The 144179-nt window shown below is 41.2% G+C and overlaps 2 protein-coding genes across 8 annotated transcripts; one reads left to right on the forward strand and one right to left on the reverse strand.

Annotated features, from left to right (window-relative positions):
* Nucleotides 1–10496: 10496 nt before the first annotated feature.
* Nnt (nicotinamide nucleotide transhydrogenase) lies at nt 10497–96519 on the reverse strand. 4 transcript variants are annotated; one of them, XM_050152781.1, is made up of 22 exons: nt 96369–96519; nt 91442–91644; nt 86068–86297; nt 84298–84515; nt 79796–79883; nt 76004–76092; nt 72153–72340; nt 55935–56068; nt 55212–55403; nt 54555–54708; nt 51802–51963; nt 49906–50016; nt 48877–49022; nt 47104–47299; nt 44986–45219; nt 43794–43954; nt 41704–41883; nt 32249–32408; nt 29393–29474; nt 14857–14975; nt 13466–13581; nt 10497–11427 (listed from the first exon to the last, which is right to left on the reverse strand). In XM_050152781.1, the coding sequence occupies exons 2-22, from the start codon at nt 91590–91592 to the stop codon at nt 11278–11280; spliced, it is 3261 nt and encodes a 1086-aa protein (XP_050008738.1). In that variant the 5' UTR covers nt 91593–91644; nt 96369–96519; the 3' UTR covers nt 10497–11277. The 4 variants fall into 4 exon arrangements, with proteins under 4 accessions (XP_050008738.1, XP_050008737.1, XP_050008739.1 ...); XM_050152780.1 differs by having other exon boundaries at nt 96151–96443; XM_050152782.1 differs by lacking the exon at nt 96369–96519 and adding an exon at nt 95869–96006.
* Nucleotides 96520–115621: 19102 nt separating this feature from the next.
* Nucleotides 115622–142830, forward strand: Paip1 (poly(A) binding protein interacting protein 1). Of its 4 annotated transcripts, none has more exons than XM_050152760.1 (11): nt 115622–115784; nt 117169–117335; nt 124590–124775; nt 127389–127501; nt 131719–131830; nt 132858–132983; nt 134172–134278; nt 134960–135077; nt 136005–136059; nt 139546–139639; nt 141619–142830. In XM_050152760.1, exons 2-11 carry the CDS (start codon nt 117240–117242, stop codon nt 141710–141712), a joined length of 1101 nt encoding a protein of 366 aa, XP_050008717.1. In that variant the 5' UTR covers nt 115622–115784; nt 117169–117239; the 3' UTR covers nt 141713–142830. The 4 variants fall into 4 exon arrangements, with proteins under 4 accessions (XP_050008717.1, XP_050008714.1, XP_050008715.1 ...); XM_050152757.1 differs by lacking the exon at nt 115622–115784 and adding an exon at nt 116205–116742; XM_050152758.1 differs by lacking the exon at nt 115622–115784 and adding an exon at nt 116205–116604.
* Nucleotides 142831–144179: the final 1349 nt, after the last annotated feature.

The following is a 144179-nucleotide window of genomic DNA, read 5'->3' on the forward strand; positions in this document are numbered from 1 at the left end:
TCTTTCAGCCATTTGAGATTCATCTGTTCAGAGTTCTCTGTTTAGGTCTGTACCCCATTTTTTATTTGATTATTTGTTCTTTTACTGTCACGTTTCTTGAGTTCTTTGCATATTTTGGAGATCGGTTCTCTGTCTGATGTGGGGTTGGTGAAGATCTTTTCTCATTCTGTAGGCTGCCATTTTGTCTTGTTTGTTTTACAGATGCTTCTCAGTTTCAGGAGGTCCCATTTATTAATTGTTGTTCTCAGTGTCTGTGCTACTAGGGTTATATTTAGGAAGTGGTCTAACCATCAGAGAAATGCAAATCAAAACAACTCTGAGATTCCATCCTACACCTGCAAGAATGGCCAAGATCAAAAACACTGATGACAACTTATGCTGGAGAGGTTGTAGGGTAAAGGGAACACTCCTGCATTGCTGGTGGGAGTGCAAACTGGTACAGCCCCTTTGGATATCAGTATGGCGATTTCTCAGAAAATTAGGAAATAATCACTGCTCCCAAGAACAGACTTTCCTAAAGATCTAGTCTCAATACACAAACAGTAATCAAATTTCTTTTTTTTTTTTTTTGTCAATACCTCATAGGCCATATAGACAAGCCCAGAATCAAAAATGAGGGATCATCATTTGTAAAAGCAAGTGTTCTTAAAATATATACACTGTCACCAAAGTGCCATTAAAAACATGCATTCTCCTTTTCTCATATCTTTAAACATGCACTCCTGTGCTCTGCCAGAGAGAGAGTAGGTGCTGTAAGTGTTGAAGTGCCCCTTGGTGTTGAATTGTTCTTTGAAAAGATCCAATTACTTCATTAGAAGTGGTTGAGATTATTAAATGTGGTGTTTTGATTATCTGTAATGTCAATGACCTGTGCCATCTCAATGGCTTATCATACGAATAACTATAAATCAGCTGGATTCTCCACTCTTAATCTGTTCTAATCAAAATAAGGCTTGAGCCAAGAATTATAAGTAATAGGAATGAAGATATTTACTAAGAATGAGAATGAGCACAATTGTGAGTATTGGTATAAGTATCTATGGAAAGTTCTCGGCTGTTCCTGGTGCTGGCTCTGCAGTGACTGCTGTAGGGCAAGACCGTCAGATGGATATTAATTCAGAAAAGCAAGGACAAACTGGAACTCTTGTCTGTCTCTCTACCTTCCTGGGACAGACACAGGGAACTCTCAGAGGCTGCGTGCCTTCCGTGGGCAGCTGTCAGTAGCCTTTGGCATAGAAAAGAGAGCTAAACAAAGATATACAGCAGAGACTTTGGAAACTATGGCCCCAGGGGCTACAGCAGGCAAACCCATAAGCCTTGAGATGAGTCACCCTGTCCAGAGCTCTGGGCATGCCCAGACAGAACTTGAGAAAACCTTACAAATTGGTAACTGCTTCACCTCATGCTCAGATCTCATACAATTTCGGTTGGAATTCAGCTAAAATTGAATGAGGAAGGAAAATTCTGACCAAACCAACCCCAAACTGCATAACGAGGCCCACTGGCAATCAGAAATGAGGCTGCTTGTTGCCTAATAGGCTGATCTTCTGAGCTCAAAGCAAGCAGGCAAACAAGACCCCAGAAGACACACAAGCTGGTACCACTGAATTGCTGATGCCTGGTTTCAATTGACTCCGTGTTTTCTTGGTAAATTGAGCAGTCTGGAAAGCAAGGAACATGATGTTCTTCCTTCACTTATGCCCTGACAAAGGTTGAGTAAAGAAGAGATTTCAAGAAATCCTGGGATTTTTTTTTTAAATCTTGCCTGAAAACAGAGTTTTAAAACAGGAGGTCAGTCAGTGTCAAAACAACAAACGAAGGCATGTAAAACACCTGAGCAGATAAAGGTACTTGGCCAACGAGCCTGACAACCCGAGATTTATCCCTGGAACCTCTGGGTGAAAGGAAAGAATCAGCTCCCATGGGTTGTCCCTCTGTCCTCCACACATGCACTCTAGCATACACGAGGATGCACACACACTCACACATGCATGCACACACTCACACATGCATGCACACACACTCACACATGCATGCACACACTCACACATGCATGCACACACACTCACACATGCATGCACACACTCACATGCATGCACACACACTCACACATGCATGCACACACACTAAAAATACAGCCAAACAAGTAAATAAATAAATGAAAATATTTTAATAAGCCTTAAGGGCATCTACTAGTTTACGAACTAATTTTTAAAATATAAAATACTGGTGCTGGAAAGAAAAATTAGCAGTTATAAGTGAATACAGATCTTGTTCTTGAAAAAGACACAAATTTAGTACCCAGCACCTATCTCAAGTGGCTCACAGCCACCTGTAACTACAGCTCCTGGGGTTCCAGTGTTCTATTTTGGACTCCAAGAGTCCTACACTCCCACATAAACACACACACACATAGAGTTTGATCATGGTACCTTGCATGGGTGGGCAATATTACTCCCAGAAGACATTATTTAAAGAAAACCTAATTGCCAGACACGGAATACCTTCCTTTAAGTTATTACTCAAGGAGGTCCCAAAACAGCACAGCTATTGCCATTTCTCTTGGTTGGTCACCGTAACTGAATGGTAAGACCCTATTGCCAAACACGCCGCACACTTTGTTTGCAGGACACCAAAAATCAATCACAAACTGATCAAGAATCTTTTGCTCTGCTGGGAGGTGCTATGCAGCCTTCTGGAGAGAAAAGACATCAGTGGTCTTATTTAGCACTGTATGCATCCACACTAGGTAAGCATTCTACTAACCAACCCATATCCCCAGCCCCAGCTTCTAGTTTGAATAGAAGCCTGCTACATCTCTTCCAAAAATGACACCCCCTTTGACATCCTCCATCCTCATCTTCAGTTCGGAAGAACTATGATGGTTTATGTTTTACTCCATCTCACAGATGTTCCCCTAGTTTCTCCTCTTATTTTCCTTCCCTAACTCATGACGCATGAAAGGTCCTTTATGTTTATCAGTGGCCACTTCACTCTCTCAACATTGGTTCAAGAATAAGGCCTCCTCGCATGCAGAATACCTACCACGCTACTTCCCTGTATCCTCCTTTCAGCCTGTCTTCTAAGGCCATACTCACATGGTATAACAAGATTAAATCATGTCAACTGTAAATATGTGTATCTTTGTTTTATTTTCTCAACTCCCTCAATTCTGGTGGGGGGGGCTGGTATTATTCCAGAGGATCAAAAGGCTTGTGCATAATATTGGAGCCTTGACATTTACAGAAATGACCAATCACTTACAATTTAAGGGAAAGATGTGACTTTTGCTTTTCTATCTGCCACAGAGTAATTACAGGATGTTTGTGGAATGTTTTGCTCCAATTTCTCTTGTGAAAATTGTAACTGGTAACATACAGAGAAATAGCTTTTTTAAAACTATCTCATGAGTAATACATCAGCAAAGAAAAGTTGGATGGCCTAGAAATGCTAACTTGTGTTCTTAAAACAAGAATAATTATCAGTAGAGCTGTGTTTTGACCTTTCTGTCTTTGTTTCATGTGTGCTCCAACTACAAATTAATGATTCTTCTCGAATTTTGGCTGTAGATGTAATACCAAATCATTGCTGATAAATGACTTGAAATTAGATGATGAGGCCCTTTTTAATCCTCAGAGGACGAAGGAAAAACCCTTCCCAAACCAGTCCAACATCTCACTACAGTTCCTAAAATATGAACTTCTGAAGCAATTCTGTTCATCTCAGCCGATGAATTAAACGGGTCTTCATTAAAATCCCTTTGCTTAAAACAATTGGATGAATTTCAGGCCAAATTATTTAAAGCGTGCCTAGTATTTTCCTCATGGGAATAGTGCTCGTAACAGTCTCATATGAAGGCCATTAAATTTTTTGCCCCTAAATATAAACTGAATATGAAAAAAAAATTCAGAATATTTTGAATTTACCATGCCTCTGCCTTGTGTAGTCTCTCTACCCCAACCCAAACTTATTTTAGTATCATATAATTTCATTATTTAAACCAAAGACAAATAGAGGGAAGGCGTCATAACATGAGAAATGACAGAACAGATCTCAAGCTGGACAGATGAAGGACCCGGACCTCTCTCACTCCACCTGAACAGTGGCAACATGTCACTGGCTTTCCCATCCCACTTTGCTTCCAATGTGCACCCAGAATACATGAGACATGGACAAGGAAAGACCCCCAGCTTAAAGTCAAATTTCTATCTCTATGGAAAATTCGTGACTCCAAAGAGGAGTTAAGTTCAGTGGTAGGAGAGTAAAAGCATATTTTGGTGCATCTGAGTTTATGGGCTGGGAGGGTCAAACATCTTCAGCAAAAAGCTGGGCTGGAATAGTTGATCCAGAAAGCTACACAGGTCTAGTCGAGCCAGGAGGTGTCATAGCGGGGTCATGTGATAGGAAACCCGGAAAGGAGGAGGTTCTGCTCTTAAAGATGAAGTGTTCTCAGGGTTCAGGCTTTGGTGTAGGAGGCAAAATGGTAGCACAGCTGGGGAGGTGTGACGGATCAGTGAGTGAAGGCACACGCCCCCAAGCCTGACGTCTTGAGTTTCCCTGCACCTCCTGAAAGTTGTCCTATGACCTGTATACACATGTGCGTGTGTGCGCACGCACACACACACACACATACACAATTAATTAATTGCCTTTAAAAATTAAAAAAAATCTATATTTTGTCTTTGATTTTTTTTTTTTTTGGTTTGGGTTTGGGTTTGATTTTTCAAGACAGGATCTCTCTATATATATAGCTCCAGCTTTCCTGGAATTCAATCTGTAGAACAGGCTGGCCTGGAACTCACAGAGATCAGCCTGCCTCTGCCTCCCAAGTGCTGGGGTTAAAGTGTGCACCACTATGCCTTTAAAAGGGTTTTCTTAAAGAGTTTTAAAGTGATAGTAGTATAGTCTTAACAAGAATGGATGAGAGCACAAATAATGGCCTTACTACCAATAACCTTCGTCACGTGAGAGAAAAGAGTGGGGACTCTGGAGAGCAACATTTTCTCATCACTTTGAGAGTACATGACATCTTTTGCCAAAAGCATGACTTGGGTTTAAAATATGTTTTTAAATAGTTTGGGGTGGCATGATTCTTCCCTTTGATGAACATCATCCTTTATTTTTGTTTCACAGAAGTCAACAGAGTGGTTAAATGGGCTTTACTGTGAGCCAGCTCTGGAGTCCTGTGGCCATGTTCAGTGACAGATGCTCTGGAACCCAGAGGAGGAAGGAACCCAAAGGATGCTGGCCAGCACTGAGTAAGTATTCATTAGCCAGCAGCAGCTATTCTTCCTTGATGAGAGGATGAGCAGAGTCTTTCTTATCCAGAATCAAAAAGAACAATAAGATGAGACTTCAGCTCGTGGGCCCTCGACAGGAATGAATGGGAAACAGGAGTCACTGTATCATCCTTCTGCTTTGGCTTCCTTCCTGATGCTGAGAATAAGACACTGAGCTAAAGCAACTTAGGGGAAGAGAGGATCTCTTTAGCTTATACATCTAGGTCATCATCCATAACTGAGGAAAGTTGGGCAAGAAAGTAAGGCAGGAATCTGGAGGCAGTATCCATGAAGGAGCTTGCTGGCTGACTATAGCTTACTCACGGGCTCTTGCTCAGCTAGTGTTCTTATACAGCCCTGTACCACCTGCCTGTGGTTGGTACTGCCTAGAGTGGGCTAGCCCTGATTCTTAATTAATAACCAAGACAATCCCCCGGAGCCATGCTCACAGGCCAATTGGATCTAGACAACTCCTCAAGTGAGGTTTTCCTCTCAGATGACATTAGGCTGCGTCAAGTTACAATAAAAACTAAGGTACCCTTTTTTTCTTCCTTACGTGGTTTTAGATACACACGTGCTGATATTTATATGAACTCAGATATAAATGCTCTCATGCTGACTTTATCAAGAGGCTAACACTCTAGAAATGAAATCGTGGCCTGAAGTGGTTCATTATGTAGAAACTACGCAACTGCCACTGCCACCCTGTGCTTCAGAACCCAGCTTCTTCGGCCTTTTATTTGGGCTGAAGGCATTGTGGCTTTTCAGGAAATTCTCGGGGCTTTCAGAGAAAGTGGGCTGGAACCACTGAGTCACCCAGACTGAGCAGCTTCTAGGCCTCTCCTGCGTGCAGACAGCCATTTTGCACTCCCCAGTCCGACTGACATAAGCTGAACCCCTTCGAAATAGATATTCACTCTGCCAGGTCTGTTCTTCTAAGCAACCCTACTACCCCATGCTTATGTTCCTACCTCTATCATAATCATTTATCCAATACCTATCCTATCTATTTTCTTCAACCACCTTATATTTGAAAGCTTCAAATAATAGTTACTTCAATTACTGTCTCCTACATCACTATCTTGCCTGTATAAATAGCTAAGCTGGTTTAGAGAGCGAAGAGAGACAGGTCTTTAGCTCAAGACACGATTTCTTTAAAGAGGAAGTTAAAGAACAAACATTTTGAGGGTTTTGAGATTCACTTGAGACCATTCTTGCTGCCTTGTTGATCTACTAGTGTTTTGAAAAGCTTTGCTAGGAAAGATTTTGTTTTCTCCTCGCCCATTAGCTGATCCCTCTTTTGGGAATCCAGTGAGCAGCTGGGCTGTGCAAGCTGCTACCACCGGAGTGAAGGACTTTGGGTTGGGATTCTTGTGTGTGGAAAGGGTACATGTGTTTCTTACCATTTCTTATATTCTGACACAATATTTGCTGGTAACACACTCAAAAATTGGCAAGAGCTAAAAAAAAAAAAAAAACTACCCAGCTTTCCAACACTAAAATGCTTTAATTCATGCAGCTTATGCCTTGGGGGACTACAAAATTTGCCTCATTTAGATGAATATATGAGTTATGAGTTACTAATTACAAGATAAAGCTCTGAGATCAGAGAAACTGGACAAACCCTAAAGCCGACTGATACCATAATATAGTCCACATTTGTGCTGGATGGGAGAATACGCTGAGCTCTGAAACGCAGGGTCGTGACTTGGGTGGAATCAGAAGACTGCAGACTCCTTTTCTAGTCAGTTTCAAATGCTTACTGATATCCCCTGGCTCTGTGAAACTCTGACACTTGCGGCATAGATGAATTGGCACTACTTGTCCTCTCTATTCCAATGCCCAGAAGAGAAAAGTCTACGGAATGGTAAAGAGTATCTACACGTAGAAACTGTCTACATGTGCAAAGACATAAACACGTACATGGGCAAAAGCTTATACAATTTTTACCTAGAAAAATAATTTTAAAACAAATGCCCAAATGAAAACAGATGTGAAAAAAAAACTAAAGATGATCAATAAGACAAACAAATCTTCAGTTATCTGGAGAGTAGAACAAATGATTGGATACAATGGGCAATGCATTATTACACACACACACACACACACACACACACACACACACACACACATTGTTAGTGTGGCTTAGATGTGATTTATCTTTTAAAGGCTCAGTCTCAAGGTACACTAAAGTCCTTCTAGGATGGATACCTAGTGAATGTGACTAAGTCCACTCTAAGAAATGGATTGTTGCTGGCCTAGGGAGTGTATCAAGTTTCCTAAGGTTAGGGTCTTATAAAACTATAAGCCTGACTTTTCCCCATTCCCTAGCTTCCTACCTCCCATTTGGGTTCCTGCTTAAGGTCAGTCACTGTGCTTCTCGGCCATTAGATGCCAGTCAAATGGTTCGAACTTTCTGGCCACCAGTATCCTGAGCTAAATACCCTTTGTCCTTTATAAAGATTTCATTCATGAGTATCTTGCTAAAGTATTTTGCTCACAAAATAGATCTCAGAGAGTTGAATAAAAAGTTATGTAAAAGTATAATACAAACTGAGTCATAACTATCAGATGTATGACTGATCAGGAATGGAGAAATGAAGCGAGGTTTTATAAAAGTCACTTTTATGGCTTTTAGATTTCGCCACAAATCATAATTCAAGACCATCAACCTTTTGGAGGTATTTTTGTTATTTGGGGAGTTGCTTTAGTTTTGTTTTTGAGACAGAGTCTTACATAGGCTGGGCTCATTTCAAACTTGCTAGATGGCTGAGCCTGGCCTTCAACTCCTGATTCTCTTGCCTCTACCTCCCCAGTACTAAAGCTGCAGACATGAGCCACTACTCCTTTTGGGGGATTGACTTAAGGAGTTAAATACTTGAAAATCTTTTAAATATCTTGTGCAATAATGTTAAGTAAAACCAACTGGAATATGAACTGGATGGCTAAGGATTGGCAGACGTGTGTGTGTGTGTGTGTGTGTGTGTGTGTGTGTGTGTGTGTTTACTATAAATAACAAGAGTAAATAAATCTTAATGTGTTTGTTTATTTGGTGTTTTTTCACGTTTTGAGACTGGTTACTAGGTATCTCAGGATACCCTAGAGCTTACAGTCCTACTGCGCAGTCTCCTAATTGCTGCTATTACGGGCACGAGCAAACACGCAGCCTGCTACTGTTTTGCTGGCACTTGCTTTCTTCATTGGGAGGCTTCCTAAGAGCTGCTGCAGCAACCAAGTGCAGTCTTAGGGCCCAGTGCTTGGCTTTAGGATGAATGCCAGATGCTGCCTTTGACTATGCCTCCCTTTCCCGTTCTACAACTAAAGGGGCTTTGCCCAAAGGAATCCTCTTCGCTCCAGTGATTCACCCCTTCCTCCTGAACATCAAGAGCCTGCAATAATAACCCAGGAGTGTATACCATGAGTCAGTTTCGCTTTCCTGACTCCTGGGTCTCTGAAGAAGTCTGCGTTATCTACAATAGCAAAGCCCTGTCCTGTGTCTCACATAGTCCCTCAGGGGACCTCTGTTTTCCCTGAAGAGGTCCACTAACCATTAACAGATTCAGGTGAAAATCGAGGGATCACTCCTGAATTACAGCTCCTCATTTGCCCCAGCTTCAGAAAAACAAAAGTCTCAGCCTTAAATTAGGCAAATATCACCCCTTTTTTTCCTCATATAAATACTATTTGCCATAAACTAAAACAGCCATGCTTTAGGTATTGGAAGTAGTACTTAAAGCACCAAGAAAGACATCAGAGTAGAGCAAACCAGGGTTTCTCAATCTTGGCACTATTGACATTTGAGAAGCAGATCACACCATATAGTACCCAGTGCGGAAGGGGTCCTGTGCATTTAGGGTGGTTACTCTGCAGCGTCCCTGACCTGTTCCCCATTGGATGACAGTAGGATCCGCCAGTACTGAAAACCAAAAATGTCTCTGGATAGATACCATCAAGAGGCATCTGGGGAAACAAGAATCTCCCCCCTCATTATTTTTAAATTTAAATTGGATTTGAGAACTGCTTTTCAAAAATTAACTTGCTACTTTCTAGAAACACCTACAGCTACTTTAAAAGAAGGAAGGGGGTATGAATAAAGATAACTGTTTAATTTCATCTGATAGAACTTTTATGATAAGCCCCAATCCTGGAGTTTCTAGTGATCTCAGATCCATTAGTAAATTGAATTTATTTCTTAGACATTTAAAAGGAATCTTTGCTGCTCTAATATCTTCCCCCACACACACACACTCACTCACTCATTTTTTATCTCAGGCACAGCAAAACAACATTCTCAACAGATCACATGCTTGATAAACTTGATAAAGATGAGAAAATTTTGCACCTGTAATCTTCAGATTAAGAGATGGTTTTGTATGAGTCAATAATTTTTTTTTGCTTGTTTTGTTTTTTCAAGCCTAGGGATTGTGCTGAGGACCTCAGACACACAAGGCAAGCACTCAACCAACGAATCCATATCCCTGGGACTTGTATGGGTTAATGATTGCTTTGAGAGACTTGGTACCAAATGGAGTGCACAGAGAGACAGAACCCAATAAAGTTCCACATTTGTCTCTTCTTAAGAACTTTTGAAATAAAGATAAAGCCACAAAGACTTCTATAAAAGACATGATTTTTACAGGTTCTTAAAGATAATGGCTTAAAGATATCTTAAAGATACTGTTGCCTGGTGTAGGAGGTCCTTCTGTTTATTTGTTGCTTTCATTGGGAAATGAATAAAGAAACTGCCTTGGCCTATTGATAGGGCAGAACTTAGGTAGGCGGAGTAGACAGAACTGAGTGCTGGGAAGAAGAGCAGAGTGGAAGACGCCATGGGTCTCCTGCCTGAGACGGACGCCGGTTACAATCTTGCCAGTAAGCCACACAGAAATGGGTTAAATTAAGATGTAAGAATTAGCCAATAAGAAGTTAGAGCTAATGGGCCAGGCAGTGTTTAAATGAATGCAGTTTCTGTGTGATTATTTCAGCTGTAAGCTAGACAGGCGGCCCGGACAAACAAAGGACCCCCTCTCTTTGCAACAGTTGCCACTTTTGAGTACAATCACATGATATATGACCTCAAAAATCACTATGGTTTTGAGAACCATTGAGTCTTCTCAACAATGAAGAGAGATTAATTATTAGGTCTTCCTTTCGTGTTTATCATGAGTAGAACTATTCACTTTCTGCTCTTTGTCACCAGAGAGAGGTCTACAGCACTTGAAAAACATGATGGACTTATTTATTAGTCATATGGCTGCATTCCATTCAAGAGCACTTAGTACAGTATCACGCATTATAAACTGATTGAAATTGGAGCAATCTCCAGTTGACAATGTGGTTTTTTTAAAAATACAACTAATTTTAAGTTTACATTTTACTGAACACATCAAGCAGATCATTTCCGGCGTCTCTGAAAGTTATATAGTCCTTTTACATATTAAAATAGAAGTGAGAAAATAGATCTTTGGAATCTAGACTCTAAAGTACAGCCTGGTAACCTGAAGCAGATTTGGTATGACTGTTTAGACTGTGGATAAAACGCAAAAGGACAGGCCAAGAGTTGATAATAAAAAAAAAAGTTTCAAATTAGTCACATTTGGTGAAAGAAAAAAAAACTAAACACAGGTGGCTGTGATGTTCACACTGTCTAATATTTTTCAGACCAAAATACATCCTGAAATCCTCAACATTCAACTTCTGAACTCATTTCTAGTGACTGAAAGGAGATTTTAAAATCCAAAGGGGTTGTATTAAATGAGGCTGTTCTTTCACTCCTTATAAAATACTTTTGCCTTTTAGCAATGGAAACTAGAAATAGGCAGATGTTGAAATAGGCAGATGTTGAGGATTTTCGAGGCTTCTTGAGGATCAGGGTTGCTGGTCCTGAAAATCTGTTGGTTTGCGGGGCTTCTTTGGGGCCTTGAGCCCTTTGCCATCCACTCGTGCTTTATTTATCTGTTCCTGCAACTGGAGACAGCAGCTTGGTCTTCTTTAACATTCACTTCTGATAGGATTCTCGGACTTTGGCCTGCAGAGCATCACATGTCTTCTTGGCATCACCCAGAAGCATAGCTGTGTTGGGTTTGTAGAAGATCGGATTGTCTACTGCAGCATAGCCAACACCCAGGGACCTCTTCATGACAATGACCTACGAACCAAAGAGAGAAGAGATTCTATTCAACAGGACATGATAGGTGCAAAGTGTTGCCTTTTCCCTGGTTTTGTTGTTGTGCTTAAGTGTATGTTACTTTTTTACTTTTATTTATTTATATGCATAGGAAAATATAAATGCACAGTTATAGGGTGCAGGTATCTCAATGCATGTGGGTATGATTCAATACTTAAGTCAGGTAAAACATGTCTACCTCCTCTGACGTTTGTCATGTATTTATTTATGGTGGGAACAATCAAACTACTCCATTCCAGCTCTGTGAAAAATACAAGACATTACTCATAGAATCTAGTTGTGCAATAGCACACAGGATTTCTTTCCCGGGTGTAAGAAAGACCTGTCCCACTATGAATTGTTCAGTACCGATTATTTTTAAATGGATGTTTATGTTACATTAATGCTCATATTTAATCATACTCTTATGCCCATTAGAAGACAGTTCTTATTAAAAGTTTATCTGTAAGTGATAAGATTACAGTGATTTTTTTTTCATCCTTGCGCTTTTCTCTACAAAGTCTATGAATAACATTTTCTAATCAGAAAAACAACACAGTGAGGTCATTCATTTTTCTATGAATAAGCTAAAGAAAACAAGCTTAGCACATAAGCTTCCATATGCAAATTCTAACATAGATATAATTGAGTGGGGAAAACGGTATGATTCTTGTCTATCACTTTAGCCTAAATCAGAAAGTTCTTGGGCAAAGACATGTCAGAGTCATTTTTCTCAAGGATGGAACTAATACAATAGAGGACATCAGCAAAGCGCCATGATGGGGCTTGGTTGGCCGAGAAACACTGACATAACACAGATATACATACTGACATTTATTAAAGATTTTTATATCATGCAAATGTCAAATTGGTTCTTAAGAAATTAAAAGCCTCTGAATGGTCTTCTGGAACATACAATCTACTCAAAACTGGAAGCAGTGAAAATGTGCTCACACATTATATGACTAAGGTACAATAATGTGATTTTGAAGTCTCTCAAGTATTGACTACTATACGATTATATATATATATATATATATATATATATATATATATATATATGCCATACTTATGTGAGCAAGAACATTTTGAATCTACTCACTCATCTCAAACAGTACATTTTAAACTCATGTATTCGCAACAAAAGAAACAAAATTAATGGGTAATATACATTGTTACTATAGTTTCATTTTAAGTTATATTTTATCTTATTTTAATTATATGTCTGTGGTGGGGTGTGCAAATGCAAACTTTAGGGTCTGGAAGGTAATGGACCCCTAGTCACAGGTGGTGGTGAGCCTCCCAGTGTGGATACTGGGAGCTGAACTCTGGCCCTCCGCAAGAGCAGTAAACACTCTTAACTGCCAAGCACCCCTCTGGCCCCGGCCTTGCTGTAATTCTTACAATATAAGCATGGCTTCGGAGCAGTAAAGCAATGTCCCTCTTCTGGGTCAGAAGAGCATTTAAGAGTGTTTGAATTCTCTAAAATCTAGCAGTGAGCTTTGCTCAGGAGCCGTGTGCATAAGCGAAGGGTCCTTTCTCGTGCCATGTTATTGTTGGGATTTTTAAATCACCTCCCTGTTAGACAGTCCATAACAACATACAAATACCCCATAAAAAATAAATTGGAAAAAATGTGCTCGTCTTGGTATAGGAAGGCGATGATACTGAATCACTGTCCCAGAGGGAAGCCATCTGCTTCACTGGACTCAATCTGGACTTCGGCCAGACACATTCCAATTGCTTACAGCCCTTTCTTCAGCTGGGGTAACAGATTTTTGCTAATCCAGCCACATAATCTCATCTGGTTCTCCTCACGATGCAGCATTCACTCGGGTTCTATGGTGGCTATAGAGACCAGAAGGAAGCTAGACATGGAGACCTGGCCCTCCCCTATGCTCGCAACCCTGAGACTCCTGAAGGGCATCCCCAATTCTCATTAACAACCTAAGAACGTTTTGCGTGTATATATTTCAAGTGACATTTGATCGTGAGAATGAACGTAAGTCTAAAGATGTACCTGTTTAGACTTCCAGACCTCAAGAACTGGCATGCCAGCAATAATAGAGTTGGGATCCTCTTGAGCTGCTGAGTTCACAGTGTCATTAGCTCCAATGACAAGAACCAAATCAGTGTCTATATTTGAAGGCAGAGAGGAGAGACAGAAATTATAAAACACGGTGGGGCATTGCACTTCTTTCTAGGCAACTTACAGTGATTTATTAACAAAAACAAAACTAAATACTTGTAAGAGGCTCACTTATGCTACACACAGCTTTACCAGAAAACGGCACCGAGCTAGAAGCCAGCAGTAGGACCTGCACAGAGCTTTCGCCTCCTGACCAAAACTTGCTCTATGATGCTTACCCTCCCATCGGAGCTACCTAATCTGACTTTATAATTGGTTTATTGTCTCCAAATTATCTTGCTAGTCACATGATTTTATAAGATCTGAATCCATTTTCAACTCTTAAAATGACCAATTAAGATGCAATCTAATGTCAAAATAAACAATGTCTAAAAGTCTGTGCTGTATTAAAGCTGTGTCCATAATTCCTGGAACTGGTTGGTTTTACACATAATTTAACAACAGTTAAATTTAAAAAGGAGCGTAAAATTAAAATGGCCTAAATTCTCTCTTTAAGGACTATAATTTAAATTACCTAAGGATGCTGCTATAATGCCATGTGCATCTAGACATACACACTGTTTCGTTGTTGTTTTCCTCTAATAAACAATGTGTGTGTGTGTGTGTGTGTGTGTGTGTGTGTGTGTGTGTGTGTGTGTAGTTTACAGTGGATTCTTGCCAGAGGGAACTGGTCTAATTTTAACAAACATGATCTTGGGCCAAACATCATCACCATTCCACATCAACACAATGACAGCTATAAAGTACAGTGTCTTATCTTATGAAGTCCCAGTACTTATAAATGAAGAGGGGAGGAGAAGAGAGGAGAGGAGAGAAAGCACACATGAGCTACTTCACTGATCAAGACTTGGTACAATAGAAAAACTAGCATTTCAGACACCAAGCACTCATCTGCAGAAGCACTTCTGGAAATGAGGAGTCTGTGGTGAGTGTGTAGTTCAAGGCTACCAGAGTAGGGCCCTGGATTCAATAGCCAGGTCTATCCAGGTTCCAGATTCACCTGTGCACTATGCCCCAGGACTTTCGGCATCCTTCAGTTCTCGTGAAAGAATACATTCAACTGTGCATTTGATAAATTTATTGCAACTCATTGAATAAAAGCCTTCGCCCATCTAACTGTGGCCTCGTGTCTATTATATGCACATTACTCTTGAATTTCTCGGTCTTCACTAACCCTACAATCCTATTCTAAATGTACTACCACTTCATGCCTAATATCTAAGGGTGTTGAAAGCATGCCATCATCTTTCTCCACTGCTTACCTGGGAAATCATTGTTGATCTCATCCATTTCCAGCACAATATCATAGGGCACTCCCGCCTCAGCAAGAAGCACGTTAAGCTGGCCAGGCATTCGGCCCGCAACTGGGTGAATTCCAAACCTGGACATGAAACAAATGAACAGCTGGCCTAACTTGATAGGCCAAGTGTGCAGAGGTTCCAGCATCCCCTCCGAATCTGCACGCCTTGTTCTTGGCACCTCTGCTTTCTCCTAGCCCTATCTGATTTCTGCAAGCAGAAGGGGGATTTGGTGAGAAATATGGTCATTTACAAATGCTGAAGTTGGAAATTCAGTGTCTTAGGACTTATAAACTATAGCTTCTTAAAACAACACAGTAACTTTGAAACCTTATTCTTCCACGTATGTCTTAGGTACCACGACCTTTCAACAGTACTAATAAATAATATCTCTTCGCATTTAAGGGCATCATATTCTCCCATGGTACTTTCTGATAGATCCTAATCTCTTAAAACAGCAAATTGGTCTGGAATTGTTTCCAATTTAAAAGTCAACATTAGTCTATCAAACATGGCCGCCATGTTCAGTTTTAGCCCCTATGATAAAAGGCGGAGAAAAAAATACTATACTCATAGTGTTGAAGGTTCTGTTTTTTCAGAGAATGATACTAAACATCACAAAAGAAATGAGATAGTGACACACTGAAGTATTTAAAGGATGAAGTACATAACACATGGAGTTCTGTAGTTAAAGCAAAGAGGCTGAAGCATCAGGCGGTTTCTTCCAACCAGACACATTGTTCTTTGTATATCAATCCTGTCTTGGCCACCATATTTATCTTTCAACACCTGGCACATAGGAAGAGTTCACAAAAAGTGAATGAATAAATTCAGAGAAGAAATGTTATTTGCAGAATCTCTTGGTAGGTATCCATCAAACCTCAGCTTTAACACAGTTGAGAGAGGATAGAGAGACGGGAAAGAGGACATGAGAAGGGAAACCATCCCCCATTCCAAACTTTGGTTGGAGCTCCTCATCAGCCCAGAGGCAGGAATTCCAGCACACCTAACCTTTGCTGTGAGGTTGCCTAGAAACAATATCCTTTTGCATGTAAATGTTGCTAATAATAATAATATTAAAGTAGCAATGAGTCATTGCTGTATATTAAGCAATGACTCATTGCTGTATATTAAGACCTAAGCATATGGATCAGCCCTCATCAGAGAAGCTTCTTCTGGCAGCAGTGGTTAATACAGAGACCCACAACTCAACAACACGGACGGAATGAGAGACTTTGAAGTATCCAGCCCTAAGTGGGCTATCTACGTCACACCCCTCTCCTCAAGGCTCAGGAATGTATGTGGAAGAGGGGGAAGAAAGAGTATAAGAGTTGGAGGTAGTGAGTGACTTCAAGGAAGAAGCATTTTCCAGGCACAAGAAGCTATTCACAATTGAGAGCTCTTGGAGAGGGAATGTCAGTCTTCTCTAAAGGACTGATGTTGAGTCTATCAGTCATGTTTCTTAGCAGGCCTCGTGCTCAGGAATAGTTGGCCAACTCAACCTAAACTCCACACGGTTATTTAGTAGTTGTTGTTGTTTTATTTTGTCTCTCTTTGCCTAGGAGAAAGAAAGAGCACGAAGTTGGGTCAGTAGGAAGGTGGGGAAGGACACTGGGGGAGGGGAAGAATACAATCTATACATGGCATGAAATCCTCAGTGAATAGACTACAACACCGGGGGGAGAAACATGCACATATACGGCCTTACTCTTTTCCTAGACACAGACCTACAATTTTTTTTAGACATGTCGCGGGAACCCCTATTCATAATAATGTTTAATAGCACCCCCTTATGCAACCTTTGTCACCTACATGTATATCTTACCAGATTAAAATCCTATGCAAATGATTACCAGAGCCTCCCTATTAATCCCACTCAGTGAAGCAGAGAGAGAGTCAAGAGAGATGGCTCTGCAGTCAAGAGCACTTGCTGCTCTTCCCAAGGACTGGAGGCACAGCTCTCAGGAGCCAAGGTTGCTAACAACCACCTATATATAGCTCCAGCTCCAGGGGATCTGCTGCCCTCTTCTGGCCTCCATACATATTGCACTCATGTGCTCATATTCCCACAGGACCTTAATGCTTACCTTGAACCAACACAAATAACCTAGGATAATTATAAGATAGCACCTAAGACTTTTAGGATTAGGACATGAATGTATGGAGGGAATGTATTGTTTAGTCAACCACAAGTAATATTAAAAGTCCATGAACTAGGGTTCTATTTTAGCTGACAACCCAATATACACACTCTGTGTTTTTCTTTTAGAACTCAATGCTTAGAAACTCTTTGGTTCCAATTTTTTATTTAATTTTAATTTAGTTTTGTTTTATTTTTAATACTGCCTTTGTTGTCTTTAAATTTCTCTGTCTACCATTTTTATGCTTTTAATAGTGATGTCTTGGACCAAGTTAAAAAAAATCAAGACTCTTGAAATATATTAGCTCTTCTTGTTCTAACATCTTGATTAGCTACAGACTGCATAAAGACAATATTTCTGTTTGGCTAGCTGTGGAGGGTAAATAAGCACAAAGCCAGCCATCATGTTACAATGGCTACCCCAAAGGGGGAATCACTTTATATATCTGTTTGCATAATAATTTATTATACTGAGCTTTAGGGCTGTATGTTTGGAGCAAACTTCATGTAAGATTATTAAAAGAGAATGCCAATGTTTTGAGAGAAATAACAGAACACATTCAAATTTGTAGAAATATATATGCACGCTGATGAGTCAACATGAATTTATAACAATTCTGGCCCATGGAGCTGGCTAATCTCCAAAGCACGTATTAAAATTAATTATATTAGACACCGGTTGGCCATAACCAGCAATTTCCATGAACGGACCGGCCAAAGCTCATCAATGCTCCGTCATCACATAAGGAATATCCAGATCCAGAATTCTAACATAGAAAGACTACCAGCCTTTGAGTTCTTCTCTTTGGGCCATTAAAACGATCCTTTATTATGCACATACTTTAAACACTAAGTCAGCTATCCCTGACCACAGCAGGATTCTACAAAGGAAAACCACTGCTAATGGAATCAAAGAGTGGTCACCCATGCACCCATAACTTTCTTCATCCCCTCCATCCCCTCCTGCACCATCATTACAAGAGGGTATCACTGTACTCTTTCCACCAGGGGCTCCTTGAGCACAAGAGCCATGTCTTACTAAGCAGTCCCCAAGGTCCCTGAAGTCCCCAAGGTCCCTGGCACTCTATTTCAGGCCCTCCATGAAAAGAAAAAGGTTTCAGACAGCATATCCCAAGAATATACACTGACTGATAAAACTTTAAATTTCTTTCTAATGAAAGAATTGGGGGTAGGGGCTGAGAGATGGCTCAGAGGGTAAGAGGTTCCAGAGGTCCTGAGTTCAATTCCCAGCAACGACATGGTGGCTCACAACCATCTGTAATAAGATCTGGTGCCCTCTTCTGGCCTGCAGGGATACATGCAGGCAGATGCTATATACATAATTAATAAATAAATCTTAAAAAAAAGAATTTGGGGCTTGGGTAGCAGTCAGAAGTTTTCATATGCACAAACATTTGGACAATTGACTTCTACACCCCTCAGTTTCCTCATGAGGGTGATGAAAGCGAAAGGAAAGCTTCTCCAGGGGATTGTGGGATTTAAATATGACAGCTAACGAAGAACTTTACCTACAAAGTGCTTTTCACCAGCACCAAACAATGGTCCCCAAGCCAGGGAGAGGTGGTACATGCCTTTAATCCCAGCACTGAGGAGGCAGAGGCAGAGGCAGGTAGAGCTCTGTGAGTTTGAGACCAGTCTTGTCTACAGAGTGAACTCCAAGACAGCCAGAACTACACACTGAGAAACCATGTCTTAAAAAAAAAAAAAAAAAAAAAAAAAAGAATGGGCCCTAGCCCCTATAGACTCATATAATTGAGCGCTTGGTCATTATGGAGTGGAGCTACTTGAGAGGGATTAGGAGGTGTGGCCTTACTGGAGGAAGTATCACTGAGGGTGGACTTGGAGGTTTCAAAAGCCCAAACCACGCCCAGTCTCTCTTTTTCTGCTGCCTGTGGATTTGTGGATTCGGATGTAGAACTCTCAACTGCTTCTTCAGCACCATGTCTGCCTGTATGCCACCATGCTCCCCACCATGATGAAAATAGACTAAGCATCTGAAATTGTAAGCAAACCCTAATTAACTGCTCTCTTTCATACGAGTTTTTGTGCTCATGATGTCTCCTCACAGCAATAGAATACTGGCTATGACAATAACCCAGCACAGCAATCAATTGCACTAGTCTGCTCAAATACACCTTAGAAATAGAAATGCTCATTGTACTCAACAATTAAGTGTATATTCTCTATGCACACATATTCCAAACCAACATGCATTTTGACCTCCAACAAATGTTAGGGTTTTTTTTTAAGTAACATTCTAGGTTGCTTTTCCAATTTTTACCTTGAAATGCTAATGTAGTATACTACATTACTATATATAGTAAATATTGATATGGTCTCCCAAGTGCTAGAAGTTCTTTGTACTTGCAACAACAACAAAAAAAAGAGAAATGATACAATCAATATAAATTAAAATTAATAATAATGAACATTAGACTCACTGAGAACTTTGTAATAACTAATATTCAGAGGCATGTCAAATTTCAGAAGTCCGCAGTTAAGCATTCAATAGATACCAGTAGACAGAAAAGTATTGCTTTATTTGACAGACACAGCAAACAACCTCACCAAAGCCAGAATAATCTCTGAAAGTATCTTCCACACTTTTTGTCATTTTCATCTTTCAACTATGAAAATTATAGTCTTTGGTGGAAACTTATATAACAAAGAAGCTTAGTACTCAGTTAGCAATTAAAAATAGGCTCAAGTCCTTTGGGGGAGAAATGGGGCAATCTACTCTAATGAAACAACCCAATCTGTTGGGTTTTAATTAGTCAAGAAAGAATAAAAACAAGTAAGAATATACACAGAACTATTCATGGACATCTAGTAATTGGATAAAATCTGGGAAGGGAGCAGTTCAAAAGTATCACTTTTTTAAAGCTTCTTTTGTATTCAACAATGATATAAACCCCATTCTTACAGCTTTTTGCAACTCTACATTAGATTTCAAATACTGCACGTTTTAAAGGAGACAAAACTCCATCTTCACGCAACAACATGAATTCCCATGATCACAGGCTTTGAAGACGATATATCCTAACCAGGGTTCACTGTAGCAGTTGGTCTTGGACACGTAGAGCTATTAAAGATTATAAAACATTCCTCCACATGGGTCCTACCACAAATGTTCAAATAAATCCTATTTTCCTTTTGACATTATGGAAATGCCTGTCTAGGTCAGCTATGAAACACGAAAAATGGATTATTGAATTGAGCATTCTAATTCAACAACTAGACAAAGAAACTAAGTCCAGTGGGGCCCCTTCCTAGTGCTTCTAGAATTTTCTCCAGCTTGTAGACTCAAAATTTCAAATACTAAAAGGCTCCGTGGGCGGTTTTGTTTGCTTTGTTCTTTGCCTCTTTTTTTTTTTAAGATGTACTTTATAACCTTCAACCACTCAGTTTTAACTCCTTATATTCACTGTGCAAAATAATTTCTATATTTAGCACCTTTGAAGGGTTAACTTCCTATACGTGATGGAATTTTCATCTTAAAAACAAATTGTAAAATGAGGGCAATGCAGATGACAATATTTTGGAATTCTGCCTTCCCAAAGCCATTGCCTCACAATTTTCTAAGTATTTTGGTGACTGGTAGATTAGTAATAAGACAGAAAGAAAAGTAAAAAGAGGATTCATTTGCTGAAAACCTATTTCTATTTTAAAACCACAGATATCTTTAAATCATTAAAACTTTTGTCATGGTTCCTAACAGTAGGAGTGGGGACCACCTCTGACTCTTTTGCTTGCTTTTGGGAACCTTTTCCTCCTACTTGGTTGCTTCTTTCGGCTGTGATATGAGGGTATGAGCCTAGTCTTCTTGTAACTTGTTAAGCCAAGTTTGGCTAACATCTCTGGGAGGCCTGTTCTTTTCTGAAAGGAGAGGGAAAAGGAGCAGATAGGGTAGAGGGGAGAAGGGGACCAGAAGAAGTGGAGGGAGAGGAATCTGCAGTCAGAATGAGAGAAGAATGAATGAATGAACGAATGAATGAATGAACTGTTATCATAAATACTTGTAGTTTTATGTCGCCCCTGTATCCATTTGGAAAACAGGGCTATTACATTCAAGAAACACAGTGTGGTTGGTTGAATGTGACTGGCCCCATAATCTCACACAGAGTGGCACTATTAGGAGGTGTGGCTTTGTTGCATTAGGTATGACCTTGTTGGAGGAAGTGTGTCACTGTGGGGGCGGCCTTTGAAATCGCCCATCCTCAAGCAAAGCTCAGTGTCACAGTTCACTTCCTGCTGCCAGCAGGTCAAGATGGAGAACTCTCAGTTCCCTCCCCACCGCCACACCTGCCTGCATGCTGCCGTGTCGGCCGTGATTGAATGGAGACGGAAACCGTAAGCCAGTGTCCACCAAATGTTTCCCTTTAGAAGAGCTGCCATGGTCACAGGGTCTCCTCACAGCACTGGGAACCCTAAGACACGCCGCTTAGTCATCCCTGACAATCTCCAGCTTCCAGCTTCCTGTTTACCCCTCCCTGAGGCCGATCCAGGTTCGGCTCTGTACGTCCGAAGCTATGCTGCAGTCTCGCTGCGGCCCATAGATTCCTGTCCACTTTGTCTAAACTCACGAAACAGGCAGAACTCCTCACAGAGAGACTGTTTGGATACTGCCTTGGACCCAGCACAGACCTGGGGTTAATGCTCATTCATTCTCTCTCTCTCTCTCTCTCTCTCTCTCTCTCTCTCTCTCTCTCTCTCTCTCTCTCTCTCTATCTCTCTATCTCTCTATCTCTATCTCTATCTCTCTCTCCTCGGCTGCTGACTGAACATGATGGTTTCCCTCTAATCTTCCCAGGTGGCCTTAATCTATGGCCTTCTTCTCTCTGGAATTTTTACGTAATGAACCGTCTCTGTGATGTCACAGAATTCATTAGACTTCCTCCTCTGTGTGACCCGGCCAACAGGCCCTCTTCACGGTAGGCTTCTCCTAGGGACTGCTCACCGTGATAGGCATTTACTGGGTATATATCAATCAAGAGACACAAGGGCAAGCAACCTGTTATGAATCACGGTCACAGACTAGGCACTCGGGCATCAGGAAACAATGTCATATGAAAGTCACACTATAAACAACCATTGTGTCGCCTACTCAGGAGCCCTGCCAGGACAGGGCTAAGATTTAAAAGCACCTTTCTAGCAGGGACACTAAAGCCAAATTAGAGGAACATCACACCTTAAGAGTGAAATTAGACCTTAAAGATCCTCCTAGGACCTTCAAGCCATTCTAGGAGAGGAAACAGTTATTTGGAGTTACACCATGTTAGAAACCCCACCGTAAATGCAAGAGATAGCCCTTCAAGGATCTCCGAATTCTATATTTGCATGTGACAATAACCTGTTCTGAGGAGGATGCATGGAAGTAATAAAAGAATTCGTTACTAGAGTTTAAATTTTACTTGTACATTTCTCCTGTGGACAACATGGCAGGTGGACGAAAAGAAAAGGCCTTGTGGTCTATCAAATACTTGTCAAAATTTTTGACTGACAGTCATAAGTCTTTTAAAAACACCAGGAGAAGGAGATGTTTAGGAGTAATTTTAGTAAATTGGTTTAAAACAAAAACCTTCTAAAATATGAGGTCAGCATAGTAAATGTTACTCAGATCATCTTCGGTCACCACTAACTGTGTGGGGCTAGTCTTTTCATCTCAAGAGAATCATGGTAATGAGATTTAAAAAAAATCTCCATGACAAGGCAGCTGCTGTCCATAAAAATCAATCACTGTAAAAGACCACGCAGTCACTGTCTCTGGTGAGGCCTCTCAGGCTAAGCACAGATACTGCACTTCTAAAATGCCGAGCATTATTAAAAGTTCAGACAAAGTCATTCATACAATTCCAAATGAAAAGAAATACTTCATTTAATTTCCTATGGCTTGCCAGCATGCGGATAATGCTTTGTGCCTTCCTTTCTTCGTTTGAGGGCAATTAAGAGCTAAACTGCTACTCTGGTTCTGAAATCTGGTATTCATCCATATTCTTTCCTTCCTCGGGGAGGAAAATATGTTATGCAAGTCAAAGAGCTTACGAAAGTGTCTCAGGGGCACAATTTTTCTAACATAGAATAATGGACCCTGTTCTGCCAGTGTGAGTGAAGAGATGCTTGACAGTCTACAGACAAGCTTTCCGGCTCTCCATGGCGCATACAGCACTGGGCTACTCAAAGACATAGCGAGTCCTCCGAGTGGACCAGGTACGAGAATCCCATCTGAATGGTAACACCGTCCTCTGTCTTTCTCACACCAAGATACAGCCTGGACTTTCTACGACTGAGCTAAATCCAGTTATCTAGCTCGGAGTGACAACCTTGCGACTACTGACCCTACTTCTGTTCCCAAAAATAATTAACAGGACCATGGATGACCATATCAGAGTGAAAATTAAACTTCCCTTTCTGACCAGTGTTCTAGAACATTACATTCTGGCATACTGTAGTGGTTTAGTTAAAAATTATACGTAATTTCATCCATTTGCCTGGATAATAATCCTGTTGAATGCTCTTGGAATGCAATAGCTAACGAGCACCGTGAAATGACAATTGGAAGCGAGATTCAGAAGAATCTGGAGATGAAATAAGAAGAGGACTTGTATTCACATGGCTCTGCCCACACGAATCTCATTGAAGGATTAGATGAACTGGGTTTATTATAACTAATCTTGAACTAGAAGTCAAAAATCACCCCATGGTCAGAAACACTGACTTCATCCGACAATGGTGCTCTTTTTCAAACTGGTGTCATTCCTGCAGGAGGAGTGGGGTGGGGTGGTGGGTCGAAGGAATAAGTCCTGGAGAAGACATTACAAAGTGCCTGAAATTCTAACTGTTACCACAGACAGTCTTCGCAACACCAATCTGGAGAGGGCGGAGGACAGGAAACCACCAAATGATCTAGAGAAAGGGCTGCCACTTCCAAAACTCTTCCCTGGCACCCCTAATCTAGGGGATGGCTGTCGGTCCTATGCAAATGGCTCAGATCTGCATGAACGCATGTACTTGCTTTGCTTCTCCTTCCTCTCTGACGCCAAAAGTTTACCCATTGGCACAGCCACACAAATAACCTCCCTCCCACCCTCTTCCTTCTGTGTTTTTCAAGAAGGCAAGCCAAGTAGCAGAAGTACTAGCTAATTTATCACTACCAGCTGTAACTAGAACTGACCCGGTGGGCTATGATGACACGCTTCTTCCTCTTTTCAGTTGGCATTTGGATTTGCGAGTTATAAATATCCCCCACTTCAGAACTGAATTCTGTAATCTATGTCCCACCCTCTCAGTGAATGCAAAGCCCTGTAGCACTGTGGTAGTTTGAACGACAATGGCCCCCAGAGGGCTTGTATGTTTGCATGCTTAGTCCCCAGTTAGTGGAACTGCTTGGGAAGCATTAGGAGGTGTAGCCTTCTTGAGGAAGTATGCAGCTGGGGATGTTTTAAAACACCCATACCAGGCCCTATCTCTATCTCTATCTCTTTATATCTCTCTCTCTCTCTTTCTCTCTCTCTCTATCTCTCTCTCCTGCCTGTAGATCAGGATTTAGGGCTCCTAGCTACTGTTCAGGCATCATGCCTATCGGCTCCCTGCCATTATGGTCATGAACTAACCTTCTAAAACTGTAAGTAATCCACCAACCAAATGCTTACTTTTGTAAGAGTTGCCTTGGCTGTGGTGGTTCTTCACAGACAAGCACTACGAAATCAGATGTTTTATTCACTGATCTCACCCCAGACCCAGAATAGAGCCTGGAGCACAGTACTACAAGATTGTATGTTCAGTGATTGGTCATAAATATGAATAGTCATGTCTTTAAGAAAAGAACGCAGCAGAACTATCATGAGACTGCCAGATAACGTCGCTCTACTAGGTCGTCCGCCTGGCCCGCTTCCTTTCCCTTCAGAAGCATGCGCCTCATGTGGCAGCTCTTCCTGGACCCTAAACATGACACAGCATAGGAAGCTGAACACTGCCTGTTTGATTCTAGGTCAGAGATCCAAGCTAGTCCACCTTTAAGTGTGTTGAGGAATCAATGTCTCAGAAAAAGAACACACATTTAAACCTATAGCCACACTACATAAAACTATAAAACACTAATAAACTACAAGTACCGTAGGCAACCTGATGTGTTAGATGAAGTAGTACACACACACACACACACACGCACACACACACACACACACACGCACACACACACACACACACGGGCACATACACACACATTTATTTTAAATCTAAAAACAAAAACAGTCCACGTTATTAGTACAGATAGCCGAAAATGTTCCCTGAGCAGCATCCTGCTTTATACGCCTGGATCTATTCGTTTTCCCATCACATACTAAAGGAAATTTATTCAGATATTTTTACTTTTTTTTCTTCTTAGCTTATGAGACTGGGAGCTGAGCTTTATAGTTTTATATTATCAATACCTACCAAATAAAATGTTATTGATAAGCTGTTGATAGAAACTGCTTAATATTAACATAATTTAAAAAAAACTGGAGAGATGGCTTAGCAGTTAAGAGCAGCTGCTCCTCTTCCAGAGGACCAGGGTTTGATTCCCAGGACCCACAACCATCTGCACTCCATTTCCAGGGTATCTGATGCCCTCTCCTGACCTCCACAGGCATCAGGCATGCATGTAGTGCTTAAATATACATGCAGGCAAAACGCTCATTCAAATGAAATAGAATTAAATTAAACTTAAAAGTAACATATAACATCAATTAGTCAATCAAAGAAATCGAAAAGTATTTCCACATATTCAAAAGGGCTTCTACAACAATGCAAGTGATAACACTTTAGGGGAAGAAAATCAAGTATTTATTAACTACAAATAAAAAGCATACAACTTTATCTAAGATTTACTCATTAGAACTGTGATCCCGGTCATATAATCGATCCAAAGTTTGGGAAGTAAAGCGAAAAGGAATACCTGTGCTCTTGTCCTTTAAGGTTTTTATCTTTTAAAAATCAGCATGAGTTTTCTACGCTGACTGGACAACTGAGAATCAAATGATACCTTAAGCACTAGATTTCCATGAGACTGGTGACCAAACATGAGTTCCTGTCCTGCAATGTCGTGGGCTTCGTTATAATCCCCAGCCTCTGTGGACATGTTATGACTGTGGCCAAAGTAAAAGAAACCAGCAGTGTCTCTGAACCAATCATGGGCCGTGAAGCCAGACAGACCGTATGACAGATGCAGTTTCTCTTGGGCACCACGTGGGCGTAACTAATCGACGGCAATCGTATGTCCATACTGGCACGCCTCCACAGGGGATGCGTGTGAACATATGGCCGCCGCGTCTGGATGCTCGGCATGTTGGGGTCCTAAGGCACAAAGGCTAAAGCCAGAGGCCCGCAGCTGTACTTGATGAGCACTGTGGGCGCTACGGAGTGATGGAAGGGTTAAGTTACCACAAACTGTAAATACAGACTTATTTCATTAAAATAAGAGGTAACTGCTGCAGCCACCTCCCAATCGGACAGACATGTGCCTCTCTATTAAAAAAAAAAAAGCTACAGCGTGTGTGTGTGTGTGTGTGTGTGTGTGTGTGTGTGTACACCTTGTCAATAAAACTTTCATTTTGCCTACAAAAAGATTCTAACATGCACATAAAGCAAAATCAAAGTTTACCTGATTTCCTTTAATTAAAGAAAATCCACACGGAAATTAAACTGGAAAAGTCTGACAGACCACTGTCACCGTGTTTGTAAGAACAATTCCCTTCCATTTCATTCAAAATACAAAATTCAAAAATTCAAAATTCAAAATGTCCTATCCAAAGCCTATGCTGAAAAGTCAACAAATAATAGTAAAAGGTACAATATGTCATATGTAACTCCATTTTCAATATGAAAGGCGGATGAACATAGACCGGTATTTTTTTAGAACTCACAACAAGAGAAATCAGACTGAGCAGCAATTTTATTCTGATCCTACATTATGAGTTATCAACAAATTTGATTATTTTTAACAAGGGTTTTCAAAAATTATGTAAGACTATGAAAAAGGTTTCTCTTATATCCACAAGATTGCTTCAGTAAAAGAAAATTGATAGCTTAAAATCCCCTTATGGATATATAATTAAATCTCTCATGAACCTTAAATAATTACTCTTCATATGCAGAAACCATTCTATACAGCAGTAGTTCATATGTGCCATCATGGATAAAACTCTCATTTTAACCTGATCAAAAACTAAAAGTTCGTGTGCCTGATATCATTTCAGACTTACTCATCTCTCTCATCCATTTCCCGAACTTCTTTCAAGTCACTCAACAATCACGAAGATTTTTCTCAGGTGTGTGCGTGTGCACGTGTGTGTGCAAGTGCATGTGGTAGTGTCTGTGCACATAGGTCAAAAGTCAAACGCAAGCATCAGAAACTCACCTCACAGGAACAGGGATTCCCGACTCAGCTAAGCTGGCTGGTCAGTAAGCATTAGGGATCCAGCAGTCTCTACCTCCTCAATGCTGGGCTCACAAGCACGCGCCACTGTGCCCGCCTTTTTACACAGGTGCTGAAAATCAAACTCAGGTCCTCACACTAGTGCAACAGGCACTTTGCACACTAAGCTACCTCCTCGGTCCTCGGATTATAACTTTCAACTCTGCACCCACCCCTCTAACACAGAGCTGGTTTGCTAAGCTGTCTTGTTCACCTGGGCTGATCAGTGAGCAGCCAGAGAAGAATGCCAAATTAAGGACTCCCCTGGCTGGGCTAAGGAGAGCCAAAACACGAAAGCCATCTCCCATGCGCTCTTTTATTATGATTGCCACTCACCCCCTAAACGTTCACATGGTGATGGGAGGCGTTACTAATATATTAGACTTTTTCACATGTGGGCTGAATAAAGAAAGTAGTTTCTTCATTAGGAGAATCATACAAGGCTCTTTAACACATCCTTTTCTCCTGCAGGCTTGCAAGTGCATTTAAACGGCAAGACTACGCAGTTAAAAAGAAGGAACAGCTTAAAAACTGATGTGAAAATAAGAATGAGTAACCAAAACTGAGCTCTTTCTTTACACTTTGATGAAAAACTAACGTCAATGACTTTTCTCGTCTTCAATTACTTTAGATCAGCACCAAATGTGAAAATTCTCCACGTTACAACAATGCCGGTCCCTCCCATCATAAAATAGCACTTTAACTCTTTCTGTATTTAAAAAAACACAACTATAGAATTTTAGGAAGTGATGAAGCAGGAGTGATAGAGAAAAGGGTGGAGAAAAAAAGGAAAGGAAGAAGTAAAATTCAGCTGACATTAAGACCAACGAAGTAACCTCTGATCTTACGGTCTATGCCTCTTTTATAATCATAATTATAATGGATAGGACATTCAAAGAGCAAGACGGCGTCTCCATCCAGTTTGGAACACATACTCTGACAAGTTCTAGGTTGTTCTAGGTCCCCTGTTGGGTTTATTTTCTTATCGTCTGCCCAAAGACAAAAGCGAAAGGTTGACATCTAAAAGGAATTATCCTTAACAGACATTATCAATCCGGTCAACAGACATTAACATCCTACTGAACTAACTCCATGAAATGAATTATCGTGTGTCTCTGATTTATGGTACCATGTCAAAGCAACTGCTAGTGAGCCCACAAAATGAACAGCAGTGCTCCCATGAGGGAAGACCCCCAAGAGTTCACACTGTCTTTGCTACATGCGAACAATGCCCCTTAATGGGCACTCCGAGAGGAAAGGAACATAAGCACAGCATTCAATAGCCATCGAGTTCTTCATACAAAAGCCCTGGTTTTGTGCTCCTTGAGACCGACGGGGAAGGATCTAGGCACGCCAGTCCTCCACTCCTCTGCTTAGCAAGCTCCCAAGAGCATCCGACGCTCACAAGGCAACTGAGTACAGTTTTCAAAAAGTCCACAAGCTTCGGAAGAGCATTCCAATAGTCCTTCCCTCCCAAGCAAGAGCTTCAAAGCTAGGTCAGCAATAAGCAGCCTACAGGCTTCTTTAAACAAACAAACAAACCAAAACCCTCCTTTGGAGGCCTGACATGAAAAAAAACACAAATTAGTGCACCTCACACTCTTGGCACAACCTTGCCCCCAATCAAAGCACAAAGAAACACAATTTCTAGCTATTCCGTCCATAAATGTCCTGGAATTTGGAACAGGACAAATTAGTTTCTCCTTCTAAAATGAGTCGGCCAGACGGAAGCAGCAAAAACCTAAACAGAGAGGTTTGGTGGCGCTCTGAGGACTTCATCACCTCAGGTACTTGTCTTAAAAGTCATTTTGAGAAACAGTCATCTTTTTAAAGAGCCGTCGACTCCCTTTTCTTCACATCCAAATACTTACACACAATGCTCTCACCTGACTTTCTTGCCTTGCTCCGTAAGCATCTTCACCAAATCAGCAATGGGGTACTGGGCTTTGGCTGCGCAGAGGCCATAACCTGCAAGGCAATATTAAGAACAAAAAAGAATGTGGCTTATCTTTGAAATGTTATTAATTAAAACCTCTATCTTGATAAGAACGTATTTCTATGCCAACATAGGCAGTAAACTAGACTAAATGAAAGCATCTTTATTATAAATAAGTCTTTAAAAAATTAAAAATTTAATTAGTGTATACTTTATGCTTATATTTTATATTTTATTATTATCCCTTATATGCCTTTTTTGTCTAATGAGAGACAGAACCCCGGTGGATCCAGATGGGAGGGGAGGCATAGAACAACTGGGATGAGTAGGGAAAGGAAAAACTAATCAAGATACGGGGTATGAAAAACTTCTCAATAAAAGAAATTGCACCTCAGAGTAAATCATAGCTCACCCAAGGACTTCAGCCATTGTGCTGAGTCCTGTTGGCTCAACCTGCCATCAGAGCTCCAGCAGTATCACTGTTCAAACTTAATGTCGACGGAGAAGGAGGAGGAGGAGAACTGAAAACCCTTCTTCTTCAACTCTACTCTCATATTCAAATCAATAAAAAGTAGTCCTTCCTTCCTGCGGTTTATGTAAGTATAATCAAGAATGTCAGTCAGTCATCTCTCTTTACCTTTAACGCTAAGACGAAGCCCATACCACCTAGAGTGACCCATTTCTCTTCCTTCTTTTCTAGCCTTTGTTTCCGATTGCCATCCTTCACTCTCGCTATCACGTCTGCCTTCTCCTACCCACAACATCATCTACCCTCTACGGCTCAACACAAATCCTAACTTCCCTTCAACTCTTCTTAGGTTCCTCATGAGAAAAGAAGAATTCTACATGGTTCAGTTTCGCCCCTGTCCTAACATGCTTGGCTTTATTTATCTCCCCATCTGACTTCCGCACTGGGATAGCCAGTGCCGAGAGGGAGGAGCCTATGGCCTCCATGTCTTCATGCCTCTGCACACAAGCACAGCTTCTTCATAGGGCACGCGGTTGCCTTTTAGTTAGGACAATCCACTATGCGGGCGGGTGTGTCCCATACATCACAGTGCATTTCCCCACACTAACTCAGCTCTGTCACAACCAAAGTCCACTACTCAGAAGTCTTGAAAAGTCATACATTGCATTTACATTGAAATATCAAATTTGCCTGACATTTGCTATTTTTATCATAGTATGTTCTCAACCAGTAAATTGCCCATATGTCAAGTCAGTAGTCTTTCTTCAGGAAAACCTCCTCTAATGGTATGATAGAGCTAAAATCTTAATTTGACATTCTCTGACAAGCACGAAGAACTGAGCTAAGGCTTACAGGTTAAAAACTGAAACCAAGAGAGAGTAAATGGCTTGGCCTGCATCGTGCAGACTGTTAGAGGCAAAAGTAAGTAAGTACAAAGGTGACCCAGTGGGACTCCCATGACAACTTCTTTCTAGTCTATCACTTCCAGGACGACAGCTCCAAGATGAGCTCTTTCTCCTAAGACACACTGTCCGATCTGATCAGAAACCACTTATTATACGGTTCAGTTTAGCCATTGTCGTAACACACTTGGCATTATTTTTTTGCCCAGTGTAATCCTAGCAACGATCTAAACATTTGTCCTCATGCCCACATATGACTGCGGTTCTCATCACTCATCACAGAAACTTCACTTTGCAATAGAAGGAGACCATTGCAGAAAACCACAAAGATTCGTGATGTAACTTTTAAACAAACCACTTCTGAAAAGAGACTAACACTTAACTGAGTCTGATGAATGAGCCCAACACTTCCACATGTTATACCTAATGTAATCTTACAGGACCCTAACATTGACCAGAAACAAGACTCAACAATAACTTCACATGTGCACAGAGTTCAAAAAGATGGCTACATGCTACATCAATTGATAGAATATTTATGTTATTTCTAAATATTAGCCCAAACTGAGAGTTCTTTATATTCTCACTCAATGACCATTAAGTTGCTACAGTTTCCATTATGTTTTCAAAGAGAAGAAGGTTCCTATGGCTACACAGACCATAGGCCCTAGAAGAAAATCTACTCGATAATGCTGCTAACTGGGCATAGAATTAAATTGACTCCTGCAGATTTATTTTTGTTCCCGTAGATCAATGCATCCCTCAGCCCTCAGCTGTGAAGCCTCTCCTTGCACCGTGAAGAACACAGTGACTCACAGATGGTCAAGGTGCAGAGCGTAAGACTGCAGAATGCTCAGTTAAGTAGGACTCATTTCCTATAGCCACTCTTCCCAAGACTCCTGGGGATCATGGCAGAAGGGACAGGAAGCCTCAGTCAGAGTCGGCAGTGGTGGATGGCTACAAAGGAAACATTCCCTTCTGGGCACAGCCGGGCAAGCTGCACAACACAGATTCACAGTGGTTGACCCAGCACTGCGAATGCCTATCCAGACCACATCCCGACATGAAGATGGGGGCTGAGCGTGAAACCCCACTCGTAGCGATGGAGTTATTGGCAGCTGGGAGTTGCGAAAGACAGGGCTCCTGGGGAGTTAGTCGTGCTCCAGAGGAAGACCACACATCCACTTATAACTTGGGTAACACACGTAAGAGAAAAAAAAAAAAAAAAAAAAAAAAAAAACAAAGCAAAACACAAAGTTGGGTGAGTAGAGAAGGAAGACGGATCTGGGACGAGATGTGGATGAATGTGCTCAAACCTGGGGGAAAGTCTCAAAGAACTAATACAATTTTTACTGAGGTTTCCATTTCTCTTTCCCATATTTCTCAATGTAATCAATTGCAACACCCATGCAGCGTAAATTTTCCTTTTTTTTACCTGGGGTAATAACGATGCTATTAGCTTCCCGGATCATCTCAACTGCATTGTCTAGGTTGATTTCTGTGTGTGTGCCAGAAATTTCCATCGGCTTTCCACCAGCTGTCGAAGATGTACCATAGCCTCCAAGAATCACATTAGCCAGGGAGCGATTCATCGCCTAAGGGGCAAAAACAGTCACCTATGAGAGTCTGGCTATTCTTTCAGAATACCATGAAGTTTATGTACATGAAATTCAACATCATTTTAAAGGAATGTATTCAATTATTTAAAGAATTTTAGCCATACTGGCCTCTAAAATTAGTTCAAAATTTAAATAACAGAGACATCCAAGAACCATATCAATTTTCAAACCAGGTCAATTGCACGCTAATATGGTTTCAAAAAATGTTAAGCAAATATTTTAATGCAAATTAAGTGCAAAATACAAAAATTAATGAAAATTTTAGATGTGCTATTATCATCTAGACACTGAATAAGCAATTTCTCTCTCCATATTTAAATGTACTTCACCGAAGTGAAAGAGAACCAGAGATATTTATTAATAAGAAAAATGTCCAAAAAATGACCTCATCTGTCTCTTCAGTAGATTCTGCTACTGCATACAAGCTGTCAGAAGACAACCAGAAGGAATTCCAATGGGAATGACACATTTTGTTAAAACTCCACAGTCCTTTGCACTCAAGGGGGGAAACGTGGGCGTGGACACTCTCATTTCCAAACCTATTACAGCTCATGGGATCCTGTACCTGGCCATGATAAAGCAGGTGACCCACCATTCTACGTGCTCCTCAAGGCTCTGCCTATAAAGTGGTGGGTCAGCAGGTGGTTTGCTTTCAGTTTGGGCCCACCCTTTTCACTACTAACAGAGAACGGCATCTCTTATTCCAGGTGTGCTCACTTATAACCATCCAAGAACGACCCTTACAAATGCCCCAACTGAACCATAAGATAATAGCCGGTCTCGTTTTGTGAAGAACAGCTGGAGGGGAGGTGGTAAAAGGAGAGAAACTAAATGTTTTAGGGAAGAAAAGACATTTTAAGAATTCAAATGGCCTCCTGTTTTAGTTAGGGTTCTGTTGATGTCATAAAACACCCATGACTAAAAAGCAACTTGGAGAGGAAAGGGTTTGTTTTGCTTACACGTCCACATCACAGTCCATCTCTGAGGAAGTCCAGGACAGGAACTCGGGCCAGGACTGCTTTCTTATGGCACCCAAGACCACCAGCCCTGGGGTGGCACCACCCAGAGTGAGCTGGGCCTTCCCACACCAATCATCAATCAAGAACAATGCACCACAGGTTTGCCCACTGACTAATCTGGCGGGGGCGTTCTCTCAACTGAGATTTTCTCTTTCAAAATGACTCTTGCTTATATCAAGTTAACACAAAACTAACCAGCACACACACTATTCGTGAATCAAAGTGTTTTACACGGGGGGAAAAAAACTCAAAAACCATTTAAAACCCATTTCAATGGTTATAGTTCACCCACTAGATTACTTAAAAGCTTACAGTTATTAATCTATTGCTTTGTTTCAATGGCAATACTCTATTTTAAAAGTTAAAAAAAGTATTTAGAAATCTTCGATAATACCACATCAGAAAAAATTTAGACCATCCATACAACAATAACTAGGCCAGGGACAACCTTACAGAGACAGCCAGGGAGGTCTAGCAATAGAAAGAGTGGAAGAGGAATGTGGAAAAGAGCCACGCTTTAATAAATAACGTAAATTTCAAAGATGATGGATAAGGGGATAAGAGAAAGTTTGATGTTTTGAATTAACATCCTAATCCCAGCCTGGAAGGAAATTTATAAACTCCTGAATTAAAGCTGAAATAGTCATAACTGGGACTCCCCAAACATTCAATTTTTGCTGTCTATAAATCTTTCCCAGTTTTGATTATAACATTCAGAGATTCAATTATCGAAAACTATGTTACTAAACTCTTGCCATTAAAAATTAATTTTTAAGATCTATTTTGGGGGGCGGAGAGAAGGCTCTGTGGTTAAGAGTGGTTGCTGAGCAAGCATGAAGACAGGAGTTTAGATCCTAGTTACCATGCTCACCCCCCACCCCAAAAGCTGGGCATGGTCCCACATACAACAGCAACCTCTGCACTGAGAAGCAGCCCTGAGGGGGGTTGCTAGCCTAGGCAAAACCGTGAGCTCCAGCCTCAGTGTGAAACCCTACCTGAAAGGATCAAGGCAGATAATGGGAAAGGAAGACCCTCAGTGCCCCCTCTGTTCTCCTTCCATACAGACCTATGTGACCCAACACATACCTGTGCATAGACATACATGCATACACCTCATGCATGCACACACAAAACTAGACGTCGAGGTTCCTGTTAGAAAGAACTTTTCTCCAATGAACAATGAGTCCTCATCAATTTACGACCGTGCCAACAGATCACAGAAGCTCATGGCGTGGAGAGAGATGTGTGAGGACAGGAGCCCACCATTCTGCCTTGGCCTAAGAAGAAGCATTGTTTCTCCTATGAAACGGACCGAGAGAGGAGGAAAGAATCTCTGAGGACATTTAATGAAAGTGCACTCACTCACTTGGAATGGAGAAAAAAATAGTGGCTGAACAATCAAGGTCTACTCGTTAAACGCATAAGCAAAATTATATCACCATTATGTGAATTCCATGTGGTCTCTTAAAAATTACATTACTTTTCATCTCTTAATTTACCATTGCAACATCGTGTTCACAACAAATGTTTAGGGTTTACAGCTTTGTGTTGCTCTTTTTTTCCTCCCTTATTTTATTTGCTTCCTTAAGTGATTCATGAGACCATCCTGTGGCCATTTATTCACAGATTGAGGGGTTCTCAGATTCCAAGACCAAGAAAGAAAAAAAAAATTGCCACACTGTCCGAGTCTGTTCCTTTTGAGCTAATTAGTCTTATAATGAAAGCTGTGTTCTCCATTAAAGAGATCATTAACTCACATAATTCCAGCTACACTGAAAGAAATTCATCTGAAGACAAAAGAAAGGTCATAAAATAGCCAACCCCGAAGCAATAGCATATATACCATTCAGTACTGTACCTTGTCTAAATGTTCTGTAGATACTGATTAGTCAATCACAAAGAAAAAAATAAAATAAAATTCTGTTTGGCTTGACTTTTGACTTCCTTCATTCTGTTCTATTTCCATTTGAAAGGAAAGATAGGTTTTTGTTTGGTTGGTTGGTTTTTGTCTGAAAAAAAAATGCTTTTCCAGTTTGCTAAGAGCTCCATCTCCCAGGTGATAATATAAGCAGGGAGACTACGGAATCATAAAGAGGTTGATTATTATGGCACGGCACAGAGCAAATCATGGATATGAGTTTGCTGTTTGGACAATGTCAATGTCTTTTCAGTTTTTATTATATGGCTTGTTGTGTAACCACAGCACTGGGTTCAGAGGCTACCCAGAGGAATTCATTGTCAGAAGAAAAATGTGATTTTCGAGATTGTCGGTTAGTCACTTGGGGAGCATTCTTTTTGTTCCCACATAATAAAACCACCCTGCTTTGGTTTGGACTGACATGTTTGCTTCAATAAACACTACAGAAGGTCAATGCACTGGTACCATATGGACGCTAATAGCATCTGCTAGTACACCCATAGACGGCACCAAAATAATAGGTAAACTAACAAAATAGCCCTTTAATAAATCCGTGACATGAGAAGGAAAATGACAGCTACAAGAGAAACTCAGGGAGAATAAAAAACATCTACTTTTAATGCCTTAAGATAGGGCAGACTTGCTTTCAATTTGTCTTTTATTTGTTTCTCACTGGGCTGTCATTGCGTGTGGGAGTGCACAATGCCCATCACCAAAAAGAGCTTGGGCTGGGAAGGTTCCCCGGATCCTCTCAGCAGCAGCAGAAGCCAACAAAAAGGCCCCACGCCCTCGGGCCATTTCCCTGTACTGATGCGTAGAGAGAGGAACATTGCAACCATAACAAAGTTCAAGACATTTCGTACTACGAGTTTGGATAGATAATGATAGAGCCATATTTATATACTAATGTGTAGATGCATAAAATGTATTAGTTATAAAATTAAATATTAGAATAACATAATACACTAAAAAGAGGATGAGCATGAACACGACAATCTGGAACTAGAATATCAAATGTTAACAGTTAAATGATGACTAGGAATTATGCCATTTTATTTTCCCTTAACCTTTTCTACCCAACCAAATTCCCGATATTTTGTAATTCTATAACCTTCTCTATGAAACAGGATCTTCAAAGGTACAAGCTGACCTGGAAGTCTCCATGGAATCCCAGCTGCCTGCAAAGCTCAAGGATCTTCCTACTTCAGCTTCCCCAATGTGTGCTGCTGTGCTTCTCTCGTAGGAGGTTTTTTGGATTTTGTTGGTTTGTTTTTAAACTGTGTAGCCTTGGCTGGCTTGGTACACACTATATAGACCACATTAGCCAAAACTCACAAAAATCTACCTGCCTCTGCCTCCCGTGTGCTGAGATCAAAGGCGTGCACTACCACATCTGGCCTTGGAGTAGTCTTTTTTTTTTTTTAGCTGTCCTTAAATCCAAATAAACACACACACACACACACACACACACAATTATTATTATTATTAATAGTATTAATCTGATCTCATATATTTTTGATACCAGAAAGCTATAGGAACATATTAGTATAAGATCTCAAAACATCAAACGTTTTCTTATCGCCTTATCCATCATCTTTGAAATTTATGTTATTTATTAAAGTATGGCTCTTTTCCACATTCCTTCTCCACTCTTTCGTATTGCTAGACCTCCCTGACTGTATAACTGTCTCTGTAAGGTTGTCCCTGGCCTAGTTATTGTTGTATTGTTGTATGGACGACGCTGGACTTTTTTTTTTTCTGATGTGGTTTCGTTGAAGATTTTAAATACTTTCATTAACTTTTTAAATAGGGCTCTGTCTTTTCAAAAAAAGTAATAGATTAATAACTGTAAGCTTTTAAGTGCTGTAATGAATTGACTACAACCATTAGAATAGATTTTAAATGGTTTTTGAGTTTCTTTTTCTCCCCATGAAGTATTCATCATGCAAAATGCTTTGATTCATAGGGTGTGTGCTGATTAGTTTTGTGTTAGCTTGATTTAAGCAAGAGTCATTTTGAAAGAGGGAATCTCAATTGAGAGAATGCTCCCACCAGACTGGTCAGTGGTGCATTCTTTTTGATGATTATGACAATTGGTGTGGGAGGAACCAGCTCACTATGGATGGTGCTACCCCAGGGCTGGTGGTCCTGAGTGCCATAACAAAGCAGACTGAGCTAGCCATCAGGAGAAAGCCAGTAAGTAGTTTCCCTCCATGGCCTCTGCATCAGCTCCTGCCTTGAGTTCCTGCCCTGAACTCCCTAAGTGATGGACTGTGATGTGGACGTGTAAGCAAAATAAACCCTTTCCTCCCCAAGTTGCTTTTAGTCATGGGTGTTTTATGACATCAACAGAACCCTTACTAAAACAGGAGGCCATTTGAATTCTTAAAATGTGTTCTCTTCCCTAAAATAATTAGTTTCTGTCCTTTTACCGCCCGCCCTCCAGCTGTTCTTCACAAAACTAGAACACTTATTGTCTTAGGGTCCAACTGAGGCAGTAAAAATAGAAAAGGTACAAGGACTAATAAAGCATCTAAAATATGAAAGGACAGAACAAAGGGAGAAAGAGGAGGTCGTTTTACACGAGCACACAGAAGAGCGTGTGTGTGACCGGCACCTTTTCCTGGGTTACTACAGTTACTACATCTGAGTTACTGGGGAAGTTACTGTGCAACTGTGACCACAAAAGCAAAGAGACTGGACAGGGAGGAGAAGACAAGAAGTAAGAGACACAGTTTAGAAACTTGGAATATAAACTGCTAAAATAATGATAACAATAATAACAATAATAATCTAAAGAAAACCATGAGAGAAACACGGGGTGAAAATGGGAAGGGTACTCAGGATGCCCTCTCAAGAGCTACATTTAAGTCCTTCCCCCATCCTCCTGTACTGAAAGGCCACTAGCACTGACAGAATTCAAGTCTTTTGCCAGGCGTGGTGGCACATGCCCATAATCCCAGCACACAGGAGACTGATACAGGTGGATCCTTCATTTGAGGCCAGTCTTAGCTATGTGGTGATATTCTGTCTAAAACAATTAGGCAAAAAAAAAAGTTAAAATAACTCAAATCTTGTAATTTGATTTCAAAACTCATTTTTCTGACAAATGGCCTTTAAGTAATTGTGAAGATCTGCTGCCCCCTGCTGTTCACTTGAATTTTCCAACTGAAACACAGCAAAAACGGTTTAGAAGCCCACTTTTGAAGGAAACTGTTTCTAAAGAACTAAAAGCAACTTTCCTTTAAAGGTACTTGTAACTGAAACACCACAGAGCCTGGAAGTTAATTTCTCAACAGGATATAAAGTTTCCACGTCCCAAATCTTCCGAACTACTTGGGAACTGTTACAAGCATAATAGTCAGGCTGTCTTAAACCTGGCTGCCGAGCCCTGTTTTACAAGATGAGAGCAAAAACACAAAAACTACTTTTATTACAAAAAGGTAACTTCAGTATTTTAATTAACCTGATATCTCTCAAGGCAAATAAGATGCTGAAATGTTAAAATGAAGGTATTCTGTAACCCGATGTAACCAAAGAAGCAAGGTAAGTGTAGCTCTCACCTCCTATCCTGAAAGCTCTTTTGTGTAACACATGGAGACAATTAGAGAGATCCACAAGTGGCCGAGACACAGAGACTAAGTGACCGAGGGGTGCCCAACCCCAAATGAGGGCATTTGCAGTGCAGACAGCACACCTAAGACTCAGGGGAAACAGAGGAGGAGGAGACGGAAACATTGTAACAGCCAGAGGAAGACGCTTGAGAATGCCATTGGAAGAGGATGGGGCCTGCTGCTGGACAGTCCCCTAGACGTGACAAGGGGAAGCCAACCGTGAAAGCTCGGCGAGACGGTTGCCTGAACAAGACTGGCATAATGACATCGTGAGTTGAGCGCCAATGTGGCTGGGGGAAGTTCCACCAGCTCCTGCCATCGGTGGAGAGCTGCAGGGGCCAATGGCTACTGAGAAAGAGCGAATCCAGTTCCTCCAAGGAATCCTAAGTGGTCAGTCCTGGACATATGTACATATAAGCAACACTAAGGAGACTCAGTATGCTAGCTATACATAGGCAGACCTACACTAGAGAAGAAAAGATCTGAAGTTGGGGGGAGGGCATGGGAGAAGTTGGAGAGGGGATGGAACTGTGAGTGACATAGGTATAGTGTTCATGTATAAAATTCTCAAAAATAGTCCATTTTTTTAAAAAACTAAGCGGCTGGAGTAACGGCTTAGCAGTTAAGGGCACTGGTTGCTTCCGGAGGGACCCAGATTTGAGTCCAAGCACATGGCTTCCAACCATGTCACTTTAGTTCCAGCCCTCGTCTGGCCCCTGCAGGGACCAGACAGGAAAGTCGCATACTGACATGCATGCAGACAAAACACCCACAAGCACATAAATAATCTTTTTTATTAAAATTTAATTAAGCCAGAAGTATAAAATCGTCATAAATATATTATTAAGGTGATCCACATTAAGGTTATCTGTAAACCCAAGATGTCTTTGTAAGCCTTGGGGTAGGTTTTTTTAAATGATCTTTCTTTTAATGATGTATTTATTTTTATTTTATGTGCATTGATATGTTGCCTGCATGTGTGTCTGTGTGAGAGTGTCAGATACCCTGGGTACAGAGTTACGGTCTATTATAAGCTGCCATGTGGGTGCTGGGAATTGAACCCAGGAAGAGACCTTTTTTTAATTTAAATATTTAGAGTTATACCTTACATAGACTTGGTAAAGATATAGACATTGAAAAAATACAAGTTTGGTATTTTTTTAAAGCTTGTTTGTTATAAGCCATGCAAATGGGCTTCAACAGTAATCCAAAACTATTCTGTAGAGAATAATAACTATAATTTAAGCAAGTTACTTCTTGTCAAATTTATAGATAATTATAAAAAGATACCTTTTGCCATCAAGGAGAGAATTAATTAGAAAAAAAAGAAAGGTGGGAAGTATTTATATAGCTACTCCTCTGTTCTGGTTTCTTAAAAAACAAATCACATTGACCATAAACCTTCATGACAAGCATTCTAATAGAGAACCAAGAACGAGCTGTCTAAAAACACGTGAAAAGTAAAAAAAAAAAAAAAAAAAAAAAAGAAAGAAAGAAAGAAAGAAAGAAAGAAAGAAAGAAAGAAAGAAAAGTCTCTAACAGTGAGTACATTATTTCTAAGACCTGTGTCTTGGGAGTGAAAATGGATGGCTATGAGTCATGAAGCCCCATGCCTAGCTGAGGAACTCAGGGCCTCAGGGGGGAGATGTGGTCCCAGAGAGTCTACCCATGCTCTGGCATGTCATCCTACACCATGCACATTAAGAGGACTTAGTCACAAGAGGGAAAAACAAAGCAACATGAAGTTGTGAAGGAACAGTGGTTGAAGGTGAGGGGGACATGAAGGGGAGAAGGAGAAGGGGGATGGATTATTGTTTTGTTTTGAGACAAGGTCTCACTGTGTAACCCTGGCCAGACTGGTCCCAAAGTGAGATCTGCCTACCTCTGCCTCCTCCCAAGAAGTTGGATTTAAGGCATGTGCTACCATACCCAACAGGAGGAAGGGTTGACCAAAACACAGAGAGATAGAGAGACATAGAGATAGAGGAGAGATAGGTAGGTAGGGAGGTAGATGATAGATAGATAGATAGATAGATAGATAGATAGATAGATAGATAGATGAATTTTTCAAACAACAAAACACATGAAAGATGTCAAAGATGTTACGTAAATAAAAATCTAATAACCTAAGTTGTGAAGTATTGGGAAAAATTAAATAAACTTTGTATAACCATAAGATAGATTACTACAAAGTCCTTTAAATACTATTTTAAAGGCATCTTTCATGATTAAAAATAAAAATGAAAAATAAAAATGTAGCATGTAATATTTTAAAACGTAAGTGAAAGCTAGGCACAGCGTGTTATCACGAATTCCTGTAATCCTAGCACTTGGGAGACTGAGGCAGGAGGATCTCAAATTCAAGGTCAGCCAGGGCTATGTACCAGGAACCTGTCTACAGAGAGAAAAAGAGAATTGAAAAAATACAATAAGGTCAGACAAGTGAATACACAATACTATGCAAGCAAAAAGAATGGTAAAAATAACCAAAACTAAATATCATGTATTTCCCTCAGGCAGAGAAAGGTATTCAAAGGGTTTGACTTTGAGTTTTCCTAAGTCTTTGTAGTTGAATATCTTTAAATTTTGCTCTGAAAAATCCTCATATTTCTGCTGAAAATAATTAAAACCAATAGATTTTTACTGTACACAGAATAAGGGTCAAGCACATCCATGCCTCCAGGAGATCATGTCCATTCTCTTCCACATGCGTCTCTTACCACACACATGATGTATGACAAGATGGCACCAGAGGAGCCAATGAGCGCTCCCACGATGGTTAGCAGGTTGTTGTTGAGCAGGAAGCCCTCGGCACACAAGGCCCAGCCTGAGTAGCTGTTCAGCACGGTGATGACAACAGGCATGTCAGCGCCCCCAATAGCAGCTGTCAACGTCACACCCTAGCGAGAAAACCAAAGCAAAGTCCCAAGTGAACGTACACAATCAATTCTCTAACATCTTCGTAATCACTCCAATTGTCTAGCTAACACATTTCCGAAGAAGTTCTGCTTCTGGCGATGACCAAGTCTGCCATATGACTCTCTCATAGACATAGCAACCATGAACATCTGTCACCACCACCCCCAAAATCCCCCACACAGAAGTAGTGATAAAAACTGGCAGAAACTGGAAAGGAGTCTCCACTAGGGAAAATTAAATGATACCAGATTCATGTCCCAGCTCTTGATGGCCCCTGCTGGTATCAATTGGAGGAGATAAAACTAAGGTCAGCAGTCCACAGTCTTACTGGTTGGCGATCCAGAGGACATGGTTTTGGTGACAAAGACAGCTGGAAAGTGAAAAAGAAAATCCTACAAAGGAGCAGGCTCGAAGGATTTGAAGGAGCCCCAAATACTGTGTAGAAACACTACCCAAATCTCTAGCTGATACGCAAACTCTGGGTCAAACTCCAGGCAATTCTGCTAAGGACAAAAATAACAACAGGTTTCAGACACTGTCCCAAAAGAGTCAAAATTTGAAACTTCAGTCTAACCAAATTAGCTGCCCCCAAAACAAACGTAATACAAAAAAATGGAAATTAATTTGTGAATGGTTATTGATAACTCTACATGGAGACAACAGAATCCAATGTGTCTAAAAAATTCATTAACAATGTCCATGATTCAATTCAAAGTTATTAAATATAAGAAAGTAAAAAGGCCTAGGGGGAGCAGACTTTTTACTATTCATTCCATATACCCCTCCATTTCTGTGTTTTGTTTCTATGAGGATATATAAGCCAAAGGCAATTAAAAATATCCTTTGTGTAACAGGGACATTTTAATACCGGCAATAAGTTCCTCTCAAATATATTCATCATTTCTCAAAAATAGCAATTTTTTAAAATTTTAATTTCTATGTTATAGACAGGAACTTTTGAAAACGTCTGCTTGATTAGATTAAAAATATAAGAATTATTGATTTTATTTAAAATAAAACAAAAAATCACCACCAGATAAGACAGAAGAAAACTGGATTTTAAAAGATACAAAGATAGAATTTCAAGTCCCTTTTATTGTTCTAAAGTGTCTGTGCTGATCCATGCCCCAACTCTATGATCACTCGTGAAGAAGTCCCATTTGTACACCACCGCTCTCGTGTTTCTGAATCACAGAGTCGGTATTTAATAAGAAATCACAAGATAGCCTTACTAGATGCTATGAATATTTTCTCAACTAATAATGTAAAGGCCATCTACAGAGTATAGCCAGACTAGAGGAACGTGACAGAATTCCATGTAATAGCATCCTCTACTAAGAAAATGCCAAACTGCAACAAAGACAGAATCTCTGTTTATCTCAATATATCAGATGCAAAAACCACACAGGAGAGGGAGAGAAAACCCATGGATGGATGAACTCTGCCAGTGAATACCCTGGATTTATTAACTGTAACTCATCATACATAATTATTGGATCCCACATCACATCTTCCAGGGAACGTGAGAGCAACTTACAAGCTGTGGCCACCTTACACACATTATACAAACTCAGAAGCACTATTTGTAGAACTTGTGATATGGTAGGTGTTAAAACAGAGTTTAAGTCCTTGGCTTTTAAAATTCCCGTTCACCAGCACATTGGCACAACGAAAATTTCAGAGCACTAAAGGTGTCTGATGTGACAACTTTAAATCGCAGTTAAGGGAGCATGATTTTCTTCTCGTACTTTTAAAACGTTCTATATTCTAAAATGACAGGCATGTAACTGTTAGGGGATCTTGAAGAGATGGAAACGTGGTCAGATTGTAGTCTAACGATATATCCCTGACTCTCCTCCAAGTATTTGCCTCTCCATCTCCATCAGCTTACCATGATAGTAGAAAGGGCAGACACGGAGCCCAGACAGGTAATGCCAGTGGTAAAGCTGGGGTCGGCCATAAATGGGATGAGTCCACCCGCACTAGCAGCCAGCAAGCCTGCATTGAGCACGTGCCTTCCAGGGAGCAGCAGAGGAGCTGACTTCAGGATACCTGGGCCAAAGGAGAGGTTACTCAGAACCCAGAGTGTGCCGTGGGAAACCACATACGTCACTTAATCTTAAATTACCAAAACTTAATATCAAAATGATAATGTAGTACTTCAGACATCACTTTATAGCACCAGATATGAAACATAAGACATGTTAAAAGTTCTACATGTAACACATTAGCAGAGACAAGAAAATATGGTTCAACTTAACTGTTCTTTTCCCTACTTTTTGACCACATAATTTCTTTACTCTGTCATGGAATCTTAAAAATTGACTTTTTTTCCTGTATGACCAACACAGAAGTTATTAAGTGTGGTTTTGTTTATTTACAACTACAATACGGATTTCTGGAACATTAGCATTCCCAGTGCTATCAAGGGAGAAGAACCCCTGGTAGCTATTTCTAAAGAAACAGCCTGAGACAAGAATGGGCGAGACTTGAGGTTCATTTGTGATTTTTTTTAAGTTTCATGGAAGTTTCCCCATTTAATAACTTTATTATTCAGAGGCAAAAAAAAAACATATTTTTACATCACAAACAACATTCTCCAGGGACTTGTTTGTGACCGCGCTGCACAGAGGCTCTCTGGATTTTTCCTTCTGCTTCCATTTTCGTGATTCAACATCGCAATAGTAGAATTTGCCTTGGCACAGTGCTAAGACGTGTTGTTTTTCAGAATGAGTTCCATTAACCAAACTTACTGGATAACAAGAATCTCTCTACTCTAGGAAACACAAGTTCATTTCTGCAGAACATATATAGACATCCCTAAGCAAAGGCCAGAGAGGTGCTATTTTGATTATATGTATTAAGAAATATCCCTTAGTGTCTACAAACATCTGTGTACTAATTTCTACTATTAGCTGTGTGCAGAAGAAATGGCTCTATGAAAGCTTAGAGCTCCTAAGAACTAAAATGTATTATCTTTTTGAGGGAAAATCTTTTACATGTGTCTGAGCGCTATACAAACTCACGGGCATCCTGGCCCTAAATGATGAATATTTACCTCAAAGTTAGGTCAAATCACTTACCTTGTAATTTTCCATAGGCAATAAGAGACCCACTGAAGGTGACTCCACCGATGTAAGTGCCAAGGTAGGCCACAATCTTGGTGAAATTTGATGTCGCGTCCATTGCAAAATGTGGATATTCTACAATGTACTCAGCCATGCAAGTAAGCACTGCCGCCAAGCCCACTAAACTGTGGAAAGCAGCGACCAGCTGAGGCAAGTCGGAAATCTGGATGCGCTTCGCAATCGCCAAGCCTGTCGGGACACCAAGGCCAGGGAGGAATTTAAATCTGACAGACCTCTGGAGAACGGCAACCCGAAGGATGGGGTTTGCATCACTGTCGCAGATGAGCGTTGCCTGATTCCTAGTATGGACAACCATTTTCCTTCCAGTATCTTTATTGGCACAAAAGGACCACCTTTCCTGAGGAAGTATGGAAGGCAGCCTAAAGCGAACGCTCTGCTGGGAAAGATTTACCAGCCTGCTCACAAGATGCACATACGAGTTTATATAAAGGTAAGTGCACAACCTTCAAGTAATAAAATATGCAAGTGTGAGTGTGAGTGAGTGAGTGAGTGTGTGTGCGTGCGTGAGTGCGTGCGTGCGTGCGTGCGTGCGTGTGTGTGTGTGTGTGTGCTAGGAAGTGAACTCGGGTCCTCTGGAAGAGCAGCAAGTGCTCTTGACCACTACAGTGGCTCTGATGCCCCAGCAAATGCAGCCTTCTTTATCCCAAGTTCTAAAAAGTCATTGATTTCATAGAATGACTGTGTCGATTCTGCCAAGCTCTTGTACCTGTAGCAAACCTAGAATTTTCAACTCATAAGCACACTTCCCACACACATATCAGAAAACATTTTCTTTACATTTAAAAGGGTAATTCGAGAAAAACTTCTGATTGTGGTATGAAACGTAAGATGCAAGAGAAAACTTGGCTCTGTAACAAATGTGGGGAGACGTCTTCACTAAGGATGTAACAGTTATCAAACACAGGAAGAATATTTGCTTATTTTGTGCTAATCACAATGTAAACGCCATAGTCTCATTTTAAACTTAAGTTATATTAAATTTTTCTATCATTTTGTTAGGTCTAGACAAAAAAACAATGGATTTGTATTTTGTCAATACTTTCGCCAAGAATACTTTTAACCTGTCAATGCCATGTTATCAAACAGGAAATGGGGAAGAAATTATAACAGCCTGCTGTTACATAGTGTCTCTACTGTAAGCCGACATAAATAACCTAAGAGCATCATTTAAAAGTCTAGTACATTAATTACAAAGGGGTATACTGTATTAGTAGTACCTTTGTTTCTGAAGTATTTTAAGTTTATTTTATTTTTTACTTATTTTTTCTTTATGTATATGAGGGTTTTGCCTGCATGTATGTCTATACATTATGTGAGTACCTGGTACCTTTGGAGGCCAGCCGAGGTAGTTGGTCCCCTGAAACTGTTGCTATAGATGGCTGTGAGCCACCATGTGGATGCTGGGAACTGAACCTAGTTCTCTGGGAGAACAGCCGGTGCTCTTAACCACTGAGCTGTCTCTCCATCCCCTATTTAATTTTTAATAATGGCTTTATTTTAAAAACCAGCTCACAAAATTCTGAAAATCTGACAAGAGTTCCAGCATACTACTAGAGAAAATTAAAACAGTGGTTGTTCTACCCAGTCACGTGTTATTTGAGTGTTCAGCATTTATGAACAGAGTCTACTGCTGTCTATAATCGGCAGAACAAAAGATGAGCCTACATATAAGTGTCCCAGTCCCCGATCCTGTAAGCAGTAAGTGGACATAGTCAGTAAGGGAAAATAAGAACTTCATACCACATGGGATAGTCTTTAATCCTGCTCTTTAGCTCAGTTGGGACACTTTCCCATGTTTTAAAACGTCGGTATTTGAATAAGAATTTGAATAAAAATAAGCTATGTGGTTTTCACCCAAGGAGCAATGTTCCTAACCATGCAGTCCTCAAACCATATTCCCAATATTAAAAAGTTTTTTTTTTAATTTTAAATCTCTGAACCTAACTTTCTTCAGATATATGAAGGACATGAATGTATCTGAAGGCAGAAGTCCAACAGTGCTTACCCATGGTATCACCCGTGGCCATCACACCGAAGTCCCCCAGGGCTTACCTATGGTACCACCCATGGCCATCGCGCCAGACATCTGAGCTAACAGTTGTGGATCTGGCTTCAGACCTCCAAGTGTGGCTGCCAGGCCTCCTGCAACCCCAATCATGCCCAACGCATTGCCAAGTCGAGCTGTCCCCTGAGTGGAGAGGCCGCCCAGGGCACCAACACAGCACAGGCCCGAGCCCAGGTACATGATCTGATCAGAGGAAAGAAAAGAGGCTATTAAAAACTTCAGTCTGTCGGCACAGCAAAGACCTCTCTTGTGGACCGATTCTCTAAAATGTAAATTCAGACAGTCAACAGTAGATACGCACTCTTCTGTTAGTACTTCGAAATATTTTTCCTATCCACTAGGAATGTAAATACACTACATACTTTAAATTATAATTATGCCATATATACAAGTTGGATTTGATAGTATACACAAATATACAAAAGTACCTGAACTTAAATGGGGTTGTTAGATTTTAAAACACTAAAAGTGTCCAAATGCTACAAAATAGCCAATCCATGTCATTGGTACCATGAGCTATGCCTTAATTATATATACAGTAACATTCTCATGGCAGCCATGGGAGAAAAGAACCATTATCTCCACTTTATAAAGGGGGAAGAAAAGCTTCTGGGGGTTACATGATTTATCCATGGGAAGTGCAGTAAGCTGCAAGCTTAGACTTCAGACTTGAGTCTCTCAACTCCCTGGAGTTCACCGGGGAATCTATTCCTCCCAGGATCTGCCTGTCTCCCCCTCTGCGGTGCTAAGATTACAAGCATGTACAGTACCTCACCCAGTTTTTTTTTCCACACAGGTTTTGGGGATCAAACTCACGTCTTCGTACTAGTACAACAAGCACTTCACCAGCCATGCCTCCACCCCAGCCCTACAACAGTGGTTCTCAGTAAGCTGGTCACAATGCCCTGGGGTTGGGTGGCCCTTTCACAGGGGTCCCCTAACACCATTGAAACACATTACAATTCATAGCTATCAAAAATACAGTTATAAAGTAGCAACGAAAATCGTCTTATGGTTGGGGGTCACCACAACATGAGGAACTGTACAAAAGGGTCGCAGCATTAGGAAGGTTGAGCATCACGGCCCTACAACATAAAAAAAATTAAATTCTAGGGGTCTGGAGTGGTGACTCAGTGATTAAGAGCACTGGCGGCTCCTACAGAGGACCTGGGATCGATTCCTAATACCCACACACTGGCTTTAAAGCAGTCTGCAACTCTAATAAAAGTGGCTCCAGCCCCTTCTTCTGACCTCTTGGGGCACCAGGAATGCATGTGCAGAAACATGTATGCAAGTAAAATACCCATACACAAAAAACAATAATTAAAAGACAAAATGCATCTTTAAAAAAAATGTTTAATTACTATATTTCTTAAATGCATTGTATAATGTCTTTTGTTATAAACATTTTTCGTTATAAAAACTGTGATGTATTTGTGGAGGAGAGAAGTGCAAACGTTTCCAGACTGACCACTGGTCACTTCGCTGTACCCTCACAACAATCCACAGGCTCACGAGGAAAGTACGACTGTCTTCTCAGCAGTTTCTACACGTGAAACCTTAAAACGAGTAAGTCAGCCCACACCAACTCCTGGTCCTCAGGAGATCAAAATGCTCTGTTGGAACAGGGCATTTCCAGGTTACAACTGTATCTGCTGACAGAGCTGAATGTTCTCGATAGTTTAAATTCTGTAAGCGAAATAGTCATAGAAGGGAGAACGATATGGTGGTAAAAACGAAAAAACTAGAAGGTCTCTTACCTCTTCAATGTTATAACCACCGTAGAGGGCAGCTAAATATCCACCCACAAAAGTGCCACCAGGGAGGAGATACAGGTAATTGTATTCTGGAGGATCCGTGGGTCGCTTGAACATGTCCAGCATTCTCTGAGTCACCAGAAAGCCACCTTACCGAATTAAGAGAAAGAAAAAAATGGCAAGAGGTATCACATAGGACAGCATGACCCTTTTTCATATGCTAGAATATCTTTATTAAACATATCTGTATTGCCAGCTATCACAGAGTGACAACTATTATTCCAAGTAATATTTTTTGACCCTCAAAAAAACAAAGTCATTCTATTATTAAAACCAGTTCCCTTAAGGTGGATGAAGAATGGGAAACCCTCAATCCAGTTAAGAAGAAAACTCGCTATCAACGCAGGGCCAACTGTTTCCGCATGCCTAGAAGCAAATGGCCATTTAAAAGCTTGAAAATACAAAGGAGCAAAAGTCAGTGTTTTTCTCTGATAGGCTACTCTGCTTGTCAGACTCTGTAGCAAATGATAACGGGGAAAAAAAAACTGCATCAAAAGACTCCAGGTTTCTTGGACAGAATAAGGAATTCTTAGCTCTAAAACAGCATCAAATGAGTGTCATACATGAGTGGTGTGCTAGCCTTTCAGTTATCAGGAACAAACAGAGTCGTGATAAGGCAAAAAGACTAAAATCCTATCTGCAGTTGTACTTATTCAGAGATGTCACGGTGATAGCAGAAGTCAACATAATGCAAAGCTATGCATTCCACGGTTTTCCCGTTAGCTTCTAGCACGACATCCTTACATGGCTGAAGGTATGGATGGATTGGTTCTTTATCAGTGCAGTTTCTAACCATTACAGAGAGGCAAAATATTTTACCTTCCTTCCAACGGAACATCTGTGGCCTGAGAGAAGCCATCTTTAAAGGTAAAGTCAAATGCTTAAATTCAGAAAGTCTATTTTACATGGCTTGGTATTTGCTTCCTATGTCACCCAAAACAGCCAGTCTGGGCTCTTTCTTCTTCCTCCTACCTGCGATGTTGACTGATGATATGAATGTAGCAAGAGCAGCAAGACCCTGGGAAGTCGTGGAAGGATAAAAATGTCCTCCCATCAATGCCAAACCACCGACCGCAGTCAGACCTAGAAAGAAAATATCACATGGTGAATAAGTACAGGAACCTCTCCACATTCAATGGAATAACCGAAATGCTTGCCATATCAGAATCCTATCAAAAGACAAGACAGCCTTCTTACATCTTCATCAAAATGATAAGTGCAATCTTCCCGATCAAAACTGTTGACAACATGCCTATGCACCTTTCTTACCTGAAGTACCATTGTGGGTAAAAAGTTAACAAGCCTCGCATCCATTGGCTTGAGGATATGACCTTCAACTTTCTACCAGTGATCTCATCATGGTAAGTCATCACTGTCACTAGAGCCTGGCTTATAGGGAAATGTGACAACCAAACTACAAGGAATTAATCACGATCTATAGGCATTGATCGGGTTGCCACCAATTTGAGCTTTCCGGTATGCAGCACTTTTTTAAAACTGGATGTGCTTCCTACAGAAATCCTAGGAGCTACACCTAGGACATTCCAAGAGATAATCATGTGCTCCACCATGCTGGCGACTCAGCTGGGTCTCATTCCCTCGCATCTAAGCCAATGTTGGAGGTTGAAGAGAACAGCTCCTTGAAGTTACATGTACTGCTGTAAAAACTCTCACCAAAGAAATATGTTTGATGGTACCATTCCCTAGCAAGGGGGCTCCTGCTATGGAATAAAATGCTCTTGTGCCCTGCAAAGATTTGCCACTTGTGTTGGTTTAAAAAGACACTGATTGGCCAGTAACCAGGCAGGAAGTATAGGCAGGGTGACCAGACTAAGAGAATTCTGGGAAGAGGAAAGGCAGAGATGTAATCACCAGCCAGACGCAGAGGAAGCAAGATGAGAATGCCTTACTGAGAAAAGGTACCAAGCCACATGGCTAAACATAGATAATAATTATGGGTTAATTTAAGTTGTAAGAGGTAGTTACTAATAAGCCTGAGCAACTAGCCAAATAGTTTATAATTAACATAAGCACCTGTGTGCTTATTTGGGAATTTATGGCTGTGGGACTGGGTGGGACAGAAACTTCTGTCTACAGGTTACTTATGTGTAAACAACAAGATCAACCAAAGTCATACACAGCCTACACAAACTTGGTAGATTGCTTAATTGAGTCTAAGAAAAGACCCTAAAGGGTGTGGCAACTGATTCTGTGAAACACCCTCTGGTTTTTAAATTTCATCAGTGGAATCCTTTCCTTAAAGTACCTGATAATTGGAAAAAAATATTAATGGAGCCACACTGCTGGAAATGGGGACACAGGAAGGGCTAGCACATTCTGTAGCATCCAGTTTGACAAGCCCACTCACCCTTGGGAACACCCAAGTCACTATAAAGCTGCCCTAGACACTGGTGGAGGAAGTCCTTCTGTTTATGTGTTGCTTTCATTGGTTAATCAATAAAGAAACTGCTTGGCCTGACAGGGCTGAACTTAGGTAGACGGAGAAGACAGAACTGAATTCTGGAAGAAAGAAGAGAGAAAAAGCCGCCAAGGAGACGCCAGGTCAGACAATGCTACATCTTTCCCAGTAAGCCATGACCTCATGGTGAACTTAGATTATGAGAAATGGGTTAAATCAAGATGTGAGAATTAGCCAATGAGAGGCTAGAGATAATGGGCCAAGCAGTGTTTAAATGAATACAGTTTGTGTGATTATTTCAGGTGTAAGCTAGCCGGGCAGCCAGGAGGGAACAAAGGGCCACCCTCCTAGTGCAACAAGACACCAGGAGTCATGATCTGAAAATGGACTTTATAGACCTCACCAAAACCTCCTATGACAGACAAAGAGCGAAGAACAAAAGAACAAACCTGAGATGGCATTCGTCACAGACATCAGTGGTGAGTGGAGAGCAGGGGTTACTCCCCAGACAGTGTGATAACCAATAATGCCAGCCAGGCCAAAAGTGGTCACCATCTGAGAAAAGGCGAGGTTGGGGGCCACCATGCCCAAACCCAGCATCCCAGTGAGACCTAGAGGAAGAAAGAGAACGTGAGATGGCCTGCAATGACCTCAGCAAACTTAAATGTACATGCTCATGCACACCACATATATGTGCACACACACACACACACACACACACACACACACACACACACACACTATAGAATAGTCAATGTCTTTCATTCTGTTTCCCTGCTAATAACCAGTAGATTGTTAAGACATTTGACCATTAAGATGTAAGGGAGATTATGGACGAAATCCCCCACTTCCCCCAAATGAAATGCAAAGATCTAGTAATATTTATGAGCCACCTTCAGAACACTTTACACAATTCCCTGTGCCTAACTTTGTCCCCTTCTGTTTTAACGTTTACTGGCAGTGTCCCATGTGTTTATACAAGCCTACAGAAGAACAGCAACACACTCTACTCAGGCAGGATATAACCTTTACAAGACAGGACTTTTATGAGGCCAATTTTATGTCATTCTCAGCTGTGGCTGAGCAACAGCGGCTTCCAAGACCAGGAAGGATTTCATTCACTCCAGCACCTCCCCGAAACATATGGCTTCCACCCACCCAGGACAGAAATTTTGCAATTGCTCCTGAGTCTGGACTGGACTGCTGGCCAGGGCAGTCAGCTCCAGCCTCAACACCAAGTCAGCAAACAGAGTTTTATAAAGAGAAGAAAAAAAATAACTACAAATTAAATTAAGAATGTGCAGAAACAAGCAGCCAGCTCTGAACATACATTTTTAATTATCGCCTTCCTTAATAACAACCATGTGGATAGCTGTTCTGCAACAGAAGAAAGGGTTACCTAGTGGTCAGTACAAACAGAGACACTGGGCTATGGGGGAGCTGGAAGCACCCTTTCCTGAATAAGGGTCCTTGAGTTCAGCAGGAGCTATTGCTTTGTCAGTGGCGTAGCTGAAGGAACAGCTGTGGACGTTAATTTACCTTGAAGTTGACTATTCTTAATGAAGATTTTCCTACTCATATGCAGTATTTCAAAAGTTCTAACACACGGCTTGCTAAATCTCTGGGAGAGTCAGATAAATGTTTTGGCTTTCCAGTGACTGATAAGACACTATATAGGGTTATGATTAGTCATGTTGTCTTAAGCCAGACTGTCTCATTCAAATCTTCATCCTGCTGCTTACTAGTAACTGATCTTAGACATGTCATGTACCTCTGTGTGTTTCAATGTCCTCATTCATAACATTACTAACCCTCATGTCTTTATCTTTAAAAGGAATATGGGAATATTCCCAAATCACTGAGTTGTTATAAGTGACAGATGAGCTAATATATATGAAGGTCAGAGCACAGTGCCTGGTGTTTATTAAATACTCACCTCTATTCCAATCATATTAGCCAGAAAGGACTAACTCAACAAAATCCACAGTGCCTCCCAATGGACAAAGACACAAATGATATCACATATAGGAAGGTTTTCTTATCAACACTCCAATTATCTAGCAGAAATGCCTTGCCTCGATAAACATGACAGAAATCTCAAAAACTAAATTATCCAATATGCCCTGCTCCATTTTCTTCTACACCTCAAAGAGAGATGGAAATTCACGGTCCTGCTTAGGAAACACCGCAAGAGCAATGCAATCATCTTAAATCATCTTATTTCCTTTTTTTTTCTTTAGCAAGCGAGTGCAAGTAGGGACACGGCCCCATCTCCTCACAGCGCGCACCAGCAGAAGCCTCTCGGTCGCCTTGCTGAGCCTTGCTCTTTATTCAAGGAGAGTTACACACTTAGCTTTAAAACATCTGGCCTCACATGGGAATTCGGGGAATGCTGAGCCTACAAGAATCCTGCCTGCCTTCTGCTGCTCTCTTAATTCGTTATACTTTGCTTTGGTTTTGTTTTTGCTTTGACACTAAGCAGATCTAAACTTGTTTCATTCCTTCAATGAGGAAGAAAGCAATTTCCAATCAAATGCCCACATTTTAGCTTCTCACGATACAGAGCCAGAGAGAATATGTCTCACTATTTTACAGTAATTCTTTAGTGATTTCAAAAAGATGACTCTAAAACAAAACCAAACAAAAGAACTTGTGACCCGTTATAAAGAAAAAAATCAAAATTAAAATATTAAAGTTTCTTAGGTAACTTAGAATGCTAGTCTAATATTCAAGGCTATTCCTTACCTCAAACTATTTATAATTCAAACAAGTTTTTGGTTGCTCGGTCTTACCCAGTTATACAGATCGCCACAAACTAGTGTCTTACAAAACACAAAAAGATCTTGATTTGCATACACTCAACATCAGCACACTCTGACACTCTTTCTCAACAGCTTTGATATAGGCAATATCGGTGCCCATATTGAATATGTTTTCTGTAAAATGTATTAATACCTCAGATGTGATTTCACTTGCCTTCACTCCAGTACTTAACAAAGTGACTGTGTTATTCTGAGTAATCAATACACACTCCAAGCCCAGAGAGCAGAGACAGGCAACATATGGTAAAGTCAGATGTATCAGGGATTCCAGTATAATAGAATCCAAAGAATAACAACAGTATTCCATTTATTAATCATGACAATGAGCATAGTGCATACAAAACTCAATCAGTGCTCAGTCTTAATGAATGTATTCTCACCGGCCGCATACACGGAGGCTGTGGTCAGTGTCTTCGTGTACATTGAAACGGTGCCTGCTTTCTCTGCTTCCAGTTCAGCCACCGTCTTCGGTTTTACTGGGGCTTCTTGGGGGATATTTTTTGGTGTGGGGGCTGGAAAAATCACTTTGCCATCCTAACAAATATTAGAAAATAGTATTTTTAAAGTCAAGTTGGAAGTTCAAAATGACTTACAGAAGACAGTTCACACTGAAAAACTTTGGTATAAATATAATTGTAATGTATATTAATGTATATATATATATTTAATGTTAATGTAAATTCATATAATTTACAAAGTAAGTACATAAGTGTCTAGCATTAGTGCTATACATATATAATTTTTATATGTCTGGGGCATATATCTAAGAATACTAATTGAACCCTGAAAAGTAAGTACAAGAGAGAATAATTCATTTTTACTGATTAAATTTCTACTTCTGGTTTTCAAAAGAGTTGTATATTTTTAGTGCTCATACTTGAATTTATGATATACTTTCTTTAAATCATTCTCTATTTTTAAACAATTTCCATTGCATGTCAATGCTTTATTATAATATATCTTTATTCCAAAAGGGGGCTCTTCTGTGACCCTGAATCCAAGCTACGCTAGGAGCACAGGAGGAGAGGAGCACCTACCTTCATCACCACAGTTCCCCGGATGACATGACTCATGGTACCAAAGTCAAAATCATCCTTCACTTCAAAATGAAAGTTATCCTTGTCAGGGCTGATGGCCTTCAGGAGTTTGGTGATGTTGTTGGAGTACAGCGTACTGGCCTGAGTGGCCATGCGGCTGGGGAGGTCCGTGTAGCCAATATGAGTAATTCCCTAAAGGAAAAAGCATATCGTCACGAAAGTCAGGCCCCTACCCCTGCATTCTCTTGGACAGTTCTCATGCATGGCTGAAGCTCAGTTTAGTGAGTACATATCTTTGTACATAGACATATACATATACACTTATAAACATAAATACACATTTATGTCCATTTTCTAAATCTTTTCCCAAGCTTTCATGGATTTTTTTTTAACTTTCCATCTTCAGTTTCTACAAATACTTCAAAGGGATCAATAGCTCTTAGGGAGGACTTGGGCTGCCGCTCTGGGGAAGAGCTAACAGTGTGCCTAGTGTGCTTTACTTGTGTTAGGCCCTGGGTTTGATCCCCAGCACCATAAAGAAATTTAAAAGAGGGACAAGTAAAGCCCTCAGTTAGGACCTGGGGATAGGACTTAGGAAGGCCAATTCAATCTACTGTATTTATGTATTAAATTCTCAAAGAATTAGTAAAAATTATTTTTTAAACCACACAAGTCACTGGATATCACAGGATATAGAGGCAAGAAGACACTTTCTTGGTATACCTTATGAACGTAAAGTTCTCCTGGCTTGGTGGTTTCAAAGTTTCCGCCAGCCTCAGCAGCTAAATCCACAACAACCGAACCTTCCTTCATTGATTCAATCATTTCCTTACTAAATAAAACGGGAGCTTTTTTACCTGATAAAATCAAAACACAGAACAAATTAGGACATTCTTCTAATTGGCTGTCTGCATTCAAGGCTTCACGATGTGAAAAGTCAATTCTTTATAAGATATTCCGAAGACAAGGGCATAAACGAGACCAGCCATTCACTTCGGGCAAAGACGTGTCTGGGCTGCAGAGTGGGCCACCATTCAGCCGGCAAGCGAGCCTCACCGTATGGTTGGCCTGAGCGATCTTGGACATGCTCTCCCCAGCTGGCTTACATCTAGGACCATTTACGGAGAGATTTTTATTTGTTTAAAAAGAAGACGTAAAATAAGCCATTATGGAAACTATGTTCACCCAAACTGAACAATTCACAAAGGTCACACATGTCAAGAGTACATTCAGTGCTAATTTATGAATTACGAAATAGAATAGTTCCATTCCTTTTAGCAAATGTCACCAGATTTTCCGATTCATTACCCACCTTAATCAAACAGAGGATAACAACTAGAAGAGACTGGAAAGTGCCATGAAATAAACACTGCAGCACTGCACGGCTCCAAGGGGCCGGGAAGCACTCGTGTGCTTGTATTCCCAACTATTGATCCTCTGCCTATGAAGTCAATCCAATCTCTACCTGGTCCTGGGAGTGCAGAAGGATACAAACAGCAGTGTTCCCTGTTCTCATGGGATACATTCTGCTCATGTGCTAATTCACAGTCTAAATTCACAAGGTGTTTTAGGAGGCTCACTAGTTCCTATATAGGATAAGTCCCCAACAGATACCTGAGCCAAGAGAGAAAGCAAACAGACTTGTATGGTTGGTAGAAAGAAAGCTGAGCACCGATAGCCTCATTTCTATCCCTTTTTTTAATTTTATATTTACAGGCTTTTAGTAAAAACACTTTTATATACTGACATCAATTAAATATTACATTTGTACTAAAATCATCTCATTATCAAATCACTTGACAGAGATACATATGATTCCAAAAGGAAAAATAATATAAATGTAAACTAAAATAATTTAGCTGTAGTACATATGAAAACAATTATAAAGATATATCTGGGTGTTCAGGGTTACCTCAATCTTTTTGGTACAAACTTCATACAAGATAAAGTCCAAATCCTTACTCCCAAAGGCTTTTTCCCCCTGGGTGAACAGTTCTTTCTAGCATCCCCACTTTCTTTCCTTCTGGGCCATCCACTACAGCAATGCTGGACTAGCTACCAAAAGATCCCTTAATGGCAGGGTTCTCTTTTCTGAGTTCCCATAAACGAACAAGAATCAAAAGGCATTTTCTCCCAGTCTGGTAGCTACAGAGGTTTTCCAAACTCCTCGGCAATATTCCTTTCCCCTTCTCTCCCCAAGTAGAAAATTGAATATTTTCCTGAGCCTTGAGAATCGGAGAAAGCAACACATATATATCCAGGACTTTTCCCATAAGAAAGCCCATGCTTCTCAGCTCCCCAGAGACTGGTCACCAAGCCGTGGTAGCTGCGTCCACACAATCTAAAGTGCTGGCCTAGACTTTCCAGATGTGTTACTGTCATCGCCATCCCACCCTCATATGCAGGGCTGCTGTTTGAAGCGGCCACCTTCTTGTTACAGCTTTTACTCCCACCTTATTTATGCCCTCCAGACTTGGGCTCACAGGCCTAAAACAAACATTTCAGATGCAGAATGGTCCTCTCTGGCTTCTGATTAACACAAGCTGTGGCTACTGGTGCCACAAATCTTATTTGGCATCTAACTAATTTGTTTTGCTATAGTAATGTTCGTCTATATCTGATGAAAAAAATTAAGTGTTAATGTGTATGGCGGTGGGGAGTATTTGAGTGCCAAGGTATACAAGTGGGGGTCTGAGGACAACTGTGGAAGTCGGGTCTCTCTTTCAATTGTGAGAGTCCCAGGGATCAAACTCAGGTCATCAGATTTGGTGGCAAGTGCTCTTAACCCCTTGAGACATCTCACCAATTCTGCTATGTGCTTTTGACTTGCAAGTATTTCTTGTCTTTTAATTTATTTGGTTTTTTTTTTTTGTTTGGTAGGTTTTGGATGCTTGAGTTGAATCCATGGCCTCAGGCATACCAAACAACTGATTGGCCTCTGTATCTATACTTCTAATACAAAGTTCACCTTTTAAAAATATACCTCTATTATATTTTGGAGGACGTGATCTGGGAGAGGGTCTCCTATAGCCCAGGCTGATCTAAAAGGCACTATGTGACTAGAGCTGGCCTTAAACCTCTGGTCCTGCTACCTCTACTGCACAGTACTTGGATTTCAGGCCTGTGTCTCCATCCCTATCTAGACTTTCAGATGGTTCTAGTGATACTCTATGGTCTTTACACTAAGTAAGTATTCAGTGGGAAATAATATACTATTGTCTCAAAAGTGATTGAATTTCAGAATAATAATAAAAACCATACAATATAAGTTATATCAGGACACCAATGTGCAAAGGTGTTTTTTAAGGCTGCATCAGCTATTGCCAAATTTAATATGTAAAGGGTGACTAAATAAAATTAGAGATGAAAGATTGTACCCTTCATGTTTTCTAAGAAGTCCTAAAGTTTAGGCCACATGATGCCTTGCTCAGTGGTAGCTTTCAAGTTTAGTCACTAATTGTATCTTTAAAGCACATAATAGAATATGTAATCTAAACTACATATACCTACTTATATGTGCATATGTAAGTCACCCATAGTCTATATAACTCGTAATAAGTTCCATCATAGCATTCACCAATATCAGAGCATACTTGGGTGGTTAGACTAATATATTTTCTTCTCTGTACTTTTGCTTATCTCCCAAATGTCCTAATTTTAAAATGAAGAAATCTCAATAAGGTCTGCGGGGAGGGAGGGTCACAACGAAGGACAGAACAACACAGCTGCCTGCAAGCACTCACATGTGGATTAACTTTTTTTTTATTCTGGAAACTGAAGAAATGAAAATTGAAAACAGAAGGGTAAAAATATAGCCAAAAGAGAAGCAGGATCGTGAACAGCGTTCCAAATGAGCAGATCCTGAAAAGAATAGGTCAGGAGGGAGAAAGACTAGGACGGTGATTGCAACAGAGTATCTTAGTATAACAGTCCAATGGGATGAAAATGTAACTGCATGATAAACACGGTATCCAAAATAAAGGAAAGAAGGGACAACAAGAGGTCTAGGTTTGGGGGGAAGTTTTCTATTCAAACCGAACATCATATTTTTAACTAAGATCCACGTAGATTATATATAATTGTAAGAGAACTAACTGGCCCAGACAGAAAAGGAGGAAAGCAAAAACACTTTAGAATCTTTCTCTAGTTTGTGGACTTAAAAAAAATTCCTACATTTAAACAATAAGAAAAAAATACAAAATAAACACAAGGCGACTTAAATAATTCCAACTCCAGGAGATCAAACTCCCTCTCTGGCTTAAGTGAGCATCTGGATGCCTGTATACACACATACACACACACACACACACAATTTTAAAGGCCAGCCTGGTCCACACAGAGAATTACAGGTGAGCAAGGTGTATACAGTGAGATCCATTCTCAGATAAATAAATCTTTGGAGAAAACCAAAAAATAAAAAATATTTTAATTCACAGAAATTAAAATTAAAAAAAGCAAAAATATTAAGATCTTACTAGAGGACTGAAGAGATGACTCAGTGCTTAAGAGCACATACTATTCTTGCAGAGGACCTGAGTTTGATTCCCAGCACCCACATCAGGTAGCTCACAATTGCCTATAACTTTAGTACCAAAGGATCCAATGAGGAGGAGAATGTGATCAAAATACATTATATGCACTTATTGAAATGCACAGCTTTTACAAGCTAATAAAGGAAAATTATTATACTTTATGTTTAAATGAAACAATTAACTGGACCATCTCTTCATGAGATTATGAACAACAAAATCTTTCAGGAAAGTCGTTTGTTGGGTGTTTGTAAATTGGCAGAAAGGAGCCAGGAAGTCGCCCCCCCCCCATTAGTTTCCCCTTTTATTTTAGAGAAGTAAATGAAAACGCAGACATAGGAATAATGCTGAAAAATGTTATCAGAATATTGTTTTTAACTAACAATCAAGTTTCAACTCTGGGTAAGCAGCAAAATCATATGAATTTGAAAAAGAAAATTCCATAGAAACATTAAGGTAGGGGCTGGAGAGATGGCTCAAAGGTTAAGAGCACTGACTGCTCTTCCAGAGGTCCTGAGTTCAATTCCCAGCAACCACACGATGGCTCACAACCATCTGTAATGAGATCTGGTGCCCTCTTCTGGCCTGCAAGTATACATGCAAGCAGAACACCGCATATGTAATAAATTAATAAATCTTTTAAAAAAAAAACCATTAAGACAGATTGACAGGGTTCTTAATGACCATCACATTGCATCAAATACCTACAGAATACTGAATGGTGAGAAAGTGTGCAACCTCTTGATCCCAGCATTGTTAAGATGTATTGAACAGAGGCAGAAAGAAAGGAATAAAAATGTAAATAGTATTTCTAGCCAAACCAAGAGGCCACCTCTTATTTTTATTTCCTACTATGTGTTTTATTTCATGCCTAGCAAGAGTCATATAGCCTTTTTATTGTGTGTGATCTATGCATGTGTATGTGCTCATGGCTGCACATGGAGTAGGGTGTTGCACATGCTTGCATGCAGATGGCAGAGGTCAACATTTGATGTCTTCCCATATTGATCTCCACTTTTTTTTTAAGCTAGGGTCACTCACTGAACCTGGAGCTCATTGACTGGGTCTGCTGACTCGTCAACAGGCCCTGGAAACCAATACCCCATTTCCTCCCCACCAGCACTGGGGTTGTACCTGCACGTGCTACCAGGCTGTCTCTTTACATGAGTGTTGAGGATCTGAAATCTCTAGTCTTTATGCTTGCTTGTGTTGTCTCTCCAATGCCATATACTATTCTTGTTTTAAAAAACAAAAGTAAGGTATTCCTGGATAATCACAGCCAATTCTTCCTGTAAGTTAAGAACACGGTTTGATTTTTATTACTAGAAATATTAGAATAACTCATGGAGTGACCTATTTACTTACGTTACCAACCCAAAAACTGTGGCCTGACCTACAGAGCTGTGCTTAGGACAACCTGACAGAAGACAGACAATGACAGAGAATGGGAAAGTACATAGACTTTTCACACTGTGTCACAGTGTCGTCCAACATCCACTGCAAAGTCTCTCGAATGTAAAGATAAAACAAAATGAGGATAAAAGGCAAAAGGAGAATTTCATATTTTCTCTGATGCAAATGCAGAAGAAAGCAGAGGGGCTGACATGGGTAAGAGGTCTGGGGGATGGTGTGGGGGCTCTTGCTTTTCAAGGTACAGTTGGGCTTTCCTGTTCTAAAGCCCAGTGTTAATAATTTAGTCCTGTGGTACATTTACACAAAGGAGTACTACACAGCAGAAAAAAATAAAGACATCTTGAAATTTGCAAGCAAATGGATGGATCTAGAACACATCATATTGAATGAGGTAGTCCAGACCCAGAAAGACAATTATCACATGTACTCACTTATAAGAGGCTTTTAGACATAAAGCAAAGAAAAACCAGCCTACAATTCACAATCCCAGAGAACCTAGACAACAATGAGACCCTAAGAGAGACATTCATAGATCTAATCTACATGGGAAGTAGAAAAAGACAAGATCTCCTGAGTAAATTGGGAGCATGGGGACCATGGGAGAGGGTAGAAGGGGAGGGGACAGGAAGAGAGGGGAGTAGAGAAAAACAATAAAATAAAAAAATCTAGTCCTTTATCTTAAAAAAAAAAGTAGCATTTACAGACAGGACTGTTACAATTCCATACACCACCCGTCTAAAAAATAAATAAACAAATATAAAAAATTAACAAAGAGAGAAAACCATTTACATACTTCCTGGCAAGATATGAAATGAGTGAAAGATTTGACATAATCTGCATGCAATTTGGTTTTTGGCCCTTCCTGGTTCATGGACACTGAGTTCCTCTGTTACTCTAAGTTACTGAGTTCCTCCCCATTTGGGAGTGATTTCTATTCTTCGGCAGAGGCAATTGGTAAGACAACGACACTCACGGCCACCACTCATCTTTCCTCCACAGCTCTTTCTCTGTTAGAAAAGCAGCAGGGTTCTAAAGGCTCTCACCTGGATGGGGTGAAGAGGAGATGGGGATGGGGGGAACGGACAGACTGTAGCTCAGAGGTAGAGCAGTTGCCTAGAATGCACGAGGCCCTGGGTTCAATCCTCAGTCCCTAGTGCCCATATAAATAAATAATTCTCAGAAAATTCTAACTATGTCATTTTCTGTTGAATCAACTGTTGTGTGAGATAAATGAGAGCGTGTCGGGTTAGCGCACAGCTTCCTGGAATCCCTGCGCTGCACCATAAACGTAACCTGTATTCTGTTGTAAGCACGTGTGGTTGTAACTCATCTCAACTGTGCTCGAGTCACCGCCTCGTGGTGCTCAGGCTGGACTCAAACTTGTTATGCAGTCAACGATGACATTGAACTGGCAATCCTCCTGCCTCTGTTCTCCGAGTGCTGGGGTTTGCAGACATGAGACTATGAGACTATGCTCATCTTAGATTTACTCTGGAATATTAATGAACTTACAGAGTATTTTCATAATCATGTTGTCCTCAATAAATTTCTACTGGGCATGCAGTTTAAAAGCACTGGAATTAGAAGCTGCTAGAAAAGTTGCTCATTTCTGAAAACAGCTCCAACAGCTTACTGACATATAAGCAAAGGAATACATCCTTGGCTCCTCGGCAGTACTAAATTCAAAAAGAGTGGCTTCAGTTAAACTAAATAACAAAGAATAACTATTTCCAGGAAAATCTTGTAATGTACCTCTCGCAATAAATCAAGACTAACATGGTCATCTGAAATCAATAAATTCTCAGAGTCTGTCATGGAGAAAAGAATCCAATCCTCACAGGCAACTGATCAAGGGAGAAGCGGGAGAGAAGAAAGGTGGGAAAGGGGAAGGGAGGAGAAAGCAGGGAAGGGGAGAGGGGAGGGGAGAGGGGAAGAAGAGGGAAGGGGAGAGGAGAGAAATTAAAAAGAAGCCACTAAAACTATTAAGAACAAAAAGACACCAAGATGAAATGGATTAACCACAAGTTTTTATAATGATTCCAAAAAGCAGAGAGAATTATTTACTGGAATTACTCAATGACATGTAATCATAGGGAAATTCCTAACTTCCTGGCCTGTAAAGCATCAAATTAGAGGCTCAAGAAAAACTTTCTGCCTTCACACAGCGTGATAAATTTAATTCCATACTCACAGATGCATAATTTAAATCATAGAACCTGTTTATCTAAAACTGAAACGTATCTCTCACCAACAAGTACTACAAAGGACAGTCTTAAATATAATGCGATACTGGATGTATAACTGGAAAGCAGTAAAGAAAATAGTTCGAACATCAATCAGTGTCTTACATATGAAGAATTTCATTATTAATTGGGTGTGGGGGCATATGCCTGGAGTCTTAGCACTTGGGAGAGCAAGGCAGGGGGATCAGGAATTCAACCTAGACACCTGCTAGGGAGTAAGGTCAAGGTCAGCCAGCAGTATATGAGACCCCATCAGCAGAGGAGGAGGAAGAAAGACCTAGTATAACAAGAATTTTGCACCGTTATGGTTTGAATATGAACTATCCTCCCATAGCCTTGTATAGTTGGGGTTTGATTGCTAATGAGATTTGGGGAAATGACTGGATCCTGAGGGCACTGATCCAATAAATAGATCAATCCCTTGGGAGATTCACGCTATGATGACATTTTTGGAATTTTGGAAAGAAGAGATGGAGGCCTTCTTGGAGAAAAGAGATCACTGAGGACAAGCCTGCAGAGATAGCATCCTCTGTCTGCAGAGATAGCATCCTCCATCTACAGAGATAGCATCCTCCGTCTGCTGAGATAGCATCCTCCATCTGCAGAGATAGCATCCTCCATCTGCAGAGAGAGTATCCTCCTTCTGCAGAGATAGCATACTCCATCTGCAGAGATAGCATCCTCCGTCTGCAGAGATAGCATTCTCTGTCTGCAGAGATAGCATCCTCCTTCTGCAGAGAGAGCATCCTCCATCTGCAGACATAGCATCCTCCTTCTGCAGAGAGAGCATCCTCCATCTCATTTCCCTCACTTCTGTCCTCCTCACTGCCTTCCTGCCCATCATGACCTAAGATGCCACAGTTGCTGAGGGATGCATTAGTATCTTCTTTTAGAATTTGTATGTTGATTCCTAAGCCCCAGCATGCAACTGACTGGATTTGGAGATGGGGTTGTTAAAGATGTAATTGAATTAACTGTGGGCCTGAGCCAACTTTATTGGTATCCTTAAAGGGGAAGAAATTAAATGTCAAAAGTAATACCAGGGAAGCATTGCGCAGAAAAACAGAGGCCTGAGAAAGATGGCCATCTTCAACCAAGGAAAGCAGTCTCAGAGAGACTAATCCTGCCAACAACTTGGTCATAAATTTATAGACCCCCAAAGGGTGAGAAGATTAAGTTTCTGTTGTTTACGTTCTCCCGTCAGTTGTACTTTGCTTTGGAAGCTTTAACAAACTAATATAATGTGACCTTATTCCTGGGCACACGGCTAGACATGAACTCCTAGCTTCCTTCACAGATGGCTCTGACCATGTGACTGGTCTTAGCAAAAAAGGGGGGGTGGCGAAATGGCTCAGTGGTTAAGAGCATTGCCTGCTCTTCCAAAGGTTCTGAGTTCAATTCCCAGCAACCACATGGTGGCTCACAACCATCTGTAATGACGTCTGGTGCCCTCTTCTGGCCTGCAGACATACACACAGACAGAATATTGTATATATAAATAAATAAATAAATAAATAAATAAATAAATATAAAAAAGTGGAAATATGAGTGATATGTGACCCTCGCAGTGACACAGCATACACTTGATGTGTGACACCTCCCGTGCACACTCCTCAAAACAGTGCCCAGAGTGACCTTCAAAGCTTCATTGTGGTGTAAGAGACACTTAGTCTGAATCCCACCTGTCAATGTTAAGTAGGCAGAAAGTAGATTTCTACCATAACCAGTTTTACACACTTGGACTAATGTGTTACAGCAATAATTGCAGATTGAGGGCCAGATCCCTAACAAGAAATAATGGGGCAGATAGAAGGGACTGGGGATTCAGAACTGCTGGTCATAGGATGAGACATTAATAGTCGCCCTATCCTAGGAGCGGTCTCACCTCCCAAGCCTCAGCTCGGGGACAGGCAGGGAGAGGAAAGAAAGACTTCTCCATCTTGCAATACACTGTTGGAGAAATAGCAGACCAAACCAGAAGATAACTTTGTGGCCTAAATTTTCCTAACAGAACATTTGTCGAACGTGGTTCAGCAATTCATGAAGTGTGTCATACACACCCTAAGAAATCAAGACTGACAAACAGCAACAGAAAACTCCAGAATTCTGGCAGCCTCCATCTGATGACAAGTGACCCTATCTGTGTTGAAAGCTACCCAGAGGTATGTAGACAGCCTGTGGTTACTAATCCTTGATGTTGTAACATAGAAGTATTCCTCTCTGTCTTTCAAAATTCCCAAGAATGAGTGGTAGTGTGGAAGCAATATTTTAAAATTCCATAGAGTCCTAAAATACACGGAAGGGAGGGGAGCATGAAATATGAATCAGACAGTCAGGAAGAAGCAATATGCTCTCCAAAACGTTGGGAGTCACTGACCTACATGGTGTGGTTTTGACTCCTAAAATCATAGTGTGCTCTGAGAAGAAGAGACGCTGCACGATAAACTCTTCTAACATTTGAAAACGGTACAGTTGTCAAAATGAAAATTATCTCAGTGGAATTCCATGGCAAGTGTCAGTTATTGTTGTAATATTCTCCTGCCTAAAATCCCAGGTCCGAAAGCCATCTCGTTGGACTATCCGGGTCTATAAATGATGCTTTAATAAATATATATATATATATTGGCAGCATCAGATGCAGACTGGATGTAGACTTTCCAAAAGGCTGCAACATCTTAGGTTGAGTCCCATCAGAGGAGAACAACTCCTTCCCAACTCTTCTCCAGTCGTGAAGGAGGTATGTACCCTGTGACAAGGACATTTTATAGACCTTACCCAGGGTAAACACAAAAAAATACTACTACCTAATTGGGATTAAGTCTAAAAACAAATCCAAGCATACATGGCCTAAGACATTACAATCTATAATCAGTGACTATCTTCCTTCCTGACAAGACACTTCACAATCCTGAATGCACCCTCCACTACTTCCTGGTTCCAGTGCCTGAGAGGTCTAGCTAGCCGCTTCAAATTGCAGACTGGGCATGTGTCTTAGTTTTGAATAATTTTAAAAAGCTAAGTTTCCCGTCTTAAATTAACTTCCACAATGTTCCTACAAAAAAAAAATTGAGCCAACAGTGTTCTGTCCAGCTTGCTTCAGATAGCTTGAAAAGTGACCATGCCAATCAAGACCTAACGAAGATATCCAGAACTATGAGCTGAGCAATATTTGATGAGCCACTATTGTGTATGAAGCACTGAGCCAAGCACTGGCCATGACAGAATTATGGGACACTTGTCCTGTGCTCACAGGAAAACAGGACAATGAAGGGCAGATGGGACTAAACACTGCCGTGACGTGACGTACTGGCAAGGTGCTACGAGCGCAGAGAAGTTCGTATCTACTCCTTGGTAAGTTGTGGCAGGCACTGTGGGAGAGGTGGCAACTGAATGAGGTGGGGCTTCGGAAGGCAAGAAAGAACAGGGATGGTGCGTCCAAGTGACAAAGCAATGCGTGAGAAGTCATGAAAGTATCTTAGATTATTAGAGGTGATAACCGGCCAAAGGGACCGAGAGCAGACACAAGTTAGACATAAGTCTAGCATGAAACCCAAAAGCTAAATTTGGACCAAAAAAAAATGTAAATGGAAGGCAATATGCACATCACCAAGGATATAAACTTTAGAACATGGGTGATTGGGAGCAGGGAGCTATGATCTAACCCTGGCCCGACTAGATGCCTAACGGTGTGGGGAACTTGAGTAGACCAAGATACCGTCACCATTATTAAATAAAATCTTAAACTTTCCGGGAGCTATGGGCCATTAAATTGAAAAGAGCAAGACCTAATACAGGGAATGCAGAGCAGGAAAGCTATATAATCACAGTCTTCATGAATTTTTATTATTGTGTGGTGTGGTGTTTGCATGTTCATGAACATATGTGCTGTATACAAACATATGTGAATGTGCGCCTGTAGGTGCATGCACCCAGGCATGGGAGGAGGCCGTACATGGAGACCAGGGGTCAACATCAGGTGTCTTTCTCTACTGCTCTCCACCTCACTTTAATCTTTTGAGACAGGGTCTCTCACTATCTGGAGCCGCGTTTAGCTGGACTAATTTGCCAGTAACCCTCCAGGATACACCTCTGTCTGACCTTCCACTTCAGCGCTGAAAATACGTGAATATGTCACCACGCCTGGGCTTGTACGCCAGTGTCCGGAATCCAGACTCAGGTCCTCACACCTGCATGGCAGGCATTTCTCCTGCTAAGCAATCTCCACAGCCCTGGTCACAAAGTTTAAATTGGGTTATCACCAGGAATGATTTTCAATGTAAAAGAAGTAGTTTCTGCCACAGTAAACCTGGCAAGGAGCTTGGCTACTTTCTCCTGTGCACTCAGCACCACTGACACTGTAAGTAGCCTATCCCAAAGCTATTAGCATCAAGTAAAACTCACACCTTTATCCATCACCTACCCCAGTAGAGGAAGCACAACAATTACCTCATTCCACAACTATTTCAGTCTATAAACAATAAATACTAATTATGTGCTCTCTCTCTCTCTCTCTCTCTCTCTCTCTCTCTCTCTCTCCCTCTCCCTCTCCCTCTCTCTGATTTGCAGGAATTAAAACCGCCAGCTCTTTGAGGGTAGGTTCTGGGACAATGTACTAACCACAAACTTCCTACAAGTTTCATGGCTTCAGAAATGCAGTAGAAAATGCAATGAGCCGGGCAGTGGTGGCACATGCCTTTAATCCCAGCACTTGGGTGGCAGATGCAGGCGGGTCTCTGTGAGTTCGAGGCCAGCCTGATCTACAAGAGCTAGTTCCAGGATAGGCTCCAAAGCCACAGAGAAACCCTGTCTCAAAAAAAAAAAGAAAAGAAAAAAGCAACAAAACAGAGTAACAACACCTCCTTAGCTAGTATTCAAGATTATCACACAATTGACCTCATACTCAAATACACTGTAGAAGCCACTGGTAAATAAACAATGGCCGTGGATAATCTTGTTGTCCCGGCACTTAGGAGGCTGAAGCAGGAGGATCACAAATTCAAGGCCTATCTGGCCTCTACAGCAAGACCCTGTCTCAAAACAAGCTGGGCAGGTAGGCCTGAAGATCAGTATGCTTACCTAAGAGTTGTGTATCACTCATGGTTTTATAACCAATAACAAAGCTATGAGCTATGTCAAAATTACAGTCGTTTCTTTATTAGGAGTTTGAGTTGATTAATGCTAGCTAGCTTCCTGTCTAAATCATTCACTCAATGAGTAAATGTTTTAGCGCCCTCTACTGGCCACTTGTTATATACTAGTCAGTTCCTTCTTTCTCCAATATATTCGTCAGTTCCTAATACTGCCTTCTTTCTCCGGAGTGCAGGAGCTCCTAAGACAGATAATGGCCACAGCACGGGTCCTCTAATTTCGCCTTAGGAGTCACCGTCACAAAGAGGGGATCCTGAGGTGCTCTCCTGACACTGCTTGTGTGTGACTCCCATCCTCGATGACAGATTCCACGCACACTATCCTGATGGCTTCTGATCCGCATCCGTGACGCATACTCAAACATCAGCCTCATTTCTACACTCAGAGATGCGCCCACGGCTGAGGCCATATCACCCTCCTGCCTATCGGCTCACATAACAGCACTCTGGTGGGATGGTAGCATCTGGAGAAACCACCTCACCTATCCTTTGTATAAACAGAAGTCATTAAAAAATAGTAATATAAATGAGTTTTGGCTTGGGACAAGAAAACAACTTCCAGCAGTTCCTGAACAGTCCTAAACAAACTTTTGCCATTTTCCACTATGCACTATGTATGCAAAGGCATATTCTCAGAACTGATGATCACGAAATGAAAATATCAATCAACTATGAAAAACTACTGAAAATGCTCTAGGCTCCGTGGTGTGGAATATTCAGCCCAACTAGCATTCGATATGTAAAATAAACAAGCATATCCAGCTCATTAGTATGTAAACTTGCCTTCATCTTTTAAAACGCTAAAATTACATAGACGCAAAAATTGCTTAAACATAAATTTCTTTCTGCTCTATTACCAGTAAATGTTTGGTCCGTATACTTATATACCTAGGTTCATTAGGAGAAAAATTTAAGTGCTGATATAAATAAGAGAGGTCCCTGAGCAGAATCAAACACTAGCAACTTTGTACTCTTTAAGTTCTCTTTGGTACATTTTCCTTTGGGAGGCAGAAAAAAAAAATTAAAGGCAACATGGTATTTATTGTTCAAGAGCAGAAACAAAGGATGGGGAAAGATGTAAGAAAACACAAGATGAAAAAGAGCTTCACTCTATCACCTACCCATACCAAACTATTTATTGATCAATAAGTGCTCATTGGTTTGACATTATGAATTCAGCACAGACGGTCCAGGGCAGCTTATATAGGGTCTCCTTGACTAATGGCCACACCCTAACTCTCAGCGGCAAGCCCACCAGAAACCACTCCCCTGCCATCAGGCACGCCTGCGGATCTCGTGCTCAGAGCAGCTGCAAAACAAGCTGTTTGCTCGGAGCAGCACAAGCATAGGAAAACAAGCTGTTTACTTTGGCAGGCAGGGGGTCACAGGACATTCAGGGTCTGGGGGTCCACAGTCCCCAACATGTATACACATAAACACCTTCTCATATGGAAACATTATCATCAAAATCAGAGTCATGATGATCTCTGATGGAATTTCTGACTTGTTTTTAATTCTTTTGATTTTTTTTTAGTGCTTTCTGACAACAAAAACATGTCTTAAAGAGAACAGAAACAAATTAACACTTTATCAAAAACTTAGTAAAGACACAACTTAAAAATAGAATGCTGTTGGGGCTGGAGAGATGGCTCAGAGGTTAAGAGCATTGCCTGCTCTTCCAAGGGTCCTGAGTTCGATTCCCAGCAACCACATGGTGGCTCACAACCATCTGTAATGAGGTCTGGTGCCCTCTTCTGGCCTGCAGGCATATACACAGACAGAATATTGTATACATAATAAATAAATAAACAAATAAATAAATAAATATTAAAAAAACAGAATGCTGTACATAGAAAATAACCTATGATATGAACACAATTATATGAGAATACATTGGAAGAAATCATGTGATGTTATTAATGACTTCTGTACCTAAGGGCTACCATGAGTTTTGTATGTGCTTTTTCGTTTATCTAGTACTTTTATTACACACAAAAAAAAAGAAAGAAAAGAAAATCTTCCCTTAAAGCCAAATGCGCGCAACGGTGTGTGACTTTCTCTACCTGAAATCACTGTAAAACAGTGAAATTGACCTCCTTACCCCTGAGTCACTTCTGTAACTGCTTCTTAGTGGCTGCTGTATGTTCCGGGGGGCCAATACAGTTCCCACCTTGCAGAGAACAAGAAGGCTCAGTTGGTGGCGATTGGCCACAACATAGACCCTATTGAGTTGGTACCCTGTGTTGCAAGATGTTGATCTCCTACTGCATCATCAAAGGCAAGATGGGGCTGTGGAGGCTGGTCCACAAGAAGACATGGACGTGCACCACTGTTTCCTTCACTCAGGTTGACTTGGAAGACAAGGGTGCTCTGGCTAAGCTGGTGGAAGCTATTAGGTCCAATTACAACAACAGATGGGAGGAGACCCACTGCCGCTGGGGAGAGGCAACATCCTGGGTCCTTGTTGTGGGAAAATCTTTTTGTACACTGTGAAGATGTGTCATTGTGATTGGGTTAGTAAAATGTCTAATGGCCAAAACCTAGGCAGGAGAGACTAGGCGGGATGTCCGGGCAGAGAGGACTCTGGGAAGAAGAAAGACAAGACGCCAGCAAGATTTCCTTGAAGAAGTTGGGCAAATGGTACAGAGCAGAGGTAACCGTGCCATATGGCAAAATGTAGATTAATAGAGACAGGTTAATGTAAGTTATAAAAGCTAGCTTGGGAAAAGCCTAAGCTATGGTCAAGCTTTCATAATTAATAATAAGTCTCTGAGTCAATATTTGCAGGCTGGCGGTCTCAACAAAAAAGCACTACTGCCGGTACTAAAGCTGTGACTCGCATTGCCAAGCTGGAAGAGGGCAAAGGCCTCACCACTAAACTAGGTTAAACGTTCACTGCTGAGTTTTCTGTTCATAAACATTATTACAAAGTTATCTTCCATCTTAAAAAAAAATATTTTTAAAAAAGAAAAGAAAAAAATTCAAACTCTAAACATTTATTCATCCTTGAACTGGTTGGTTTCGTTTGTGTGCAATGTGTATGTGGGTATGGTGTGTTTTATCAACTTGATACAAGCTGGAGTTATCTGAGAAGAGGGAAACCATAATTAAGAAAATGCCTCCATGAGATGGTGGCGCACGCCTTTTAATCCCACCACTTGGGAGGCAGAGGAAGGCAGATTGCTGTGAGTTCGAGGTCAACCTGGTCTACATAGTGAGTTCCAGGACAGCTACAGCTGTTACACAGAGAAGCCCTGTCTCAAAAGTTTAAAAAAAAAAAAAAAATAGTGATTTGTGTGGGAGGGCCCAGCTGATTGTGGGTGGTGCCACCCCTGAGAATGTGGTCCTGTGTTTCACACAAAAGCAGGCTAGCAATCTTGAAGAACAAGCCAGTAAGCAGAACTCCTCAGTGGCCTCTGCTTCAGTGCCTGCCTGTGGGTTCCTACCCTGAATTCAATCTGTGAGTGTCGCCTTAAACCCTTTCCTCCCCAAGTTGCTTTTGGTCATGGCATTTCATCACAGCAATAGAAACCTAACAGCCCTCATTTTAATTTTCAAAATAGCATTTGTAAAAGCACCTTACAGACAGCCATTTACCCAGCAGCATACCTGGGATCAGCGCTGTGCTGATAAGGATGTCCACTTCCTTGCACTGCTGAGCAAAGAGCTTCATTTCGGCTTCAATGAACTCTTTGGACATCTCTTTCGCATAGCCTCCTTGGCCCTCACCAGATTCCTTCAAGTCCACCTCCAAGGGCTCAGCACCAAGAGACTTGAACTGTTCCAGAGCTGCAGCTCTGGAGTGTTGAAGGGGAAACAGCAATTAATCAGACCCTGATCCATACATCAAAACCCTCATTTACATAGACACTTTAAGTCAGTGGTTCTCACCCTTCCTGATGCTGCGATCCTCTAATACAGTTCCTCATGTGGTGACCCATAACCATAAAATTATTTCATTGCTACATCATAACTTTAATTGTGCTATTGTTATAATTCATAATGTAAATATTTTTGGAAATAAGAGTTTTGCCAAGGGGGTCATGACCCACAAGTTGAAAACCAGTGCTTTGAGTAAACCCTACAGAGTCAAAAGTTTATTTTGCTATCTCTGGCTTGACTGTTTCAATGACTTTTTAGACATAGGCAATTCTTACATATTTTTTCTTAGGGGGGGCAAAGAAGAATCCCAACTTCTATTTAAACTAAAAGAAGAATGTCAGTATTGTTAATATCAGTTATGTCATATGTTATGGTCCTTTTGGTCCCGGTATTGACGATGATATGATATTTGATATACATTCAGATATGGCATCACTCACATCAGACAAGTTGAGGCTTTTCATTATTTACAAATGTCCTGAGTTTGTTCTCATTGTGAGATTGTCCCACATAAGTGATTTTTATTAGAAATACTTTACAATGTGATTTTGTGGGTCTCAGTCCTCATAAATTCATAAACTTATTTTTTAAAAGCAAACAGATGTAGAGGTGCATGCCTGTAATTCCAGAATTAGAAGAAGGAAGCAGGAGGAGGATTAGGGCCTCAAAGAAAGTCTAAACTATAGGAATGAGACGGTGTCTCAAAAGGAAATTATTAATGGTAAAATGTGAAGAGCCAACATATTTAAATTTTGCAAAATATATTCAAATTAAAATAAATAAATGCCATGCTATCACTACATTCTGGTTGGAAAATGAAAGTGAAGACTTCAGTGGTGGAAATCAACCACAATAAATCTCACACCTCTCTCATAGCAGCAATCACCAGAGGTGCTTACTATAACTACAAATACAATCATTAAAATATTTTATATAAAGAAATCTATTAACCAGGTGTGGTGGTTTGAAGGAAAATGCCCCCACATAATGCTCAGTTTCCTGTGCCAACCACCATGCCACCACTCTGTCCTAAAGGACTCTCATCCCTATGGAACCGTCAGCCCAATTAAACTCTTTCTTTCCTAAGTTGCTTTGGTCATGGTGTTTTAGCACAGCGACAATACCTAAGACACTAGTACTGGTGGTACACACACACACACACACACACACACACAGACGACACGCTGATGCACAATGAACTCGCACAGACTGTGGCAGCATGCCCTGAACCTGCAGCAGTTCCAAACCAGACAGGGTCCCCGCACTGAGATGCAGAAGTAGACAAGAGCTCTCATCCCCCACTAAGAAGTTCTCTCTAATTAGGGAACTCCCACAGTGAAGCCTTAGTGGTCATACAGACCACACTCAAGGGCAGGCAGTAGATGCTAAAACAAAATGAACTCAAAGGTATTTTTTAAGATGTTTTGGCTCGTATTGTTTTGTTTGGGCATTTCCTACCTTATTAGTCTTTTTTTGCATGTGTATTAGGGCTTCTGATTTTGTGTTTTTATGGTGTGTGTGTGTCTGTCTGTCTGTCTGTCTATGTGCAATTCTCATGCTCTTTCTTTGTTTCTTTTTTATTATTTTCTTTTGTGTAGGAGGAGTTATTCAGTTTGTTTTATTCTTGTTTGTTTGTCATTTTGATTTGCCTGTTTGTTTTCTTGAGGGGGGGGGGCATGAAGTTGATAGCATGCGTAGTTGGAGAGGATCTGAAAAGAGATGAGGGAGAGAAACCACAATCTGAATATATGTATGAAAAACATTCGTTCTCAATTAAAAACTGAAATCATTAAATCTGCAGGAAAACAGACAAATTTGGGATGTATACTATTAAGTAAGGACAGCGAATCTCATGAAGAAAAAAATTAATAACCTTATGTTCTCCCTCACATTCAGACCGTAGCCTATAATGAACACATGAATATGAATATACGCAAACAAATGGACACAATGGTATAGAATCACGCTTAGAAAAGAGAACAAGAATGAGCAGTACTAGGTGATGAGGAAAGGTAGGAAGCAGGCAAAGGACACACACATGAAAAAGGATGTAAAGCTAATTGTTTCTAGGCTTAACTCAATCGTGGTTTCTTTTTTTATTATGCACAAGAAAATGTAATTGATAATAAAGTTGCACAGCTTCAGAATGGCCATTCTGGTTGTTGTATAAAGATTCAATGAGATGAACGGAGTTTGGGTCGGGGTAAGTGTTTACTCAGGTGCCAACATTAATCTAAGGTGCATGTTTATATTACATTACAGTGTAATTCATTACATTATGGTGATTTTTACATTGCATAAATAAATCACAAATCAAAGTAGAATCTTAGTTACTTTTCAGTTGCTGTGATAAGACACTATGGCCAAAGCAACTCATAAAGAATGCATTTCCTCTGGAGCTCACAGCTGCAGAGGGGTGGAGGCCATGACCACCATGGCCGGGAGCATGGCAGCAGGCGGGCAAGCCTGACACTGGAGCAGTAGCCGAGAGCTGACCTCTCGGTGCACACGCATGGCGCAGAGAGACTGCTAACCAGGAACAGTGTGGGCTTTCCAAACCTCAGAACATGCCCCGAGGAACACGCCTCCTCCAAAAGGCCACGCCTCCTAATCCTTCCCAAACACGTCCACCAACTGGGGATCAAGTATTCAAACACATGAACCTAGAAGAATCATTCACATTCAAACCACCTGAGCATACACAAGGCCTGATCTCCGGCACTGAAAAACAAACAAAGAAGATTGGCAGTAGTGTTACTATGCCAGTGCCCTCATTGATGATACACACCTATGTGTTTTGAACTGCACCCCCAGAAATGGAACAACAAAATGATCGTTGGACTTAATAAGCATTTAATAAATGCTGGGTATCTGGCGTCTTTCGCTATGAAGAAGAACTGTCATTAAACTTCCCTTTGCAAACAACCTAGGAAAAGGTTTTATGGACTGTTTTCAAGAAATACAGTGCACACAGAAAAGTAGTTTCTCCTACATGTCCTATAATCTTCAGAAGAAAATAGTCAGCTCTCTCTTTACACCCAAAGCAGATGCCTTAGCCTAAATACTACAAGTACAGTTCATGTGCCCCTATTCCTAGGTAAGAAGTGATTTGAAGGCCCAGTCTATAGCTCAGTGGCAGAGCATTTACCCAGCATGTATGAGGACTGGGTACAATACCCAATCTCACCAAATAAAAAAGCATTTGGAGGTTGTCACCAGACAGTTCTAGTTACTTCCATGCAGTCAACACTAGGCATAGTCTCCTCCCAATGTACAGATTAGCTTTGGGCACACCACAAGCTGCAAGCTCACCAGAGACAACTCTGGCCCCATTGCCAATGCACACAAAGAACTTTATCACTTTATTATTTCTGCTCTACTGAGGCAAAGCACGTCCAATTTTTTTTCCAGTAAATAATAAATTTTTCATCGAGCCAACTTTTAAAAAATCAAAAAGAAAATTCAATTGGAAAGAGGAACTAGAAAAGCTTCCGTGAGCTATTCTTATCTCTAATGTAATAGGCCCCATTTGAAACAAGCGTTTTCAGTTAAACATTAATTATTAGTTGAGTGCTCACCTTGTATCAAATCCTCGGACAACGGCACCCATCGCCTTTGCTGCACCTGCAGAAGCGAGCCCAGCAACGCCACCGCCAACTATCAGGATCTGAGAAAAAAAGAACAAGGAATGCCTTTCATTTTGATTTGCCTTGGCTTTTGTTGCTGTTGTTGTTGTCACTGCTGTTATTGTTGCTGCTGCTGTTTGGTTTTTTTTTTTTTTTTCAAGACAGGGCTTTTCTGTGTAGTCCTAGCTCTCCTGGACCTTGCTGGGTAGACCAGGCTGGCCTCAAACTCACAGAGATCCACCTGCCTCTGCCTCCCGAGTGCTGGGACTAAAGGTGTACACCACCAAGGCTTGTCATGGAATGTTTTAAAATTTGTTACCAGATGATGGTGGAAGATCACCAGCTGGCAACTCCTGGTGCCTGGTACAGTTAGCATTCAATCAGTGGTGCCGGTCACCACATGGATGGAGTAAAGGGTCTATCCTTCAGCTAAATCACTGGGGTTTTTTAAATTGATCAAAGAAATGGTCTTTTCCAGCAGCCAATAACCTTCCCTAAAAATGTCCTGGCAGTCAGAACCTCAGAGCAAGCACAATCAATGCCACACATGTTGAAGACTAACAAGTTCATTCTCACTGTACAGAAGCTACCACCAGAATGCCAGGATGGTATTCCAACTCCCTCTCCCTCTCCAAAGTTAAGACTTTCCTGGGTTCATAAAACACTGAAAAACATGTCAATGATGGGCACAATTTTGACAAAATGTTCATACCAACGGCTATTTTGAGTTAAAATGCTTCTGAAGGCTTGGTAACCAAATACAGAACTGACAAACATCTTGAATGACACATATCTGAAATCTGATGTGATATAAGTGAATCTCCCTAACCACAGGAGGATTAGAGCTGAGAGAACCCAAGAATCCCACAGAAACTTCCGCCTCCCTGACCTGCACAGAAACACAGTGAAAACTGTGATGCTTCTAGCCTTAACTGGGCTTTCCTGAGAAAAGAAGGCTTGTGTATCCCATAAATGGCTAGATGAAGGCAACTCCCTGTTCCTGTAGTAACAAAAAATGTTACCCAGAGAAATAGGGAAGTCTGTAAATTCTCACTCACCCATCAGGCCCACGGCTCCTTCTGCTTTTTAAGAAGTCAACACAAGCAAAACTGTGTGCTCCAGTGACCTCCTAGGCAGTGCCTCAGAAGCCATGCCAACGGATGTTGATGATGGTGGTTTGTTCAGAAGAAGAGAAAGTCCACCTCAGCAAACAAACATCAGGGTCTAAGCTCCAAAGCCCCATCCCTGTTCTACACAAAAGTTCCAGTAACACTTGAAAGAAAATATTAGTACCAAACAAGAATTTATAAAGTACAGGACTAGGCCAATTCTCCTGTCAAGAAATAGTTCATATGCATGAAATCACTCTAACCATATTCTTAAAAAATGGGAGGGGTTAAAGGGCCAGCATGAGCTACAGAACAAAACAGTCTCTCAAAAACGAAAAGAATTGGGGCTGGAGAGATGGCTCAGTGGTTAAGAGCACTGTCTGCTCTTCCAGAGGTCCTGAGTTCAATTCCCAGCAACCACATGGTGGCTCCAAACCATCTGTGATGAGATCTGGCGCCCTCCTCTGGCATATGGGTATAAATGGAGGCAGAAAGTTGTGTGCGTAACAAATAAATAAATCTTTAAAAAAAAAAGAAAAGAAAAGAATTAAAAAGACACATGATTATAGTTGGGGGGGGAGAAATCAAGAGATTTATTATACAGCAAGATAACTAATAGTTAGGCTAGAAGATGGCTCGGTGCTTTCTGTACAATCACAAGGACCTGAGTTCAGATCTGCAGCTCCCATGTAAAGAGCCAGGCACAGGGAGGCACATCTGTCTGACCTGCAATAAGAGAGCCTGTAGGGGTGGCCAGGCATCACCCAGTCAGACCTGTGTTTTCCACATCTTCTTGGATCATGCTCCACCTTGCTCATCATCACCCTCCAAAGCCTTCTTTCCCTAGAACATGCAAAATTCTTCTCCATTTCAGTATCTTTTATATGGTGTTTCCTTTGGCCAGCATCTTAAATCCCTAGTTTCAGAAGACGGGGGAGGCTTTCCTATCCCCTAGCTTAGGAAGTTAGCATGTTCTCATTACACATCATCCCATCATCTGGTTCCTGTTTATAACTATATTTCTATCAAATGTTTATCTGGGTTTTCCCATCCTCATCGTGCCCTGAACTGGAATGCAATTTCCATGCAGTAGGGACGGCGTTTATCTTGTTCAAGCTTGTCCCTCACACCTAAACTGGGTACTCAACACATCAGATGCATCAAAGTGATTTTAGTTCCTTCTAGACAAGTTAAAAAAAAAAAAAACTCTATGTTTAAAAATAAATTTAAAATATTCAACATGATAAGCCTCACAGGATCTAACCCTTCAATTTTAGAAAATTACTTCGTACATCAAACCAAAGTTACTTCAGCTGAATTTATTTCTTAGTGAGAGTTTATTCATTTGTGTGCAAGGGGTGGGAAAGGGGGAAAGCATACCACAGTACACATGCGAAGGTCAGAGGACAACTCACAGTTGTTGATTTTTCTTTTCCTTCTACCAGTGGGTCCCAGGAATTGAACTCGGGTCAACAGGCTTGCAGGCAGAAGCTTTACCCCTGCCTGGGTCACTGAATTCAAACACTAGTAGACACAGTTACCTTTCTACCTTGTAATAACTTACTAGCTCTTCTGTTAAGCCTCTTGGGTTTTGTCTCACAGTTTTAATCCCTTCTTCCAAGTTTCCTCTAAACTTCCACACCTTTCTACAAAGATTCTAATAAAAACTAAGTTGCTGGCATGCACTTCGATGCATTCAGCCAGCTTAAGAACAGCATCAAGTTTCTGGCCAGCTTGAATGCCAGACATTTCCTTGTGATCTTACGCAATAAGATAAAGTTTCATAGTACAAATATAGAAAGCCTAGTGTCTCATGTACCATACATCTATGGCGTTCACGTATACATTCTTCCTGAACACCCTGGCCTTCACCTCATGGACTTGCTTTTCTTTCCATGATCTATTTTCTCAAGGGTGCTTGGTGTTTTGCTTCTTTGTTTATTTTTTCTTCGTAGATTTATTAGTAGAACAATTCTGAGTTTGTAAAACGAGTTTTAAGAACAGAAAGCAGCCAGATGGATTACAACATTTCCAAGTCCTGTTTCTTATTCCTCAACTCAGGGTTTTTATTTAGTGGACTCTATAAAAGGATCACAGCATAATCTCCTATGCTTGTACCCCCCATCCTGCTTGCCATTAGCCACTCTCTTTCTCTCTGTGTTGGCAGTCTGGATTCAGGGAGACGCACCCTTCCACGGTGCTTTGATTCATCTTCCATTATTTCCTCTTGACGCCCTCCGCACGCATGGCAAGAGTAAAGACATCAAAGTGTTTTCTACAAACGGTGTTTCAGTAATCAAGAATCACAGATTTACTGACTAAAACCTTGAAGCGTTTTAAAAGGTTGTAGGAAATTGGCCCACAGGGCAACCTAGCCAAAATCCATTTAGGAATTGAAATAAACAAAAACTGGAAAAGAAAAAGAAAAAGAAAAAAAAGACTAGCGCTTCTAAGACAAGCAAAAGGCTCAAAGTTCCTCTTTCAAGCAGTGTTAAATGTTCAGCCCCATGGCTTTACTTTAGATTTCTAAGCGTAAAAGCATCAGCGACGCTAACACACAGCGACACCTTTGAAAATAACTCTTTTATGACACCTTCGATTCACCTCATGAAGAGACACTGGAAGCTGTACGCACCTTAGCTGGGGGGACTTTTCCAGCAGCTGTGATCTGACCGGTGAAAAACCTTCCAAAATGATTCGCTGCTAAAACAACAGCCTTATAGCTGAAAAAGTAAACAGAGACCTCTATAAGCTAAAAGGCAAGGGACCATACATTATTATAACCTGACAGTTACATATCTATAAGCTATTATAACCTGAGAGTTACATATCTATAAGCTAAAAGGCAAGGGACTATACATTATTATAACCTGACAGTTACATATCTGCAGAAACATCGTGTTTGGATGTTACGCTATGCCAAGATTATTTCTAAGCAATGTGTATATACTTACCCCTCCAGCCTTCACAATCAGCCTCTGAACAGGTACGATTACTACATCTACTTCATAGACACAGACACAAAGGTGGAAACACTTGCCCATGGGCCCCCAGCTAGTCGGCAGAACAAGAAGTCTGAGCTGAGCAACACGGCTGTGGATGCAGACCCTCATCCAAGGAGCCAGCCAGGCCCTTCCTAACAAAGACTGCAGACTTGACAAAATAGAAACAAGCAAAGACGCAAGAAGTTCGAGAGTGCTTTTCTTCCCGGGTAGAGGCTCCACATCTTCAAACCACACTTTTAATTTTAGTATGTTGTTCAAATTTTCTTTAATGGCTATGAGTAGTTATATCACACTAAGGGGAGGTTTAGATTATCTGTGACGCATGAGGGGAAAAGAAAACTACCTTTGCTATACAGTGGAAGAAAGCTTGGGCTCCTGGGACAGACCAATTGATCAGATTTAAGACCCTGAGCAAAGTCAGTCCTTACTTTCCTATATATACAATATGTTGTATATGTTTATACAATATGCATACACTATATATTCCAAATAAATATAAAGAAACAGTATATATTTAGACAAACTATGTATGTTTATATGTTTCCCATATAAACAATATATCTATATAATAGAGTCAAGAAGTGCATCAATTTCTTGAGAGTCATTGTGAGGACTAAATATGTTAATGCATGCAAAATACTAAGTGTGATTCTTGTCATATGACAATGCTCAGTAAATATAATTCAGCTATAGAAGCAAGTTACCCAATAAAAACTAACAGCGAGCCTCATCTTTTCTTACTAGGATGTTTGGGATGCACGACACTAATCTCGTTCCCATGCTAGCTTTACTTAATTAAATGCAACTATTTAATACTAAGACTCATGCGCTGACTTGCAGCAAGCCCTCTCCCTCATAGTTTAATATTACTTAGTAAAACAATTAATACAAAAGCATGCTGTCATCACTGCCATTATTGTAACTCAAGCATACTGGAACAGGAAGAATATTTTCAAGATAGAGACTAGGTGTTTCTGAACACTCTGCCCCGTCTAAATGTAACCTATAGTCCTCAGCACTAATTAGACCTATTTACATTGTCTCATAATACTTCGTTTGCTCCAGAGATTCTGCAGCTAAACACACTGTTCCAGAGCTGATTTTGATACTCTCCCACCAACATGTGTCTTACGTGACAGAATCTTTAAAACTCTGCATGAAACATTTTAAGCCCCACATTGTGTAACAATCACTCTCCCAGCCACTAAATATGGCAGCAATTCCTTTTGGCCCCTGGCAGACTTTATTCCACAAACAATTTTTTCAACAAATCATTTGCTACCTTATATTAAGGACAGCAAAAATGCATTTCTATTTATTATTTGGGTGGGTGCTGGCGTATGTATTCTTATTGGTGGTACACATGTTGGGGGACAAAACTTGTAGCAATCAGAAGCCAATCTCAGGTGTTGCTCCTTAGGAGCTTTGAACCTTTTTTTTTTTCTAAGACAGGGTCTCACTGGGCAGTGGTGGTGCATGCCTTTAATCCCAACACTGCTTTCTAAGTCAGCCTGGTTACACAGAGAAACCCTATCTTGACGAACCAAAAGGGGTAGGGGGAAGATGATCTCTCATTGGGACCTTGAGTTTGGTAATTAGACTAGGCTGGCTAGTAAGATCCATCTGGCCAACACTGGCAGTACGAACTTGTGCCACCTCCCCTAGACCACATGGGTACTAGGGATTGAACTCCGGTTCTTCAAGCTTGTGCACCATGCATTATATTGACTGAGCTACCGCCGCAGCCCCTAAAATACTGCTAACTTGTTTTAACATACATACGAATGGGGTAAACGGCTGAAACACAAAGTAGATTCTGCGGCGTATTTGATCCATGGCACAGTTTAAATGTCACATCTAAAACATAAAACTTGGGCCAGTGAGATGACTCAGAAGATAAAAGCGCTTGCCACGCGAGCCTGACAGACTGAGCTGGGTCCCAGGAACCCACGTTTTCAAAGCTGAACGGGGGCACAGATGTGTAATCCTAGCACGACTCTAGCATGAGGGGAGGTGATGACAGGAGAATCACCTTGAAGACGATGTGAGCCTGCGGGGCTGCGGGCCTGCGGGGCTGCAATCCTGCAAGCCTGGAGCATACGGCTCAGTACAAACAAGAGATCCTTCCTAATAAGGCAGAAAAGTATATTCCTGAAAGCTGTCCTCTGACCACCATGTATGCAAGCCCATACTTACCATCCACACACAGAGAGAATGAGAGACTTAAAAAACAAAAACTTAAGAACCTTCCAGTTCACGCAAGATTCTGTAAAAGGCTTTATTTATATTGGGTTTTTTTTTACATGCTCCGTTTTCCCTTCTAATACTTTTATTGGTGCCTCATTCACATTAGTTTAAAATTTAATTTAATTAGTTTCTTTGAGAAGCTGTTTTCCTAAGCATTACCCTGGCTCCGGATTGTTGCTACCCTTACAGGAAGTGGGTGCTCATTCCTGTCCCTCACGACACCGCAGGCTTAATTATGGGCGTACTCCTGCAAGCAAAGTGGATCTTAGAAAGCTTTTCTGTGTAACATGCCGCAGAAGACACTTGGAATCGTTCCCATTCTGTTCCCATTGCCTCTTCCTTTGATTAACAGCTTCCTTTCCAGTACAGAAGCTTTCTCATTTCATGGGGTTCCACTTGTTGATTGTGGGTCCTCCTATTTCCTGAGTGACTGAGATCCTATTTGTAAAGTCCTCCCTCAGCTTAGACCCTGATTGTACTTCCTCTTAACTCTTAGAGATTCAGGGGCTGGAGAGATGGCTCAGAGGTTAAGAGCATTGCCTGCTCTTCCCGAGGTCCTGAGTTCAATTCCGAGCAACCACATGGTGGCTCACAGTCATCTATAATGAGATCTGGTGCCCTCTTCTGGCATATAAACATACATGAAATGAGTGTTGTATACATAATAAATAAATAAATCTTTTAAAAAAAAAACTCTTAGAGATTCAGATCTAACAGTGAGGTCTTTGGTCTGCTTGGAACTGATTTGAGTTCAGGGTAAGAGGTTAAGGATCAAGTTTCTTCTACCAGACTCTATTCTATTGATCGGTATGCCTATATTTATCCCGGCACCATGTAGTTTTACCATGGATCTGTAGTATAATTTGAAATCAAGAATGGTGATGCCTCCAACAATGTTTTAATTGCTAAGGATGTTTGGGAAAGCCATATGGAAATCTACTACTTTTTTTTTTTGGGGGGGGGGGTTTAGTTCAACACAGTGTTTCTATGTGAAACAGTCCTGGCTGTCCTGGAACTCACTCTGTAGACCAGGCTGGCCTCAAACTCACAGAGATCCATCCGCCTCTACCTCCCATGTGCTGGGATTAAAGGCTTGCACCACCAATACCCAAAACCAATCTTAAGCATACTTCAAGGCTGAGGTTATCCCAAAAATTGACCGGGTGGTGCACGCCTTTAATCCCAACACTCTGGAGGCAGAGGCAGGCAGATCTCTGTGAATTCAAGACCAGCCTGGTCTATAAGAGCTAGTTCCAGGACAGGCTCCAAAGCTACAGAGAAACCCTGTCTCAAAAATCAAAAACAAAAAAAAAATTCTGAAAAACCCTTCTGAAATGCACCATTTCATGTACAAATATTCCAAAACATATTTACAAACTACCTGTGTGTATAAAATACATGTGAAATATAAATAAATTCTATGTGCATACTTGGATCACATACACAAGATAATTCATTATATAAACATTCCAAATCTGTAAAAAGCCTAAAATCTGATAAGCTTCTGGTCGTAAATTCTCAGGGCTTTTCAAACTGTATTACCTTACAACATGTAAAAGAGCTAGTATCCAACTATGTGTGACCTATAAAAGCAACCATTTCAATCTAATGAGTGTATGTACAACCTATAAATAAATACAGCTTCCTCATGCAAACACCAGCAGCTATTTCCTTTGGTACAAATATTTGCTTCTAACTACAAAGATAAGACGTGTAACACATATTACTGTGATTATTGTGACAAATAAAATGAATCATAAAAGCTAACATACATATAAAAAGCTCAGCCCTCAGCAGCTCTGACAAGGTAAAACTCTAGGAGACCTGCAGCATGAACCCCCTCCCTGTGCTTTTGTTCAACTGAAAGGAGAAAGAATATACCTACCCAGAAATGTTGGCCATGGAGCTGAGAGCGTCATACCCCTGAGCAATTGTGACTCTTGGAACCTGGTCCATTGCCAGAACTGTGGTCTTTCTTTCGGAAAGTTTATTTAGCAAGTCTGGATTCTGGGCGGGGTAAATGAAGCTAATGAGAGTTCCTGACGGCTTCAAGAAGTCAGCTTCATGAGCGCCTAACGCTGGATTAACCATGGGTGCTCTCACCTGAAACGAAAGTCAAACAAGCCACAGATTAAAACCGTCGGCACCTTCGTCGTGTCTTTTAAATAAACAGGACAGTTTTTGTAAGGCACTATTGTCTAAATAATACTTCTGAGGTATATCTTCCATCAATCAATGTCTGCCTGTGCTTTACCACATGAAGATGTGTCCTACCTACCCTGTGACTAGAGAGACCTGTGTGAACTGTTCTGAGGAAAAAGCACAGCCTCTGGGCAGAGCACCAGATCAGGCGTGACAACTGCAGAACACTGAAATATTAGCCTGCTGGCAGTGGTGGTGCACACCATTAATCCCAGCACTTGGGAGGCAGAGGCAGGCGGATCTCTGTGAGCCCATCTGGTCTACAGAGCTGGTTCCAGGACAGTTAGAGCTGTTACTCAAAGAAACTCTATCTCAAAAGATTTTTACAATGAACCTGGTCTCCTCAAACTTACTCTATTAAAAAATTAAGACATATTAGGGGAAAGGAACCAAAAAAAAAAAAACATTTGTTTTGTGTTCAAAGACTCAATCCTAGAACTGAGTGGTAGTGGGCATACTTGATCAGATCTCTGTGAATAGGAGAGCAGCCTAGTCTACAAATCCAGAAGCCAGCAAGGGCTACATAGTGAAACCCTGTCTGAAAGAAAAGAAAAGAAGAAAAGAAAGAAATTTCTGCTGTCTGGTATCTCAGGACCTTTCTTTCTTAATTTGTTCTTCTGTGTGCTGGTGTTTTGCTGGTGTGTGTGCTTATGTAAGGGGTCAGAAACTGTACATTCCAGACAGCTGCCATGTGGGTGCTGGGAACTGAACCCGGGTCCTCCGGAAGAGCAACAGTGCTCTTCACCTCTGAGCCATAGGCCAGCTCAAGACCTTTCAAAGTCAGTTAGCCTATTGGTCACTCAGCCTAACGCTACCTTGTCCAGGATGGCCGTGCTGTTTCTAGAACAGCACTATGTCCCTGTAAATAGCGAACTGCCTTCGGGCATCAGATGCTGCACATGGCATCCCGGGCTGGATTCAGTATCTTCTTTTCATCCTAGCAGTACATAACAACCAGCAGGAAGTCTACATACACATGGATCATATAGCGAAATTTTCCGTAGTCAATCAAAAGAAAGTTCCACCCAGGGAATATAAAAATGAAGATCTCCATTTCCCTTCCAGGGTTAAAAAAAAAAAAAGGTTACATTTCCTGGTACATAAAGAATATTCATAATACACACTCATTTCATCGAGAAAAAGAGCATGACTTTAAAATAGGAAAAGCTGAAATGGGTAATGCTTACTATAGTAGATATGCAAACTGTTCTGATTTGGCCATTGCATATACATGTTAATATCACAGTGCATGGATACGGACAATTATTGTATGCCAATTAAAAAACAAAAAGAAGAGCACTAAGAAAACTGGAAAAGCCAAGTGTGGTAGCTCTAATCCCAGCACCGGGGAGGCAGTCCTCTGTGGGTCCCAGGCCAGCCAGGGCTACACAATGAGACCCTGTCTCAAAAAGGAAAACAAAACTAGAAACGGAAGAGAGAAAGGGGTGATTACTTTGACCACCAGATCAGAAGCCAGAACTTCCTTCGTCCCTTGGATTTGGGCCCCCACTGCTCTGTAGAGATCGTCTGGGAACCTGGAAGCTTCGCCTGCTCCTGACTCCACCACGACATTAAAGCCCTGCTTGACCAAGGCCTGAACACCGGCAGGAGACAAGGCTACTCGTTTCTCATTCTGGAAAATCTCCTTGGGGACCCCAACTGTCAGCTGCTTATATGGAATTCCTAGAAACAAACAAAACCAAAGTTTAGAAAAAGCGGAAGAGGGGACATCAGGACAAGGAAATGGGACGTCTGTTCTTCAAAACACACCTTGCACAAGTCGTTACTGAAAATAACAATTCACAATCATGATCCATTTACCTTTTTTGAGAGTGATAAATTTTTGTACATGCCATCCTGAATGCATGAGATATTTTGTTTAATTGAATACCTCTCTCTAAGGCACAGGATAAGCTTGCTCTAGTCCTAAGAGAAAAAAATCCCTGAGTTGAGAAATCACACAGCATGCCAGCCTCCCTCCGCCCTCTGGGGTTACAGTCTTCCTATCCTGACCTTTAATAAAGACAGAAAGAAAATGTTGAAGAATAGCTCTACAATCGTTCCTTTAAAGGCTACCATGTCTCAGGTCGCTTTCCTGGCAATTTAGCCAGAGGAAGCTTCCATAGATCTCCAAGCGCTGGATCTTGAGACTCTAGCAGCAACTGATTAGGCAAGAGGCCAGCAGCCAGGTCAAAGATAAACATCTTACAAGCCAGACCTGAGAGAAGCCAGCAGCCCCTGCCTATGACAAGACTTACAGAGGAATTGTGGGTTCTATGACAGTCTATGTTAGCCAGTGATTGTTGGCTGGTTTTATGTCAACTTGACACAAGATAGAACGTTTGGGAAGAAAAATTGGAGAAAATGCCTCCGTAAGATTTGCCTGTGCACAAGGCTGCAGAGCATTTTCTTAATTAATGATTGATATGGATGGGCCCAGCTCACTGGGGGCAGTACCAGTCCTGAGCAGGTCATCCTGCATGGTATGAAAAGGCAGGCAGAGCAGCCACAAGGAGCAGCCAACAGGCAGCGTTCAACCATGACCTCTCCATGCTTCAGCTCCTGCCTCCGAGTCCTTACCTTGAACTCCTACCCTGACTTCTCTCAGTAATGGAAAGTGGCCTGAACGTTGTAAGCCGAAATAAACCCTTTCCTCCCCAAGCTGCTCTTGGATGTGATGTTTTATCACAGAAACCTAAAAGGAACTGAAGTTTCTACCCAATCATGCTCTCTCCTAGAGAGGGTTAAACAGAGAAGTTACAGATAGAGACCAGGAGCGTGGATGTATGTTGGTTATTTCTCAATGCAGCCATGACACAAACATCAAAGAGAAGCCCGGGGTAACACTGGCAGACATAGTAATCATGACTATTTAGAGAATGACAAGCCATAACTGGGAAACCCAGAATGCATTCTACTTCTCCAAGATGGTGAGAGGTATCTTGGCCCCCCCCCCTTTTATCTGAGAATCCATCAAGTAAACCCTCAACACAAGATAGAAGCTGATTGTGATTCTGTTCCGTACAGCCTAAAAGAAAGCATGTAATACAAACATCTTTGTGCAGAGTTCAAGGTAGCTTTACCTATAGGACATTCGTATCTTCTCATGCTCTAATCAATATGAAACCATTAACACTTTGGCAGGAAGAGGGTAAGACAGGATTTCTTTGTGTAACCCTGGCTGTCCTGGAACTCATCCTGTAAGCCAGGCTGGCTTCAAACTCACAGAAATCCTTCTGTCCCTACCTCCTGAGTGCTAAGATTAAAGGTATGTGCCACCATGCCCAGTCAGTAACACATTTTTTAACAGTATGTTTCTGTATAGATTTTACTATAGTTCAAAAATTCCATTCTTGCCACTGAATATATAATTAAAACTGAATCAAATTATAAATAATACTCTTATAAATAAGAATAACTTATTGAGACTTTTGACAGAATAAGGCACCCTGAAAATACTCGCATTTGAGCATAGTCTTATATTCCCATACTATTTATACTCTAATAATTTACAGTATAGTAGAGGCAGATCAATATGTATTTCCTACCTGAAAAGGGATAAGCATAGAAGGATGGCAAATATTTAGATCCATGTGTAAAATTAAGTCAAATATGTACTTCTCTGGAGTTTACTTCTCATCTGATAGCCTCAAATCTAAGCCCCACATTTGAAAAGCCAGGGCCAGCTACTAAAGATAGCAGAATTGAGCCAGAAGTACTTAGGAGAGCGATGTGACGGTGTGCTCCTCTAATTCAGCACTCCAGAGGCAGAGGTAGGTAGACCTTTATGAGTTCAAGACCAGCTTGATCTACATAGCAAGTTCAAAACCAGCCAGGGCTACATAGTGAGAACCTGTCTCAAAAAAGGAAAAAAAAAATGGTACAAGAGCCAACCTGAAATGGCTTCCATTAGCAAATGTGGTAACTTGAGAATCAAAAGGAATTAATGGGGACTGGAAAGATACTCAGGCTGCTCTCCTAGATGACCAGGGTTCAACACCCAACATCTACATGGTGGATCGCAGCTGTCTATAACTCCAGTTCCAGGAGGTTTTCTTCTAGCCTCCCTAAGCACCAGAAACACATGTGTGCGCAGCCATACGTGTCAGCAAAGACAACCATAAAATAAAAGGAAAACTTTTAAAGAATAATGGTGTGGTGCACTTCTAAAGGTATTATAATCCATGAATTCACGTTGATTATCAAAAAAAGTACTTAGAATTTTAAATGGTATTGCTCAACTTAGAATATACAACGGATGGGCAGAATAACAGCTTCCCAAGGATATCCCCATCCTGATCCCTACCACCTCTGAATACATTATACTTGACACAGGAGAATTATGATGCCAGATGAACTTAAGATTGCTGATCATTTGGCCTACAGCAGGAAGAATAATCTGGAGCGCTATGATGTAATCACAGAGTGCTTACATGTGGAGGAGGGAAGCCAAAGAGTCCTAGTCAAGGAATGATGAGAAGATGCCACACTGAGGCTATCAAGATGAGACAGGGCCACAGCCTGATCAACACAGGAGCTCCTCAGAAGCTGGAAGAGTAGAGGAGACAGTTCTCCCCAACGGTTCCCAGGACGCGGGCAGAATCGCCAACTTTTGGACAGAGGCCCAGTGACAACTCCTTTGGACTTTGTCTCCCAGAGGTTAAAAAGCCAGTAGGCTCATGATCATTTGTTACAGCGGGAATAGGAAATCGATACACAAGGGAACCAACCGATTGTTAGCAGAACTAATAAGGCATGGGAAAGAGCATTTATTCATGGGGATGGCAAGAAACTGTGCTTCCTTTATAGAAAAAATCTAGATGATAAATGAAGAATGACGGAGTCTCGCCATTTCTAAAGTCCTAATAAAATCACGAATTTAGCTAAGGACCATCAATCAAAGCATCTGAAAGTATCTGAAGGAAAGAAAGCTGATGGGAACTTCATATCAGACAGATCACAAGGACAGCACCTACACTGACCAAAGGGTCTTCCTGATGAAAAACAATAATATATAATACTACCAGTGTTCCTGTCAGAAATGTATCCTCAAGTTGACAGAGCCTCTGGGTCTAGTTAAATGTTAGCCAAAAAAAAAAAAAATATGAGGAAAAGAAACCGACTCAGTCAAACCAATCAAGGGAACGCCGCCTGTCAAATTTAGAGCACTGGGGATTCTACCGAATAAGAACGGCATCTTCAACAAGTAAAGAGAAGAAAAGTAGGGAAGAGGGGCTGACAATATAGCCAAGTGGTCACGTACCTGGCCAGCCTGTTTGAAGGCCTAGGTCTGATCTCCAGTAATGAAAAAGTCTCTTATATGTCAAAAAAAGCCCTAAGAAAAACACCAAGCAAATGTACTCTGGACCATTCTTTGAACAAGCCTACTGCTAAAAATAGAAGCAGGGACTTTGTTGACTCCCAAGGGAGGCCTTACCTCCTCTGAGGAGTGGGTGGGAGGTGGGATGGGTGGAGGTGGGAGAGCCATGAAAAGGGGAGGGGAGGAACTGGGGCTAGTATTAAAATTAAAAATATTCCAAATAAGAAAAAATAGAAGCTAGGTACGGTGGCACACATCTTTAATCCAAGTACTAGAGAAGCAGAGCCAGAACAGCCTGGTCTACACAGAGTCCAAGGAGAGCCAGGATTACATTGAGAGATACCCTACCTCAAAAAGGGAGGGGTAAGAAAGAAAAGGAATACTGACTGGGATTACTTTTCACGTGTTTCAGTGTGGTAATTAAATTAATTTGTTGTTGTTGCTGCTGTTTTTCGAGACAGGGTTTCTCTGTAGCTTTGGAGCCTAGAAATTAATATTTTATTATAGAAAAAGAATAATTTTTTAAATAGCTGTGAAAAATAAAATTTAAAAGTTAAACATGGTAATGCAGAGATCTTAATGTCTATAGATTTACTTACAAGGACAACCCTCATGTCCTGAACATGGTCATTTGCTTCTATCTTTTCAATTTTACCACTAGGTGATCTGGCTTTCCAGAGCAGACCAAAGATAAACTTGGGAAAGATACGATGCCAACAGTGATTTGTCACCCAAGAACATGGAAAGTGGCCATGAAATCCATTCAAGGAAACAGAGCTGCTCGGTGACTAGAAATCAGTCCAGCAAGTCTTAAGAGGGAGAAGAAATGTCCCTGCTGTTCTTTCACCTTCGGAACTAAATGCCATTTTTAGCAGGGCATAACGCCATCTGGAATAAAAACTAAATGTCTAAGTCTTCCTGACAAATGCCCACATGCTTAGGGCTGGACAGTGAGTGACCCTGTGCCTGGATGGTCCTTGGGAAGGTGCTAAAAGAGGGGTGACTCAGCTGAGAAGGTGACCCCCTGAGTCTCTTCTCCTCCTGGCTTGTACCTAGAACAGAAGCAAGTGAGACTTCTCCTATCAGAGAAGACCTGACAGGCCACGGGAAGCCTTCACTATTGTTCTGTAAGTGCTAAGAAGACAGCAGCGATTTTGAAGAAAGAACGTTGCTTTTTACTAAATCAAGGAACATTATTGTAGAATCAGTTAATAGACTTCATCCCAGTACCTTGTAGGAACAAAGGAAGGCTGCCAGGAGAAACGGTTACTATGAGAAAAAGGCTCCCAAATACAACCAGCTAAGCTTTTCTCTTCCCATTATTTTTATCTCCTCTGTTAACAATGGCAGTCTGGAAATTCTATAAGTGGGAAATATGAAGAAAAAATGCTCATTTTGTTTTGTTTATGACCATCACTCACAAATACCAGGTCATGGAATTTCATGAGTTTTCTTGCATGTATCACCAAGGGCTTGAAGCACAGCACAAGGAGGAGTAAATTTTTACCTGGCTTTCCGGGTGACTGACACCACAGTGCCCGATGAGTATGAAGTGCTCGCAAAAGGTCTTTCTTCCCAGGTAGACCCTTTCGGGGCCCCAAGTTGCTAAGGAAGGGACATGAGGCACCAGTCACCGCCGTTTTCAGCAGGTGTGCCATGCTGCCTCGTGCTCCCAGCTTTCCGAGCCCCTGATTCCTTGAAGGTGGATTACTAAAAAGGAAGAAAAGAAAACGTTTATATGCCAAGAAGAAAGCTGCCTTGTCATTTGAGCAGGAAATCTATGTGCTACTTAAAATTGGGATTATAATCTCAGCATCAAATTCCAGGCCTGAGTCACACAAGTGTGTGTGTGTGTGTGTGTGTGTGTGTGTGTGTGTTGGAGAGTTTGAAGGACCTCCCGCAACAGTGCATATATACAAACTCTAAAATGCCTTCAACGCACACCTAAAGAGCTAAGCCACATCTTACACCAAAGTTACCTTGTAAGTCAACATATTTTCCCAAAAGTTACATATAATCAAACTTATATTTGAATTTCCCTTAAGTTATCTAAAAAAAAAAAAAAGATGTGTTTGCTAATCATACAAAACACATCACCATCCTATCTACTGAAGTAAAATGCTTAACTCTGCCAGTGGAATCTCATGACCCATGCCTAAATGAACATGAGATTCATGTTTCCCACCCAAGAAAATAAATATGCAGGGATAAGACTCAAAAGAAAAGAAAAGAAAAAATCCATAATATCTTTACTACCTCAGGCTGTACCTACAGATGTACATAGAGCTGTGGATTCTTTTGAAAGGGGTTCTCAACAGTGGCCAATTTTTGTTTCACAGGTTTCTTTTTTTTCCCAGAGGTTTCTTTCTTTTTTTAAATATTTATTTATTATGTATACAATATTCAATCTGTGTGTGTTTGCAGAGCAGAAGAGGATAGCAGACCTCATCACAGATGGTTGTGAGCCACCATGTGGTTGCCAGGAATTGAACTCAGGACCTTTGGAAGAGTAGGCAATGCTCTTAACCACTGAGCCATCCCTCCAGCCCCCTCAGAGGTTTCTTATAATAAAGTTTATTGAAGCAAAACGTGGCCACTTATTTATTACCAATCCTAACAGCGCTAGCTGAAGTTTCTCTTGGTTGTACCTTCAGCCACCTTTGCCCTGTTTGGCAGATCTCAGGGCTCACACAGAAGGCATTCACCATGTGCCTCTCCATTTCCCTTTGCTTCGAGAATGAGAAGAAGCAGAGGGTCTAAAGTCTATCAGTCAAACCTGGCTAACATTACCCACTATGCTGATCCGTGCCACGGACTCTCACAGAGCCGAGCACCCAACCTAAGCCGGCTCTATGCGGCTCTATGCACACTCTCCCACCCATCAGAGAAGTATTTAGCTTGTTTTACATTTCAGAGCTGTTACCACAACATCCTAAAAAAAAAGTCTTTAAAACACGGAGAGGGAACCCTGGTGACAGAAATTATCAGTCCCAAGGTTGCTTACTAAGTCAATGCCCTCTAATTCAACCAATGTGGCCCAAGGGCAGACTCTCAGAGACCCTTTCTCCCGTCCTCTACTTGAGTCATCCCATCTCCCTGCTACCACTGTTCTCTGGTGTGTTGGCAAAACTTCCCCAGACTTCATCAGCAACTCAGTGAAACTAGCCCTGCATTGCCCAAGTCTGCCACTTCCTGATTCTTTAACCTGAACTACTTCGAGACTCAGTCCACTAACCAATAAAAGTGGTAGAAAATGGCAGTTTCCTAAGGTCCTTTTAACTCTAGAAAATCCATGATTATCTTGCCTACTTGGAAAATAATAATTTGGTATTGAACGGTTTCCTAATGGGATGCCTTTTTTTCGGGGGGAGGGTTTCAAGACAGGGCTTCTCTGTGTAATAATAGCCCTAGCTGTTCTAGAATTAGCTCTAGAGGCCAGAATAGCCTCGAACTCACAGAGATCCACCTGTCTCTGCCTCCCGAGTGCTGAGATTAAAGGTGTGCGCCACCACTACCTGGCACCAGGAACCCAATCTCTGAGGAGGAAAAAACACTTTATTCAGGTCTTAAACATTTAAAGCAATGATCAGGAGGTTGTCTATTGGCAAGAAAAGTCCACTACACTTGCCCTAATTTAAATAGACAGTTCTGAAAGCGATTCAGAAAATATCTGAACCATCTTAGCATTGGCTAGGCCACATTTACTCCAAAAGAGTCATATCTTCCCCTTTTCTTGACTTCAAAATCCTTGATTACCTGATCTTCCATGTATGTCTCACGCCTTGACTCAATATTGGCATAATTTTGCAACTCAAAGTTTAGGATAATAAAATACCTGCTTTCCTAAGGCATTCATGAAGCTTCCTAACGGAGGAAAACTGCCTCCACAGTAGATGTGGGGGGAGGGTGTGTGTGTGTGTGTGTGTGTGTTTGCGTGCATGTGTGCGTGTGTATTTGTGTACATGCATGTGTGTATGCGCGTGCATGTGTGTGTGCATGTGTTTGCGTGCGTGCATGTGTGTATACATGTGTGCGTGTCTTTGCATGCATGTATGTGTATGTGTGTGCACGTGTGCATGTGTGTGTTTGTGTACGTGCATGTGTGAGTGTGTGCGGGCGCCTGCGTGTGTGCCTGTGTGGTGCCGAGGACAGAACCCAGGACCTCACACTCTTTACGAAGGTACTCCTCCACTGAGCTACATCCTCAGCCTTCACCAAACAAATGTTAAAACCCTCTAGAGTCTAGGGCAAGCACCTGACCTAGCAAAAGAAGACAGCATCAAGAGTACAAATATGAACTCTGGGTTGGAAGCCCCTTCTGCAATTTATTAGAGGTGTGACCTTCTCGAATCACCCAGTTTCTCTCTACCTGATGTCCTCATTTTAAGTTCAGAACGATAGTAAAAACCTACCTCATAGAGTTGTGAGGATTAAAGCAAAATGCCCTGATCATAGGGTCGTGGAGAGGACTTAAAGAATCCAAGATCCTGATTGGCTGTTCCTCTCAGTTATACTCCTTGGCCCAGTGCCTTGCACTAAACAGAGTAAGTCAACTAATATTTTTGACTGAGAACTTAAGTAACTAGGGCTGAGTATCCTGGAGCCATTTTGCAACAGATTTCTGAAACAAAAGTTTCAGAACTTTTTCCTTTGAAAACAAAATGTTTGTGTAGACTTGTAAAAAGCTGATCCTATAAGCGAAGACAAACTACTTGCTGATACTAGAATAATTCTAAACTGTCCTTTCAATAAATAAGAAAGAAAGAAAATGGGTGGAACAGGGGTGGTGGCTCATAGTTGTAAATGCCATCTCTGGGGAAGCTAACGCAGAAAAATCAACTCAAGTTCAAAGCCAGCCTTGGGCTAGACATAGAGTTTTAAGCCAATCAAACCTACAGACTGAGATCGTCCTCGTCTCAAATTTAAAAAATATATTAAGAATACTAAGCTAAGAATGAAAAAATAACTGAAATTGGCCCAAACAATGGGGTGCAGTGGGCACATAAGCCCCATTCCCGTAGCCAGTTTCCTAATGACTGCACACCACCGCAGGACGAATAAAGGACACCTGCAAGCATAAACAAAGTCATGCTTTTAAAAGCTAGGCATACCAACAAGGACACAATACCCTACCCTGGCAGGCAGCATGACCTCGCCCCAAGCCACTGGTGCCATAGCCCCTGTCACAGGTGCTGCCCCTCCCTCAGCAACCAAACTGCCACCCGCTGGCACGTGCAACTGGTCGGCTATTTATAGCCTCCTGTGGAAGCCCATTGGCTCTGGCTACACAGTAGTCATTGTGCCTCTCAAGTTTGAACCAGCTCTGCCCAGGCCTGCACCCCCCCCACCCCACTCTCCTGCCTCGCCAGTCCAAGCTCCTCTCCTCACTCTTGGAGAAACCGGCACCCACTACCACCTTTAAGCCCTGACCTACACTCACACCTTTTCCTCTGTACACCCTGCGTGAACACTCTCGAGGTTCAAATACAACTTAGGGGAGTCCAGCTGCCATTCTTCTAAGTCCGCCACCCATGAAAGTCCTCTATGACCTCTCTTCCGAACCCTCTTAGGGCCAAAACAAACATATACAACTTTTGCAGATCTTGCCTCCACCCCCACCCCAGGCTTCAAGATCTGCACCTGCACAGCTGTCACTTTGTTCCTTGCCCTCCACCGGGACCTTGTTCCTACATCCACCTTCCCATTGCCTTTCACGCCACTCTAGCCGAATACACACACATAAAAGGGCACCCCCAGGCACAGTATTCTCCGCTTGTCTTCTGCAGGAGCCTTTGCACCTCATTTGCTAGACACTGCCGACCCCGCCCCACTTCTGCTCACTGACAGGTCCCCCTCGCCGCAGGACCTTGGGGTTAGCGCTGGCTGCCCGCCTTCTCCTGCAGCCCCCAGGAGCCGCAGGGCCGGTTGGCTCACCCGGGCTGGCAGGCGGGACAGCTGGCGACCCTGAGCTGCTAGCAAACGCTACGCCGCCGCGCTGGCAGACCCGGGCTCGGCCCGCGGCGCTGCGCCTCCAACCCGGAAGAACAGCCCCAACCCTGAGGCTGCAGCGACGACCACGTGACATGGCACTGCCCCCACCCGGACCCGTACCCCCTTTCCGTACTCCCTCTCCACCTCCCACTGCCTCCTGCCAAGCCCGCTTCGCCCGATCGCCCTCCCACTCCGCAAAGGAGACAGAGACTCCACCAAATGCACCCTTAGAGCGCAGCAGCCGGTAAGGGTCCTTCCTCTCCGGGTGACCGCTGACGCCCCTTTGTCTCAACCGGGGCCCCCGGCCCGCAGCTCCGCCTCCTTGCTCTTGCTCAGTCGGTCTCTGTCAATCAAACCTGGTGCCAAGCACTGCAATTCAAGTTTTTAGGAATTCTTTCCTCTTCTTCCCCTGGAGACTAAGTTACAAACTGTGATTTCCTCACCCGGGTCCCAGCAGAACAAATAAGCGGATCCTATAACTTTTCTCTTGGTCCCGGACTTTCGGCTAGCTCTCTAGGAAAAAAAAAAAAAAAAAAATCCCAACTTCTGTAACTGGAGAGGACTTATGAGGGAGGTAGCGGAGGGCGGGAATGGGGGCGTTGTTTTTCCATTCTGGACGGGAGGTGGGGTTAAATTCCTCACAAGCGAAGTCAAGGCCTGAAAATGAACACACATGTTCGTATTTGGCTTGCAGCAGTGAAGCCAGCCAAAAGGAAACCCTGTGTTACTTGTTAACATAGGTAGCGACTGGAGTGTACCCGTAGTTGACTCTCTCCACGTTCCTAATTAAGAGAATTCAAAATATAATGACCTAGTCAGTAGTTAGTGATTAGGTTCTGTTACTTGTTCTGCAGGTGCATTCCTATTAAACTTATTCAACGCTGAATCGACAGGAAATGTCAGTCTGTGTGGTGTTTTGTTTTGTTTTTTAATTTAACGGAAATATTAAACAGGCAGAAGAAACAGGTATTTGGTATCTTTAGAAAAAAAAAACTGAACCCCAGAGACTGTCTTGTATGTATGTATACAGTACAAAAGGGTCATTGAGCTAATGGAGTCCCGACTGCAATCCAAAGTCAGCTTGTCCAGTGATGGCAGAACTAGAAGGCAGGAGAGGATTCAGCCCTGTGTTTTAAAATAATAGTCATAAGTCATTGGGTGGAGATACTTCGGGTACAATGAGGCAAGAGCATAAAACTTTAAAACTCTTTTGTACTGGGAGACTGTAGTCGAGTGGTAGGGTGTTCACATGCAAGGCTGTGTTACAGCCAGCAAGTCTAGCCTCGAAAGGCTTCTGCCTTCATGCCCCCGTTTATGTTTTTTTTAATGCTCTCTTTCTTAGTGTTTCCTTTTCCCCCACACTCCTTTCCATCATTTTGAGTAGCACTCCCCTGCCCTGTTCCTTCCTCCATCCCCCATCTCGCTCTTGGCACTGTTCCACAAGCAGTTATTTCCCCCACCTTCGTTTGACAAAACCTTCTATCATCCCTCCTCCCTATGGCAGCTCCCCAGCCCACTGGCCCTTTTCTGCTCTCCTTGGCTCCGTGAGGTTCTCCAAGTTAAATACCTGAAACTAAAGACTCTGCATATGAGAGAAAACACATCGTTTGCCTTTCTGGGCCCCAGGTTACCTTGCTCAGCGCAGGATTTTCAGTTTCACCTATTTCACTGCAAATTCTATGATTTCATTTTCCTTAACAGCTGAATAAAATGACACTCTGGGCATGTACCACGTTTTCATTATCTGTTCATCAGTTGATGAACATGGAGGCTGATCCCACTTCCCGGCTACTGTGTATACTGCAGCAATGAACATGGGCATACAAGTGTCCCTGGTGTCCTTGTAGGAGGATATAGATTCCTTAGACAGATTCTATTGCTGTGAACAGTCACCATGGCCTTATAAGAGAAAGCATGTAATTGGGGCTTGCTTACAGTTTCAGAGAGTTAGTCCATGATCATCATGGCGGGGAGCATGGCGGCTGACAGGCAGAAGTAGCTGAGAGTTCTACATCCAGATCAGCAGGCAGCAGGAAGAGTCAGACACTGGGCCTGGTTTGAGTCTTTGACACCCCCAAAGCTGAGAAGATGTGCTATTAAACATTGAACTCTAAGGCCAGCCTGGGATGCATGAGATCCTGTCTGGACACAAAAAAAAAAAAAAACTGTTTAAATTAATAAATACTGACTGAACTCCAATGATGACTTGTTATCAAGACCTGAATTCTAGTTAAAGCCAGACCAGAAAATAGCTAGTTTAATATATTTTCATTTTCATCACAGTTATTATGTTTTGTCATCAGTTTGATTTCAAGTTTCCCTTTTATGAATATAATGGTTAAACTGGGTAGCCATAGTTCACACCTACAAACCCAGGCACTTGGGAGGCTGAGGCAAGAGGATTGCCCAAAGTTAGCTTGGGCTATATAGTAAGTACTGAGTCTGCCAGCAAGACTTGTCCAAAAAAAAAAAAGGCAGTGATTATTTTTCTTGGCTAATTGAAAGGCTCCATGAGATAAGATTCTTAGTTGGTGATATCTAACAATCACACACTTGACAGCTTTAAAAAGAACCATCATTGGAGCTGGGAATGTAGTTCAAAGATAAAGCACTTGCCAAAAGAGGCAATATGTTGAGATTAACTCAATTTTAGGAAACCAATCAAGAGTGATCACTCTCCTGAAATAAATATATTAATGAGGTAAGTGAATCAATGCTAAAATCAATATTAATTGGAAGGAAATTGACACCAAACAGCCAACACAATGCCAACTGACAGTTTGATCTATTTAAGTAAAAGCAGTTGCATTGGGAATCACTGTGAGCATCCACAAACCTAAGTTTTGCTGGTTATTGTGGCGTCAGCTCCTGGGGAGTCTGAGACAAGGAAACACTGAGAGCCTAAGAGTTGGAGACCAGCCAGAGCAACATATCATGGTTGGGCCTCTTAAAATAAAAAACTAGTTTAGCTTAGTATACTTGTGTGGTAAATGCTAATTATAAAAATCTTTGCCAGGTAGTAATGGCACACATCTTTAATCCCAGCACTCGAAGGCAGTGAAAGGTAGATCTCTGTGAGTTCGAGGCCAGCCTGGTCTACAAAAGTGCATTCCAACAAGAGCCATCATAGAAACCCTGTCTTGAAAAACAAAAACAAACGAAAAAAAAAAAAAAGATGAATGCTATCTTTAGGAGCCTGGGAAAACAATAAAGGATAGCAGCTCTATTAGCATCCTAGGACAGCAGTAACAAATTGCCATGAAGGAGCTCAAGCAAGGTAATACTAAAATACTTCATTTACATATCTAAAGATTACTCTTCAGAGAGACTACAGACAGAGAAGTAACTAAAGGCTACTCCTCCTGGGATAGCTTGAGTCTAGTCAGAGTAAATGGGAGATGCATAAAGGCCTTCCCTGAGCACCATATACCAACCAAAGACCTTTTCCTAAGAGGAAGAAACTGGGGATCTGACACTAGCTCGGACAGGGACTGACAAATGTGGCCTTCTGAAGACAGACAACAAGTTACCTTGGAGACTTCATCCCTGATAACATGACCTTTGGTTGGGTGCATTTTCTGCCTTAGCTCAAAATGCTATTTAAACTTGCTTCTCCTACCTTCCTTTGAGTTTCATTCAAACTCATAGCATATGCCTTCAAAACTATAACAACGCCTTTCAAAAGCAAAGATTCCCAGGCTGGGCATGGTGACCTCACACCTGAAATCCAAGCACTCAGGAGGCTGCAGCATAAAGAGTCCCATGAGTTCAAAGCAAGTTTGGGGCTAAATACTGAGTTCCAGGCCAGTCTAAGTAACAGCATAACCCCCCCTCTCTCTATATATGTGTGTGTGTGTGTGTGTGTGTGTGTGTGTGTGTGTGATTTCAAAGGTATGGTTTGAATAGGAATGGCTCCATAGACTCATGCTTGAATGCTTGGCCCCTAGGGAGTAGCACTCTTAGGAGGTGGGCATTGTTGAAGTAGGTGTGTCTTGTTGGAAGAAGTGTACCATTGTGGGGGTAAGCTCTGAGATATTATGTGCTCAAGCCAGGCCTAGTATGGCAGTCATCTTCTCTTGCCTGTGGATCAAGATGTAGAACTCTCATCTCCTTAAAAGGCTTATGCGTGTTGCAGGCCTGTTCCTCAGACAGGTGCCTTATTGAAAGGCATGGGTCATTACTGAATGAGGCAAGGCCTGCTGGGAGGAGGTGGCTCATTTGGAGGCATGTCCTTGAAAGCTATGACTTGTCCCTGGGCCCTTTGTGTCTTTCTCTTTGCTTTGCAAGGACCATGAGATAAGAAGCTCTGCTCTTGAAGATCCTTTCTGCCACATCATGGTGCAGAAACAACAGAGTCAAGAGCCCACAGTCTGAGACCTCTAGAACTATAATCCAAAATAAATCTGTCCTCCTTTGATGTTTTCATGTATCTTTGACAGTAATGAAAATCTGGTCAACTTAGGCATGCCATAGGACAGAAAAATAACAGCAATATGATGCTTAAAAGTTTACAAAACAATGTGACATGTATTACCATTTTAGTGACTTTTCTTTTGCTAGGAAGAGACACCATGACCAAGGCAACTTATAGAAGAGTTTATTTTGTGGCTTGCTGTTTTAGAGGGTGAGTCCATGACCATCATGACTGGGAGCATGACGGCAGGCAGACAGGAAGGCATGGTGCCAGAGCAGTAGCTGAGAACGTAAAACCTTACCCTCAAGTAGGAGGCAGAGAGAGCACACTGGGAATGGCTGGGCCTTTGAAACATCAAAGCCCATTCCTAGTGGCACACCTCCTCCAACAAGACCACACCTCCTAATCCTTCCCAAGCATTCCCACCTACTAGGAAGCATTCAAAATATATGATCCTATGGGGGCCATTCTCATTCAACCCACCACAATTACCTCATTTGATTATTTCAGTGACTATAAAATGGGTACTGCTATTTCTACTTTAAGGTAAAGAAATGTTGACCTGATGCATCTAAAACTAGATGAGACTTGAATGGAGGTCTTTAGTTCCAAGTTTAATGATTCCTGGTGGGCAAGTCTATCTCCAGAAGGGTATTGAAGTTTGAATGAGAAATGGTTCTCATAAGCTAATGTATTTGAGCACTTGCTGGGGCTGTTTGGGAAGGTTCTAGGATCTTTAGGAGACGTAGGCTTGCTGGAAGAGGTACTTCACTGGAGGAGGGTAGCTCTCACCCCCACTTTTAGTGCTCACTGTTTTCTATATGCAAACAAACTGTGATCACCAGCTTGCAGCTTCTTCTGCCTTGCCACCCCCACTATTGTGGACTCCGAGCTAGAAGCCAAAATAAACTCCTCTGTTACTTCTGGTCCTGGTATTTTATCACAGCAACACAAAAATAACTAACATGGAGAGCATGGTGGGGCTAAGATGACTGCCCTGTGTGACTGGTAGGGCTAAGAGACACGTGGAGAACAGAAGTGCCTTCAGAGAAAGAGAAACAGAGGCAGACCAAGAATGGCCCCAGTAATGGCCCATGAAGAGATGCTCTCAGGTCCTCTTTCTCATTCATTTGCCCAGACTGTAAGTATCAACCCATCATTTTATAAGGCTTTCTCACATGAGACTTTATAAGCCACTCGAGGTTCAGGTAGGTGTCTTCCCCTGGAATCCAAATTTCGCTATTATTTTCATGCTTCTAACTCTTTATCTTATCTCAATCCAACTGCTAAAGCAAAATAACAGCTGGGCGGTTTATAAGCAACGGAAATTAATGTCTCACAGCTGTGCAGGCTGAGAGGTCCAAGGTCAAGGCACAGGTAGATTTGTTTGGTGCCCGATGAGGGAACGTGTGTTTCCTCATAGAGAGCTGTAATCTCGCATGGCAGGAGCAAAAAGTCTCTTTTTGTCTCTTTTATAAGGGCGACAATCCCATTCATGCGCCCTTCTGACGTAATCACCTCCCCTAGGTACCATTCTTTAACACTATCCTCCTGAGAGTTAATATTTCAATACAGGTAGGTAGTATCTGTATAAATCCTTAGCATCTAATCTCAGCTTGGCCTCGGCAACAGCCAGGTCTCTTTTATAAGCACTTCCTTTCCTAATCAGCTTCCTTTCTCCGAGCAGCTTTTCCGACCTCAGTCCTCACTGCGAACATTACCGGCTTCATTTATCATCGCTCCATTCATGTTCACCCATGCATCCCTTTGTACTTGGCCTCTACGACTTCCACTGTCCTGTACCTGTAGCTCGTCTCAACTCTGCAGCTAAACCCAACCCTGCGAGCCCGCATCCTCTGCTGCTCAGTACCTCCAGCAGCTCTCCAGCTGGGTTTATGAACATCTGAACCTTGCAGAGACTCTCTGAATCCCTCTCAGCTCTCTGCTTCCTCCAACAAGGCCACTGACCTCCTCCAACATGGCTGTGGCCAATGGCCAGCCATTGAGAGAAATCAAGAATGTTTTGCAAATTGCAGTCAACAAAAGCAATGTAGCATGCGGATTTATTGTTATTTAATAAATGTTACTGTGGTAAGATATAAACATGTCTGTCACTGTTTCTGACATAGTGCAGGAGGGGCATAAACATTCACTCTGCCCTGCATTATCATTGCCTATCTGTCTGATTTCTGCACTTACCCATAAGTTCCTCAAGGGCTTGCATTTTGCCTTACTCATTGACAGGCTATCCACACCTAAAAGAATGTCTGCCTTCCTTACGCAGTCAGCAAATGCTTCTTAAAACTAAGAAAACGTGTGAGCATATTATAGTAGTTAAGATAGAAGGAAGAGGGGCTAGATTTGCGTCTCTGCAGTTAAGAGCACTGGCTGCTCTTTTCAAAGGACCAGAGCTCAATTCCCAGCAACCACATGGAGGCTCCCAGTCTGTTGCTCCCTCCTGTTCCTGAAGTCCCAACCTAGCTTAGGGCCTCTGCCAGCACTGGCATGCAAGTGGTACCCATACACTTTTTTTTTTAATTCTCGAGACAGGGTTTCTCTCCGTAGCTTTTCGTTCCTGTCCTGGAACTAGCTCTTGTAGACCAGGGCTGGCCTCGAACTCACAGAGATCCGCCTGCCTCTGCCTCCCGAGTGCTGGGATTAAAGGCGTGTGCCACCACCGCCCGGCTCCATACACATTTAAAAAAAAATTAAATAGAATACACTGACCACATGTCAATTAAAAGCTAAGTGAGTAGACTGGGCTAGAGATATATGCAAACAGAATACACCAGGAGCAAAGGACCTCATGCTGATATTTATGTATTAGACATTAATATTCCACTTCCTTTGATGCAAAACTTGGATGCTGTTCATCATCTGATTAATGAGTAGTCCCAGCTATTACATTACCTACTGCTGGCCAGCAAGCACTCAGTTCAATTAGCTGACCTGTGTAATTAGAATACTGAATATTGTAATTATTCATTCAGAATGTCCTCTAAGATTTTCTGCTCTTATAGTTCAGGCTCTTGATGAGGACAGCCTTGTTAACCAATAATCTTTAAGAGATGGGTCTTGGTTAAGACGTGGCTTCGCTGGGACCCAGGTAAAAGTGTGCACCTGCGTGTGCGTGCTCTCTGCACCGTTTCTCCCTGGGACATTGCTGTGCTTGGATCTTTCATTTTCTGTTTTGTGACTTTTTCTCCTTATAATAAATAAAATATAATTGTTTTATCCTTAGCTAGCCTGGTTATTTCAATACGTGGTGCCCAACCATTGGATATAGAATTCCTGTTCCTGAGTGCGCATCTGGCTCAGCATGTGTCCTCCCTCAGCCCGCCTCAGCCGCGGCCTGTGCGCAGAGCCAGCAGTTCACTTGGATATATAATTTTCCACAATGGTCTTTCTTGCTACAGATTGGCCACGGTTCTTTATATTTTCACATTGCACTCCTCAGAGCACCAAGTCTCAGTGCGGTCTCCCTGGGGCCTATGCCCCACCGCCACGCACCAAGGAATCTCAGACAGGACACAGGCTTTTCCAGGTGCCTCTGTTATCTTGTTATTCCTGTGATTGTGCGGCTGGTGACCAATCAGGGCCCACCACGGAGCCACAGTGTGTGATTTATATTAAATAACTGTTTTAAATCTGAGCATATCTTTTAGCATTTAACTCTAAAATCAGATTCAGTCCAGCCACATGGCTCCAACTACACTGCGACACCTACTGGCAGGTAACAGTTATTGCACCTACTTCAGCTAACTGAACCACACAGGTAAGAAGATTTCACATAATTAAAAGGGGCAAGATTATGGGCAATTTAACCTTTCAAGGTTTCAATAGCCTCTTTACTTACACCATGTCTGAGATTTTACAAGACTTATATGATTTCCCTCCTACATCACTATTTCTAATTCTGGGGATTAATCTTGTCCTCAATATTTTTTCCTTAAAAATATGGTTTGATAATATTGCCAAAAATGAGACACCATTAAAAATGGTACAGTCTTTACAGACTGAGACCAATCGGCTAAAAGGAGAATTCAGAACTCTGAAAAAGGATACGAACAATTTACTGAACAAAACTCAGTCAACTGAGCTACTTTTAGAAATGGTACAGTCTTTACAGGCTGATACCGATCTTCTGAAAGGACAATTTGAAAATCTGAAGAAGGTTACAATCAATTTAACTAACAAAACTCAGTCAAATGAGGTACTTTCAGAAATGGTACAGACTGATAGTAATTTACTAAAAGGAAAATTCACCACTCTGGAGAAGGAAAGAGCCAATTTGACGCATAAAACCCAGTTGATGACAGAGGGTCATCAACTGACAAATTGTCTGAGAGAATTCGCACTGTTGAGTGTATTAATTGGACTCTGTCGAAGGGGTATGACAGACTGGTTGATAGACTGTCTCTCTAGGAAGATAATAAGCATGCTATAAAGACTATGTCCAGGGATGAGACATTATCTCTACTGGACAGACTTCACACCTTGGAATCCTCAATGAGGGCATTAGAACAGAACACTGGACAGGAGATCCAGACTTTACAAAAGGCAGTGGTAAATATATTTGAAAAGATTGAGGAACTTATCGAATTTGATGACCAGGGACAAAAGGTACATAGACAAAATTTAATCTCATCAGTACATAAAAATCTCCAGGATAGCTTCCCCAGAGTTCTGCCTGCCTTTCTGGTGATAACATCAGAAAGAGTATCTGGTGCCAAACACCCTAAGGTAGACTGGTTTGGGGGTACCAGCTGCTAAAGTGGTGCACCTTCTCATGACGTTCAGAACTCCAAATAAGAACTTTGGGGGGGGGGGGGTAAAAAAAAAACCTATCGACTGCTCGGAAATCTTTTGCAACTATACTAGAAAGTAATTTTAAAACTTAACCATCACTTTACTTTTGCAGGATCCCATAAAGAAAATATCGCCCCCATAACAGTGGAAAGCAATTCTGGAGGACAATGTCCCCTCTCCCAAAAAAGTTTGTCCTTAGGGTTGGGAACACCGTTTAGGGGTTGTTGATTGTTACGTGTATCTGGTAGAGGGTTGGGGTGGAAACTATACCTGTTAAAACAAAAGCAAAAACAAAAATTAAACTAAAACAAAAAAAGGATAATAATAGTGGGTAATAGAATGAATTTGTGAGCTATTATTGGATCATTTCCATTGGTATAGTTTTTATGTATTGATACAAGTTCAAATTATATTTGTTATTTCTGTTTACAATATTTGTGCATCTATACAAAGTTATTCTGTCAGATTGTATACATGCATGTTTCTACCTCTGTTTAGGACATTTTGTATATTGATACAACCTATAGGATATATTTTCATATTGTATTATATATTATTCTTACCTCTAAACAAGATACTTATACATTGTTTACATTTTGAGGTCATTGTCCTCATTTGCTGCTCATTTGTTTACAGATTATTTAATATTCTAACATGAAGTCTTAGTCTTTAATTTATACAAGTATTGAGTCAATAGTTGTTCATGTTTGTTATATATACATTCAGATTAATTAGGTTCTTCAGATACATAGAGATTGTATTTTGTCTACATAGATAATCTTCAATTGTTTCAAGGATCTGTAGAACATGGCATTGAAAGAACTTAGGGTTCTGTTGACATGAGACATGATTGCTCCTGACAGCACCAATCATTTCATGTCCTAAGAGAATGTTGAGCACCAAAGACACTCCACTCGGAGTTTGTTTTCTTCTTGGCACATTTGGCCTTTGGGCAAGGAACTGCCCATGCCTCAACCACTGACAAAGTACATGGTATCCGGAAATGGATAAATAGGACACAAGGAAAAAGACTGTCAAACCTTGCCAAAACAGGGCAAGACGGTTCTAAAAAATTTCCTGCTTCTGAAAATGTTCAGTCAGTTATGCTAGGCCTTAGCCAAAGTTGGTTGCTTCAGTGTTGCAGATGAGACTTTGGGTGACTGCTCAGGTAGCCAATTGTCTCCGTCATATATTGCTCACTTTGGAAGCTGCTTGTTTGCACTTCCTGCCTGCTCAAGTAATATTAGCTCCCTTCTCAGGCCTTCGACGGGGTTGGAGATTAGATCATCATATAGCTACATTCCTCTTATGATTTTGCCAAACTTATTTCTGATACAAGATTTAGACTCTTTGGAATAGAACATTTATTAACACCCTTGTCATGTGTTCCTTGCTTAATAATTGTTCATGTTGTTTGTAATTTTATACTTAATATCTGTTCCTATTGTATATAGTTTTGTATTGGGTTTGGATTGATCTTGTTTAGACAAAAGGGGGAGATGATGAGGAAAACCTTGTTAACCAATAATCTTTAAGAGGTGGGTCTTAGTTAAGGCGTAGTAGCTTCGCTGGGACCAAGGTAAAAGGTGTGCACCTCCATATGCGCACTCTCTCCGTGGGACATTACTGTGCTTGGATCTCTCATTTCCCGTTTCGTGAGTTTTTCCCCTTATAACAAATAAAATATAATTGTTTTATCCTTGGCTGTAACACCCGGTTTTGGTGTTACACCCTCGGTACAGTTCACGCGCAGCTGTACCGAATGCGAGTCCGGGCAAGGGCCTGGAGATTGAACACAAGAGACAGAGACCAGGGTCATTCGATAGGAGATCAAGCGAATGCCGTTTATTCAGACTTGGGGAAGCCCTTTTCTACCTAACTGCAGCACAAAGATCTCTCCACCCAGGGAGGTGGGAAATTACCATATTAACAATGGAGAAGATTGCCTGCAGCTAAATCACCAGGTGGGGCAGGGATAGCACGGAAACACACAGGAAGCTTAGTTAACTGATAACAAACTGTCCCTGCCAATGCACCCCAGGAGTAAGGGAGACCAGGGCCCTACACTTGGCTAACCTGGTTATTCCAACAGGCTCTGTCTACCTCTTTATTTCCAGGTTCCTTATTTCTGACTTTTGATCCCCACTTTTTCTTCTATCACCTGCCTTTGTTTCTTAACCCTTCTCAGTCTAGCCTCAGCCACGATCAGTTCGCAGCTCCTTCCGCCTTAGCTGCCTAATGCAGCTGCGTTCTATTCCCACTAATGGGCTTTTCAATTCATCAGGCAGTCAGGGGATGACTTGGAGAGTCTTGGTTTGGTATCAGCAGCAGCCGTCAGGTCTCCTAAGGGCATGTCCCTTCCCAAGCAGCCTCCTCTCCCAGAGCAGCTGTTACAGCCATTGCCACTTTCCTCCAGCGCCCTGTTTACTATGCTCAATCTCAGCAGAAGTTTCCTCCTTTCTACTGAGGATAAGGAGGCCATTCCCGCGCTACGCACGTCTGTTTCTTAGTGTTCACTTCCCATCCCTTCTGATTATGCTTGTAGCCTGGTCTCTGGAGACCTGTCACCTCCTTCTAATCTTTCACTTCTTCGATGCTGACCCTTTTCCCTGTGGGCTCCTTTGCTTCATTTGTCTTTAGCTGGCATACTCATGTCTGTGTTTCATTTTCTTAATTCTATCCTTTCCTTTGATTTAATTAAGATTTTTAAAAACCTGTCTACATTCTCTGTATTTCCTAATACTAAAAATTACTTGCCACCAAATTACTCACAAATCTATATTATTCTGATTTCTATTAGAATATCATTGAGTTGCCTCCTTTATAGGGATTTATAGGGAGAAATAGGCCTCAATGAGACTAAGATGTTTGTGTCACTGTGGTCCATTTATCCTGGAGATCTTGTGTAGCATTTAGACTCGTAACTTCTACCTAGAACAGGAACGACCACTAAGTACGGATCTTGAGCAGTGTTTATTTAGTTTTCTCATCACTGTGACCAAATACCTGGCAGAAGCAATTTAGGGGAGGAAGAATCATATCTTGTATATAATTAGCATATGGTTAGATCCTTGATTGGAGAAAGCACCATAGCAGAGAAAGGATAGCAGTGTTCAGGGTAGTGGGAGCATGCGACCCAGCTCAACAATCCGGTACGAGCCCCTGGGCCAGAAGTAGGGCTGGATATAACACTCAAAGTCCAAACCTAGTCCCCAAGGTCCACCGCTAGGCACCGGCTGATGATCAAATATTCAAACACACAAGCCTATGGGGGGGACATTTCACGCTCAAAGCTTTACAGTCTATATTTTTATATATAGAATGGAATATAGTACCTATTTTATAGGGTTGTTTTGAAGACTAAGTGAGATCTAATCCATGCAAAGTATTTACTTGAAACATAAGCACTCTATAAGCATATAAAAATTAGCCATAATTATTGCTTTTAAGTTAATCATAGTAAAATTGCATGTGCATCAGATTCTCAAAGGCAGTTGCTTATTCCATTGCTTAATGATGTCAGGTAAGAGACCTCCAGTGTAGGTACTGGAGTGCTCGATCCCAGGCAAGGGGCATAGTCATAGATCATCCAATTATTCACCATCTCCGCAACAACTGGTATTCTTTCACCTTCTGATTTATGTTAGCGTCTCTCGATTCCAGTTCCATGTAAATAAAGAAAACAAAATCTCCTTCTAGAAGCTGTTAAATTTGACGTCTCTTTTCTTTTCCTCCTTTACACACTTGTCATGCAATCTCATTTGTTCTTGTGACTCTAGCCATCAATTTCTTCACCCACACAACAGTCCTCGGGGCTCTAACACTGAACAATTCTGTGTGGGCACTTCAGGTGTCAAAGAGAAACGTCCAAATGGAATAAAAGTTCGCGTGTCCCTGAACCTGCACCCTGCTGGTATTCCAGCTTTGCCTGGGGCACCAATCCAGAATTCTGGAAGTTATGCTCATCTGTGACCTCGCACTAGTGCACGATACATTGTTGAAATAGGAGCAGCGGGGCTGCGTCCCCAACACCCCAGCCGCTTGGCTAGCTTATGCCCGAAATAACAACACACAAACTGTATTCATTTAAAGAACTGCTTGGCCCATGAACTCTAGCCCTTACAGACTAATTCTCGCACCTGGTCTAGCCCATTTCTAATGATGTTTGTAAGCACCCCAAGGTGCGCTTACCGGAAAGATTCTAGCCTAAGTCCATCGTGGGTTGCAGCTGCCTGGGAGAGCTGAGCATGGCGTCTCTGCTCCAGCAGAGCTGTCGGGTCTCTCCGGAAGCAGAGCAGAGTCTGACCTCACTTCCTCTTCCGCCCAGAATTCTATTCTGTTTCCTCCTCCCATCTATGCTCTAAGCTAAGCCAAGCAGTTTCTTTATTGCTCAGCCAATGAAATCAACAGATTGATATATGACACTCCCACATCAATACATGATCTGGCAATTCCTCATGAAGAACCCATCACATTTGGCCTTTTCTCCCCCCAGAAAACACTGCTACCTTGGTAGCCACCATATTGTTCTATATGAATTTCCATAAGCCCCCAAATAGGTCTCCTAGCTTCAGTCCCATAGGTTTTACCCCTACCAATCTCATACTCTTACATATAATTAGAGTATGATTAGCTCCTGGAACTGTGTCTGGTGCAAAGCAGCCATGCAGTAATATTTGTTGAGTGAATGAACAAGTGAGTAAATAAAATTTTAATCTCATGGAATTTACCATACAGATAAGAAATCAACATTAAACAAGTATCAGCAGATTCGGGAGAGATCTTGGGCAGCGTTCTTGGCCCATGGAGTCGCTTCCCAGATCCAGAGGTCTCTAGAGCTAAGTGACTGAAGTTACATTTCACAGAGGGCCCAAGAGACCCGGAGAGGCAGTTAATTTACACAGATGAGACCCATGAGAACAGACAGATCAGCTAATTCTTCTTCTCTTCCCTAATGATGCCTCCATTCACTGACAACGGCATTTAAGTCATTGTGGTGGTTTGTGTAGAGAAGAGCAAATTGAATTAGCTAGAAGTGATGGAGTAAGATAAAGCAAGGTTTGTTGCGTTAGTAAAACTTTCTACCACAGTAACAAATTACCCAAGAAACAATTTAAATAATTGGCCAGTAGGAGGAGGAGGTATATGCATGGCAACCAGACTAGGAGAATTCTGGGAGGAGAAGAGGTGGAGAGGCAGTCATCATCCTGATGATGAGCAGAGGAAGCAAACTGAGAATGCCTTACTGAGAAAAGGTACCAAGTCATGTGGCTAAACATAGACAGGAATTATGGGTTAATTTAAGTTGTAAGAGCTAGTTAAGAATAAGCCTGAGCCAATAAACCAAACAGTTTATAATTAATATAAGCCTCTATGTGTTTCTTTGAGACTAAACAGTTGCAGGACTCGGTGGGACAGAAACTTTTGTCTACAGCAACAAGGAAGCAAACAGGGGGTACAAGAGGAGGAAGGGCAAGATGAGAGCCCCCAGAGACCTATCCCTAAATGACCCAATTCCTCTAAGCCTCGTCTTCTAAGAATTCCACTATCTCCCAAAATAGTTCCCTCCAGCTGGGGACCATGGCTTCGTAATGGTGTGTTTGTGGGGGCAGGGGGTAATATTATATGTTAAAATCATCAGATTGCATCTCTGTTCCCACCCAAGAATCTTATTTCCATATCAATGCAAAGTGCTTTAAATTCATTCCCAAGAACCCCCAAAGTCTCATCAGTTCCAACATTGTTCAAAAACCCAAATGTAAAAGTCTCCTCTGAGACTCAAAACAAATTCTTAGCTGAATCCCCTTGTGAAATAAAGATCACATTCATCCAGCATAAAATGGCACAGAGTGAATACTCCCATTCAAAAAAGAATAGAGTTGGAGAATAGAAAATGGGACCATGATAAAGACAAAACTCCAAAGGGTAAATATTAAGTCTCATAGTTTCATATCTGGGACCTGGGGCACATGGTGGCATATTCTGAGCTCTAAAGTGCTTGGGCATTTTTGCCCTTATAGACTTTATGGTTGTAGCCCATGTTGTCTTTTGTATATGGGAGAAAATATGTGTACAAAGTGACGTGTGTGTGTGTGCATGATATGTGTATGTGTGTATGTGCAGAGGCCAGTTAAGACAGAATCTCTCCCTGAACTTAGAGCTCACAATTTTTGTTCAAGCCAGCAGTCAGCAAACCCCAGCAACCCTCCTGTCTCCATACCCATCAGTGTTGAGGTTAAAGGCATGCTTGGGACCAGACTAGCTACATGGATGCTAGGATCCGAATTCCAATCCTCCCATTCTCGTGCATGTATGTGTACCAAGCATCCTTAACCACTTAGCCACTCTCCAGCCCTGCATTATTATTTCTTGTGGGGGTGGGGAAGTAACTGCCTGTGCTTCTTCTCTGCTGCTTTTCTTAGACATTCTACATTTCTGGCATCTCCACCTTCCTGGGCATCTCCATGACACTGGCTCCACACTCACAGCTCCTGACATCACCTTCTGAAGTTCTACTTGTGGGAATACTGAGCCTGCCACACACTGCCCGATTTCCCCAACCTTCCTCTGAAATATGGGTAGAAGCTATGGGGTGAGATGCTTCTGGGTTTTGCTTGTGCCTTTGTGGTAAGTGGATAATAAAATGTCACTGTCTTTAATTTCCGGTAACTAGTGGCTAGTTAAGTTGAACATTTTTCATGAACTTAAATGCTCTCTGTATATTCTCATTAGTGAACTGTCTACTCATGTAGGGTTTCTCTTTTTAAAAATCTTGTTCTAAGCCGGGCGGTGGTGGCGCACGCCTTTAATCCCAACACTCGGGAGGCAGAGGCAGGCGGATCTCTGTGAGTTCGAGGCCAGCCTGGTCTACAAGAGCTAGTTCCAGGACCGGAACCAAAAAAGCTATGGAGAAACCCTGTCTCGAAAAAAAAAAATCTTGTTCTATAAATGTGACATGTCCATTCTCTAACTGAATCATCTTGTTTTTATTGTTGAGTTTTGACAGTTTTTCATATTTTCTAGATGCATGTATATTGTTGGACATGTGCCCTGCAAATAGTTCTTCTTCATATTTATGAAATATTTCTCATCAGCTGGACTTGAAAGGTGCTCTATTTTCATGAAGTCCAATGATGAACCTGAAATCAGCTTTGAAACTCAGTCTTCATCTTAAGCAATAGAGGAGAGGGTATCTGAACTAGACTTGCCCTGTAGTCAGATTGATGAATATTTTAAATGTCATCATAGAACCTTCACCCAGCAACTGATGGAAACAGAGGCAGACACCCACATCAGAGCACTGGGCTGAGCTTCCAAAGTCCAGTTGAAAAGTGGGAGGAGTGAAAATATGAGCAAAGAGGTCAAGACCATGATGGGGACACCCGCTGAAACAGTTTACCTGAGCTAATGGGAGCTCACCAACTCCAGCCGGACAGGGAAGGAACCAGCATAGAACCAAACTAGACCCTCTGAATGTGGGTGACAGTTGTATGGCTGGGGCAGACTGTGGGGCCACTGGCACCAGGATTTATCCCTACTGCTTTTACTGGCTTTTTGGGAACCTATTCTCTTTGGATGGATACCTTGCTCAGCCTAGATATAGTAGGGAGGGCCTTGGACCTTTCCCCAAAGCAATGTGCCTTACCCTTTATGAGGAGTGTAGGTGGAAGGGGGAGATGGAGAGTAGGTAGAAGGAATGGGAGGAGGGGAGGGAGTGGGAACTGGGATTGGTATGTAAAATGAAAAAAGATTGTTTTCTTTTTTAAAAAAAATATTTAAAAAAAGAAAATCAGTCTTCCTTACTGTGACTATAATGGTGACTCAAGGAAAGGCAGTCTATTGTAATCAATACCATTACACCTTGAAGATTATGCAGACCACATGACGGGCTAGAACCTAGAACAGTGGTTCTCAGCCTGCCTAATGCAGGTCCTTCAATGCAGCGCCTCATGCTGGGAGGTGGTGGCATACATCTTTACTACCAGCACTCTGGAGGCTGAGGCAGAAAGATATCTTGAGTTATAGATACCCTGGTCTATAGAGTGAGTTCTAGGACAGCTAGGGTTACACAGAGAAACCGTGTCTTGAAAAACTAACAACAACAAAAATAGAGTTCCTCGTGTTGTGGTGACCCCAACCACAAAATTATTTCTTCACTACTTCCTAACTGTAATTTTGCTACCGATATGAATTGTAAGGTAAATATCTGATATGCTCTGATATGCAGGACGTCTGATATGTGAGCCCAGTAGAGGGGTTATAGGCCCGAGGGGTCACAACCCACAGATTGAGAACCACTGACCTGGACGTACAATAAGGCACCACCTGCCTTCAAAGGGATAGTTCAAAAAATTGTAGCAACCTGACATGCAAGGCTCCATGGCCGTGCCCTCTCAGAGCACAACCATCTCAAGGGAGGGTCTAGCAGCTTCACCAAGTCTTCCTGGAACACACCCTCTAAGGGCAGGCACAGGGAAGGTATCGCCCTCTGACAGTGTGCACCACACATGCCATTCCCTTAGAATGGAGTCTTTCTCTATTCCCACAAATCAATAAGCCTCGTATAAATGAAGGGGGGCTTTTCTAGCGATCTTCAGTGAGCTCCACGGGGTACTCTTATTTTTTCATGTGACCTCTTACTCTTGTGCAGTATCTAGTTTCTGGAAGTTAGCTATACAACAGTCCCCAGATGGATCTGGGTCTCAGTCATATCCTGGCATATTTTCTGTAAAATGAGCACATTTGTGTGTTGACTGCAAAGAATATGAGGATGATATAAGATGATAGACTCTTAAATCAGTAGCAGACACATGACAAAAAAAATCCTCAATAAATGCTGGTTTACACATCACAAATTAAACTCTCCCATGTTACCCCTAAGTCCATCTCTAATATTTCCTAAACACAGGACTAAAATTACATAACGGGAAGTAGGGAGACGGCCAAGTTAACTTCCCTGGTACAAGGAGCTTATAAAGATTCCCTGCTAGCAGCCATGGATGCTAACTAACCGTATACTCACCTAGTAAAAGCTGTTAGAAAAGGTGATTACCCACATGAACCTTTAACGGGAGGAGCTGGCGGTGGAGCACAATAGTAGAGCACAGGCTTAGCGTCCACAAGGCCTTGTGTTCCATTTTAGTGCCCACCAAAATAAACCATTAAAGGGAACAAAGGGGCAGTACTCAAAAGTCAGGCAGAGGGGCGGGACAACTGCTTTAGTAAGACCATCCCACTTTTAGATTTTGAGCAGTCTTCTCTATGTACTAAAGAAGGTCAAGCAAGAAGACACTAATGAGGCAGGCATGGTGCACATGCTTGTAATCACAACACTTGGGAGGTGGAGGCAGGTGGAGCCAGCATTCAAAGTCGGCCTCGGCTACAATGAAGCCAGCCTGAACTGCAGGAGACTTTAGTCTCAAAAAGATGCCAAAGGAACAAACATAAGTGACTGAGAAGCGACCACTTCCCACAGTCACGCACATTTTAAAATGCCAAGAGCATCGTCTCCACCCAATTTTTAAACTGAAATCTTGGACACCATTAATCAAGAGCACAAATCATTTATTCATGGCTGCACTCAATAAAACCAAACTTTCTTGTGTGAAGGCATGTTCTTGTGGCTAATAAAGAAAGGTTAACCAGGAAGTTTCGGCCCTATTTGAAATGATCCTGGAGACGAAAACTGGGAAAATGTTAAGCCCTCCTTAAATTACAGAGCTAAACTCAGAATTCTGGAGACGGTTCGATCCAATAGTAAGGCATCTCTTCTTCCCTCTTTTTCATTATTTGCATTTGCCTTTCACTTGGCATTAGCACCATCAACCGTGACAGAAACAACAATTTACACTTAGTTACTAGAATTGTGCTGTGCAGTGCAGCAGCCAGTAACTACATGTAGCTCTTCAGCATCCTATGACTGATCCCAAATGAGACTGCTTTAAGGGTAAAACACACATTAGGTGTCAACTAATTATCAGAGAGAGAGAGAGAGAGAGAGAGAGAGAGAGAGAGAGAGAGAGAGAGAGAGAGAGAGGGGGGAGAAGGAGGATATGCCATTCATATTTAACATTAATCACATGTTGTAATGATACCATCTGAGTTTATGGGGGTTAAGTCTATTAAAATTAATTTCACTTATCTTTCATTTAAGGCGGCTTCTACAACATCAAATCACACAAGTGGCTTGCAATTTTTGCTCACGTATTTTTATTATTATTATTATTATTGGACGGCGCTGGTAGAAGATGCAAGAGGGGCGAAGGTGTCGTGCAAAGGGAGGTAGTGCATTTTCTACAAAGTTTCTGGAGGGGTGGAAGCTTGGGAGATGTGACCTAGCGTGACGATACTCGGTGGGAAGTGGAAAGCGGGCTGGGTTTGGTTTGTTGGCACTCCCCACCCCCGCAGCTAACGGTGCAGGCGGCAGGGCTGCAGCCCGGGCCCCCTACGCCGCCAGGCCTCGGGGTTCGGCCGGAGCGCTATCTCGGAGCACACACACCTGCGCGCCCACCGAGGTGCGCGTCGGCGAACCCTGGCGCTGCGCCCACGCCCCCTCCCCCCGGATTATTTTCCTGCCACCAACCGTCAGTCGCGCACTTTTCCTCCAGAGAACTAGCGAGGAGGTTGGAGGCGCCGGGTAAGCGTCCCCCTCTTTTCCCTCAGCCCGATCCCGAGAGCCGAGACGCCGAACGCGGCCGTCCTCGGAGCCGCCGCCCGCTGGCCCGGATCCCCGGCTCGTCCAAGCGGCCCGGGTGGAGCCGAGGCCGTCCGCCATCCCCGCCATCCCCGCCATCCCCGCCATCCCCGCCATTCCCGCCATCGGCGAACGCGAGCGGCCGTCGCCAGCCGGCGGGAGGGCAGCAGCGCCGGGGGGCCTCCGGGCCGCGGGGGGCCGCTGTGACCCGCCTCGGCCCCACTGCGTCGCGGGAGGGCGGGCGGGAGGGCGGGGGAAGCGGGGGCTTAAACGAGAGCGTCCGCCAGCCCAGCCGTAGGGAGCCGGGGAGACGGACGCTGGGCTGCGGCGCGTCGGCTGGGGCCCGGAGCGCGGAGGAGCGAGCAGGGCCCGCCGGTCCTCCTCATGAGGCCTGAGTGAGGCGCGGCGGTGACAGGGCGGCCCGCGGCGCCTCCCGCGCGTCCTGTTCGGAGCGGCGGCGGCGGCGGCGGCCCCCGTGGGAGGGAGCGCAGGAGCATGTCGGACAGTTTCGATCGCGCTCCAGGTGCTGGTCGGGAGCGGAGCCGGGGCCTGGGCCGCGGAGGGGGCGGGCCTGAGGGCGGCGGGTTCCCGAACGGAGCGGGGCCTGCGGAGCGGTCGCGGCATCAGCCGCCGCCGCAGCCCAGAGCCCCGGGCTTCCTGCAGCCGCCGCCGCTGCGCCAGCCCAGGACCGCCCCGCCGCCAGGGGCCCAGAGCGAGGCCCCCGCCGGCTCCGCGCGGCCTCCCCGGCCTGGGGCGCTCCCAGGTACGGAGCAGCTCGAGGGGGCCCCGGTGCTCCTGGGCCAGCCTCCCCACCATCCCCCGCGCCAAGGGCCGCGCGCCGAATCCGCCCCCCGGTTCCCCGAAAGCATTCCCCGGGAGAGGGGGCCCCGCTCGGCACGGGGTAGGAACTGGGTTTGGAAGGAGGTGCTGGCTGCCATTCTTTGTGCGCTCCGGCTGGGGGAGGGGCCGGGGCCCGGGGCCGGTGAGAGGTCTGGCGTCCCGGGAGGAAGTGAAAATCACCTACCTGTCCCCGGTGAACCCGGGCCCCGGGCGAGCAGCCACTTCTTAGCCCAACTCCTTAAGAGAGAGGGAAGGGGTGGGAAAGGCTCTCGAACGTTCGTTTCGGAGGCAGGTATATGCACTGGCGAGCCAAAGCAGGGCTATTGTTCCCTTTTGCAAGCTCTTTGTAGGACTCTTAACCATCTTACATTTTGTGTTTAACTCCCCAAATCCGGAAGTTCTCAGACGGTTTCTCAGTATGTAGTAAGTTGTTATATACAAAGGAATGAATACATCTAGCACTGCTTTTTTTTTTTTTCTTTCTCAGAACAAACGAGGCCCCAGAGAGCTCCACCTAGTTCACAGGATAAAATCCCACAGCAGAACTCGGAGTCAGCAATGGCTAAGCCCCAGGTGGTTGTGGCTCCTGTGCTAATGTCTAAGCTGTCTGCGAACGCCCCCGAATTTTACCCATCAGGTTATTCTAATTATACAGTGAGTACATTCTTTTCTCCTACACTCCGTGTTGATACTATTAGAATAATGTCTTTCGCTAGAGTATGCTGGCTGCTTTTTGTACTACACACAGAAATACCTTATTCAGCGAAGCCGTGGTTCCGGACTATAATTTGTAGTTATATTCATGGTATTGAATGTAAGCTTGTGAGACTAGGGATTCTCGTCTGCTTGTTTCCCTGTTGTGTACCTAGTACTTAGAAAGTAAATGTAAAATCACAAGCCTGGTATAGAAAGCCTAATTTCAAGGATATCTTCAATTTGTAAAACTAAAATCTTCTGAACCTATGGACAGACAACCTGTACAGTGAGTGGCCAGGAGAGCTTCCTTTAGTCTGATTTTAGCCAGATTGCAGAATATTCCTGGTGCCTTTGGAGTAAATAACCTTTTGCTGCAAATAGGTAGTTTATGAATGTTGAGAAATGCGTATCTGGGCTCTTTATTTCTAGAGGATGTTCATCGATTATGTTAAGATAATATTTCTGGTGCTGGCTGTATGCAGAAATATTGTGAAAGCTTTTGCTGTCTTTATTTTTTTTTTATTTTGAGTCAAGCAAGGCAGCCCTCCTGCCTCAGCCTCCCAAATCTGGAATTACAGGCATACTTTACCATGTTTCGTATGTAAACAATTTTGGTAAAGTGTTTACATAAGTATATGTAGGCATAAAGAACTTTTCACGCTTTTATTTTTGTCAATAATGTAGCAAATTTTATCTGGTCTTAGTTTTCTTAGTAGTAGGAAGCCCAAAGCATGGTTGGACTATAGGAAGAAATTCACCTGTCCTTGTTAAACCCAGATGAGTCAGTGAATAGAGATTAACTTCAGAAAAGGGGAGTGAATAACAGTGATGAATTGAAAAGAGGACTGGTATACCTTAGCATGAGGCCTCACTCTCAGTCTATTGAATGACAACACAGTCGGAACTCAGCTCAAAGTTAGCACACAGAGAGCTAGAGCTGGCATCACAGCCAAAGAGGAAAAGTGTCGGCATCCTCTAAGCCTCAGTTAGAATTATCCTCATGTCCAGGGGTAGCCGTTAGGGGGTTGCTTGGTTTGGTTTGGTTTGGTCTTAGATAATTTCGATACATCCTAATCATCCTTGAACTTGATACCCTCCTGCCTCACAGCCTCTCCTGTGCTGGCATGTTACAAACCATTTTTCAAAGCTTACGTAAATGAAGATCTAGAGACTAGGTTGATGCTCTAACTCTACATTTAAATTCCTGTTGGAACATAGTTTGAGGTAACTTATTCACATCACTGGACTGTGTCAAGGTTCCATTTGTCCACTGATCAATGGATAGCTTCAACTTTGGGGCTATTGTGAATGAGGTCATTGTCTCTGCCCATGTCCTGATTGATATGTGCCTTTATTTCTGCTTGGTATGTAAAAGTAGAATTTCGGGAGCCAACCTTAGTAGAAGCAGCTGTCTTCTCTAACGAGATCATTTCACTCTGCATTCTTCAGTGTTTGATTGCTACTTGCTGTCCTTCCTTGTCAGCACTCTGTTTTCTGTTTAGCCATCCTGATTAGTTTTACTTTCTGTTTTTCATAGTTTCTGTAATCTATATTTGGTTCTCTTTCCTGTTTGACACGTAGAGAATCTGCACTTTGTGGAACTAGAAAATCTATGCACCCTTTAGAAAAAAATGCTTTGGGACTAGACAAGAGGAAGTATAAGTATGACAAGAAAAGCAGTTGATTTGGTGAAAAAAGACATTTGTCATAAAAAGTAAAAATTAAGAGTCGCTCCCCAAAAAATTGTATTTGACTCAGAGAGGAAAGGAACCATGGAAGCTCTGTGAGTAGTTGAATAATTCAACTCTTAAGAATGTTTTACTTTGGGCGCTAGGGAGATAGCTTAGAGCTTAACACTGGCTGCTCTTCTAGAGGACTCAAGTTCAATTCCCAGCACCCACGTGGTAACTCACAACTGTCTGTAACTCCAATTCCAGGGGATATGGTACCCTCACTTAGATATGTATGTCTATACATGCCGGTAAAAATCGTAAAAAATACATACATTACATGAAAATAAATCTCGAAAGGAAAAATTAAGATAAGAAAAAAAGGTTTACTCTTTAGCACCCAAAAACAGTTACCTATTTATCTGTTTTCCTTCCTGTTGATGTGGACTATTTTATGATAGGAAAAATAATTGTTGTTGTTTTCTTTCAAAGTCCTGAATACAAGTCAAATGACCCTTTATGAGCAAATGTGTCTATGGGTGTGTGCAGGTGAGTGCATTTGTCTGAACAGGCCAGAGAGGCCAGATCTCTCTTTGGAGCTGGATTCACAAGATGGTTGTGAGTGGCCCGTGTGGATGCTAGGAAAGAAAGGAACAAGGTCTTCTATAGGGCTGGTACGTGCTCTTTTTTTTTTTTCCTTCTTTCTTTTTTGAATGATTTGTTTTTTTTTTTTTTATGTGCATTGGTGTTTGGCCTGCATGTGTGTCTGTGTGAAGTTGTTGGATCCTGAAACTGGAGTTAGAGAAAACTGTGACCTGTCACGTAGATGTTGGGATTCAAGCCTGGGTCCTCTGGAAGAATAGACAATACTCTTAAACACTGATCCATTCCTCTAACCCCGTGGTACACGCTCTTAACCACCCAGCCATCTTCTCTACCTCACCACCAGCACTTACTTTGAAATCAGTCTTGGTGGTTTTTTGGGTTTTTTTTTTTGGTAGGAATTCTTTGATATCTATTAGTACATCAACTTCTCTGTTCATTGTACCAAAACAAATGAACTAGAAGCATCTTTGGCCCTTGGTATATGACCTTTTATTTCAAAGACTGTTTTAGTTAGTTGCCAGCATTTAATTAAGTAGGATATTGGGAAGTTAATATTGACTGGTTTCTGTTTAAATCATAAGAAATAGCCATAATGGACTGAAATTGGTTGAAGCAAATTGGCGGCATAATTAAATTTCTTCCCTGGCTGATTTCCTAAGTGGTAATTCTCCTGGATTTTGTGGATAGTTGGGCTTGCTACCTTGTCCTAGTATTTTGTCACCCTTACTTAACACTAAAGTTTATTCAAAGTCCAAGTTAAATGCTTTTCAGTCCATTTAGTACAGAACAGGAGCGTCCTCCTTTATCCAAACTCTTTAGATAAACTCGTGTGAGGAAAACTTTTCCTGATAGGAGCCGTGATACAGAATTAGCTAGAACCAGTCCCTCCACAAATAGGTTCTGTATGCAGTGGTGGGTGGGGCACTGGTCTTGTAGGACACAGTGGAGAAAACTCTCTTTACAGGGCCTTTTATAGTAGTCAGCCTCTGTTTCTGGAAATCTTTGAGCCTGCTCTTGTATACATTACTGGGTCAGTAAGATGGCCCAGCAAGGTAAAGGCACTTACTGCTAGGCAGATGACCTTAAGTTCAGTCCCTGGGGGACCCACATGATGGAGAGAACCAATTCCCAAAAGCTGTCCTCTGGCTTCACACACAGGTTCACTAGTCCAGCTGCTAGAATTTCCGCTTTTCATGCTGGGTTTCTGTATCCATCTGTTCCTGGTTGCTTCTCAGACTTATATGGCTATTTAGTTTACTTGCTAATAAAAAAGGAGCTGCTAAAGCATTCATTAAGAGGCAGAAATGTTTGTGTCACCACCCCATCACCACCCAAAAAGCTTTTTTCCTAAAAGCCTCTTCGAGTTACTGCTGCCTTTTTTATCTGTTTTCAGTATGGAATGCAAATCTGCAGTGTGATTTCCCCCTAGATAAGTTGATACAATTTTTATGATTGTAAAAGATCTCTGATTTTTAAATCTGTAGTGTTCTTAAATTTTCTTTCTTTTAGGCCCTGAACAATACATGAAAATCTGTTTAGTTTAAAAGTTCCAGTGTGGTAGATGTCAAAGTTACCTTTTGTAGTCTTTAAAGATCTCTTGTGTGATTTTATTAGAACTGCATATTTAATATTGCTAATCTTGTTAAGCTTTCCTTGTGTATAATCTCCTTTACTTCCAAGACTGCAACCATCGTTCTCTTCTAGATTTTAGCTATGCACTTGACCTGGGCATCAGTTCTCCTCGCTTAGCTCTCCTTCCATTTCTGATGGGTGTTTCTCTAGCATCCTTCTTCCCCTCAGATCATAGTACCTAGGGTTCTGTTTTTCCATTTTATTACCTTTTTTGTGAATCCTGCCTGCTCCCAGAATCTGATATCTGAATCACTTTCCTGTTACTTCTTGATGAGGATTCTCACATTTATCCTCAGGTATAAAACAATTATCCGTAACAAGGTTATGGCAGAAACTTAGTGTGTTGACATCTCCATCCTTTTCATGTTTCAGTCCAGCAAGTCTAAGTCACTTGTCTTCAAATTGAAGACAGATAAATTATTTGAAAAAAAAAAAAAAGAAAGCTGATACAAGTGATACAGACTTTGATCAGGCATGGTGTGCTGCCTGTCTCTGAGAGCACTGTTAGGTGACGGGCCTGACGGCTCTCCCCTGTTCTCTGTAGAGCACATCTGAATTTTTTTTTAAATGACTTAAATTCTTTTTAATGGGCATTGGTGTTTTGCTTGTGTGTGTGTCTGTCAGGGTGTCAGTCCCCTGGAACTAGAGTTACAGGCAGTTGGGAGCTGCCATGTGGGTGCTGGGAATTGAACCTGGCTCCTACAGAAGAGCAGCCAGCTCTCTTAACTGCTGAGTGTCTCTCCAGCTCCCCACTGCAGCTCTGCTTTTACTCACCAGACTTGAATCCTACTTTGAGGGGTCTATTGACAGTGTATAAAGCTGACATTGGACATTCTGAACTGTGTTTTTGTCACAGTGAATGAGAGTTGATAGAAAATTAGTGGCTTCAGCTGATGCCTTCAGACTTCTCTTTGTCATTATATTAATGTTATGATTCTTTAAGTCTAGAAAACTATGTATACCAAAACCTTTTTAATTCTGAAATTCACACAGATAGGTGGTTAAATATATTAATAATGTATATGTTTTTAATGCTTAATTGTTTTCACAACTTTCTAATAAAGTAGCAGTGCTTGTAATAATAATTTTTCACTCCAGATGTGTTGTCAGTTGTTTAGCTTTGCAGAAATGTTAGGTCTATACAAATAAGTTCCTTTCTTTGGGGGGGGGCATTATGTATGCTCTTTTTATTTAACAAATTATCTTGGAACTATTTCTGAAGGATGGAATATATATACATATTATATTAGAGGTGCAATTATATTAGAGATGCATAAATTCTGTCTTGTTTTCTTAAGTGGCTATATTAAGGCTGATTATATGAATGTACAGTAATAAATTTAACCAATTTCTTGCTTATATACTGTTAGGTTTCTTGGCGATGAACATACTTATATTATGTCATATTTGTGTTCTGAGTCTTAGTTATTTTGAGGGTAGTATAATATAAAAGTACAATTTTTCATCAGCTTTGTGTCTGTACACAAATTCAAGTTCTATGCAGTCCTTTATATAAACTCCTTTTCCCCACCACTGCTTTTAGAATTAGCCTCCTTAGTGTGCCCTCATCATACACGATCTACCTCTCTCATTGATTCTTAACAGCCTTCATCCTTCCTCAGTTTTGTTTTAGCTATTGACATTTTTCCTCAAAGGTATTAAGTCAAGTCCCTCCCTCTTTGGAACCAACATACTGTATCCTTCTACTGCATAGGATATCTCCCACAGTTTTTGAGGGTTTGGGAGGAATTCTGTTTGTTTTGCATTTTCCGTTATTTTACTTTTTTTTTTTTTTTAGATTCATTTGTTCTGTCTTATGTGTATGGATGTTTTGCCTATCAGTAATGTGTGTGGATTGTGTACATGCCTGCTCCTGCACAGGTCAGAAGAAGGCATTGGATCCCCTAGAACAGGAGTTAACAGGTGGTTGTGAGCCACCATGTGAGTTCTGGGAACTAAACCCACATCCTCTGCAAGAGCAACAGTGCTCTTAACCACCCACTTCCAGATATATGAGCTCTCAAGACTAGTTATCTCAGCATCTGAATGAGATATGAGGAGAGAACTTGGTCTGCTTTATTCATGGCAGTTCCTGTGTCACGTCCTTTCAGCACCCATACAGTTGGCACGCAGGCTCTCGGCATGGACTGCTGGTCCATCTACCTCAGTGTCCAGGGCTGGAGCTACTGGCATGTGCCTTGAAAGGATGTCAGACACAGTCTTACCAGGAAGAATATCTCCCTTGTATTTTTTTGTACTCACTGACTCTAGAACTTAAAGCCCTTCATAAGCTGCTTCTCTATTTTGCGCATTATTTTTTCATGTGATTTGTAATTTGAGTTTATTTGGAGAACGATAAATCTTATCAAGCAGTGTATGTATTTGAACATAACAGATAAATTTTAGCATGCTTTGGGGTAGTATTCCATGTGATGAGAGCAAGAAGAATCTTAAGATTATTATTACTATCCAGATTGGTTAGAAACCTAATAAAGCAGACAGAAAGTCTCCCACCATCTTTATTATGATGTAATTTTGTATTTAAGCAGTTAAGTATGCTTCCCTGTCCTTGGGTATTGGCAAATAGATGACAGACAAAGCACACTAGTTTTTTTTTTTTTTTCTTTCTTTCTTTTCAGTATAGATGTTGTCAAACATCTACAAGGATATACAGAGTAGTATAATATAGTTCCCAGGCTGGCAATTCTGGTTTCTATATTTGGTCCATCCTTTCCCTATAGTGTTATGTTTTTGTTTTTTAATTTATTTTTATTTTATGTTCACTGGTGTTTTCCAGCATGTATATCTGTGTGAGGTGTCAAGCCCTGGAACTGGAATTACAGACAGGTGTGAGCTGCCATGTGGGTGCTGGGAATTGAACCTGGGTCCTCTGGAACAGCAACTAGTGCTCTTAAATGCTGAGCCATCTTTCCAGTCCCCTTTCCTTACAGTTTTAATTCAAAATTACTAACTAGGTCTTATTTCATCTGTAACTAGATTCTTCTTATATTATTTATTATAGTGAAACTTTATTTCCTTGCCATAATATAAATCTGCTAGGATTGAAAAGACAATTCTTTGTCTTAATGGAGCTCCTTCTGTTAAAACATGTTGGGCAAGGAAGAGGAATAGCTAGCTGAGTGCTCTTCAATTTTGGTCTTTAAAGTTATTGTGAGATCCCTTAAAAAAAAAATCATTGCTAGAAACACCTCAACTTAAAGCACTGCATGCTTGCTTTGCTAGTTATATGAATTAAATTGTTTTATTCCATTTTCATTTGTTTTGTTTTAATTTTGAACTGTAGGAATCCTATGAGGATGGTTGTGAGGATTATCCCACTCTATCAGAATATGTTCAGGATTTTCTGAATCATCTTACAGAGCAGCCTGGCAGTTTTGAAACAGAAATTGAACAGTTTGCAGAAACCCTGAATGGATGGGTCACAACAGACGATGCTTTGCAAGAACTTGTGGAACTCATCTACCAGCAGGTAGGTAGGCTCGTAGCAGGAGGTGACTGGTAGTTTCCCAGAGCCCATAGACGGTGACGGTTATTTGAAGAAGGCTAGGTCCCTGTCCATTTCGTCTGTACTTGTTAATGCTTTGTAGATAAGAGGAACGTTTGAAGTATGTCCTGGGTAAAATTCCTGTAGTTAGAGATCCAAGGCTAGAGCCAGGCCACACTGTCAGTTGACCTGCACAGCCCAGCTCTGTAGAAGCAGCATTTATGGCTTAGCTAGGGCTCTGTGCACAAGCAGCAGTACAGAAGAGGTCTAGGCTCAGACAAGGAAATCTACAAAAGAATCACACATACCCCTATTTTTTTGCACCTAAAGCTAACTAACATACACAAAACAGTTGTGGGATTTTTTTTTTCTCTCTGTGTTTAATTCTGTAGGATTCTTGGAGAAGGTGAGAAAAAAATGTGAGAGAAATTTCTTCCCTCACAAATGAGGTGGTGTTGAGGACTGAGTTCAGTGGCAGAGTGTTGGCCAGGCAAGTGCAGGGCCCCGAGTTTAGTCCCTAGCACTGAGATAGATAGACACAAATAAGCCAGGCTGCAAAATAGTCCAGTATTAAGTTTCAACATTTCTTGTCTTCATTTGTTTGTTCATGTGCTTTTGAGATGGTCTCACTCTGTATTTCAGGCTGGCCTGGATCTCACTATCCTAGACTGGCCTTGAACTAAAGGTAATTCTGTCTCAGCCCTCCAAGGCTATAGGATTTGACCGTGCCCACTCTTAGGTTTTAAAGATGTGTATCTTAAATCCTTAAAATACTTAACCAGTTTAAAAAAATAAAAGACTTAACCAGTTATTTCTGTGTTATTTAACATTCAGCTTTTGTTGTCACATATTGGGCAGTGGCATGTTAATACCATTATAAAGGGTATTAAAATGCTGTCTTTTTTTCCCCCAAAATCTTTAGTTTTTAAAATGGTTTTCAGTACAGTTTTAAGTTTGAGAAGGTTCCTTTTTACCGTACCCAAAGAGTTACTAACACATAGAGAAGAGCATACATTACAAAGATAAAACCCACTGGCATTACTCCAGCTTCCAAGAGGTATGTCAGTCATCCTTAGCTATCAAGATTAGTAAGGCTGCTTTAAGTGTATAAGTTAATTCTGCCACATAAGACCAAAGAGAAAAAGCAGATAGTCTAGAAAGGAATGAGTTTTCTTGACTAGTGTTGCTGATGGATCTACAAGTTTATACTTGAGATGGTAAGTTGTGCATTCCCAGTGGACTTTGAGCTGTTGCCCCACATGAACGCTATCACTCTCTACCTTGGGTGTGGGGCATTCTCATGGAAAGTTCAGTGAAAGAAGAATATATTCTGTCTGAAAAAAGAAAAAAATCATAAATTAAAAAAAAAACATATTGTAAAAAAACGTATTGTAGGTGGAGAGAATGGGAGATAAGAGTAGGGTTACTTAAAGCAAGTGGTAGCTAAAATCTCATTTTCCAGTGAGGGGAAACAAGTAGGCAATTGTGTTTAACTGACAAACAGTTACAAAGGCTAAAAACCCTTCAGCCAATAGCGGGAAAAGCAAAGTTTGGCTTTCTTTTGTTAAGCATTTATAGTATAAGGAGAAATCATGTTTGTTTTGTTTTGTTTTTGAAATGAATCAAATGTAAGAAAAAAAAAACAAAAAGAAGAAAAAACCTAGAAATAGAAAGGACTAATTATAAAGCATTTGCTATGTTTCTGATAATGCTAAGATTCTACAATGGTTGCTCTAGCTCAATGGTTGAAAGTGTTACTCCTCCGTCCACACTATACACATCTGAGCAGAGAGCTTAACTCATTCTCCTCTAGTGAAGTGATCCGGAAGGGGCTAGAATCTGTGATTTATTGGTTATCTCTGCGACCTTGGTCAGGCTCCTGAAGCCCTCTCACGTGTTTTCCTGTCTATCACAAGGTGGTAAACTGTGTCCTCCTGTTCTCTAAAATCTGCAGTTGAAGTCTAAATTTTTTAAGTGCTGCTTCTGCTACAAATTCAAGATGTAGCATTTTCTCACTTAGTTTTACTTTTTATTTTCTATTTTTAAGTAGTTGTTTTGATTTTTTTTTTTTTTTATTCCATGTGTTTTGGGATGTTCAAGCCAAGTACTGTTAGTCGCTTTTTTGTGTGTCAAACTGAAGCTAGGAAGGTTTCAGTAGTGGCCAAGGTCACAAAGCAGAATATTTGAGTGTCTTGTTGTGGACTGCTAGATCTCAAAGTGTGTGCTGTTTTTTCCTGAGAAACAACATTGATCCGTAGTTTTGTAGCTACCCTCATCATTCATAATTGTTACCAAGCAGTCGTGTACACGTCTGTATTTTCTGCAAAACTGGGTAACATCAAGAGACATTTTCTAATTGTTTCTGGTAACCTCAGGTGAAAGAGGGATAGGAGAAGTCCCCTTACAGTTTTCTTTGTACTGTGGTTCTTAGTATAAGGATAGGTGGGAGGATTCACTTTCTTAGGCCTAACAAAAACCTTGTAATATATACTATATAGTTCATTTTAGTAGCCAAGTGGTGTTCCTCCATAAGATATTGCTAAGTATTTGCATTGATAATAATGTATTTGTGTCATACAAAACTTTTCTTTTTAAAAGGCCACGTCTATCCCAAATTTCTCTTACATGGGAGCTCGCCTGTGTAATTACCTGTCCCATCATCTGACAATTAGCCCACAGAGTGGCAACTTCCGCCAATTGCTACTTCAAAGGTCAGTGTGAATATAAAATTACAGATAATAGAATTTGACCATTGATGTTTTCTAAACACCTTACAATATAGGTTGCAGGGGAATATAGGCAGACCAGTCTGATTTCCAGAATATTTAAACCTTAGAGTCAAATGTCAGTTTTTCCTTTGCCTTTGGTTTGGGATTTAGAAATGCCTTTCCCAGAATCATCAAAATGACTAGTGATGTGTTTTTAAGTATTTCGGTAGTTTTAGTTTGAGAATTTAAATTTGATAAAAATGAGTAATTCATTTTTCTTGACTGATTTGAACTACCACCTGCATCACACTGCATTCTTAAACTTGAGCTTTAAATCTGATTCTTCATCATGTTCTGTCTTGTCACTTGTTCTTGTTATTATATAGTCTAACTACTATATAATAGCTATGTTAAGAGCTCTAAAATTTTAATTATCTAGATCTCTGTTCTTGTAGAATCTTCTTGCTCTACACCTTTTTACAGTTAGAATTAGTGTTTACATTACACAAGCATTGTCGTTATATTACATATTTAATAGTTGGCATTGATTCATGAATTATTAGGGAAAACTTTAATTTTCTTAAAGTGAGTGTGGTAGCTCACCGAAGACAGGATTGCTTCAAATTCAAGGCTAGCCTGGGATACATACTAAATTCCACTCCAGCCCAGGCTACAGAGTGAGACTCTCCCTCAAAAAACCAAAACTTTTTTTTTTAAATCTAATTATTTGAGTGGTCTTTAGCAATAAGATTATTTTCATGTTTAATAAGTTTATTATCGGGCTGGAGAGATGGCTTAGTGGTTAAGAGCACTGGCTGCTCTGCCAGAGGTTGTGAGTTCAATTCCCAGCAACCACATGGTGGTTCAAAACCATCTGTAATGAGATCTGGTGCCCTCTTCTGGCATGTGGGCATACATGGAGGCAGAATGTTGTACACATAATAAATAAAATAAATCTTAAAAAAAAAAATAAGTTTATTATCATTTGTCCATTGATTCTTTAAACATACTTGTACTACAGGGCCTGAGTTGTAGTTTGGGACTAGAGTGCAAACCTCTGAGTTCAGTTTCCACTGTACGTGCCTGCATGTGTGCGCAGACACGCCAAAAAATTAGTGATTACAAGATATTTGAGTAAGAATTCTAAAGCTAGAACCCAGCTAACATGGAAAAGGAAACTTCACAGGTTTCCAACCATAGACAAAGAATTGCAGGCAACTAAGGAATGCTGAGAGTAGGGGAAAGTCTTCTCTGGTGTCGTAGAGTTACTGTTGCTGTGATGAAACACTGTGACCAAAGCTGCTTGGGGAGGAGAGGGTTGGTTTGGTTTATGCTTCTACATCATGGTTCATTACTTAAGGAATTCAGGATGGGAACTCAAACAGGGCAGGAACCTCTCCAGCTCCATTAGCAGTAGCTGATGCAGAGGCCATGGAGGCATGCATGCTACTTACTGGCTTGCTCCTATGGCTTGCTCAGCCTTCTTATAGAACCCAGGACCACTGACCTAGGGATGGTACCACCCACAATAGGCTGAACCTTCCCACATCATTCACTAGTTAAGAAAATGCCCTATAGCTGGTTCTTATGGAGCCATTTCCTCAATTGAGGTTCCCTCCTTTCAGATAATTCTAGCTTGTATCAAGTTGACATTAAATTGTCCAGCACACCAAGGGAAGAGGCCGTTGGTTATCCAACACCAAGTGGTCAGCCCTGAAATCATATGCATACAAGTAACATTATATGGATTGAGCAGGGTGTACATGTGTGTGTGTGCACGTGTGCGCACACACACATATACACACAACAACAATTAAAAATTAAGAGACTAGAGACCATGTATTTGGGTGGGGAGAAGGGATAAAATGAATTATGTAATTACGTTTAAATTTGAAAAAAAATTTAAAAAATTAGGCCTTAAAGGTGGTTCTCCAAATACACATGTAAAAGATGAATTGTGCTAGCAGCTCAAGTGGATAGCCATTCAGAGAAAAGAAAAAGGAGAGGAGAGTTCCTGTCCTATATTAGATTAAATGCCAAGCACATCAGACTAAAGGGAGACAAACAGGAAAGTATTTAACAAGTGAACATATCTTGGGTTGTCAAAGCTGTTTTGAGCAAGATATTGTACCCATAGGCCATAAGCTTAAATGAGAAAATTTAGTTAGATATAAATTACATTTGGGAGTAGTCAACTTTATATGAAGTAAAAATTGGAAATTGTATACATAGCAATGAGCTCTTTTATGCGTTCGTGAAAGAGATCTCTAGGAATGAGTAAGAAAATGTATAGTGGGACTGGAGAGATGGCTCAGAGGTTGAGTATCTGGCTGGTCTTCCAGAGGACCTAGGTTCAGTTCCCAGCACCGCAGGGCCACTCACAGCCATCTCTAACTCCAGTTCTGGCTCCCTCTTCTGTAATCTTTGGGTAGTGCATGCACATGGTACAAAGAACATGCAGGCAAAACACCCATACACATACAATAGTAAATTCTTAGAAAATATTTCAAATGGTTCTGGATAAATACAGTTTGGAAAAATAAAAATGGCAAATTTACATATATTTTAAGAACTATCCTTACTATAATTACATACAAATTGTAGTGTCTGGACAGAGAAAGTGGATTACAAGCAGAGTATGATGCCAGAAAGGCAGCCTTATTAAATTTCTGTATGAACTTCTACAGTACTATAAGACCATCAGTAATATGACTGGGAAACAGAGCCCAGTTCTACCCTTAGAGATATATATGCATGTTTGTATGTATGTATGTACTTTGAAAAAGACAGAATGAAGTTGTAGTGGTATGGGGTAGTGATCTGGACTTTATTTTCACCTTTGTGAGATAAACACAGGTTCTTTCTATAATTGAAAATAGTTAGCTCTGGGGGACTTAGAATCTTTCATCTGGATAATTATCCATAGAGGATAAGAATTTACTTGGGCACATACTTTGTGTCTTTTATGTCTTTAGAAATTTATAAAAGAAAAAGTATTTTATCAAAATTTAACTAAAATTAAAAGAGAAGGTAGGAAAGGGTTTGGATAGCTGAGTTGCTACTGATTAGTTAGCCCTTTTATTATTTTAACTGGTGCCCTTTCCATATATATCTCTGAGAATTCCTTTAATATCCTTAAAGAAGGTAAGGCATCTTGCTATGTTTGACTCAGACATGGTGCTCATCAGGTAACGTGTGATAATTGGAGTTGGCTACATGGGAACAATAAACAAGTCTGTGGTCCTTTTACACCACTGGCTAAATGTTTGAGCAAGAGAGGATTTCTTTGTGTAAAGAAACTATTGTAAGCTGGCTGTATGGAAACCATTCAGTCTCCAAAAGCTCTTAACTGCTGAAAGACCTTTCTAGTCCCTTCCTTTGTCTTTTATTTTCTTTTTAAGAGAACAGTCAACATCAGTTTTATAAAACAAATTACTTTCCCAGACATTTCAAAAAAAAATTAGAAGAAAATTAAAAGCATCCATTTTAGTAATAGTGGCTAACACCATAATTCCTCTCTAGATTCCATGGTAGACAATTAGGATTAGTTTAGATGCCTTGGAACTGTGAGTATAAAACTCCCAGATTTCTGTTTATTACCTGTATGAGTTAGAGGTATAATCTCTGATAATAAACCATGGGAAGTATAAGAATAAAGAATTTGTTGGGTGTGTTGGTGCAAAATCGGATCCAGATCATAGGAGGGCCATGAGTTGAAAGCTTGGCTAAGTGACATAGTAGTTTAAGCCAGACTGGACAACTCAGCAAAAACCCACCTACAAAATGCAAAAAGGGGTTGGGTATATAGCTCACTGTTGCCTGATCTTGTGCACACAAAGCCCCAGAGTTAACCTCAAAAAAAAATTTTTTTTTCTTCCCCACCTCTTCAGCTTAACTGGATACACAAGTATAAAGAACACTTTAGAGATGGATAAAAGTAGCAAAAATACCGATAAGGCATGATATAATTTTTCCTGTTTTAGTTCTAGAATGTTCTGAACCTTGTGAAATGTATACTGTTAATAGTACAATTTGATCTGCTAGTTTCATTCTTATTCCTGGCAGTATCTTAGAACTGCATCTGAGGTCAGGACAGTGATTGTGTTTGCCTTGGTTGCTATTGGTTAACTAGACTGACAAATGACAAAAAAAAAAAAATCTTGGTTTACTGTTGAAAAGTCAAAGCAGTATGAGATGGTTAAAAGATACATCTTTATTAGATGCCGGACGGAGTATGAAGTTAAAGACCAAGCTGCAAAAGGAGATGAAGTGACTCGGAAACGATTTCATGCGTTTGTTCTGTTTCTGGGAGAATTATACCTTAACCTGGAGGTGAGAACATTTCTTATTAGTACTTCAAGGTCTGAACATGTAAAAATGCTTCCAGGAAGGAATTTTTGTTCACATTATAATTTTACAACATCAAAAATAAAATAGAAGAAAATTAGTTCAATGACTGCTACCAGGTGATAACTGCCTGCAATCACAGCAGTTGGAGGGCATCTTGGGTTTTAGGGTAGCCCGGGCTACATAGTGAGACCCTGTCAAAGTTAAAATGAAGGGGACCAGGGTGAAAGCAAATCTTTTCATACCTAATTATATTTGAATGGAACATTGATAACTTTTGTTCTGCTCATAAGCAGAACAAAATCATAAGTCATCACTAAGCTTTTAAAAGTCCTTATATGCTCAGGAAGCCAACCCTGTCAACCAGGCAGCATCATGCTTGTAGCGGTACTCCTGCCTTAGCCCTCCCATGTCCCACAGCCAGGTCAGTGCTGGGCTATTAGCCATAGAGGATGGCCTTTTTGTGAGTCATGGTGCATTCCTTTTTCACTCTTTTGCTTTGTTTTACTTTGATTTTGAGACAGGGTTTCTCTGTGTAGCCTTGGCTGTCCTGGAACTTTTCTCTGCAGACCAGACTGGCCTCCACTTCACATAGATCCGCCTGCCTCTGCTTCCCGAGTGCTGGGATTAAAGGTGTGCGCTGCCACCACCACCCAGCCCCTCCATACACATAATAAAATAAAATACAACTTGAAATACCTGGGTTTTTTTTTTTCATGGTGGCTTAAATTACAGCGTGTTTACTGAAGCAGCACTATTGAAGTAGACTTATATTTCTATGATGTTTTATGGGTGATGAATAAGAATTAAATTTTACCTATAATCTACAGTTTTATTAGAGGTCTTACTTATATAGAGAACAATTGTAATTAGTTTGATGAAGTTATCACAGTGTGTTCCTTTAGTTTTTATATTTAACTGAATTTTGCAACTGCTTCATAGGCTATTCATATGTCTGTATCACATTTGAGTATTGCTGTTTTTAGTTGTCCTACTGTTTCTTCTCCTAAAGATCAAAGGAACAAATGGGCAGGTTACAAGAGCAGATATTCTTCAGGTTGGTCTCCGGGAACTGCTGAATGCTCTGTTCACTAATCCTATGGATGACAACTTAATTTGTGCAGTAAAATTGCTAAAGGTTGGTTTTTCTTTAAAATTCCTTTTTAACATTATTTTGTGTGTGCTTGTGCATACCTGGAAGTTAAAAGACACTTTGAAGGGGTTTCCTTTCTATCATGTGATTCTGGGAATTAAACTCTGATTATTGGAAATCTTCCATCCCAGCCCATTTGTAAATTCCCCTTTTTTTGGTTTGTGTGCCCTTACAAAAAAGTTCTTAGTCTATTTTAGCTTTTTATTTTTGACTCCCAGATGAAAGTTTTAAATCAATCTGGAGAGATTTAGCTCTGTATTGAATACCTTCTTAGTATTCTATTGTATTCAGACTTTTGCTAATATCTATTATTTTAATGAACACTTGGGCTGTTGTGCATTTGGCTGTTGTAGTACTGCTAGTAGTCTTCCATTATCTCTTTATAGATACTTTTGAAGATTAAATTTTTGAACAGATTCAGAGGGTCAGTGAACATAAGTATTTTATATTGACAGATAATATCCAAGTTTGCTGAGCTACAGCTCTGTACTCTTCCTAGTAATGAATGAGTATACCTTTCTCCACATCTTCAGGGAAAGTGGGATCAGCTTGGGTTTGCTTTTGTCATGGTGAAATAAAAATCCTCACAATAATTTGAAGTTACCTGATTGGTAGTCAATTTAAGCATTCCTTCATGGTTGCTGGCCATGTTTGTTTCTGTGAATGGCCTGTTCATATCTTGTTCATATCTTTAATTTCTTTCTTTTAAAACATTGTGTGTGTGGGGGGGGTGCGTGCGCCTGTACCTATGGTTTAAGAAGGTGTCACAGTGTAGATCTGGCCATCCTGAAACTAGCTCTGGACCACGCTGACCTCAAACTCACAGATCTGCCTGCCTCTGCCTCCCAGGTGCTGGGATTAAAGGTGTGCACCACAACATCTGACGTTGATTATTTTTGAAAAAGAGACATGCCTTAAAATTTAATAGCTAATCTTAGTCATAGAGGAACTATAACATAATTATGGATGTGAAACCGTATAGCTTTATTTTCTAATTAGTCAAAGCATAGATGGTATAGACGTCTCCGAATAGAGACAGTCGGCAGAGAATAATTGGAAATATCTAACCATTAAATTCATCTTGTTTAAAAAATAAAGTTTCAACTTTTGCTAATACCTTTTAAAAATCTCTCCTCTATTGCATTCTTATTTTACTGACATCTGTGCTTTTAGTTGACAGGATCAGTTTTAGAAGATACTTGGAAGGAAAAGGGGAAAACTGATATGGAAGAAATAATTCAGAGAATTGAAAATGTTGTCCTAGATGCAAACTGCAGCAGGTAGGAAAGAAGAAGCTAGTAGATGTCAGACTTTTCTCCTTCTGGTTTTTGTTTTTCTTCTTCTTCTTAGGATTTTGAATCATTATTACTTCATTAAAGTGATTAAGATTATGGGTCAGTTTAGTATTTTGCCTATGACATGTTGCTACTAAGTTTTGTTCAGCTATACTTAAAAACTTAAAATTTTCTTTGTGGTAAGATATGATGAGTCTATTGAGAAAGAAAATGATGTAGACTTTAAACATGAACCTAGTGTTTGTGTAGTGAACTTTACCATAAGTAATATAAAAGACCAGTGTAATTCATGACCATAATATAAGTCCGAGTTAAGTAGATCAGATTTCAAGTTTTTTGTTTTGTTGTTTTATCAAGACAGGGTCTCACAATGTACCCGTCTTTTAACTCACTAATGACCAGGCTGGCCTCAAACCTATAGAGATCTGCCTGCCTCTGCCTCCCAAGTGCTGGAATTAAAGGTGTGTACCAGTAAGCCCAGTTTCAAGCTTGTTTTTTTAAAAGTAAAAGAATAATACAGTGAATTATGTCATTGAAAATGTCTAGAAGTTTAAAGCATTGGGTGTCTGTTAAGTTGTAACTAGAGCCTCGCTAGAAATATTTTAGAGCCTCACAGCACTTGGGCAGTAGATGCATATTAATTTGATTTCTAATTTTTGTCTGTAGAGATGTAAAACAGATGCTCTTGAAGCTTGTAGAACTTCGATCAAGTAACTGGGGCAGGGTCCATGCAACTTCAACATACAGAGAAGCTACCCCTGAAAATGACCCTAACTACTTCATGGTATGCCATGTTTGTGTTTTAAGTCTCACTTAATGCTTTGTCTTAGTTACTTTTCTGTAGCTGTGATAAAACACCATGACCAAGGCAACTTAGAAAAGAAAGCTTTAATCGAGCCTGGGATTGCAGAGTGTTAAGAGTTTACAGTGGTGGAGCAAAGGCACAGGTAGGAACAGCTGGGAGCTCACATCTCCCTCCACAAACAAAAGTCAGAGCACACTGGGAAATGACATCAGAATTTTTTGAAACCTCACATCCTGCCTCCAGGACACACTTCCTCCAGCAAAGCCACATCTAATCCTTCCCAAACAATTCACCAACTGCAGACCAGGTATTCTAACAAATGAGCCTGTAGGGGCTCTTCTTGTTCAAACCACCACCACATGGTGAATTCAGTATTGGAAATTGAGTTATATAAAACTATTCTCATAATCCAGTGCCAATTAAACATTTTTATCGCCACAGGAGCCAGTAAGGAGATCATGTAAATAGATCCTCTAGTGAAAAGGAGACTAAATCAAGATCATCCACTGTCAAGATGGATGTAGTAGTAATGTGAAAAAGACCAGGACGGTGATGCCCTATAGTTTCTGACATCACCAGATGTGTAGCAGCTACAAAGGAATGCTCAACCCTTAAAAACTTCTTAACTTGTAAAATGGCAGGATAATAAGAAAACAAAGCTAAAAGCTAATTCAGCCAGGGATGGATCAATACTAGACAGCAGGACCTAGAACCGCAGAAGGCGAGCAAAACCTAAAAGGTGGAAACCTAAAAGCCATGTGCATTCCCAGTAAATTGGAGGGACTGTTAGGATGTTGGGCTTGCTTGTTTGTGTACAGTATTAACTGCAGGTGATTGATCTCAGCCATACTACTTTAATGTATTTCAAACTGAGCACCTACTTTTTATCATTTTGATTTATCCTAGAATGAACCAACATTTTATACATCTGATGGTGTTCCTTTCACTGCTGCTGACCCAGGTATGTTGTCTCAGTCACTTTCCCCCTATTTTTTAAGTAGTAAATTACATAAAGACTCTTTGATAGTATTAAGTATGACATTTTTTCTTCAGTGGGGGGTGTTGTTTTGTTTTTCTCTCTAATAACTCTAGCTGTCCTAGAACTGCCTTTGTAGACCAGGCTGGCCTCAAACTCACAGAGATCCGCCTACCTCTGCTTCCAGAGTGCTGGAAAGAAAAGCCTGCACCACCACTGCCTGGAAGGGTTCATATATTATAAGATTGTAGGGCTACAATTTGTCAAGTGTTGTATTTAAGTTGATTACTTGGGACTATTCTGGGTGATTTGTTTTAGTGTCTTGTCACTTTACCAGTCAGAGATCTCCTCCCTCAGTTAAGGACAGCCATTTTTATTTTGTGCTTCTTCTTACTTGTTTTTTATCTTAACTTTTCCGATGATTAGCATAGACGGTAAAGACAGCTTATATTAAAGTTATTGCAGTTACTAAGAATTACAGACTGCATTAGTGTCCATGATTCAGAGCAAATTAAAATTCAAGTCTCTGTGTACCTTCCAGTAAAGGGTTATTTATAGAAAAATGGCAGTAGTTGTGACAGGTGGAACTGTAGACTGAAAGAGAGAAAGTCTTCCAATTTAGTGCACACTACAACCCGCTACAATTGGGGTTTTTTTTCCAGTCTTTTCCTCCAAATAACAACATTGACTGTCATGTGCCTCTGACATAAGAGTCTGTAGGATGAGGAAGTAGAACTAAGTTATAAGGTGAGCATCTTCAGCTTCACTAACGCCAGTGTTGCGAGAATTGCTTTTCAGCAATGGTCGTTTCATTTAGTTTCCCGACCCACAGCTTAGATGACTTTTGTTTTTTATTCTTGGCAACACTTAATAGGTATAATTTCTGTCAACCCAACTATATGAAATTCTATGTAGTTATTTTCATGACAATAATACTGAATTTCTTCTGTGTGTTAACCTTTGATTTTTTTTTTTTTCATTGAAAATTGCCTCTTGGTTGTCTTTTCCCCATATTTCTTCTGGGGTTATTTGTCTTACTGATTTGTGATTCCTTACAAAGTCTAGAAAAAGATGATCTTGGTCATTTAACGGTTTTATCCCTTTGTGCTATGTGACTATCTTTCCATTTTATTTATAATGTATTTTCATATACATACTTTGAGCTTTAATTTATCAGTTGTTTGTGCTGATTTTTACTTAATTACATTTTATTTTCTTCTAAAAATCATACTTTGCTGTTTTCCTATTTATCTACCTAATTTTTACATAGAAAGTATTTAGTTTTTAAATATTTTTCACTGTTTTGTTTTAGCAGCAGATATTAACTTAATCTTCCTCTCTTAGTTATAATTAAGCTACCTATGGTATGCTAAATAATATTGATCTTGGGATTCTTTGTCCGTATACTTGTCTTCATATACCAGTAACCCATTCTTTACTAGTCTTATGTAAATCATGCTGTTTCTGGTAAGACAGATCTTAATCTTTAAAAAGAAAAGAAAATTACTTCAGTGTCAAATTTTTATTGCAAGCTCTTTTTTTTTTAAATATTTATTTATTTATTATGTATACATTATTCTGTCTGTGTATGCCTGCAGGCCAGAAGAGGGCACCAGACCCCATTACAGATGGTTGTGAGCCACCATGTGGTTGCTGGGAATTGAACTCAGGACCTTTGGAAGAGCAGGCAATGCTCTTAACCGCTGAGCCATCTCTCCAGCCCCTGCAAGCTCATTTTTGTCTTTTAGAAATTAACTTCAAAATTACAGAGAAGTAAAAATTGCACAAAGAATATCCATTTGGCCATTTCCCAGGTGTTCTTTTGATAATGATTTACCCAGCTTATCTTTTTCCCTGTCTCCACACATTTTACTTTCTTAAACCATTTGCATTAGCTGTTTCAGTATGAATGGGGTAGTGATTTTAACCTTTATTTATTTATTTATTTATTTATTTATTTATTTTGATTAAAAAAGTCTTATCCCTTGGGCTGTAGGAACCTGTACCCAAAATAGATTTAGATTTGCTTTTGCCTGGAGCCACAGGTATATCACTAACTTGCGAACACTTGGATGGTTGGGTTTTGGTTCTTTTGGTTTTTCCTCATGGGCTTTTTTTTTTTTTTTTTTTTTTTATGTGGAGATTAGAAATTCGAGGTCAAATAGGCTGTTACAAACTCTGGGTAAACGATTTCTTCAGAGTGCCTGGCCTCATTCCATTCTCAAACATATAATCAACCTTTGTTTGCCACTGAGGTGTTTTATTTGCTTTTCCAGATCCATCCTTTTAAGATGTCAACCCTTAGATGTTTATGAAGGATGAGAGATAGGTATATAGAGCATGAGTTCTATCTTCCTGTTCTACACAGACCTAGGGCCTTGCTTTTGAATGTTTGTGTGTTTTAAATGCCAAGCCCCTTGATGACTGAAACTGTTCCCCACCCCCACCCCCTGTGAGCCTCCAAGCTGTACTGTATATGCATGATGTGGAGTTCCTGTTGGCCTGTGTTGATACATCTAAAAGAATATCATACGTAAAGTACTTAAGCAAGAAATCTTTATGCTTAAATTTTCTCCAACTTGTCAAAATTGGAATGTCACCAACGCCTGATATTTAGAGTTTTATAAAGACAGTCTTGGAAAAGCTTGGCCCTAACCCAGAAATATTCCCTCAAAACGGGAATGAAGATTAGCCGGGTGTGGTGGAGACCTATAATCCTGCCTACTCTGGAGGTAGAGTCAGGAGGCTTACAACACAGGCCTGGGCAACTCAGTAAGATCCTGGTTCAAGATAAAAATTGAGCCAAGCGTGGTGGTATACACCTTTGATCCCAGTGTTTGGAGGCAGAGGCAGGAGAATCTCTGTAAGTTCAATGGTGGCCTGGTTGGCATAGGCAGTTTCCACAGCAGCCCGGACCACAACAACAGACCCCTCCCTGCTTCTCTCTCTTATACACACACACACACACACACACACACACACACTCACTCACAAACCAAAACCTATAAAAAGTATAAAGAGCCTGGTGTGGTGGCACACACCTTTATCCCCAACAATTGGCAGGTGAAGCCTGGAGTTTCTCCTGAGCTCAAGGCCCACCTGGTCTACCTAAAGAGTTCCAGGACAGTCAGCTACAGAAATCCTCTCAAACAAAAAGTTACGAGATTTTGGGGTTATAGTTCAGTTGTAGAGTATTTGCCATAGTATATGGGAGACCTGAGGTTCAGTCTTGAGTAACTCAACTGTGAAATGTATTTACATTTAAAATGATAGTGTGTATAAATATTTTAAGGTTTGTGAGCATGCAAGGAAACGAGCAAGCCGAATAGAATATAAATTTTATGAAGATATATTATGTAATTACTACTATTTAAACAATGGTCTTCTTAAAGTCATTAAGAGACTATAGAGACAAAACTGTTCATTTCATAGGATTATTCACTCGTTTTTTTTCCCTGTATTGTCTTGTAGATTACCAAGAGAAGTATCAGGAGTTACTTGAAAGAGAGGACTTTTTTCCAGATTATGAAGAAAATGGAACAGATTTATCAGGGGCTGGTGACCCGTAAGTTCTCCTTTTCATTACTGATAGTCTTTGTTTATCCGTGTTCTTGTGCATGTGTGTGCGTGCATGTGGAGGCCAAAGGTTGGTGTCAGGTGTCTCCTTTAGTCACTGTTCACATGATTTTGAATCGGGTCTCTTGCTAAACCTGGAAGTAACTGATTTCACTTAGGTTGACTGACCTATAGGAATACGCCTTTCCTACCTCCCCAGATCTGAGATTACAGTCACTAGTCAGCACACCCAGCTTTTTTGCATGCGTACTGAGCTAAACTCAGGACTGTGTGCTCCGCAGCAACTGCTTTATTCTGAACCATTCCCCTCAACCCCTTATTACTCATTCTTTATGAAGCTTCTGTGACCAAGTTTTGAGATAACTAAACTAGAAGAACAATTATAAAAGAATGGCATTCAAGGGCCAGCAAGATGGCTCAGCTGGTAGAAATACTTCTTCACAAGCCTTATGACTTGCATTCCATTCCTGGACCCCTCCTTGGAATGATGGATGCAGAAAGCCGACTTCAGAGTTGCCTGTTCCCTGCCTTCCAGTAGGCAGCTAAGTGCTGTACTACAGGAGTGCACCACCATGCTGCAATGCTTGTGTATTTACAGATGCTGGAACCGGAGGGACAGGGCTTTCTGGATTACGTAATCTCAAAAGTAGCTTCCTGTTACAGTCTGATTTTAGATACATGGCAAAGTGACCTGTCACTGTGAGAAGAGCCTTGCAGAAATAAGGTTTTTTGTTATTGTTTTTTGTTTTTGTATTTTTTTTATTTTTTAAAAAAGAAAACAAACTATCTTTTTCATTTTATACAGTATCCCAGTTCCCACTCCCTCCCCTCCTTCCATTCGCTCCACTCCACCTTCCCCGCAACCCCAGTCCCCATCCATTCCTCAGAGAGGGTAAGACACATTGCTTTGGGGAAGATCCAAGGCCCTCCCTACTATATCTAGGCTGAGCAAGGTATTCATCCAGAAAGAATGGGTTCCCAAAAAGTCAGTACAAGAAGTAGGGATAAATCCTGGTGCCACTACCAGTGGCCCTGCAGTCTGCCCCAGCCATACAACTGTTACCTACATTCAGAGGGTCTAGTTTGGTCCTAACTTGTCCCTTCCCGGTCTGGCTGGAGTTGGTGAGCTCCCATTAGCTCAGGTAGACTGTTTCAGTGGGTGTTCCCATCATATGACCCCTTTGCTCATATTCTCACTCCTCCCACTTTTCAGCTGGACTTTGTGAGCTCAGCCTAGTGCTTTGCTGCGTGTCTTTGCCTGTTTCCTTCAGTTGCTGATGAATGTTCTATGGTAACATTTAAGATACTCATCACAGGGCTGGAGAGATGCCTCAGGGATTAAGAGCACTGGCTATTCTTCCAAAGGACCCAGGTTCAATTCCCAGCAGCCAAATGGCAGCTCACAACTGTCTGTAACTCCCAACTCAAGAGGACCCGAGGACACCTTCACACAGACACAAATGCAGGCAATACACCAATGTATATAAAAATAAATATATCTTTAAAGAAAAAAAAAGAGCACTTGCTCCTCTTCCAGAGGACTGGGGTTTGATTCTCAGTATCCATATCTGGTGGCTCACAACCACCTTCAACTCTAGCTTGAGTGGAACCAACGCTCTCTTCTGACCAGTACACATGTTACATATATGGACACAGATACTTACATACAAATAAATAAATAAATGATGTTCATCACAGAAATAAGTTTAATGTTAATTAAGCGTAACTACTGGAAGGGTAAAACTTTTTGAATGGAATAAAAAATCATAGGCAGACATCATTTCTGAAATCATGTTCTAGTTAAAGTATTAAGAAGGTGTGGACTTATACATGTCAAGCCTTCTATTAACTTTTAAATGCACATATCTAAAAACAATTCAGTCTAGGAAAGTACGCTTAACATCTCCAGACATTTCAACATTTTGAAGAATAGTAAAGTCACATAATCATTTTTGGCTTCTTTTGCAGATATTTGGACGATATTGATGATGAGATGGACCCAGAGATTGAAGAAGCTTATGAAAAGTTTTGTTTAGAATCAGAGCGTAAGCGAAAACAGTAAAGTTAAATCTGAGGCTATCAGGGTTTTTGTTTTGTTTTTTGGGTTTTTTTTTTTTTTTTTTAAGTTTAGGTCTGGTGATTTAGCAGAGCACAGGAAAGCAAGAAACTGTGTCAGGCTTATACCAAATTAAGGATGTTGAGTTATGTTACTAATGTATGCAACTTTAATTTTGTTTTAACACTACCTGCCAAAATAAACTTTATTCCCTGTAACTTAAAAATGTGTATATATATATAATAGTTTTATTATGTACAGTTAATTCTACTGTTTTGGCTGCAATAAAGTCGATTTTGAAATAAATGAAATGTTGAAAGAAAATTTTGCTAGCTGATTAGATGCTTATCGTTCAACTTTTTCTTGAGGTGGAAAGTCTTAGCCTGGAATTACATATTACTGCCAAAATGTAGCATTCTCTTTTAGGTATGACTATTACAGATTTTATTTTAGTTTAACATTTATTTCTCTATAAATTTAGTTTCAAATACTAATCATGATCATGAAAATCTTTAGCACCAAAGTCTTGGGGAATATAAACAACTTATTACATATGTAGATGCTATTTGTTATCAAGGGCTTTTAAACTGTCCTTAATTGAGGGGTGGGTGGGGCTTAGAACACCAGCTAAGGAGCCAAGACTTCATTGAGGATTTATTCCAATTCAAGAATCATTTTCTCTGTTTGACTTGACTAACTTCATCGCCCTCCATCCTACAGCATTACTCTGCTTTCTTTATAAGGCGTTCTCATTTTTATTTCACAGCATGGATTGCATTGACTTTTTACCAGAGAACTGGCGTAGGTGTTTGTCATTCAGGTTTTCATCTGCTTTATAATTGATGTGCCGTGAATATCACTTTTCTAATACTTTTACTATACTGTACCACCTTGGCCCTATTTAAGTAATGTTTTTACCTACTGTCAAATCTTTTTCCAACTAACTAAAAAATAAGAAAGGGTTGCTTGTACATATGCATGTAAATAGTTGTGTTAATATTAACACTCACTGTTTTACATTTGGTACATCTGTCTGCTTATACAGTTAGTTTTCTCACTTTTCTGCTTGTTTGTTCATCTGTATTAAAATTAGAATTTGAAAATAAAACTTAGTTTTGTTCTAAGTTTTTGAAATGGTATTTTAAGGAATTTGTTGTTAACCTTGCTTACATGAAATAAATTAAAGGTTTAGAAGTTAGAGAAATTGTAAGATGGAGATATTCAATACTCAGTCTGGGAAATTAACAAATACATTAATTTCTAGAGTCCATGTTATTACATAGTTGGGTGTTTTGGAATTTGTCATATCAGCACAGACTGCAGTCTTGGAACATAATAGTTACAGCACATTAGAGCAGATACCCAGAGATAACCGGGCTGCGTATGTTTTAGACATCTAGTGGTCATTGTGTAAACATCCAGTATTTGACACCAGCCTACTGTCACCAGTACTGTACTCAGTGTAACTATTAACAGAATCTACCTGCATGGTATATTCTACATAAAAAAAAAAAAAAAAAAACTACCCAGGGTCTGGTGCTAGTTCATCTGCTTAGCATGAGAAGGCCTTAAGTTCACTCCCTAGAATGATAAGAACCACCTTAGATGTGAAAACGGTGGACTGGTGATAGGTAGCTTGAGCAGCTGTGGGCTATAATCATTGGAGCCATTTGTGGCGATGAGGACTTAAGCTAGGTCTAGACCTGAGGCGTTGACCAGAATTTTGACAATTTGCAGATGGCTGCTTCGTTTCCCTTTGAACTCTCACAGTATTTTGACTGGATTCTGAGACTGAGCATGTCAAAACAGGAAGAAGCTGCATTAAGAAGCCATGTAGCCGCATTTACTTTCTTGGTTCTAAGTTTATAACCATATCATGAGTTGGTCCTGTGTTATGTTGTCTTGTAGATTGCATGTCTTCACAAGTATGGACGCCTCGTAGAAATAGGAATACAGTGCTTTCCAGTGAGCATAGTAATGTCGGTCATGAGTTGTGACAACAGAACAAATACTGGTCTTAACCAGTTATCAACTTTGGCACAGTTCTAGCTCGAAGGCAAGAACATACTATATCTCAGTAGCCTGGATTTGTCACCGTGATGGAGAATATATACTCTGGGGAACCATAGGGCTTATCTACAAGAGGGTGCTAGAATTTAAAATCGGACTTAGTCTTTGGGAAATGCTGTAGGCATTCCACTGAATCTTAGCTGCAGCTAGGACACAAGTGTAGACCTTTTTTGTTATTAAAAGAGGGGATGGTCCTATTTAAGTGAGAGGAGGGTGTTTGGTAGGATTATAGAAAACCTGTTAATGGCCTAGAGTCAGCTCAAACAAAAAGGAAAAAAGCCCCTTTCCTATCAGGTTCTGAGGGTGGGCACACACAGCCAGCTGCCAAGTTAACAGAACATGTTTTCATCCAAAGTCTTAGAGCAGCTGTGAAGTACCACTGTGACACTCACCTTGTGGCTGG

The sequence above is a fragment of the Alexandromys fortis genome, unplaced genomic scaffold (assembly GCF_014885135.2).
Source record: "Alexandromys fortis isolate MF-2015 unplaced genomic scaffold, M_Fortis_MF-2015_v1.1 scaffold_73, whole genome shotgun sequence".
Classification (NCBI taxonomy): domain Eukaryota; kingdom Metazoa; phylum Chordata; class Mammalia; order Rodentia; family Cricetidae; genus Alexandromys; species Alexandromys fortis.

What these genes read in the sequence shown, in the direction of transcription:
- Nnt (XM_050152781.1), bottom strand. Translation starts at nt 91,592, where the DNA reads ATGGCACACCTGCTGAAAACGGCGGTGACTGGTGCCTCATGTCCCTTC. An exon ending in GAGCAAGGCAAGAAAGTCAG is followed by an intron (nt 14,976 to 29,392) that starts GTGAGAGCATTG and finishes TTTCATGTCCAG; the next exon opens with GTTTGGAATTCACCCAGTTG. An exon ending in GATCAACAATGATTTCCCAG is followed by an intron (nt 13,582 to 14,856) that starts GTAAGCAGTGGA and finishes CTTCAAATATAG; the next exon opens with ACACTGATTTGGTTCTTGTC.
- Paip1 (XM_050152757.1), top strand. Translation starts at nt 116,337, where the DNA reads ATGTCGGACAGTTTCGATCGCGCTCCAGGTGCTGGTCGGGAGCGGAGC. An exon ending in CTAGATGCAAACTGCAGCAG is followed by an intron (nt 134,279 to 134,959) that starts GTAGGAAAGAAG and finishes TTTTGTCTGTAG; the next exon opens with AGATGTAAAACAGATGCTCT. An exon ending in TTATCAGGGGCTGGTGACCC is followed by an intron (nt 139,640 to 141,618) that starts GTAAGTTCTCCT and finishes CTTCTTTTGCAG; the next exon opens with ATATTTGGACGATATTGATG.